Source organism: Liolophura sinensis, chromosome 1 (genome assembly GCF_032854445.1).
Source record: "Liolophura sinensis isolate JHLJ2023 chromosome 1, CUHK_Ljap_v2, whole genome shotgun sequence".
Classification (NCBI taxonomy): Eukaryota; Metazoa; Mollusca; class Polyplacophora; order Chitonida; family Chitonidae; genus Liolophura; species Liolophura sinensis.
In genome coordinates, this window is record NC_088295.1 from 44,497,060 (window position 1) to 44,641,238 (window position 144,179).

General features: G+C 38.0%; 9 protein-coding genes across 13 annotated transcripts; 5 read left to right on the forward strand and 4 right to left on the reverse strand.

Annotated features, from left to right (window-relative positions):
* The first annotated feature begins 902 nt into the window (after nt 1-902).
* Nucleotides 903-14,293, forward strand: LOC135461293 (octopamine receptor beta-1R-like). The gene is made up of 5 exons (XM_064738310.1): nt 903-1,890; nt 6,577-6,801; nt 8,059-8,198; nt 8,432-8,631; nt 12,779-14,293. Exons 1-5 carry the CDS (start codon nt 1,584-1,586, stop codon nt 12,954-12,956), a joined length of 1,050 nt encoding a protein of 349 aa, XP_064594380.1. The 5' UTR covers nt 903-1,583; the 3' UTR covers nt 12,957-14,293.
* A 6,079-nt stretch (nt 14,294-20,372) lies between these two features.
* On the reverse strand, nt 20,373-40,761 carry LOC135467966 (bestrophin homolog 18-like). 2 transcript variants are annotated; one of them, XM_064745928.1, is made up of 10 exons: nt 40,615-40,761; nt 35,373-35,639; nt 34,569-34,703; nt 34,149-34,315; nt 28,567-28,721; nt 27,151-27,228; nt 26,124-26,283; nt 24,706-24,782; nt 23,851-24,002; nt 20,373-23,107 (listed from the first exon to the last, which is right to left on the reverse strand). In XM_064745928.1, the coding sequence occupies exons 2-10, from the start codon at nt 35,549-35,551 to the stop codon at nt 21,748-21,750; spliced, it is 2,463 nt and encodes an 820-aa protein (XP_064601998.1). In that variant the 5' UTR covers nt 35,552-35,639; nt 40,615-40,761; the 3' UTR covers nt 20,373-21,747. The 2 variants fall into 2 exon arrangements, with proteins under 2 accessions (XP_064601998.1, XP_064602008.1); XM_064745938.1 differs by lacking the exons at nt 34,569-34,703; nt 35,373-35,639; nt 40,615-40,761 and adding an exon at nt 32,844-32,914 and having other exon boundaries at nt 34,149-34,205.
* Nucleotides 40,762-48,438: 7,677 nt separating this feature from the next.
* LOC135470858 (CCR4-NOT transcription complex subunit 2-like) lies at nt 48,439-68,419 on the reverse strand. 4 transcript variants are annotated; one of them, XM_064749915.1, is made up of 18 exons: nt 68,279-68,419; nt 67,413-67,512; nt 66,071-66,106; nt 61,519-61,639; nt 60,914-60,997; nt 59,982-60,054; nt 58,971-59,115; nt 58,468-58,578; nt 57,634-57,692; nt 56,632-56,751; nt 55,677-55,763; nt 55,301-55,341; nt 54,415-54,532; nt 53,465-53,621; nt 53,195-53,256; nt 52,620-52,681; nt 50,733-50,833; nt 48,439-49,632 (listed from the first exon to the last, which is right to left on the reverse strand). In XM_064749915.1, the coding sequence occupies exons 2-18, from the start codon at nt 67,454-67,456 to the stop codon at nt 49,395-49,397; spliced, it is 1,659 nt and encodes a 552-aa protein (XP_064605985.1). In that variant the 5' UTR covers nt 67,457-67,512; nt 68,279-68,419; the 3' UTR covers nt 48,439-49,394. The 4 variants fall into 4 exon arrangements, with proteins under 4 accessions (XP_064605985.1, XP_064605992.1, XP_064605978.1 ...); XM_064749922.1 differs by having other exon boundaries at nt 52,632-52,681; nt 56,623-56,751; XM_064749908.1 differs by having other exon boundaries at nt 56,623-56,751.
* A 287-nt stretch (nt 68,420-68,706) lies between these two features.
* LOC135470905 (tuftelin-interacting protein 11-like) lies at nt 68,707-88,138 on the forward strand. Its single transcript, XM_064749957.1, has 17 exons — nt 68,707-68,845; nt 69,717-69,835; nt 71,797-71,945; nt 73,594-73,706; nt 74,707-74,764; nt 75,725-75,934; nt 76,408-76,555; nt 77,396-77,558; nt 80,353-80,475; nt 80,936-81,083; nt 81,581-81,765; nt 82,261-82,457; nt 82,831-83,049; nt 84,040-84,246; nt 85,437-85,600; nt 86,280-86,354; nt 87,419-88,138. The coding sequence occupies exons 2-17, from the start codon at nt 69,727-69,729 to the stop codon at nt 87,593-87,595; spliced, it is 2,445 nt and encodes an 814-aa protein (XP_064606027.1). The 5' UTR covers nt 68,707-68,845; nt 69,717-69,726; the 3' UTR covers nt 87,596-88,138.
* A 1,598-nt stretch (nt 88,139-89,736) lies between these two features.
* On the forward strand, nt 89,737-100,223 carry LOC135470916 (coiled-coil domain-containing protein 174-like). Its single transcript, XM_064749968.1, has 11 exons — nt 89,737-89,828; nt 90,995-91,093; nt 91,359-91,459; nt 92,344-92,405; nt 93,031-93,196; nt 94,046-94,141; nt 95,196-95,341; nt 95,789-95,883; nt 96,481-96,619; nt 97,461-97,613; nt 98,216-100,223. Exons 1-11 carry the CDS (start codon nt 89,787-89,789, stop codon nt 99,208-99,210), a joined length of 2,094 nt encoding a protein of 697 aa, XP_064606038.1. The 5' UTR covers nt 89,737-89,786; the 3' UTR covers nt 99,211-100,223.
* Nucleotides 100,224-101,352: 1,129 nt separating this feature from the next.
* Nucleotides 101,353-108,352, reverse strand: LOC135476392 (dynein light chain Tctex-type 1). The gene is made up of 5 exons (XM_064756402.1): nt 108,232-108,352; nt 106,096-106,137; nt 105,561-105,684; nt 103,129-103,206; nt 101,353-102,200 (listed from the first exon to the last, which is right to left on the reverse strand). The coding sequence occupies exons 1-5, from the start codon at nt 108,256-108,258 to the stop codon at nt 102,130-102,132; spliced, it is 342 nt and encodes a 113-aa protein (XP_064612472.1). The 5' UTR covers nt 108,259-108,352; the 3' UTR covers nt 101,353-102,129.
* A 3,297-nt stretch (nt 108,353-111,649) lies between these two features.
* On the forward strand, nt 111,650-112,228 carry LOC135461313 (sodium-dependent glucose transporter 1C-like). Its single transcript, XM_064738341.1, has one exon. The coding sequence runs from the start codon at nt 111,650-111,652 to the stop codon at nt 112,226-112,228; it is 579 nt and encodes a 192-aa protein (XP_064594411.1).
* A 1,965-nt stretch (nt 112,229-114,193) lies between these two features.
* LOC135461320 (sodium-dependent glucose transporter 1-like) lies at nt 114,194-119,159 on the forward strand. Its single transcript, XM_064738353.1, has 4 exons — nt 114,194-114,748; nt 115,273-115,411; nt 117,246-117,410; nt 118,078-119,159. The coding sequence occupies exons 1-4, from the start codon at nt 114,194-114,196 to the stop codon at nt 119,157-119,159; spliced, it is 1,941 nt and encodes a 646-aa protein (XP_064594423.1).
* A 14,583-nt stretch (nt 119,160-133,742) lies between these two features.
* On the reverse strand, nt 133,743-135,685 carry LOC135462104 (neuron navigator 2-like). The gene is made up of 3 exons (XM_064739464.1): nt 135,528-135,685; nt 134,955-135,073; nt 133,743-134,584 (listed from the first exon to the last, which is right to left on the reverse strand). Exons 1-3 carry the CDS (start codon nt 135,628-135,630, stop codon nt 134,450-134,452), a joined length of 357 nt encoding a protein of 118 aa, XP_064595534.1. The 5' UTR covers nt 135,631-135,685; the 3' UTR covers nt 133,743-134,449.
* Nucleotides 135,686-144,179: the final 8,494 nt, after the last annotated feature.

Sequence of the window (144,179 nt, forward strand, 5' to 3'; positions counted from 1 at the left end):
TTCGGCCATCATCTTTTCGTTGCATCGATACTGGAGCTGTATATGTGCAAGACACACGATATGTCGTGTATAAAACAATCCAGCGCTTGTTTCCTTTTAACAGACCATTATACATGGGCTGCGGCACATAATCAATCAATAATTTATCAATGAATCATAAATCATTACATTACTTAATGATTGATTATTTTATGTGTGTCAAAACCGGTATGTGTTTATCTTTTTTTACAGAGATTGTCCCTATCTTGACAAAGTCTACAGCTATTGCTATCGGGCAGTACGTATAATCGATTAATCGACGATGCGACAATGAGGCACTGGGCTTATCTTCCCGGCCATATCCACGACAATCAACGATCAAATATGACCGTATGGTTTCATGCCTACTGTAATTTTTCAGTCTTTTCACGTGTTTTCAAAGTGTTTATTCAAGCAAATTCTGAAGGCTTTATTCTGTGTAGATTGATAAAATAATACATTTTGCGAAGCCCTGGAATCGGTCAATCTAACCAATGTATTTTTATCTCCAAAATCTCATCATAAATGTGCATAAAAAGTTGTTCTTTTATATGGGAGAAGGTTGAGGAATTAAGGTATACGAAGATCATATAAATAGGAATTCGTTCTAAAAAAAGATATTCAAAATTTCCCACCCAGAAGTCAAAAATCCTTTTTAATGACGTTCATTGACTTAAATATTTTATTATGTATAGATGTGTGTTTTGTGCAAAATTTGTCCACAAATTAATTCTCGGCAATAGTCTATAAAGGAGCGACTCACCTTTACGTCATTGTCTCAGGTCGAAGAATTACGTATTTTAACTGAGTTAGTTAATAGCTGGCTAACATCTTATTCAGTTGAGTTCCTCTTCCTATGCAGCTTATGAACTTTAAGTGTCGAGAATTGATTATTAGATGTTCAAACAGAGAGCGACGTGAGCACACGGGAACGACTGCGTTATCAGAGCTGTTACCAGTGAGCCTTTGAACAGTTTAGACGTCTCTGTGGCAACACAGTTTGTCCCATTGCGCTTTCTGAGGAGCCTGATCTCGTTGGCTGCCGGGAGATAACTGCTACCATTAGGAATGTGCTGTACATTACCAACCGTATTATGTCAATGGTTGGTATTTACAATCGACGTCAAGGTTTAGAGTGCGTGTAGCTTTAGAGAAAGTGCTTCTTGCTACCACGAGCGTCTCGTTAATCGTTCAAGCGCTTGCAAGACTCTTTCGGCAACTCGTTGACAGCTCGATCTTATAACGTCAGATTGTCCAAATATGGAAGAAAAACAGTACCAGACCGTAAAGACTGTCACGTGTCATTTCCACCCGGAATTACAAGAAATACCATTTGTGGACGCACTCAGTGGCGAAAACTGCTTTGCTTAGCTTGTCTTTCTGAACTTCGCTACCATCTTTCTTCCCTGTTGTGGATCTCGCTCCTGTCTGGTGACCGTATTTAATAGCCAACTATTCTTCCAGGAGTATTTTTGACAATTTAACTTCCTGGACATCTTCAAAAATTCTGTTTGCGTGGCAAACCAGATGAGAAAGGCATTTTGGCTGTTCATAAAAGCGACAAAATGCTGCCAGGGAATTTCTGCAACACATCCATGGAGCAGAGCAGCGATACGGAGATGTGGTATTCTGTCTGTAGTAAAGACTCCGTGGGATTCCTCGTTTACTATCTCGGCTTCCTCTTCACCATCACCGTTATAAACGTGATTGGAAACATCTTGGTCATCTCTACATTTGTTCGCCATCCCAAACTACAGCAGCCGTGTAACTATTTTATCACAAGTCTTGCCGTGTCGGATCTATTCGCAGGGATCGTTTACACCCTCTACAATCTCGCTCACTTAGAGAGCATTGGCCTAAGGGAGTCACTGGGTAAGTGAAACTTTAAATGAGACTGAATATATAGGGCAATGAGTTTAAGTGGTCGACGGAATAAATGGGATCCTGCTATCCGGATTTAAGGAAGTAAAGCTTTAAATATGGTTGAATGGATGGAGGAGAATAAGTTGGCTGAATAAGTTGTTTTGGAGGATTGTATGCTTCGAGGCTGACTTGCTACGTTTTTGTCTTCGTGAAATAGATTCTGTTTATTTCACATACTGTAGTTTATTTATTTGATTGCTTAATATTTTTTGTCTTATATATACGACGTCGGTCAGGTTTCTTAATAAGGTAAAAGACAAAGTCGTCGTATTGGTATTTTTGCTGTTGGGCAAGCCCAATCGCAAAGTCCACTTAGCAAACTGTAAATGTTCACATTTGAAAAGATAGGATGAGGCGACGAAGATACGGTGGAATCCATTAGACCTTATGCAGGTAAACATGAACAACCATGTATATAAGTGGCATGTAAAAAGCTGTTCCTTTGGTTTTTAGATATTTTCCTGACAATATTAAACGAAGTTCATACACAACATTCATTCTTTTTGGAAACTTTTGAGACTAGAAGTTTAAATATCGCTTTTAATCTAGTTGGGGTCACCGTGACCGAGAGGTAAGCGTACTAGCGCAGTACAATTACTCAAGAGCATCTCACCAGTGCCATCGCTGTGAGTTCAAATCCAGCTCATGCTGCTCTTCTTTCCACTTGTGCGTGCATGGGAAAGTCTGTCAAAAACCTGCGGGTGGCCGTGGGTTTACCCCAGGCTCTCTCCGGTTTCCCCCCACCATAATGCTAGCTGTAGACGTGTAAGAGAAATACTCTTGAGCGCGGTGTGAAACAATCAAGTAAATAAATAAATAAATAAATACAAAGTAATTTTACTTATATCTCATTTGGATATGGTTTAATGGTTTTAATGGTGTAAGCAATTAATTTTGTGACGTTTTTTTTAACTCCACTGAGCTCTGAGATATCTGCATTATTATTAAACGACTGACTCTGACGTGATGTCGATACAGCCACTTAGACGTTTATTTATTAGTGTACACAAGGCACATATGGAGGTGACATCAGAAATAGATAACATACAAGTAATCATCCACGAATGGACATTAGGAAATTCACCTGTTTCGAACATGAGCCGGTGTCATAAACTAATAAATCGGCACTACTCGTTAGGTTACTATCTGAAAACCACTCAAGTAAAGTGGAACTGTCAGAAATTCTAATAATCTGAGATAAAAAAATTAAATCATTATCTTTTTTCCCCATTCCAGCCGTGGAGAGCTCTTACAGAGTGACCGTTTTCATGCATCTTACAACTTGCATTTAAATAATCCCTGTTGTTAACAGGCCCTGTTGAAGTACTTTGTGGATGTTGTAAGGGTACCTAAGTCTGTTGCCTTTTTGGAATTCGGTTTCAGACTACAGTGCATTGCTTCCTTTTATTTGTCCCTAAAACATGTATGGCCTGTCGTGTAAGCGAAGTGTACAATGCTTATCTTAAGACCGTTCTTTTTGATAAATCCATTCACGTGAAGCAAAACACTGCCTATAATTCCATCGTATTTTCAACATTCCGTTCGTCTTATTTTGGACATACATTCATGTATTTGAAAAGCTTAAAAGAGGACTTTAATGTCGGGTAACACACAAACTTCATATACCAGGCTTGCGTCCACCTTGTGGATTAATCATGCCAACCGAATATCAGCTGCTTTTGTTCCATGTTTAGCCATCTTCATTACCACTCCGCTGGCTGTGTTCGTCGCTTTTGTATTACAGTGTATGGTACATCTGCGCTCTTCGGCATCTTTTTATTTCTTTATACGGTATCTTACACAAGCATATCCGATCCACTTTGATGTTCATATTGGGCATCCGAATAACCCGCGATCTTCAACTCTTTCCTGTTGTTTCCTGTTATATCCACCGACACTGTTCACTCTGTTGATGTACCATCGACGGTCTGTGGTATCGTCTTTTGCCCCTCACTCTCACTCTCTATCTCACCTCCACACCTGCTGTCATGCTTGCGGACTACCGATGGTATGTGGTCTCGCCTTTCGCATGTCTCTCTCTTCCTCTCTGTCTAAACACACCCAATCTCCTGCCAGCTTACCATCGATGATCTATGGAACCGTCTGTCGTCCCTCACCGTCTTTCTCATGTTACTCTCTATAATATCATCTGACATTCTTGCATACCATCGATGACCTGTGGTACCGCGTCTCGTCTGTCTCTCTCTTCCTCTCTAAACACACCCAAGCTTACCATCGATTGTCTTTGGAACCGTCTCTCGTCTCTCATCACATTTCTTCCCACTCTCTTTATAATATCTACTGTCCTGCATGCGTAACATCGTTGGTCTGTGGTACCGTCACTCACCCCACATCATCTCTATCCCCTCTCCCCCACTGTCTCTCTGACACACCTACTGTCCACGAACCGCCAGCCTAGACTGACGCTTTCTAAAGGCCCGCTCCATCTTCTCCTCAAATCGCTCCTTGTGGATCCTCCGGTGATCCTCGTCGGCTTTTTCTTTCTTCATCACGGCTTGGCATCGTTTTGCGGGAACAATGCGAGCTTTCCTTTTCACCCTAAACAGGTCTTGTCTTCTGAGCACTCCCGCCTTGGTCATCCTGTTGTTAAGGTTTTCTCTGATCTTCTCTCGCTCTTGTTTCAGCTCAATCGGTTCCAAAAGCCGAGGTTTTCCCGATGGATAGGGATTGCCATCCAAAAATACGTAGAAAGCAACACTACCATTGCCTTTTTCTTGGAGTGTCTCACATTTCAAGAGACCTTCTTTCTTCAGCTCTTTCAGAACCTCTTCGTCAGGTTTCCTCCTACGGGGCTCCTCGAGAGCAGGCTGCATGGACATGGGCAGATAAATGGGCTGGACCATGGTGACTTCCCCCTTAGGCGGCTCAGGTTCTGTCGAAAGAGGAGCTATCCTTCTCTTCTTCCGCTTGGAATGGATGCACCCAATATTTCGAAGTCACTTGCTGTCAATGATGCGTTCAGAGCACATGGATCCTGTCCTCTTCTCTATGTTACAGCTGTACAGACATGTGCACATTATTAACAAAGCGTGCGCTCTTATTTTTGACGTTACAATGAGCATTTCGATCAATCAGCGCCCATTAAATGCGATTCTTCCTGGAAACGTTACAATACGTGATACGTTGGAAACGTTTCGTCACAATGACGTCTGGCACCACTGGTGCCTAGTACTCACCCCAAACCACAATGTATCATCCTCTCTCTCTCCTGTTTGCCTATAATAGCTGAGATATTTAAGGGTCTACTTTTTTTGGTGGTCAGCAAAGTTTTGAATGTCACCTGGAGATTAGTTGAACTGAGGCAAAAATAAACAACTAAAGGCTGCAACGCAGAGGCTAAACCATGATTGAGGAGTAGACCATTGCATCGAGGGGAAGCCGAGATATAATCAGCAATTTACAGAGAAATAAAAGATTCCCTGCCCTCTATGTTTTCTAATTATTCGATCAGCGTATAATTGACTTTTGATTAACCACCACTTTGAACTGCACTTTTTTGTATTTTTTGTACCGGTACCTGAAATTAGTTTCATCATAGACTCCCAATGCCAAATATGCATCGATCCTCAGTAACCTTAACCTTGCTTTCGACTTGAGTTCTCCTGTATTTACATACCATTCTAAGAAAAATAAAAAGAAGGCAAGATTTATGTCAGTAGAAGCGAATTCGTGGCGCAAAGCGATAGAACTAAGTGCTATCGTTTTGGGATCAACCGCTATTCATCACCACAGCCAAAACGACCCTTGTGCTAAAAGCTCGAAGAGGAAGCCAGTCGATATTCTAGACATGAAATTCTGTAGTCCATGATTTACTTGTGGTTTAAGTACAAGGATAGCATGTACTTGAGACACTTTGGAACTTTTGTATGTCACGTTAATGTGATGAACAACAATGCTTTAATATGGCGCCTATAACTATTGGCGAAATGGTGAAATGTAATTACCTCGTCTGCTCAGTCTTTTTTCCCGTTAATATTTTATTATATTTCATATTTAATTTTTCATAGTTAATATTTCATTATAGCTTTCTTTTGTCATTTCTATAGTATGTTGTAACGATAATGAAAAAAAGTACCGGTAGGGAAAAATGTTACGAAAAATGGTGACATCCTGATTGCATTTCTTGCACGATTTTTCAACTTCCTGTTGTGTGCCTGACGGATTGCCTGTGTTCATGTGTGTTTTCTTCCTGATGGATTTTATTTCATGGTGTACGGAACCTATCCGTGTGTCTTGTTTGACCTCCTGTACGATATCTCCTTTTACACTTCAGTGATCTGAAAGCACTCAAAGCCATCCGTTACAGTTGACTTGACCCTAATCAGTGGAATGAGTATACTACAAGCAAACTGGCAAGCAGATTAAACACGAACTACATATGATATTGCTTATCACATTATATTTATTTTTGTTTTGTAACTCGCATAGTCTTCGCATTCAACCTCATATAAGAAGAAAGAATGCAAAAACTTGAAATACAAAGTTCCACTTAACGAATCAATAAATCAATCAATCCGATGGCTTGTAAGACAAATCGTTAGTCTGTTGATTAATCACACATTCGATAAATAGCTCAATTAACTGGTAACTTGATCTATGAATGCTCATTCGCAGGTGGCTGGACAGTATGCAGCCTCCTGCTATGGGTCGTGCAGGGATTCCAATTCAGTTCGGCCTACCATCTGGTGGGAATCACAGTCTCACGTTACATAATGGTGACCAGTCCCCTGTGTGCCGAGCGTTACCTCACCGCCCCCAGGGTAGCCCTCTCCCTCGTTGTCATCTGGACCGTCTCAAACTTTGTCTCCGCGGGACTCTACATAGCCTTCACACCACAAGGTAAAACTAAGAGTGCATGTAGTAACATGCCATTTATAATGGCTTCTTTGCAATAGCTTCTGTGTTCTTAAAATGAAAATAAATGGCATGAAAAGTGTAAGAGTATACTATGGGCAAGTTGATCAGACGTGATGTTATACTTCATCTTTGCATTAGCCTCTATGTGTACTTTAAATGAAAACGAATGAAATCAAATGTATAACACAGTACCACGCACCAGCTGTTCAAACCTGTATTTAGCCATCGTTGTTAATTTAACTTTTGTGCACTTTCACATTCACAATGACGTCACCTAACTTCCAGTGAAATAAAATTCCATCTTCTGACTTTAAAGTACGCAGATAGACGTTTATAATGTTTAAAAGAATATGAACAGCCGTACTATTATGATACAATACGTCCGTGTCCAACGAATTCATCCTTCATTAACACTTCTCCACTCTTAGCGAAGCTGTGGCTCGTGAACAATGCAAACTTATCTTCTAGTGGACAATACAGACTTATCTTCTCGTGAACAATACAAACTTATCTTCTTGTGGACAATACAAACTTATCTTCTTATGGACAATACAAACTTATCTTCTTGTGGACAATACAAACTTATCTTCTTGTGGACAATACAAACTTATCTTCTTGTGGACAATACAAACTTATCTTCTTGTGGACAATACAAACTTATCTTCTCGTAGACAATACAATCTTATCTTCTCGTGGACAGTATGCACTTATCTTCCCGTGGACAATACAAAGTTATCTTCTCGTGAGCAAAATAAACTGATCTTCTCCTGGACAACGTAAAATTATCTTAAATTTTAAAACAATGAAATGAAAAAATAGAACAGAAATCTCCACCAAAGTAAATAAGTATGGCTTCATATGAATTCTAGTTGGAATTCTCACCGTCATCTTACAGAATATTGGTCGGTCCTACTTAACCAGGAGCGCCATCTGGCGGAAAGATCAATAATGATCACTTAATCTTAAAAGAAGAACCCTAAGGTCGAGAAAAGTCAAAAGGCTAGTTTAACTTGGTTGTAAAGGTTATTTTTTTTTATCAAGAAACAGTACACGTTGGGCTTGCAAGTATAGAGACACAGTTTCTTAGAGATTGCTATACATCAATGAAAAAAAAATTGCAATGGAAAGGTAAACAACAGATCTGACCGTCTCAACAAATGATTACTGCATCAATCTAATAATACCATCTATGCATATGTATTTTCTGCTGTCAGTGACGTCATTACGTATGTTTTGCAGATAACTACCCCAGTGTTTGCCGTTACGAGCTGATCTACACCATGTGGCATATCTATGGCACCATGATTTACGCTGTGGTTCTGCCCTTTCTCATTATGATGGGCCTTTACTTTCGGATAGCCAGTATAGCAAAGAAACAGGTCAATTTTCATTTCTTCACATGTTGATGTCCACAGTATCATACTTTTTATTCTTCCACAACAAGTGTACAACAAAAGTAGTTCATAGAATGTCATTCATGATAATTGTTTGAATCACACATGTTTTAACCTAAAACCACACACGACATGGGTCTTTGAGTGGGTTGTTTCAACGGTAATTGGTCCATGTGTTATTTCCTTATAGTATTGTTATTTTATTAATTTAATTACAGGCCAAGCTCATTACTGCACTGGAAAACATTCAAACAGCCAGGGAAGTGAATACCAGAAAGTCTAGTACACTCAGGGAAAGCAAGTCCACGAGGATGATAGCAACTTTGCTGGGTTGTTTCTTTCTCGGATGGATGCCCTTTATATTGTATGTGATCGTAAAGCTTGGATGTTCCACCTGTGTCATCAGCAAGTACATCCGGTATGTTGTTATGAATATTAATAGCTTGGAAATGAAGTCACATTCCTCACTTTTTTAACCCATCAAAACGCCAAATACTAGAGGAAGTCAAATTGAGTGAAATCTAATTTATTCCTCGCCCAGAATCGTACATAGTTATATGTTGCCGCATGACCATGCCACAAATACTTCCTGAACGCTCCTTGCTTTTTACCAACCAGGATCATCAACATCCCACCTTGGGACAATGTCTGATCTCATATATAATACAAATTAATAGATCAGCAACATATGCTGGATTTAAAAAACAAACCCCAATTCATACTACAGCTGTCTTGCAATCATGCCACTCTTTACAGCGTGAATCACCAATGTTAATACTCTGACCAACCAACCAACCGACAAAACCAGACATACTATATATCGAGCCACTTATAGAATTACTTGTCGTAGCTAAAATCTTCCAAGAAAAGTGCCTGGCGGTGAATAGGACATGTTATCCTCGACCTTAATACCCGAAATCATTCTTAGCTAAACTGTCTTTCTTCATCCTTTATTGTACTGTTGTCAGACTATGTGGGTGAACTCACATTACCGCATATGTAGTCAGCTATAAAATTAGAAGGTTTTATAACTTATATACCCTTTCGTCCAAAGTACTGTAGATAATATAATTCCAGATGGCCGTGTAATATTTATTGGCGGATCAACCTCACTTTATACATGTTTACCATCGCCCATGTATTTCATTGGCTCGGTGGTGAATGGAACCTAAAGGTCAACTCCCAAGTACTATATGCTGGTAAACAGCTCATAAATCTAATGTGACATGATTTGTGGGAAAAGCCCATCTCTAAGCATCAGCCAACTGGTCAGACCAAGGCTGTTTAAATAGGAGTCTTCGAGAAAAACTGTTAGATCTGTTGACAGAGCTATGGTCGAATCATATATCAAGTTTTCTGCAAAACAGATGATTGTGAACCATTTGAATTTATGTCCTGTTTGATAGCGAGATATCAAGAAAAATATAAACAGAACACAACGTGCAGTTTTCCTGAATATACCCAATTCCTATATGTTTAACTATTTACATGTATATCAGATGTCACTGTATTCAACAGACAGGGCAAAAATCAAAATGACCAGAAAGTATAAGAATCGAAAATTTACAAGAAAAGCTTATTTTATTTATTTATTCTTTGTGAGTAAAGTCATCATCTGTAACATGACATTCAACTAGTTTGTTAACAATCAAGTACCGGTATCATAAGTTAGTGTTATATTTGATAATATATATGGTACATATGCACGTCGCCGTGCAGTCAGTACAAAGATAAGAGTTAGTTCGTTATGTTATTCCAACAGCTGTTCAAATGCTCCAGAACTTCTGAACAAATGCCCACCGTGTATTGTTATATTTAACCTTCACTTATAAACTTGACGTATAGACTCCCTTCGCCATAACGCATGGGGACGTCTTGTACTCTATATTGGTAGGCCTGTTCCTATCTATAATTGTATCAACAATTCCATTATACATGATAACAATGGTATCACCGTACACGCACATGCAAGATGTGCTTACTTGATTGTAATTTTAGCAATATTTGATGTGTATATTCATAGACCTTAAAGCTAAAAACGTTAAAGTTTTGAGTTACCATTTGCCAGCTCCTGTCTCTCTATAACAGCGAGTTTGCACGGAATATCGGCTGCAAAATTAAATTAATTATTTTTTTTTCGACAAAAGTCTGTTCATTTGGCCTACTATAGGACAAGTTGAGTGCTCAGTTCATTATCTGAAACACAAGTCTTTTTTACGGCACACCATCTGTCGCTCACTTGAGATACAAACTCAAGTTCGATAATACATCGAAACATTCATATCCTAGCTGGTAACACTTTACACATCTTGTTTGAGTGCATACCACTCTTGATGCAGTATACAGGCCCTTAGCGACCCTTGCCAAACATTCAAAATGTCATCGTCGATTAGATTTAGGCTCTAAATATAGCAATACCTGCAAACTATACCATTTTGTCTCCATGGGACAGGACTATTTTCTAGCAAATTGTCGCGCAAGCTTTTTAAATAGCATCGCGCTGAACACATTAAAATTTGAATATATATATATATATATATATATATATCGGCCATGTATAGTGGTTGGTCGGGTGTCAGTATATATATATATATACTGACACCCGACCAACCACTATACATGGCCGATCTTCTTACTGATCTATTTATCTAATGTAATACCCAAGTGCTCGGGGTATAAAAACCATCGACCTTTGGCAAGTTACTGATAAACTCTGCTAAGTGTGATATAAGGATTTGCGTGCATGGTCTCCAAAGAGCGTTAGACTGTGCCAACAGCCGTATATGCGCCGACGACTGCTTCTTGTCACCAAATAAGGCCCGAAGAATAACGAGACGGGCGAATCGTGTTGAGTGACAAATAATCGAAAAAGTAGTAAGATGGCTGATTTTAAAATCTTAGGCCTGACCCTAGGAATTGAACTAGGAATTGAACCATGGCCACGCAAAGACCGTTTTTCAAGTTACCAAAGCTGACTCAGAGATAGAAGTTCCTGTTAATCCACCACTTTGCATGTATGCAACAATACTCACGGACTGTCTATATGCTGATCACGTTCATATGTTTACACGAAAAGTTAGAATGAAACCGTAGCTGAGGTAAATTGACAATAGGCCGTGTTTCAGCATTTTCACCATATGCGTGTCGCCATTGATCCAACTATCAAACTGCTCTGATTTTATACTCTCTGCTGTAAGTCGTTTATAATATGCCACTATACAAACCATTCTACAGTCTGGATAGAGTATGCCGACCGCTGATTCCCAAGACGACCATGAACAGTTGAGTTAGAGGAATCTAGAAAATTCGTTAATTTTCGTTAATGGGGTCGCTAACAACTCTTGTGTTTTCAAACGATACAGGAGAGACAACCATCTCAGTCATCTCAGTAATTAAGTTATAGTTGGTTAGCTCGCTAGCGCAGGGTAATGACTCAGGAGTCTCTCACCAATGCGGTCGCTGTGAGTTCAAGTCCAGCTCATGCTGGCTTCCTCTCCGGCCGTACGCGGGAAGGTCTGCCAGCAACCTGCGGATGGTCGTGGGTTTTTCTCGCACCATAATGCTGGCCGCCGTCGTATGAGTGAAATATTCTTGAGTCCGGCGTAAAACATCAATCAAATAAATAAATTAAGTTATAGTGGCTCAGTTGCTTAGCGCGCTAGCGTAGCGTGATGATCCAGGAGTACGACGTAAAACTCTGATCAAATAAATAAATACATAAATAAATAAATTAAGTTTTCTAATTCATAATGTTAAACTCCAAAAGCCTTGTTTCAACACCAAGAACTCATTGCCTCGGATGACTTGATAATTATTCAGAAACAAGTGGCATGCTCGACAATGGGTGTGGATCGTTTTACAAGCGGTGCATCAACATGTGGTTATGACAAACTGCATCTAGTAACACAGCCACTACTGTCTCCGCGTATCGACTATGTTCTTTGTATTACAGAATTTCCTGGCAACTCTAAAATCATCCTGCTGTTAGATTATATACTAGAAGATCTATTAAGGTTATATTATCCTAAAATCTGTAAATAATTTAGATCTGTAAATAATTTAACTCGATAGAAGCTTCAGTAACTGGTGTCACTTTCCTTCAAAACATGCCGGATTCCGCCCATTCCCCAGCAAGCCACTTAATTTTTAAAATATTATGACGTCACCCAAGGAAATGAGTTCTTGCCGTTGAAACTGTGCTTATGCAGTTTAACATTATGAATTGGAAAAGGCGTTCTAATTTCATTTTCTTTGCATGGATATGTTTTTTCCACTTTTGGATGTGTAGAACTCGTGTTCTTACGTGCCACTGACTAAAAGCAATTTTTGTAGCCGGTGTGCCTACTTTTACAGACAGCTAAATATAGCTTACTCGCTAAAAGAAATAGACTATAGTCATAAACATGCTACGCGAAACAAATCAATGAATGACTGATCATAGCCTATCGCCACGTCACCAATATTTCAGCCAGATATAGACCTAGTTTGTACACTTCATAGTCTGGTCCGAAACTACGATTTAGTATTTCTTTAATACTTTAGTTTTACTTATTTCTCTCTTTCAGGGCAACATCAAGACTGTTCCTTCACATGAACTCGGCTGTGAACATTTTCATTTACGCGGGTCGTTTGAGCGAGTTCCGGTCCGCCTTGAGAAAGGACCTGTCCAAAATCAGGCTTTGGCCGGCGACAATGGGACCATGTGTTCGTGTCAGCCCCGAGGTGGAGACCAGGTCAGGATAATATAGTCATTATAGTCATGTACAAAAAAACATGAAATGTGCCAAGATAATGAAACCTTATACAGACATTTTCATTTAGCATGGAACATTTTCCACAGAACTTATGTCCAAAATGGATATATGGCGACAAACCGAAGCTAGGAAATGGTGTGAAAAATGTAATTATTTAGGCCCTATTGTCAAATGTCAAATAAGAGGCCGAGAGCGAGCTACATTTATGATAGATGTCTGCGCAACCCCAAAGTTCTATAAGTCTGACTGAGTCTAATGAAATCCATGTGAAAAGTTTGTTTAAAGTACCAAATCTACCAATTACTGTCAAGTTGGTTTGTTTGTTCATTAAAAAAAAATGCAAATTGCTGCTTTAAAAAGGCATGATATATATATAGCCCTATAACTTAATACTTGTTTCAAGGAATTCTGGATGTAATGACGTGACGACTTACATCCATAATGCGTCTTATGGTCTTTGTTTAGGGGTTGAAGTGATGAGTACAAAGTGTACTTTTCCATTCTTTGTTTGAGTGCTGTTTAACGCTAAACTCAAGAATTTGTTCAGTTTTAGAACAGAGGCCACGCCCCGGGATTACGAAGCAACCTTAGACTTAAGTCAAAATTTTGTATCACGTTAAAATTGTTATTTCTTATGTAACAAAGCCAAAATATTGCTTGACAACGTAAATTCTGGGTAATTATTGTAAAACAAATTTCAGCTAAAACACCGGAAAGGAACATACCAACTTTAATGACTGAAATTTTGACTTAAGTCTAAGATCGCTTCGTGATCCCAGAGCCAGGTTTTCTGGTAGAGGAGGTGTCCCCATATATTTATTTTTTTCTTTATTTGATTGGTGTTTTACGCCGCACTCAAGAATATTTCATGCATCAAGTTGGAAAGAAACTCACGACCATCTGCAGGTTACTTGCAGACCTTCCCACGTACGGCGGGAGAGGAAGCCAGGGCGAGCTGGACTTGAACTCACATCAACCGCATTGGTGAGAGGCTCCTGGGTCTTAGCGCCGCGCTGGCACGCTAACCCCCTCGTCCACGTGTCCCTATGTATTAGTGCAAATCGTTTTACTGTGAACCACATACAAAAAGGGCGAATGCTATAATGCATTGAAATATTAAACTTGAGTAATATGTATTATGCTTTCATTTGGAAAATATTCGAATTCATATCAATAGTGATCCCACAAGATGTTCTCTTGGCATGAAGAATTAAATGAATGCAACAGTCTCAAAATTTCATTCTCATACAGATAATGGCTTGAAGGACAACGCACGGATATCACATCTCGTGTTTGTTTGTCTACACAGAGAACTGGTATGATTCATAGGCCTGATTAATTCCTATAATAAATTGCCTTATCTTACATTGTCTTATCTTGCATTGTCTTACCTTACGCTGTGGCACACAGAAAACGTTATTTTGCATTTGTCCTATTGCCCAACGAGTAAAATGAAACAGTGTCAGCTATTTACATGTTAAGGCGGACATCGCAGATAAAGGATCCGTCCGAATATGATATATTCTCAAAAAAAAAATCTGCTAAATTTAACCGAAGGTGTTTTGTCTGAGTGATACTAGAATGTATCTGTTATTGCAGAAGATTTTTGTGTTCAGTGTAGCGTACGTATTTTATTTATTGAACGTACAAAATTGTATATTGAACAGTCCTTATGGCTCAGGTGGCAGCGCGTCCGCTCCGAGGGCGGTAGATCCTGGGTCGGGTCACACCTAAGACATTGAAAGAGGAAATTAGCGTGCAGCATTAAGGGGATAGTGCAACGGCTGGTTGACCCGTATCAGTATAATGGCTTGGGTGGGGCGGCTTATTTCCCTTTAGTATGTCGCCTCAGTGAAGCAGCACTTAGATAAAAGAGCGATGGAAATCCGTCAAGCAGCACGGAGTCACATTACAAGCACTCTACTCCTTCGTCGTCATATGACTAAATAATTCTTAAGTACGAAGTTAAACCCCAAGCACTCACTCACTAAAGATTATATTAGACTAGATCTGAGATCTGTTTTATTTTACCCAGAAGCTAAGCTGGGAACAGGGCCAAACGGTCTCAGAGCTACGGGTAGTATTAGACTAACGGGATATTATGTTGAATATATATGACAAATGATTAGATTATTATATAACAGCATCACTCAGACGACAGATTTTCAAATTAACAGATTATGTTTTTTGAGTGTACCGGTCGGTTATTTCCGATGAAACATACTGATATCGTGCTGAGTTATATACAACCATATATATAGATTTCCGATATATACATACAGCACGTATTTGTAGCTTTGTAGACATATACGCATCAACCAGTGTATAATGCAAATTAAGTTCATTGCTTGAAAATGACTTGGACATGTGGGGTATGTATACATATATGTATATTCCATTGTCTCGTCTGAGTTTGCGATTCGGTTATAACCGTTGAAGATGACATTTGACTGCATGCACTACAGATCTAGATGTTGAAACAGGTATTCCTTTCCCAATCGACAACCATAGTAAATGGCCGCTAATTCCATGTCAATAATTGCTGGGCCGGTTTCTATAACGACGTTCAGCACAAAACACCAAAGAACAAAGTATAAAAGTAAGGAATTAGAACGGATTTAAGCAAGGAGATGTTTTAATGATGTCGATGCAAGGAATTGTTCTCTTCCAGACTTATGTTGCGTTTGCTGATATAAATCATAAAATCAACAGATCTTTTGGTCACAAACAATGACACTTGGCAAAAATTTTCATGTACGGTGTGTCGACATATTCCCGGGATATAATCTGCCAATATATATTTTTTCTGCATAAGTTTTATTTGATTGGCGGAGGTTGACATTTGGCGTGTGCCGATAGGACTGATTTATGGCAAAACCGTATGGTCATCAACGAAATGTGTACATATCAGGGTATTCTATAACTAAAATTACACGAAAGAGAGAAGAAAATTTTTTACAAATCTTCCAGAAGATAGCAAACTCTGAAACTGCCTGGAGAATTCTGGTCCTGTTCTTCTCTGGACCAAGCATTGATGTTTTGTGTCGCACTCAGAATATTTCACTTATGCGAGGGTTGCCAGTATTATGGTGAGAGGGAACTCAGCAGAGCTAATCTTGAACTCAAAGTGATAGCATTAGTGGGAAGCCCCTGAGTGGCTGCGTTCACCCCTTGGCCACGGAAATGCCGACTTCTATAATATATATACGTACGGTTGGAAATTGGTTGTATTGCTGAAAAATAAAACAATATATATACTCGAAACATCCTGCTGCCCTGATGCAACAATTTGACGTTGACAAATGTATATATGTTTCCGAATAGCTGTATGCCTCATATATTAAAAAGGTATGTTTGCTCCCTAAATCGTCATGGATTAACATAATCGTAAACTCTGTTTTTGCCAGGGACCAGAAGCCTGGAGGTGTACCATATATAGATATACATGCCGGTGAAAAGATTTCGATTTTCACCTAGCTCATCTATAGATACTCATAAACGTGATCAATTAAATATTCTGAAAAACACTACAGTGAAATATATTTCAGTGAAAGTAATAGTATGGCTGCGATAAACCGGTTCCTAAATACTTTGGTGTTTTTCATGCAGAATATTTAATTGCTCAAGTCCGGATGTTTACTCTAGGTGTAGGGCCTACATATAGCAGCGATCACAAGTGCGAATTTTATCACACCACAGCACTTTAGATTTTGCTGTCGAAAAAAAATGGCGTAGACAAAAAGTGAATTATATTTAAATCAAGATAAATATTGTGGCTGTGATATGCCGGTCAAGATACCATTTTTGTTGACATCAAAATCTGAAGACCTGCATGTCATTTGATTAAATTCGAAGTGAATCCATATATATCATGCAACCTCGATCGTAGGTAATGATGTCGGAAACAGAGCAACGTTGAACCTTTCCCGCCTACAGTAAATTCGGACCCAGTGCATTTATAGTCTTAATTGTTCATTCCTGTCTTTGTGATGACGATTTGTGGGCAAACTAATGACGTAGAGCTCCTGTATTACAAGAGAACACTGACCTGGTTTCGCAAAACTTTCTTGAGCAACTCAAGTTCTATACGTATAGTTATAGACTTCAGTTGTTTTGAGAACACTTCACGTCATACACCGTACTTAAGTGACAAAACTTATGTTGTTGCGTGAAACCATGCCCTGTATCACACCGACTTTGAAAGATATATCAACGGAATTATTTACATATACATCTCTGTGGCAGCATTGCGACAACTGCAGCATCGATCTTTGGCAAATCACTGATGACGAACAATCGTATGCATTTGTACGTATAGTCTTGCATGCACATGCATACGCAAACAGCCTCACAAGCGGCCCAGAACGCTAATGTCCCCAAAGCCAGAGGTACAACGGAAGTGGGGAGACTAAAAAGTGCCCTTCAAAACTTGAATTGAACTAGGATATCGTGGTTTGGAGTCGCACACTGCCAACAAATCACGTCTTACACACGTAATGGATTAGTTTCTATATAGATAACTTAAGTATTCTTAACACACAACAAACACAGTTTCATTCCTTCACATTTTGTATAACATTTCCGTTTATTTTGAGAGCAATCTAACCTTGTGTAAACTCCTGAACCGTGTAACAGACATGCATGGATATGTATCCGTCATGAACGTGGTCCAAATAACATATATATATATATATATATATATATATATACACATACAACTCTTTTTATAAATCCAACACAAAATAGCTTATAAAATGTTTTAACTGCTATTTTCCGTGCATGCGAACTAAAATACATCGAAAAAATACAAAATATTTGTTTAAATGTGTTCTCAGCTAGAGTCTAAGTATAACACAACCCTGAAAGTAAGTAAACTTCATAGATAACTAAGACATTGCAGAATGAGTAAAACGACAATTCATGTCTCCTTCTATATAAGACACATGAAAATTGTAAAATTCAAACAGTGTAAAAACTTAATAAAGGGAAATGTTCGCACACTCTTGACTTTGTTACCATTCTTACTGCCACGCAATCACCGAAGACGACATGCTTCAACATAGCTTGTACTCAAATCACATCACAGCAAACATGTGTATGTGAAGACATTTACGCAGTAATGACAAACAGGATACCTTCCTATATCAGTACAAACTAAGAAACTTAAGATACAAGTGCCTAGGATGAAAGGCCATAGGCGAATACGAGTGGATGGTGTGGATAACCCAGTCTGGCTAATCAGGCCAGTATCTCGCCCAAGTGGTTCCGCAGTTTCGGCCTTGATGCACCTTTTATCTGAATGACACGAAAGTATGACATGCCTTAATTTCTCATTAAAGGTGCTTATAATCAGCTTTTAACTTTCAACATTCTCAATTATTAAAAACTGAGCAGAGAACTGCCCAATGCACATACTAAGCACATTTTACAGCCACAATGTAAAATGTTGAATGTATACATTGGACAAAATTTGATTTTTTTTTTTTTTATGTACATTCAAATGAAAATAGCAATGTTTTTCGAGCCAGCAATAACTCGATGATCTTCATGCCAGAAGACAATATACTTGAGAAATTACAAGGCTTTGATTTCTGTTAAAAACACACAAGGCTTTCTTTGTTCAGCACCAAATGCAGCACTGCCTGATTCTAAAAATTCGATGATGAAAACAAAAGTTTAATTGACAATCCATATGTAAAGAAAATTAAATAGCAAATCTTTACTAATTATGAAAAGCCAGGTATCCCATCTCAGCCTTACACAACTCAGTCTTATATACTCACGTATACATAAGGTATGCATAACCTCCAAAAACAACAACAACCTTTTGATTAGTGGTAAATATTCTAAATCCCAGGAACAGCTATATAAAATATAGTGTAAACCTGCAGACATATTGAACACCGGGACAAATTAATTCAACAGGGGAAAAAGCACTTAAACAACATTCTAAAACTATAGCGCATGCAAAAATAGCTCATTTTCATTTGTTTAACCAACAGAGTTGTTCTGTTCTAACAAACCAAAGATCAAGAAATTACATAATTTGAATGTATACAAAATGACATACAAGTATATTAAAAAATATATAAACTGAGATAAACAGACCTAATTTAAACTAAAGACATATGCTTTGATCAAATACCTTTTGGTCTCAATACCCTGTAGTTTGAAGGTCGTTGCTAAGAATAAACATGCCATTTTAGACAAGCTGAAATGAAATAAGGAAAAAAAAGAAGAAGAAAAAAACACTGCGAACAAAAGATTTAACATTCTCAAACATACACATCTTACATAATGTAAAACAATGACAAGAATCATGATTCTGACCCTTCACCCAGCATAGAGTGCAACTGAGGTCAAAAATGATGGAGATGGAAACTGTTGACTCAAGCAAACAGTATATCAATAATAATATGGATATATGACACCTTCACCATAAAACCTTTCAGTTTTCTTTGTATTTTATGAAAAGTTCTTTAACTGGCACACACATTTCCTAAAATTTGAAAGACTAAGTTACAAAGACATTTTGCTGTCATTTCGTGAAAGTAGCGAAGCAATTTTGCGGGAAGACTGTGACTGGTTCTTCAATGAAAATTTCAGCCCACCTTTACCGTCCGGACATTTTTTGATGAGATTTTTCATAATCTCAAATGTAACCTAGCATACAAGGTGTGCAAACTATAATCTTCATCATAAGTATTGCACAGTCCCATTTATTTTCTTCTCAATACAATTTCAGATTTGTTTTCTACGCCCATCTGCCCATATAATAGCCCATTAACTGCAAGACATGGCAGAAACAGTCACTGTGATATATGGAGGGGCACATACAGACATTTATCTACTCCTACCAGAAGCATTTAGCAATTCACATCACAATGGATAAACAATAAATTTACAAATATCTTTGGCAAAACTCCAATATAAGCAAGCTTTGTGTAAAAATATATGACTGCTGGTCCAATCAGTGAAAAATATGGTTCACAATAAACACATAAATTCATCACAGAGGCGGCTTCAGATGTACATATGATAATGGTGATGTGTATCTGTAAACCTAGAATAGCACAAGGTTTGTCTCTGGTGTACAGGACAGCATATGCAGAGATTCTCCACGAAGATGAAATAAAAGTATCACCAAGATAAAATGACACAATGTAACAAGTAGAGACAGGAAGTGTACATGTACCTAAATTGACTGAATGCGTTTGTAAAATGGACAAACATAGCACTAGAAGTGTATACACTATTAAAGTGATAAAAGATGCGAGAAGAGTTGAGAATTTTTACATTCATGAAAAAGTGTTGACGATTGCTGTACTAGAATTCCCTGCAACCTGCAATATATATATATATATATATATATATATATATATATATAATATGAATACTTCTGGCTTTGTTCAGAGATTCATCCTCCTGAAATATAAACAATTTTATAGTGAATGTCTGAGATCTTAGCTTCTATTTATACAGAGCACCAAAAGCTGTGGAGAAGGTCAATAAAACTGTCATATGTCCTTCTGAAGAGAAGGTATTAGTTGAGAATACGGTAAACGAACAACACACATACAAACAGAACTTTAGTGTCCTTCACTTAAAGTAATAGGAAGCTAAAATGTGAAGTAAGGTTCATTATACAGACAACTGAAAACTATGTGCAACTATACTTTCATTTATTTTTTCAGATTTTCGTAAGAATGTTGAAAGGTATTCAAATATTTTAATACTAGGGTGGGCTTTGCGAGCCATACTGACAATATCTAGGAACTCTGATGTCACATCACTGTTTTTTTTTCCTGATGTTCACCAAAAGGAAGAAATTTTTGGCAATATTTTATCAGTAATCTTTCATTCATGGGTAAACAGAGTCAGTCCAACATTCAGTGTCGTGATTAAAGTTGGAAAAATTTCCTGTGACGTCAGAGTTCCTAAACTCCTAAAAATAGTGTGGTTGATAAAGCCCACCTTAGAATTCAAATGTTTGCAAGCCTTTAACCCTCTTCACAAAAATACAGAAAAATAAATGAAAGTATACTGATTCATAGTTTTAAGTCTTCTACTTAGTGATACCTACCTACTTTTTAGAGATCTTTTCCTTTAAAAGCTCTAAACAACTTTTATAATCTATGGTCTTGAGTTCACATGTATTTGGTCAGCCAAACTAATTACTACATGTAAAATAGGTAGCAGTCTGACAACTGATCATATATACTGAACTTCCTGGTCCACAATAACAGATCATGCTAACAAAACAAAAGTCTGCTTGGCTCCAATTTAGGGTAGCATAAAAAAAAAAAAACAATACCCTGGACCTTTCAGTCATTTCTGTACTGGTACTCAGAAATGATAAGTTTTTTTCATGTTTTGTCCCCTTAGACAAATTAACCTTTTAACCAAATTAACAGCAGGATATTAACCTGTCTAATATGCATGCTGACCTGGCAGTTTCGTGTTAATGCTAGTCCTAAGACCTTGGTCAGTAAGTTATACTTCATCCTTATCACACAATGTGGTCATACTTAGTAGTTAAGTCATCTCTTAGCAAAGATGACTTGGTTTTTCTGTATGATTTCAACCCTTAATTAAGCCTACCTCTCCAGAAACAGAAGCCTAGGTCCTTAAAACTTCTACAGATTTTTCAGTCCAAATAAGGCCTGATAAAATGACATGAATAGATTCAGCTAGCTGGTGACGAAAACATTTGTCAGTTTATCATGGGAGTGGTATTCTAATCGTCCTGAATAAAGAAACTACAAAACAGCAGTGTGAGTTTAGCGAGCGGAATTCAGCAGTGGATGTTGGCTGTTCACAGTGTCATAGTTTGAGTCATACGTGGAGTCAATGCTATCTTGACTGTCCGCCTTTCCTTCCATTAGCTTGGATGTCGTGTCCGTGTTGCCAATGTTCGAGGCCTCGGATCCTGCAGGCAGATCACCTTCCTCATCGGCCCAGTGCACGTTTTTAGAGTCAGATTCATCTGGGCTATGCACAGAAGAGCTATCACATGTTGGAAAGACAGGGGGTGTGGACATAGTCAATGCTAACGGGGCACTTGTTATGTTTCCACCGTTCTCACTCCAAACCGGTTTGCAGTGCGCAGACTGCAAATGGTTCAAGTTACTGTAATCTGTTGTGGGTGGCATGTCTGATGTGGACATAGGCATAGCGTCCGAGCTGGTTGTGTGTTGAGGGAGTGAGGTCTCTGGGTGGAACATTGGCCCATTTACCTGAGTGTACATTGACTGAGGTTGACGCAGAACAGAGGCATAACTGGTATAGAAAGGTGTGGTCTGTTGACCACCAGTACCCATGGTACAGCTACCGTAGTCAGGGGGGTCCGGCACCTGATTAAAAAACACAGGCTGAGCATCGTTTGTGGCAATAATAGCTGGGGAATCAGAGTTACATGTACTCTGATCGAGGCTGCTGTAACGCTGGTATGAGGAGTTGGGCTGAGAGTCTGTACCCACAATGTGATGTCTGAGAGGATCCTGTCTTGGGGCAAAGTCTCCAGCTTTGTCATGCTGAACTGCTGATGACTGTGCGGCCAATGAACTGTTTGGGCAAGATTTGAGTACTGAGGTATCTTTATGAGGAACACAGAGTGATAACACACTGCCATGGCTAGTCTGGGGTCTGGGATAGTAGTCTCCTGTCATAAGATTCATGGGGGTCACGGAGACTCGACTCGGCCCTGTATCAGCCATTGTCACCCCAACAGTTGGGGTGTGGAATGGCTGTGTGTCACTGGCACTGGTAAAGTTCATATGTGTCATGGATCCGCCACGTTTGGTTGGACTGAGATGGTCTGTGTGAGATAAGGAGCGCTTGACACTATTACTTTTCACTCGCTGCAGCATTGGCGACTGGTAGAACATTGGGTCTCTGATGCCGTCTTTGACATTATGCAGACTGTTGATGCGGAGATCCTTGGTGGGGGAGTCCACAATACTTTCATTGCTGAAAGCGCTCGTAATGTTGGACAGAAAATGGCGGAATCTTGCTGGGGAAGATATGGCACTTGGCACAACGGAAGTAGCTACATCCACCAGTTTCTTATCCACTTTAACGTTTTCAGGAATAGTCTCCATTGTGTTGACCATCTGGCTACCGATGTCTCCTGGGTCCAAACTACAAATCAAATCACAACGACTCAGTTTTCTGTTCACTCTTGTTTGAAATGTAAGTCATATATAGATAGTATGTTTGAGTGTCTGTGTTGTAAATATGTACAATGTATTTGACATAGAATTTTGTCCATGACTAAGTCACTTATTTCATGTGATTCTACAAGTTCTATTAATCTTACACATATATCTGAGGTCGTTTGGTGAGTACATGTAAGACTATCATGCTGATAAATGTAAATGTCAGCACCAAAAGTAATGTGTTTTCGCCTTACTTGCCTCTAAAAATGTACTGTTTTCAGTAAATTCTTACAGCAATTACAGTAATTTAAATATTGTGCACTGATAAGAGTGTTTGCCTGTTTAAAAAGGTCGGCTAATTTATATTTAAATGGATGTTTCAAAAACTGATCACAAAACTAAGTTCACTTATTCTATAACCATGTAAATGAGGCCTATGAATGAATGACCTGATCAACCTTACAGTTGGGAAATTTTACTGCAAAATGTCAGCGTAAGATGAATAAATTACATGAATTTATTATTGAAACTATCAAAAGTAGCAGAATTAAAACAGTTAAACCAGGAGTCCTACAAAAGCTTCTGTAGCAAGTATAACTGCAATTTATAGAAAAGATTTATGAAGAGGCCAAGCAGTGATTTTTGCTGACCTGAAAAAAAAAACAAGGCGTTTTGCATTGTTTCAACTCCATTTTCTTCTGTTGGTGATCTTACAGATGAGCATACCTGAAGTCTGCAGTAGATCCCATGAAGGGTTCACTCTTGTGACAGATGGTGGATTTGGTGTACGGTAACTCTGGTTCCAGATCATCCCAGTACAGGTCCTTCTCCAGGATGGGCAGATCACCGTAAAGTTCATCTGCACCCAACATAGCCACCTGTCAGACAAAATAATTGTGCATAATATCAAGCCTCATCACAGATGAGGAAATATCTCAGATCAGAGGTTTCTATTTATCCCCATATCCTATCTTGTCACACCCAAAACACTATATTTTCTGTGTTGCCCATGTTTAACAGAAACAGAATGACTATAATTAATATAACAGTCACATAAAATTTCACAAACATCTTAAAAATTTCTCAAACCTGGACTAAAATATTCAGCTTCAGTGTTTAAAAAAGATACAAAAAACAATAAATGTTTGTAGCATAAATGCTATTTACTCATTACTTTTCACAGTTCTGTTTCCATAGAAACTCCTTTACACCATCAGTAGATAAATACATCATGCATGTATGTATGTATGTATGTCACACAACATGGTTAACCTTAATAAAATTCTTGAAGACCCACGAGCATTCTGAAATACACGTAACCATGATCATCTATCCATTTTATCTGCTGCCATATAAGTTGCCATATTTACAATCTGCTTATTTCACAACTCGGATATATTCTTAAGTATGGTGTAAAACGCTAATCAAATATATAAATAACACTGATCAAATAAATAAATAAATACTAACTCTTGATAAAATCCAAATTGTCTTTATCAAAAAGAAAGTTCAAACAATTCCTTGAGTCTTACATCTTAGTTTGTAGTCTTTTTCTGACAGTAGTTATGGGGACAACCTTACCTGATAGTTTCTGTCAATGATCCAGTTTGTCTCAAAATCATCCTCATCCTCACCAAAAGGGTTGATCAAAACTTCTGCTACCTACAAATGATCAAGGACATAGGAAAAAAAAAATAGGTGAATAGAAAAATAGGCCTATCTATTAACAATCATTTGTTTAAAGCCAAGCTGGTATTCTGGGCATTTCAGCACCTATATAAACTTGCATTCACAACAAATGAGCTTGCTCAACATTGAATAGGACTATCATTAAAGTCAAACTGTTCCTGAATATTTGACCAATTAAATCATGACTCAAGCTTGTCAAGCTTCCTTAATTAGATGTCTCAAAGTTATCAATAAGCTGTTTATCTAATTAAAGATATTGAATATTACTAGCTATCTGGCAGCTTTGTTTATCTAATTAAAGATATTGGACATTACTAGCTATCTGCCAGCTTTGTGTATCCAATTAAAGATATTGAAAATTACTAGCTATCTGCCAGCTTTGTGTAACTAATTAAAGATATTGGACATTACTAGCTATCTGCCAGTTTTGTGTATCTAATTAAAGATACTGGACATTACTAGCTATCTGCCAGCTTTGTTTATCTAATTAAAGATATTGGACATTACTAGCTATCTGCCAGCTTTGTTTATCTAATTAAAGATACTGGACATTACTAGCTATCTGCCAGCTTTGTTTATCTAATTAAAGATACTGGACATTACTAGCTATCTGCCAGCTTTGTTTATCTAATTAAAGATACTGGACATTACTAGCTATCTGCCAGCTTTGTGTATCTAATTAAAGATATTGAAAATTACTAGCTATCTGCCAGCTTTGTGTATCTAATTAAAGATATTGAAAATTACTAGCTATCTGCCAGCTTTGTGTATCTAATTAAAGATATTGGACATTACTAGCTATCTGCCAGCTTTGTGTATCTAATTAAAGATATTGGACATTACTAGCTATCTGCCAGCTTTGTGTATCTAATTAAAGATACTGGACATTACTAGCTATCTGCCAGCTTTGTGTATCTAATTAAAGATATTGAAAATTACTAGCTATCTGCCAGCTTTGTGTATCTAATTAAAGATATTGGACATTGCTAGCTATCTGCCAGCTTTGTTTATCTAACTAAAGATATTGGATATTACTTGCTATCTGTCAGCTTTGTTGAATGGTATACACGAACATCCAGGTTGACTGTAGCAGAATACGCAGGATATTACTGTGTACCTCCTGTGTTGTTGAATGGTGGAAATGAGCTTCCATGTTGACTGTAGCAGACCTGAGCATTACTAGGTATCCCCAGTTTTGTTGATACAATGTAGTGTAAATAAACATCCCTACTGACTGTACCAGACCTGAATATTACTACACTTTCGTTGAACAGCGTATAAAATGAACATCCATATTGACCATGGTAGACCTACCTTAAGCCAACCCAGGTAGAAGAAGAACTGCATGAGTGTGAATAGAGGCACATAGAGGTCTGTCCGTCTGGGGTGATTTCCATCAGGTACTTGCTCAATGTACTGACGGCCCATTAGGCAGGCGAAGAAAAACCCGTACACAGCCAATGTAGTCACCTGTAATTGTGAATAACATACATGTAACATGTACAAGTCAGTTTCAGGATTAAAGGATACATAAAAAGGTGCTAGTAATACAAAAGGAAAAGTATGCTTTTAAGGAAAATGATGCAAGATATGCTCGAAAAAAAATTCAGAATTTTTTTTTTCCATATTTGAGGCATAGTTCATATTTGTTAATAACTCCTCTTCTTTAATATGCATATTTTCCATCAATGGTCGGGAATATTTGGAAATGACGTCATTGGTAAACATAATGGGAATGTAGGACCAGCCCAGCGCCCTCATTCTGGCTCTTCCCTCCCCACCCTCCCCCCAACAAAGTTGTTTTTAAAACCGCCACCTTTGACATCACCACAGCAGACTACTTAATTTCCAGAATGACGCTGGAGCCTTAGCAAAACTGTAGTTTAAAGCCATTTTTACACTCCAAGAAGAAAGCAGTGAAGCTGTTCTGTACTTTTATGCCATGCAACTATCTAAACTCCATCTGAAGAAATAAAAACGTTTCATGTATCCCTTAATATACATACATTTACATGTGGCAACAACAGCCATCAGTCATGGCTCTGACAAACTTCCAGACTTTTGTAAAGAGCTCTACCGAGGCCAATAAGGGCTAGATTTGAACATGGCCTGAAAAGCTTCTAGGTACTAATTAAGGCAGATTTCTATAAGTCATTAAAAACACTTTTAAATTTAATATTTCTTGACTCAAATATAAAATTTGAAAATACAAGAACCATCAGCATCATGGGTCAAAATTTACTTGAACCTTTCTAATTTCAGACCTATAAAACCAAGATCTGTTCAACGTATACAGGTTTAATATATATGTGATGGTTTACAGAAAATGCCACTCACCTGTGTATAAACGAGTGGAATGCTAATCCAATCAAAGGAATACAGCATGCCTAAGGCTGCTTTGAAACCTGCGACTTCCTAAAAACAGAAAAAACATTTTTGTTTTTTTGAATTTTGGAACCACAAGATACACCAGACTTATCAGAGTGAAAAACAGGAATATATCACAAACAGGGACATAACTCTGTAAAGTCCTAAACATTGGGGTCCATTTTCAATAAGGCTCTGGGCTAATGGTAGAAACACAAGAATCTTAAATTTAAAAACCCTGTTAGAAACTACAAATACTAAGGCCATATACATTAAAAACTTTAAGACATAAGTACTGGTTATTATTTAAAACTTTCAAAACTTTAGTTTATCTTCTCAAGAACAATTTACAAATAGTAATGCCAATAATATCAAAATCAGGTTAAGGTAGGAGTGGTTATCTCCTCTTGATCCAGAGCTATTTTCTGAATGAGACCAAATAGAAGGCAAAGGGGGTCTAAACCAAGAGGAGATAACTACTTTTTCTCTGATAGGCCTGTGGAGAAAAATCATAAACTAAGGTACAAATGATTTATTTATTTATTTGATTGGTGTTTTATGACGTACTCAAGAATATTTCACTTTTACGACTGCAGCCAGCATTATGGTGGGTGGAAACCGGGAAGAGCCCGGGGGAAACCCACGACCATCTGCAGGATGCTTCAGACCTTCCCACATGTGGCCGGAGAGGAAGCCAGCATGAGCTTGACTTGAACTCGCAGCGACCGCATTGGTGAGAGACTCCTGGGTCATTACACTGGGCTAGCACGCTAACCAACTGAGCCACGGAGGCCCCAGGTACAAATGAAGACTGTAAATGAGTATTCTTCTACTCAATGAAATAGGGGAATATTATTTACATGGTTTAAACTATGTATGACTTGAAGTTTATAATCAACATAACTAGTAATTCCCTACATAAAAACTGCTAAAGGTATTGAACATACATTATTGTTAAGCAAATAATTACAGCATTAAAACAATTCAAAAAGCAGAAAAAAATTTTGTACGGAAATATTTTCTAGGTTTAAAACTAATCTTTGAATTTATAACATGCTAGAGGATCCTTTTATTTTGTAATGTGATCAATGAATTTTCTAAGGGAGGCATATGGGTGGAGGGAGTTGTGTTCAAAATGGCTCAAAGAGTTATTGCCCCTGATCACCTAAGTAATTAACCATTGCATTAGCCATCTATCTGACATACCACCTGGCTTACACATGAGTGAGCAAGAGTTGGATTTGAAACGGCATTCTCAATGGCAAGGTGCTGTGCAGCAGCACTCTTCTTTGGCTGAATGATCCAACATCTTTGCTGTCTTTTAATGGAATACCTTTACTCTATGATTATTTTTTTATCAAAGTGGCATATTAATGGAGTACTCACATCTAACAAAGTCTTGAGGTGAATCTCATCTCTAATGCGTCCCTCCTCCATACACTGAGCCAAAAGCGTCGAGAACCACATGGTTGGCACCCAGAACTTGTTGTGCTCAGTGGGCATATCCCTCAGTTTCCTCTTCTCATGGGATGTCATCAGACCTAGGATGTGATAAGGTGCACAATCTCCCTACAGGTGTGCTCAAGTGTGCTGAACAGGTGAGGTGATTACACCTCACCTGTCACACATATACACACACTGTTACACCCTGAGAGAGAGATGCACCATGTCACATCCGGTAAAACCCTGCCCTTAAAGCCCAGTGGAGAACTTGACCAATCCTGGATCCGCAGGAGGGAGAGAGTGGGGGGTCTACTGTACCACCATCTATAACGTATGGCACCCACCACTTCATCTAGCTACTGGCCTCGACCTTTACACAGCGGAGTTGTTTACGCACCATTTCTGGTCAGGGGGGAGAGAATTTCAAGGTGGTTGGTTCTGCTTTTGTGGGTGATGCTTTTTCTGCAGATGGGGATACAGGTAAAAGAGGGAGATAGTAAAAAGTGCCGATGACGTCCATGTACCGGTTTCTACATTACATTTTCTGTTATCAATGCCTGCTTACACATGAATAGAATAAAGTTAACAGCTTTTCTGCTCAGCCAATGGCATAATGACAACTGTAGACATATCAGTGCAATATCCACTACACATATAATTAGTTTCCTCTGGATATCCCTTAACATTCAATCCCTGCATGTTAACCCACACACTAGTCAGCTAGGGGCCATTCACGTACTATGTTCACAAATAGGCAAACAATACTCTTAATGCCCTTCCCAGACCAGCCCTTCAGTAACCAGACAAAAAATGAGATTCATTGATAGTATAAAAACAGCAGTATTTCGGCACCTTCAACCCTCCCTGCTCCGTCCCCACCCCTGGAGTAAGTAATACTTGAATAGCCCCTGTGAAACTACTGTAAGTGAGAGACAATATGACAACAACAGTTTTGTTCAAATGTACACATGGTAAAAATTAAACAACAAATTATTTTATTTCGCTTTATAAATAAGTGTGTTTTTTGTTCAATTTTTCTTTTAAAACAAACTAAATTTTCCTATTATATTTGAAAAGTTAGGTGGTGACCTGCCAGTGTGCTAGTCTTATATTGCAATGACTTGCAGCTGATATGTCTACGGCGATAAACTTAATTTTTGAAACATTTTCAGCAATGTACTTGTACATTAAGCACAGTAAGCAGTACAGTTAAAACCTATTTAAATTAAGCATAAATGGAACAAAATGAAATGAAAATTTTGTGCCATATTGTTATGCAGAAAGCAAACTTAAGGCACCGATAACAGTTACATGTAAGTTGAACTGGCAACAAGAGATTTGGGGGCTTCAGTGAAATATGCACTTTGAAATTTGGATAAGTTTAGGTATAAAAAGATTCGAAAAAATGTTATAAAGATAAGTTTTGCATTAATAACTTTTTTCTAATAAATTCACACATCTGAAGCACAACAAGTCCAATGTTACACAAGCATCGAGTGTAAATTTAGGGAGTAGGTTCACAGCATTATGTGATGATTAATTTCCAAGAAATTTCAAAATATGATTTTTGCTTCACTTAAATTTTCTGACTTCCCGCTCTGAGTGCTTAGAACCTGATCCCTGTCACTTGACATGGTCTTTGGTGCATAATATACAGGAATGAAGTGACAAACAAAAGTATGTACATTTCAACACAAATCACTATGAAATTGGCAAACACCCATCTCATTTTTATGACATTATTTCAAGCACTTTTAATTATTTCCTTAATACACATACTCAATCATTTTTGTAACCTTTTTCATATGTGATCTTTGAACAAGTCAGATAAGCTAAGAGCTGAACATTCACATTTATGTTAAAATAATATCATGTAATATAACAGTTGATAGATGATACACTTCGATCAAATAAAATGACACACAGTCTAATTTAGAAAGCTAAATAATACTTAATAATGCATAAAACTGAGAGGGATGTTTACTTGAGTGCATCGTGTTGTTGATGTAACCACCTATATAAAAAGCAGCAAAAGAAGTTACTGCACTTTAACGATGATTCTGACAAAGCCAAACAGAATGTAGATCAAAAAAAAAACATGATTTGAAATTTTGAATAATAGTGTTTGATCAGTATCGTGTTGGAACGATGGGGATGGGAGATTAAAACTGGCAAAAAAAATGAAAAAAAAAAATAAAGAGTTTCCAGGTCAGAAAAAAAAAATAGTTGTAAAATTATATTATGTTACCTCTTGAACGCTGTTATAGGGCATGGAGGGCTATTTGGGCAAATTTTAGACAGTATGCGGTTTCAGAGTGTGAAACGTCGCATCCTCTCCCAAAGGGTAAATAACAGGCATCTCAAAAATTCACGTTATTTAAAAGAAGATGCATTTAATGTTTAGCTTCGGATCAATGTTTGAAAATGGGTGAACGAACTCAAATTGGAAATCAGTACTGCATATAAAAAATTCCACTGGAATCAGAGTACAATTTTCCAAACAAACCATAAGATAAAAGTTGAATTAAACATATGTCAATTCTTTTCCCTGAATGCAGAAGTAGTCAAAATTGACATGCCTCTTGATTTCCAATTAAAGCTAATTCACTTCATCTGAACACTTATCACTAGCTTGAATGATATAAACTAATTGTACATTTAACAGTGTTTCATATTAAAATGAAGTTTTCAAGAAGGAGAAACTGAATTTGTCATTATTTAATAATTCAAATATAACATAAATATTTGTTGCCTCTAAAATTCAGAAACCCTGATCTTCATTGTTAATATTTATAACACAACAATGACATTCCTTTTAATGGCAGTCTCCAATAACTTCCAAATGAGGGCAAAATAATACTCCCATTTATCTTTTAGAAATACAGGTATTAATTTTGGAGACAACCTTTAAAATGAATATCATAGAAAACAATTTGATGTTAAAACTGATGATACTAATAATAAACTGTAACCATGCATTCCCCCTAGTTTCACCTTGAAAATGAGCAAAAAAGCTTATCATTAGTACTTGATCTGTAGACAGGAACATCAGACATTAAGATCTTTAGGAAATTAAATAAAACAATCAAACAGCCTCACAAGTGAAGTCATTAACAAAAATGTAGATGTCAATGCCCTCAATCATAACTAAAGCAGTAGTACAACCCAACTCATGTCGGCATGTTGGCTGTAAGCAGATGTACATCCTCATAAAAACAAGAAAGCTTAGTGCTTCAAAAACTATTAAAGGCAATTTGTATTTCATAGGACAATAGTATAAGCTCTGAAATATTTGCTTCAGTTACCAGTTAGGTTTAAGCATAAGATACCGCAAGACAATGCCAGCTTGACACATGGAACATGATATTTTATTATGCACTGCTATTCATTTCACATTTGAGTGAGTGAGTGCTTGGGGTTTAACGCCGTACATTTCACATTTGAGCAAGGTCAGTTTAAACTGTTTTACAGTTCACTGCATACGCATATGCAAATGATATCATTTCTTTAAAGGTTTCAGCACTGATCTGAAATTAGGTTTTCCTTACACTAGTCAAATGGCACAGTTTCTCATAGGCACAATTTTGCTATTTCTTCTGACACTAGATTAAAGGCTGCGGAGGATGGCAGTTGCCAATATTTGCTGGGTTCAGAAAATCATATATCTTGCACTGATGTCAACTGTGGTCTCTTTTTTTCAATATTCCATGCACCAGTACAGTGTTGGTTTACCCGGTATGTTCTTACAGATGAAAGATGAATATAAAATCAAACCAGATTCCATTCACACAAAACATGCATGTTGCCAGATTTGGTCAAAATGACCCCGGGGGCAAAGCAGTTGTACATCACTCAAAATTTGAGTAAAATAAAGAAATCTATTAAAGAATGTTATAATAAATTCAATGGGCTTTTTGGTTGAGACTGAAATTCAAAACATAACGCTTTGTAAAATGTTTGCAATGTTCATGTGCTAAAAATTTAAGAGCCTTCTGCAGTTGAAAGATTAGTATGCCACTCAAAGTGTACTGTGTTAGTACTTGGTATAAAAGTTAACTTTTTTTTTTAAACTGTAAAACAAAAAAAGACTGGCCCAATTCTGTGAAACAAGTAAGACATAGGTTGTAATGTTGGAAAAATCCATGTTGTTGGTGACTCAAAAAATGTTGATTAAATAAAAAATCTGCTCTCCTAAAAAAATATTTCAAAAGTTGATAAACCTTTTTTACTGGGAAAATCCACAATCCTACTGGTGCAGCAGTCATCAAAAGAGACTCTGGGCACGACTGACCTAAATGAGCAGAAACCAACAAAAAAATGATGTATTACTGCTGGCAATGAAGAAATCAAAGTTTGAGTGTCGGCTATATTCAGGCATTGATTTCACTTAGAATGCTTATAACACCAAGGTTACCATACCACTTCATATCTTTACTGTCGTCATAGCAATGAATGAATGAATGAATGAATGATTCAGGCTTTATGCCATATCAGCAATTTTGCAGCCATATCACGGCGAGGACAGGTTTAAATCACAGTTAAGGACTTAGCTATCAAAGTGAGTTACCTCTGCTTCAGAATTCATCATGAATCAGTTTACCTTGGGATACAAGAACCTTGTGAAATCAACCCCTTGGAGATGAGATACATTACCACACCAAAATAAAGGCTCACTTCAAAGTCATGTGAGGCAAGGAAAGATTATCCTTAAAAAAAAAACATAAGTTTAAACATCTGGAATGAAACATACTTTTCATGTGAGTTATTAATACCCACAACAAATAAATCTGAATTTTTTTCGACAGATCAGTATCTAAATACATGTGTAGCCTTTTGCTTGAATATTTGTATATACTAGAAAACCTAAATTGCTACACACAGAGAGTATGCTTATATCCATCACATGAAACTGAAAAAAGCCTTCTAATTTTGCATCAGTTTCATCAAGCAACCCAGTGTGCAGAGTTGCTCTTCTTGGAATTATTTTTCTGAATGACTTAAGTGAGGTGCAATATAACAGAATTTTCACTCAGTGTGTAGAAATTAGCTTTAATTTTTGTTATTTTCATTGGGATGGTGATGAATTCAACATGTTGTTACTGTCACCTCTTGATATCCAGGTTATTCAAAGTTTGGCAAAATGTCATGAAAATTCATTGTCATATGTTCCATGATAATTAGCAATGTCAAGCAGCACCTGGGTTGATAAAGATGAAGCAATTAACAGTTAAGAAAGAAAAAAATTCACTCTCTCTCTGCTCTACAAGTTCAAATTACAGGTCTGGACTGTCAAGGTATACTGTGAAACTGGTTTGGCGACAATGCATTGTATTAGCCATCATGCATGATTTCATAAGCTTCATATATCCTCTTACTGTCAACAATACCATAACAGCACTGTGTGTTGATCCAAAAATGTGTATCACAAAACATATGGCAATACAGACCTGTTGAACTGCAAGAGAATGAGCTAAAAAAAATCTATAACTTCATAAATATGAATTTTCCCCTGGAAAGTAAGTTACCTGCATCAACAAGGTGTTGTGAGGTTGGGAAGCGTTTCTTCACACAGATGCTGATGGATTGCATGACCAAGATGTGAGAGAGATTGAGCCAACGCATTAACGTGCGCCGGATAAGGCGCCCTCTCTCATCAGAACCGTGTACTAAAGTGCCTACATAGCCCATTAATCTGCAACACACAGGAAAGTACAGGAGTAAATATTAGTGAGCTGAAGGTTTTTATTCATCAATATGAAGGCAAAAACTTCAAATATATATATATATATATATATATATTTTTTTTTTTGGTCTGTTTTTGAAAAATTATTTTGCTGTAAGTTCAGCAATATATTGTGAACCTCATCTTTATGTTCTTCTTGAACTGAACTGCTGGGACTTTGAGCTTAAAAATTACAGGCTCAAGGGAGATAACTCTGTCTTACCTGTCTGGCCACGGAATAGAGAGGTATTGATTCCACCATCGGCCCACCACAATTGCAACATAAAACCCAAGCACAAACGTCAACGGAATCAGGTCAAGGAAGCTCTCAAAATAAACCACAATCTTCTCAAAAATTCTGAAATGTACCAAACAAAATCACAAATGACAGAATAATCAGGTACTGTATGTAATCTGATGTGTTAACCTTCTCATGTTTGAACAATCCTTGGTAAGCACAAACAAATAAGGCCTTGCAAGAAAGAGACTCAATACATATAAATATATAAAAGAATAAAATCCTCAAAAAATTACATAACCTAGGGATGACTGCACTACAAAATAATGCAGTAAATTTTCAAATGAGCTTTCAGTGGGTTTCCACACATTAGATGATGGATCCTCTTCACTCATTTACATGTTCTCATTGAGTTTCTATACAACATATAGGAATGATAATATAAGCTTGAAAATGGCCCAAAAAATTAATTGGTTTCCTTTATGATAAAACCTGCCTTTAATCTTTCAACGTACTATAATTCCTCTAATTTTTGGTACCTTGTCTGACACCTTTGGTTCTTTTAGCCAATATACATGTAACTGTAACCAGAATACACTGTTTCTTTTTTTCACACCATTAGTGTATGTAATAAACAACATGTCCATATCTTTACTTTCCAAAAAAATGGGATGGAAATATAACACTTTGCTTTCAGCACTATTTATACCTGTCTCAAAAATGAGAACAATTACAGTTTTTGAAATGTGAAGATGTTAGCAAGTTTATGATAACAATGCCAGTTCTCACCTTTTCTGGTCTTCTGATAGCGCACACCTGTAGATGATGCTGAGTGTGTAATAGAGAGACAGGAATATCAGCATCTCCTTGTAGACTAGCTTGTAGACACTGCCCTTCCAGTAGAAGAGGAGTTTGGAGAATCCGCATAAACGGGAGTTTGACACCTTCAGGGTGTAGGTAATCGTCATCTCGCCTCCTGACACCCACTGGGGAAAAGCACAATATTTAAGGGGACTTCTTTATAAAGAATGGCTGAATCCTTGGAGAGAATTCAATCTGGAAAAAAAAAGAAAGAGAAAAGTAAATATCAAGGAATCAATAAAATATTTAAATATATAAATACGAATAAAAAAACATATTCTCTTTTAATTTTCAGCTACATATATGTATATATATATATATATATATATATATATATATATAAGTTTTCCCTCTTTTAGCACTCAATATCTAAGCTTGGCAGTTAGTATATAGTAGACTTACACAGACTTTGTTTAATGTGAGCTAAAACAAGGATTTGACTTCAAAGAACACCTGTTTTAATGCACTGTAACAAAGATGCCACTTAGATATATGAAGGTGCCTTGAATTATAGACAAGGTAATAACAATAGTACTGAAGAAGGGACTGACTATGTTCTCCGTGCTAACATATTTCACTCCACCACTAAAAGCTACACTATGTATAATTGTCAAACCTAAGCATACTGAATTCAACAACAAAGAAAAGAAAAAAAAAATGAAACAAAGAAAATAAGCTTTGCCACTTTGCCATTTGGTAGAGAATATAACGCAAAACACATCACAGCAGTATTCTTGCACTAAATCTTAGTTAAGGTCACAAAAGCTTTTCACACTGTAGGCCTACATACATGAGATACAAGAGTAACTGTATACATGCATATATATATGTAAATATATGGTACACGTATAGACATCTAATCAGACACATGCGGTTATTCTCCTCTGCCTTAATTCTATGATACCTACACTGAACTTTCCAGTAACTGCATACTTTGGTTCATACACTTAAGGACTGCCATATCCGCACGATATACCTTGTGAACCCTAAAGATGCATGAATGAGCATGATCTAGCATCAATCATACTGGTAGACACTGTCTATACAATGAGTCACGCATCAATTACTGCTGCTATAAATGCACATTAGCATTGTCTGACCACAAAATGACACTTGAAGCTGGTTTCAGAACCGGGGAGGTTTTACACCTGACTTCAGTCCTGGTCAGCAACATACATCTATCCTTGCACCACTTAAAACTGCACTTCTGCTTCGCTCTGATAAAAGTCAAGCTATATAATGTGCCGTGTGTACTAACCAGTCTAACACATCATCATCATATAACAGAAGCCTTCAAAAGAGGAACCTCATTATGGTTATGTAGTATCTCTGCTGTGGTCCTGGCTGGGTCAGCTGACAAGCAGCTGATATCCTGAGTGTAATAGGCACCCAGCACAGACCTGTTAATTGCCCTGTCAATACTAACTGCTGACCAAGGCTATACTGCCCAACCAATATTAACCTCTATTCCATAGAAGGCGAGTTGTATAGAGACCAGGTGCTTTGGCACTGGCCAGAGCCTTGATCAATAAGGCCAGCCTTGTAAACACAGACTCTCTGACTGCAACCGATATATAACAGCACCACTGGCCTAGGATCAGAGCCCAGCTGCAAGTCTGCAAGCCCTGACACAAGCATGTTTACCAACGCCTGAATTTGAACACTGCCATAGAGTTCAAATACTGGTATGTGTGCAGAGGATATAGCAGGGATACTTGCCTGGATAAATATTGTTCTAGAAGGAGGTGGAAAGTGATTTTCCCTTCCACAAAAAAAAAACAAAACAATAAAAAATAATAAAAAAAAAACAAGCAATCCAAGAATTTATATTCAATGCTAAATACATGTATGCAATATGTTGATCAAACAGGTTTGCAACCTTCACCCAAGGGGTCCCTAAAATGAATTTGCACATAACATTTGATCAAAATTAGACAATAGGCCTATTTGAAGCAGTCATTCTATGAAAACCAACAAAAATCAGAATCAAGAAAATCACTGGATATCAGTATGTAACTTGATCAGAAGTTACAAGAGTTAAACTGCACACAAAATTTGATCAAAACTGAACAGAACTTGGACAAGTTGACATGAAAACCAAAATGTGACAGATGGATTTTATCAAATTAATACGATAAACCTTGATTTTGTTGTTTTTTTTTTCTTTTCAGGATAAAACAAGAAATAAGGAATACATGGCTATTAACCATTTTACAAAAGCCACCAGTTAAGACATTTGTTAATTATGACCTGTATATAACAAGCACTGTACATGTAGTTTAATAATGTTATCCTTGTAACAACTGTTTGGAACACCCTTCTCTTTGAGTTATCTGTGGGGGACAATATGGTAAATGAACCAAAATTTCGAACATGACAAAAGGTATACAATTTGCCTGAAACTGAATCTTACTGATCTGTGAAAAGTGTTTTGAGGTCTGTTTGGAAGGCAGGGTGACATCCTGCTGACAAAATGGTAAGTTTCAGCACCAAAAGTGCCATTTATGACATTTACTTGCCTCTTAGAATGCACTTTTCTAGGTGAAATTTTAGGCCAATTAGCGTAACATGAAGGAAAAAGAAAAGATCTTTGGTATGGTATACCTATGTAAAATCCTGTTTTGGCACATGTGTTCACATGTGCTGTGAGATCAAAACATAAATGGGTTATACAATTTACAGCAGTTTGGAGGCACATAAATGTATAGATACATATACATGTAAATGTATACTTACACAAAATTTCACTCTTAAGATGATTTCACCAACCTGACAGCTTTTAAACCTTACGGCGTGACTTAAGACTCCTGATGTCTAATGCAACTCGCTGAATGAACTAATACAAAAGAAGAGCTCTGTACCTTTTATACAATGCTGATTTGCCACAGTGTAGCCCCACATGGTCAATGTTCTACAAAAGCACGTGTGCTGACGTCAGAACAGATTTTTAATGTATATCCTTTATTAATCGGGATTTCCCCACACTGCTCTACTTCACCTCCTGCCACGGTATAACCAGAATGACTGTAGATTACAAGAACTTACCACTGAGGTGACCCAGGGTCAAACCGAATGCACTGACTGACCGTTTCATGCACGCAAGGCTGGCGGAGGAATATAAACCATGCAGGCGCATATCTTACATCCACACCCATGCTTTTCTACCCTCACATTCTGGAATGTTCTGGAATTTTCTCTTGCATCATCATAGTGAAACACTTTGTCTGAACCAGTTGTATGTACCTATACTGATCAATATGGAAAAGCCCATTCTCTGTGCCACTCCTAGCTCTTCGCAGAAAGAGTGAGTGAGCGAGTGCTTGGGGACTAACGTCGTACTCTTTGCAGAAAGAATTCTTAGTCATGACAGGAACTAACCATTCCCAAAATTGAGGTACTTCCACAATTCCTACATGACTATATGAAGTACACAATGTACGTATTTCACCTTCAAATTAATTTTAGCTGTTTTCAAGTGACATTTTGCTTGATTCCGAGTGATATATGCGGTACACAGACCTTTGTTTCAGTGATAGAGAGCTGATATAGATTTTAGTACATATTTCTCCTTTACTGCTCGGAAATTTAAGCTTATAAAAATGGGCAATCTTCATTGAAGCAGACAAAATCCAATGCAAACTAAATTTGACAACATGACGTACAAAAATAGAGTTTAGATGATCAGCATGATGGGATATTCAAGTTTAAATTCCAGCGTATTTAAAAACTGTTTAAGCTTATGAACGTTGTTAAAATGTGTGATGTACACTTGCCTGCATATGTAAAACACTGTATACACTGTCCACATCAGTGATTCATTTATTTCACTGGCGATATTCAACACCTACATGTGCAGGGATATGTACAGGTCAGGTTAATGTACATTGCAATATCCACAGAGCCATCATATGTGTTGGGCACCCATGCTAATCAAACTGTGTTAAAAGCCAGAAAGTAATTTAAATGAAAACATGGTTTACAGGCCAATAAAAATTTGGTTATGATACTGAATGTACTTCATCCACAGACATAAAGGCTCTCAGAGGCTATCACAGAGATTTACACTTTATGAAAAATACCAAAATTTTACGATTGGTTAGAAAGACATTCTTAAAGATTAAGACCAGAACCCTGTATTTTTTTTTGGTGGTTAAGCATACAGCCCAGCCAGCAATGGTTAATACGAAGAGTAGACCATTCAGAACCTGGAGAAAAGCACTGTATCTTACTACTTTATTAATGTACCTGACAACAAATCCTCTAACTTCTAGTCTTTGCCAATTTTAATAATTTACATTTGTATAGTGCATGCACTTATGGTTGGGTGGAAACATTTATCTTACATGATATTGTGGTAAAAAGTGCATGCGTGGGCAGAACACACCTTAATTCCTGCTAATATGGTATTGTAGTAGGTGCATATGGTGTTGCTATACCCAGCTCTGTAAAGCCAAGCATTATTTTGATACAAAACACTCTGACCTTTGACCTCCTATCCCAGCTGGTGAAGGGTCACAGAGTTCTACATACTCAGCGTTTGTATATTGTATTATCAAATACAAACACGGATCATTAACCATATATTTAGCACATCCTTACTTGAATTAGGTCAATTGTTTCAAAGATGCAAGTTTGTATTAAATGGTCTCTACAGTATCAACAACCATCAGACAAAAAGAAAAAAGTTCTGAAACAAACGATATATATAGCTTTGCATTAACCATAGCTTATGCACAATTAACATTCACATGGCTGCTGGATGATGCTGCTACATGTGCTTCAGATCACAGAATGATAAAAAAAATGGCTTATGTAAGAAATGTGTAAACCGCTTGCATGATCATCTAGCACAGCCAATGTAATGCAGTATATATACTCAGTGCTTCGGCAAATCGAAAAATGAGTCTTTTATTTCAAATGAAGTAGGATATTGCCTGTTAATTAACAAGGCAATTGGATAAAAATCCTGTATCCGTTGAAATTTAGCAGACATAAGCTCTACCCATTAAGCTCTATCTCGCCTTCAGCTGTCATAACAAAGGGAATGGCTCTGCTACGATGCAGATCACCGTTGACCCCATGTAGCACGCATCACTTCACTGCATAGCGACAACCGACATACACACAAGCGCAAGCTCAGTTAATTGTGGTCCAGAAGGCCAGTACTTACAACTTAAACCACACTTGGTATACGCCGTCCAACACCTCGTGCCTCGGTCATTTTTATAAGATCTGTGATAGTACATCGACGACCAGTTTGTTCCGCACAGTTCCTGTTTAGGAGTTCATATCAGTGGCGCGAGGCTGTGTTGTACTGTTGATGATCGAACCACTGACAACAAAGACTGCGTTCTTGAGGCAACCGCTTTTGGACAGTTCGGATCGGTTCTAGCCAGTTCACCGCTGAGAAAATCCAGTTCAATCTGGTTTCTATTCCGTCTCCGTTTATTTGAAACGCCGCCCAACCTTTGATTAAAACTGCCTCCCATATATTTACTGGCTGCAAGTGCATTGTAGTATATGCTACATGAGTCACGAGCCAGCTTTTAGCCGAATTTGATGCAGGTGGAAGAGTAATTAATCGGTGGTGGACTTGAATTTAACACCTGAACTCAGTGATAAAACCTCTGCAAGCTCAAAGACTATACAACACCGGTTAACACAGAAAATCTACAATTTGATGTTGTGAAAATTTCAAACATCAAGATGACGCATGCGAATCCCAAGCCAAGCTTCATTTTTTCTTATTCGAATATTACGTTATTATTAATCGCGATCGTGTATTATTTTAAATGAAACTATTTCAACATATCATGTTGAAACTTATATCCCCTCCAAACATAGTCATACAATGAATAACTTCCTGTGTTGTGTGCACGTGCGTGTAGTCTATAAGCGATGGGAAGTGAACCCACAGGCCTACATGCCTGCGTGTGGAAAGAGAAAAGAAGAGCATTCAAATTAGTGATTAATAAAGACTATTATTTTATATGTACCTATCATAGGTTTATTCCTTGCAATTAATTAGAAGTTATATTCGGCTGACATATTCTAAAGACTATCATAATCATGTCGGATATAGGTCTACGCTCTGTTACATTCAGCGTTTTCTTGCCTAATTTAATACATGTGAACCGTGCAAAAAATGTTTGGCTGTACTCTTGTAAATAAAATTATCAAGAGTATGTAAAGCTATAACATCATGATATACAAAGATAGCTATGTAAATTCATGTAGGCCCTATAATGATGCGGCATGGAATTCTGAGATACATTGCGATGCGCATATGGTACGCCTAATCGTAGCATTAAAAATAAATAAATAAATGGGACAATGAATCCGTAATTCTCCCAAATCGTCTACAGTATATAGCCCTAACAAAACAACCCAGTGTCGCTCCGATCACAAAAAGAAAACTTTCCTAAATATCACGTGTTTCCTCGATCCAATGGTCAACATTAAGTGCATGCTTCGGTATACAGCGGCAACGAATGATGAGAAGTGATGTAGGATTTATACTTAACACAACAGTTTATAACTATTAACAAACCACATTATCAAATTAACAGTATTTAAAGCATTTTGTATAAAATGTGTACCTTCCCAACAAATTCTTTGGAATTTCTTTACGATACAATAATCAGATGAACAAAGTCTATTTTCTTGCATGAACAATGCATGTAAAATGTAACAGTTTGTCAACATATTCAAAAGTGTACATGTTTTCGTGTGTGAACACCGGATAACTTTGAATGAATTAATTAATGATTATGGTTTAACGCCACGTCGGTAATATGTCAGCCATATCGTGACGAAAACATGTTTATACCAGGATACACTGAATGGCTTTCGATATGACGGAAACATTCAAAATAAACAAAAAGTTCAACATGGTTAAAAGCAATTCAAAGAATCATCGCCAGCTGAAATCGCCAGCAATGCGACAATTCCCGAAACGGTACCTCGTTAAAACCACTTGATCCCTGCGAGACATTGCATGCGTATAAGAATTATAGCCAGTGACATGGTGAATAGCGTGCAGCTTATTGTGGGCCTGCAAATCTCATTCATCTTGCCAGAGGAGGCGAACATGCTTAAGAATATTAAAGCGAAAATCTGTATACGGTATTTTAGTTGCGGATATATTTCTTTTTATTCAGGGCGGGTTTAGCTTCCCTGTCTACGACTGTGTTTCCATGGATACCAATATGATTCGGTATTCAACATAATATAATGTCTACTTCCTTTAATAAGTTTCCTATGTAAGCTAACATTTCAAGTATCAGTAGATTTTTAAATTTATTATCATCTATTGCCAAAAGCCAAGAGAGCGGGTCACTGTATATCATTGCCCTCTAGGAGTTCCGATCCCCAGTGTTGACCGCCTGTAGGCTGAAATATATCTGCGCAATAGGCACTCTATCAAGGCCAGATTCCCATGACTGGAGGCGTGAACCACGACAGTTTATATTCCAAATACCAGCAGAAGAAGCCTATACTTAAACAATGCACAAAACAAATGATAGAAAATAATGATCTACGTATGCAAGTTGATTGATAAAATAGTTCAGGTGAACTCAATGTTTTTGGCCGAACATATTCCTATATCAGATATAGTGAAAATGAAAATCTGGTTACTAGGGCAACCACGGAAATGGACAAATGTATAGACCCTATACGTAACTCACAACAAATCGTCATCCCCTGAATGTATCTAAATGTATCCGGCGGAAATTACAAGTTGCAGCTCAGACATGCACGAAATCATTAATATATTACCTTTTTTGAATAGGTTTATAGACATCTCGTAACCATGGCAACCGTGAAAATGAACGAGTATGAGTCACAACACATCATCACCCCGTCTATGTTAGTCTAGCACAACCTGGCCCGTGTAACTATTAGATAATGTTGGATAACGTTCAGCCAAATTATATATTTATATACGTATGCATCATGAACGATTGGAGCCCGCACACAGACGACTCACCTGTAATCGGGCGTATATCGGATTAAATGCCACACATTTATGTGCGGTTGTCGGGCTATATATAGGCCTATGTCGCCATTTTAGCACTGAAACAACTGTATCAAAATGTTATAAGGTAAATTATCCCAAGTCAAATTTAGTATTGCTCGGCTTAGTATCGCTTGGATATTCACAACTGTTACAATGTCTATAATGAGACTGTATGAGATTTATATGAGTCAAACCGCTATAAAATTTAACAATAACAGGATTTCAAAAATAGCCATATAAATAATATGAGGCCTTTGGAACTGAAGCTTTTCAATCTTGTGTACGTTGATTTCTATATAAATGTTCAGTGTATCTTTATCTTCATGGTGGCATTTGTAAATTTCCGTTCGTGGTATTGCCACAGAGGGCGTTCGAATACATGGCAAATGGCTACAAAGTTTACGAATGGCTTAATGCTAACTGAGCAGATGGAATGTTGATATACTATACCCACACACTATATCAACCCGTTTAAAACTGTTTCAGCTGGACATATACATGCGATAATTGGCAAAAGACACAAGTGAAAGTAAGACGAATTAACAATGCAATGATTACGTATAAATGTCCCCGATGAAAGAAAGCTGGGTTCACTGTACGGTCATTCTGCTCTGTTTACACACACATTATATGCGTTCAATGCGTAGGTGAAGCCAGCCCGGCTAAACATCGGTCACCGTGCAGCTGCCAACCCTGTCATTTGGCAGGCAATGCATAACCGTCAGAGCATTCAATTCTGAAGGCCACGGGCCTCGATATGATGGGAGTAGTTTTGTCCAACCACAGAGAAATGGCAACTTGGATGTTTAAAATGAACACTGAATGGCTGATTAGTAATTTCACGCATATCCTATATGAAACGACACAGTTTAGTTTAGTGCAAGTGCATATATATATTTGGTTATTTAAATAAAAAACACATAAATAAAATATTTTTATATAAATTTAATTGTTGCTTAAAGCCATGCTTAAGAATTTTGCACTTAAGTCATGGCTGTCAGATTCATGGGTGGATAAAATCGAAGTGCCCAGGTAAAACAACTGCCCTTAACCAGGGTAGGTGACAGCTCATCACAACATCTGACCTCATCGACGAAGACCTGACAGATGCAGTGAGCGTTGCAGTTTAAATGTCACAGCCACCAAGGTCCATTTTCGAGGAGTTTTCAGAACATCAGAATCAAATTTTATTCCTTCAATAGTTTGAGTAAGACGTTTGGGGAAGAGAATCATCTCCAGCAAAATCAGCTTAAATTTCTCTTACCATAGCTGACCCCCATTAGCAAAATGATTAGTTTTGTACATTTTGGTCAAAGATTCGATTAGATTAGATCAGTTGAGTGAGCGAGTGCTTGGGGTTTAACGTTAGATCAGTTGAAAATACTCATCTCTGGATATTAAAGGAAAATTCACACCATGACTATCTGATTGGCGTTAAATGCCAGTTTTTGTTCTTGTATGGTAGTGGTAAGGTTTTGTACGATGACCTGTACAAATACGCTGTCATGATGATAGTACATAGATTGCAGCCCTAACATGCAAACTCATGGCGTTAATGTTGAAATTTTAAATTGAACCAAAAATAAATATTATTCATCAATTTAATTGCTGTTTAATGCCATCCTCAAGAATTTTAAACTTAAAACTATAGTATCCACGTCTATGGGAGGAGGAAGAAATCCTGTGTAAAACAATCACTTTGGAGGAAATAACTTTACCACATTGTAACATTGTGGCAGGCAAGTGGTCTACAGGAACCTTCATGCAAGACCACATCAAGAGAGCACTATCGATCACTGAATGCCACAAAAGCTTCAGAATAAAGAAAGCAAGGGAATCCAGAAAACCCCTTGTCCGACAATTGGACTGAACTCACATCTTGTTCTGCTCCCAAACTATGTATGAAAATGAACTGAGAGATTGCTGCTACATCCAAGCAAATTATAGAGAATTTAGTTTCTTCGTGACAAAGCTAATGCATTAGGTCCCAGTTGGAGTTACACATTATAATCGGTCACTCAAGCATGAGGTCCTATAGTGGATGAAACCAGATTCAAGAAACCAGCATTAGGACACCAATGTACTTTTCCAAGTAGGTAACAATCAACTTTTCCAGGAGAAACGTACTAATTTGACTTGATTGTCGTTTAATACTGAACCCAAAAATTTTTTACTGACGGCTGTCAGTTTTAAGCGTGGAGGAAACCTGAATGACCAAGGAAAACTACTGACATCAACTTTGGCAGATAGCCTACTGACAAGCTTTCCCACGTGACATACACATTTGCAAACCATATTGGCGGAAGACAAATAGTCTTTATTGAATGAAACACTGCACAAATGGTTATGCGAATGTCAACTAAGAAATCATAAATTGTGAAATCAGCATTTCCACAGATTCCATGCCCAATGCCGGGATTGAGCCTGCACTTCATGTGTCCCAGGAACTGAAACACACAAGTCTTTCAAGATTTCCAAGCCATTTCTCACTGTGGCAATACCCTTATTGTATTTCTGTTCTCCTGCACAAATGACCAAAATTAAGACAACAAACTCAAAGTATGTGAATCAAAAACTCAAACACTGTGTTTCATTCTGATAGTGACAGCTGTGTGTGGATTTTACTTGTCAATGATAAAGCACAGACAATGCCATCAACCTGGTCCTGGAAACTGGTTGAGCTCTGACAAAAATGAAATACCCATGACACATGGAACAGTATACAGAAAATGGTAGAGCCATGACAAAATACCATGACACATGGAATATTGCACGGAAACTGATAGAAGCTCGACAAAATACCATGATACATGGAACATTATACGGAAACTCATGGCGACCTGACAAAATACCATGATACACTGGAACATTGTATGAAAACTTGTACAGCCCTGACAAAATACTGCAAAATGTTACAAGGAACACTGTTTGGAAAATGACAGGTCCCAGACAAAATACAAGTGTTACATGGAACACTGTACAGAAAGACCATTACATTACCGTTTAACAGTATCATTAGGTAGAGGTAAACAATAAAACAGTTCATGAACAACACCAGAAAACGAGAAAGGAGATATTAGAAGGGAACACTGAACATTTTTTTTGGAGCAGATACATTTTATGTAATATCCAAAGTTTACAGACAAATTCACTTTAGGCAACAAATACTAAATAGGATCATTATATCGAGCTGTCATAAAATGTGTTTTACATCGTTCTGGATGAAACGCACACCAAAGAACACAATACCTATGTGGTACTGGTATTTATGGCATCCATATCACTAGAATAACTGAAGCAGTTCAGTTTGTATGACCAATTAGTTGCGTTGAATACTGACAATGAAAGGGAGGTGACTGTTTTACACCTTACCTTAGCAACATCAACCTGGGATGTCTCCAATGTGGTCACACAGGCCTTGATACTTATGTTCTCAGTCAATTAAATAGCTCTTGCTGTAGCCAGCTTCCCCCATTTACACCCATGTACGGATCTTCCTTATAATAGTTTACTGCAGCGAATTATTGACACTTTGGGTAAATTTCAGACCTTAATCTTCCATTTATTCACATTGCTTGAAATTAATATTTGTGAGAAAGTGTGGACCACACCGAACATGTTGGATGTGTCAATCATAGGGAAGCCAACAAAAAAAAAAACATATCCGAGAGCTTAAGAAGATACTGTCAAAATCTCAACTCTTCAATAACATCAAAACCAAGTACCTAGCACCCAACTGGTACAGATCTTGACAATAATAAAAGCAGATCCAAATTTCTAAGGGACATTCATGGCATTGGTAACTGGTTCACAAAGACTCAATATGAACTAGTGTCATACAAGTGGGTTGAGACCTGTAATATTACAGTTTTAAAAAAGGAGCCACCCTAATATCAAACCTGCTCTACATTTCCAGAATAAAGGATGCCACATATACACAGACATTTATATCTCTTCACTGAAGGACAATGTGGCCCATAACAAAGGCCATGGTGAACAGATTAATCTGCTCCACTTTTCTGTCACCCAAGTGAAGCTTCAGTTCCATATTCATAAAAGACATAAAAAGAAAAACTGAACAATAATGAATGAAATTAGCACTAACTACAACACTTCAATGAAAGAAATTACCTACACAGTGATTTGGCTAAGCTAACCAGAATCCAGACCAGGTTTTCTAGTATAAATAACACATGTAACTACAGCTGATGGTATGGTATGAAAAGGCACAGTCTCGCTCTCTCTCTAAAAATCAACCTACAAACTAGTGATTTTCAATTTCCATGAAGTCTGCATGTTTCATTGAAGATTCTTGCTAAAAGCTGTATATTACTTCACTTAAGGATGGTACCTTCCAAAAAATAATAAATAGTGTTAGGATGTTTCATGAAATGGTGCGGAAGTAACAATTTGTTGTAATTTTGTACATGGAGCTGTATCTATGAATAATTATTTTTCAAATATTTATTTTAATTTCTAAACATGAATTGCAGGCAATCAAAATTCTTTTTCTACTTGGCTTTTTATGTAAGCGATATTCTAATGAAGGGCATACAACTAATAACATGGGGATAATATACAGTTCTTTGAAGGCAGCCAGTGAAGGTCAAGTTAAGAAAAAGGTTACCCATTTGATATGCTATAGCACTTGTATCTACATGTGTTACAGATTGCTGATGTGGGGTCATTCTGAAGTTTTCAACCACCGACTGACATTATCAATGGCTGAGTAATGAATAAAATCCTTACACGTGAAAGTCAAAATCAAAATCTGAAGTAAAATGACCAATTCAACTGTTATATAAATTATTATACAATTACCTAATTCTCTGATTTTAAATCAATATTATATATAAAAATAATGAAATCTCTCTAGACAAATGGATGCATTCTCGTGAGATAAAACTTGGGTTTTCTTCAGATAATTCAGATGCTTGTAATTGTGCTACTGTTTCTCTTGAGATAAACACCCTGGAATATGTAGGACAGTTTATAAGCACATTGCTGCATTACTCTGACAAGTTGTGTTCCTTCCCACTGAGGTCTTGATATAACTAGCTGTGTACGGCTCTTCAGCCTGTCAGGTAATGACGCCACACTACTTAACTCAGCAGGATGGATTGGTCACAAGGGCATAGAAAATGTCCTGTTTGACTGATCACTGACTACATTCAGCCTAAATAAGTAGGTTAGTTAGTGACTTAGTGCATGTCCTGTTCTGGTACATCAACCTACCTGAGGTAAAGTGAGGAAGATGTATAAACACACATGTGAGATCTCAAAAGATGTTTTTGAGTTTTATCACTTGTAAACTAAATTCACACAATTTTTTCTCATAGTTTTCAAAACAAAGGAGGAATTCATCCAAAAAGAGGGACAAATCTCATGCCTGAATGAATGGCCTGTACTACAGATAAAGAGATGGCATATAAGTTAAGCAGGCTACCTGTCGGTGACATTTTTAAAAGAGATCAAGAAAACATGAGAGAGTGTACAACCTGTCAGAATGAACTAGAGAATCTGGTGCCACACAGAGACAGTAGTTAACCAGACCTCAAAAAAAAAAAAAAAAAATTCCTGAATCAATCTTCATTCCTTGCACATAAGTCAGATACCACAAGAGTGAGGTACAAAGACTGAAATATGTCTGAGCTGTGAGAATGAAATGAACATTCTTCAAGATATCAAGGGTAAGAACTTTTCCCCCCCACCACCATCACCATCAGCTGTAGTTTACATAACACATGGCATTCATACAGTCATACAAAGATCTATCTTCTACATGTACTGTCTGTAGATGGGACAAAGCTGTCATGTGTCTTGTTTTTTTCCAAATTTTTCCACATTAGCAGCCTTGACTGGGAGAAGAAATATGTACAGAAATAACAGTACAGTGGATATTCACAGGTGAACCCAGGATGTGGGCAGGGCTAGTGAGCGATGACAGGCTGATTGGGGTTGTGATGAAGACTCGGCGGAAGGTGAGGCCGATCTTCTAGCTTGTCATACTCCAAGTAAAAATCTTTTGCCACTTTCTTCCAGGTGTGTGCATCGAAAAAGTAGTATGTTCCTCGCTCGTAGGAATTTGTTTTCATGATTGGTTCGACCCCTTGTGCTCGCGTTATCCATATCCTTTCCTCTTTGTGGTACCTCCAGTCCCTGTTATACCTGCACAACAAAAGTTAATTTTCAGGAAATGTGATTTTTTTTTTTCTTTCAAACTTTTAATATACACATGAGACATCTCATGAGACATATAACTCTGGTTTATACTAGCATATATCATGGCATGAGTTTGTAGTGTAACATGCCACAGATTCTCCACACTGTAAGGCTGTCAAAAATGAGTTTGAAAACACCTCCTTAACCTGCATTAAATGCGGGTCACTCCTTCGCCATAGGACAAAATCACTTGTCCTGAGCAGAAAAAAAGAAAACATGGTAGGCTTTTCTTTGCTGTCCATCTCTCTCCACCTCGTAAACACCAAAGGTGCCATGTGGCTTTGTGTTCTTCACTAAGCAGTATATTTTGCCCACAAAATTTTAAAATCCTTGTTAAATTGGTGAATGGTTTATTTACAGTCTGTACATGTGTAATTGTCAAGAGCAGAGTATCACCTATTTTTCCCCATTCAGTGGAATATCACAGACATGACTGCTGAGGAGTACTGTAGTGGTTTCACGTAATACATCAGGCGTCTCAGCTTTTATTCCCTTATCTGGTTGAGCTGTGAAACACTTTGTACCTGGCAGATTTGCTAAAATATATACACATTGTGCCTAATGTTTTACATCATTGATCTTCTACTGCAGTATTTGAGATTTTAGGTTTCTATGTGTGTACGCTTGGGGTTTAACGTCGTACTTGACAATTTTTCAGCAATATGACGAGGAGGAAACATTAGGTGTGTGTACATAGATTGTGACTTTTTGTGACAGGGTACCGAAGTGCTGCGGCCACTGAAGTATCATACCGAAGACACCAGATACGACACCCTCGCCCAGTCACATTATACTGACACTTGGCCAACCAGTCATGTTTCCTTACTATAACCTGCCACTGCTGAGCGCCAAGTGAAGCAGCAGCAAGTACCATTTTTAAAGTTTTTGGAATGTCCCAACCCGGGTTTGAACTTGAGATCCCCCGACTTTAAGGCGCACTTTTAGGTTTCTAGGTGGAGAAATTCAAGAGTATCTGTATAAACCACTACTCTTCACCTATAAATCTTGTATTTATTCTCAGTGGTAAGCTATAGATGATGACTTACAACTCAGCAGCTACAGCCAGCTGTAACACATCTCCTCCATACATATAAAACAGGAAGAACAGCAAGTCTTCCCCATATCGGTTCAGCTTAATTGGCGCAAGCTGTGAACATAAAAAATATCATGTAAACTGACCAGCACATCTAACTCAAACTAACTCAACAGCTTAAGCACGATTTCACTTGCATCATTCATACACTGGACATTCATGTGGATTTGTAAATATTTATGTATTTGAAGTTTCCTCATACTACTGATATCCTGCAATACTTAAAATTACCATTTTAAAAACTATCTTAAAAAATGCATGGCCAAAAGAATAAACATAAACATGTATAAAAACACACTTGTTTTGTTTGAGTGTAATCAAAATGATGATTTATTGTTTATATTTTAAATCTACACACCACAATAATACAAGCACAGATAAATCTAAAATAAGCAGATATAAACACACATACAAAAATAAAACATTTTGACAACATCCAGTATACATTTATACATCTCATTCTTAATATATTAACAATAACAATACATGTGATATTAAATAACTGCTGCCTTCAGACACTTCAGAACTTTATAAAGTAACCAGAATAATACCAATATTGCACTGAAACTTGTTAACTACCTGCTATTATGAGGCAGTTACTAATGACAAACCATTCCTTACTGCATATATCCTGATGTCATGTGCCACATTAAAATTTCTACACATGCTAATAATGGAATGCGAGGCAAGAACAATAAGTATTGTGGTAATTTTCTTTTTATCTATCTGGCTTTAAAATGTAAATGAATATCTGTTATTTTTTTATTTTGATTCAAGTATTAATCGGCAAGGTAATTAATGGGCTGGACATTTTCACACATCAACCATATTAAATATACATGAATGGCAACAGTAAATCAGCGCACACAGCACTTATTTACTACTGTTCTAACGACACAACTACAGAAGATGATACACACATTATACAGTTTACTAGCATGCATTAAGAGTTTAACATGTGCTGTCCTAGCCTCCAGCACTGGATAGCAGGCATTGACTATACAAACAATTACAAATAAACAACGGCTTATTGATACGTAGTTTAATAAAAACAACAATGTAAACATAATTTGGCTATCACATGTACATGTAGATTAATATGCACAATTACAATCCTCGCATGAACAGCTGCCCCATTCAATCAATACATCCAGCATGGGCATACACATGTACTAACACAACAATATATAAATACACCATTATCACTCCATCTAACTAATCTATCTAAGAACATAGCAGGGCTGGGGGATCATCAACAGTGAACTGTCTATTTTGTAAACCAATCTTTTTTTTTGATCTGACACTTTGGAATAGTACACCATGATATAACAAACAAACTGTCATTTATAATATTGGTGAAAAACTGGGCCACTTTCATTGCAAGAAATTTCACATCTGAAAAAATAGGTCAACCTAGGCCATCTTCAACAAATTTGACAATGGTGGCTAGCTATCTGAGGGCGAGCTTATCAGAAGGTCCAAATAACAAAAGAATGCATCTTTTCTTCTGTGGTGCTGTTGTGCACGTGTAAGCCATATATGTTTTATGAGCACATGTACACCAATAATCGTGACGTAATAAAGCAAAGAACCACTGAGTTCACAGCTCTGGACTGTCTTGATACAGGTGGAAAGGAATTTTACAAGGTCCCCATTGAAAAAAGTGTAAGTTTGCCATTTAGGGTGTTAGAAAATCTGTTTTGGTCCTAAAACAAGGCTAAATAGTCTTAATTTGTAAACCTTAATTTCCCTGCTGTATGATCCAACAGCCTGGCTTATGAGGAGCGAATGTACAATGCATGCAGGTGTTAAAAGGGAGAGTAAGAGTTTTTATACGTACTATATCACCTACCTTTTCCCGGATAAACATATTGGTCAAATACTCAGAAGGTACATGAAAATCTGAAAGAAAGGTAGCACATGTAATCCGTGGACAGGTAAGGATCAGTTCAAATTTAGAGGCAAATCTGCTCCAAAGCTGATTCTGTGAGTCTCACTCGCATGTGCCATGTGGTAATTTGGACTGTCTACCAGACTTCCACTATTTGTGAGATGCCCAATCCATTAAATGCAGCTAATTTTAACCAGTATATAAATTTTTTTCAAACTACTGATGAATTCATATCTTAATGTCTCTGACAAAATGATCAGATGTCAGTTCAAATTTATTTTGTTCAGTTCGGTGCATTTCCTGACAAAAATGGCTATTCTAGGCGTACAATTCTAGATTCAACCATTCGGGGAGGTTTATCAACAATATGCAAAGTGTGTCATCATTGCTGTAAAATTCTCCAACACTTCCGACCCATACTTTCATAATACTGGTTTGAAAATTGCACATTTTTGACACTATAACTGGTTTTACTGTTCATCTGCAATTACATTTAATGTATGCAATTTGAAACTGAATCTTACCAATATCTTGTGGCCGACAAGGTGAATCTGCCCATGGTGACTGAAATGTGCTGTACAAATTTCTGAAAACAAGATAAGTTAATATAATCAAGAATTTGTTTATTTATACCGTTTCGTGTCATTCAGCACCTGGGAAGGCTCAACTGATCTAAAAAGAGAGAATTCTGTGTCTCTTTATGTACAAAAGGTACAATGTACTCAAGAATGTTTATCCTATGTCATCCTTTATAAATTGGCTGAAGAATTTTTTCTGTCAAGATGTTTTCTTACTCTGGACAGTTGAGGTTCAGCCCAAGTGTTGTCAGATCAATCCCTGGTGAGAGCGCTACCAAGTTAGGTTCTGTCTCTGCTGCCCGGATAAATGTCAACAGCCCGACTATCCCAAACTGATCCATTACCATGCCCGATGGTATATTTGATACCCTCCCTACAAAAGAGGAAATCAAGAACATTTCATTTATTTACATGGATGAGATTCTGCTATAATAAGATCATGAGTTGAAATTAAGGTACATAACTTAAAAATTCACCCCACAATAAGTTATGTTTTGCCTCATTATTAGAGTTCTATTGATGTCATACAGGTGTTTTGAGATTGTTGTTATATTAGAAGGTAGGGTGATATCTTAACTGAAAAGTGTAAGCTTTGGCACTAGATGTAACATTTTTATGATGTATTTTACATCTAAAAATGCACTATTATGGGGAAAAAGTTTCAGTCGTTTTAGTACCGTAACTACAAAGTGTTACTGGCTAATAGGAACAATGTTCTTGGAGACCTACAGGTCCATCTTGATATTAGCTGGTCTTCCTAATAAATAGGAAAACATGATCAAACTACCATTTATTTCCTTCTAAATCTATGGCATCCAGTAGAGGCCACATTTTTAGATGATAAATTTTCTTAAATGCAAATCCAGCCACTGGTAAATGAATTACATGTTGATAAATTCAACCGGTCCTTGTTTAACTCTACTGGTCCAACCAAAATTCCGCTAGCCTTGAAACTGTGGAGTATTGTTAATATCAAACCCTCTAAGACAAATAATTTCCATCTCATCTGAGACATTTAAATGTGAACATAAGCTAAAACATATTAAATACTTTCTTAAATATCTGCAATTTTCTGAAAACTTTACAGAGCTTATTTTGTTTCCTAGATGAATATCTTTTCACCTATCATTCCACTTGAAGACCTAATATACGGGGAAAAGACCTACCATCAGGATGTGTTTGTATCCCTCGCTTTTGTTGGCTGTTCGTGATTTTGTCACTTGAAAACTTTGTCCCTTCTTTACTAACTGCCTGTTCATATGACCCTCCAGCTGTTGTTGTGGGCTGACAATAAACGAAAAAAAAAACAGTGTGAAGCTGACAAAATGACAAAAATTAATCAGGAGTCAGAACCTGAAGATATGGCCTTCCATGGGAATAACAGACAATGCCACAAGGCTTGCTGTTGGTGATCAAAATACACAGGATGATCAGTACTGAAATGTAAACCCAATATGCCACAAAAAAGGTAACACTTATTTTATTTTGTGTTTATCGGCACTAAAAAAAGTGAAAAACTGAAAATCCACTGTTTTTTTTGTCCAATCTAGATAGTTTTTATGTTTATATCAGTTTTACAAGGTTTTCTGATCATGTATGTCTTAAACAGGAAAACCATGCTGGGACAGTCCATATTTCCCACAAATTGGATGATTTACAAGTTTTATTTTTATTTTCCACCCTCACATAACATTGGAAAAAGATTTATTCTGCTCGTAGAACAACAATATAAACTGGTGTGCCCTAAAGGTAAATTCTAAAGCTGTGTGACTTGTTTACACAGTTTTTTATGGTGGTAGAGGCAGAAAGTTTTGTAAATTTTCATAAATTTATGAGTCAAGCAGCTGTCGTCACAATGCCAAACAGCTGGACAGACAGACGAACACTATATACCACAATAATGTGGCCTGAATACAGGTGTGTTTATGAATACACCTCAAACCAACAGATTAATGTGGAAAGAGTGCAATGAGCCAGTTAGACAAGTAAATGGTTTGTCTTCATGGCAGAGACTCCAGAAACAGTGACAGAACATTCTGCCAATTCACATACCGTTTTTCTTGCCGAATCACTGGATGAGGAGACTGGAGGATCTGCAAAGACAAATTAACAAGATTTAATACAGATGGAATCAAAGTATATACTTGGTAGAAAAAAAATACATATAATAAACTGAGAGTTAATCATGTTTCATATTATCTGGGGAAACGTCATTGTACGTACAGTTACTTTTGCTTTACATTTCAGAGAAATACGCTGGATTAAAAACCTGCCACTATTTAAAGAAAAAAAAAAAAGAGACAAAAAAATATTCAATAGCTGCAAACTGGTTACTAAATGTGTAAATGTTAAGCAGCCAAATCTAAATGACTTTGACTACTGTATGTGTGGACATCCAGAGGATCTGTTCACAGTGCAGTCTACTCACTTTGAGCACCTGGCAATGCTGGGAAGTCTTCTTGTTGTATTTGAAACTCTGGTGTTGAATCCACCACCTGCTTGCTAACCATGTTAACTGTAAAGAGAAGTTCCGAGAGTGATTATCTGCACAACAACGAGGAGAGGTCGCACAAAGCTGAGCCAGGACATTAGAAAACAGGCAAATTCAGTGAATTTATATCCCAAGTAAAAATACTCAGAAGTTATGAACGGATCATATTGGTATTCAAACTCTGATCAAAATCAGATGACATATGAAACATTTGTTGCACAGAAAACAAAGACAAATCAGAATTAAGGAAATACTTTAATCTGGGGATTCAGAAAATGTAGCTGTACACAAAAATTCACAAAGATCAAACAACATTTGGAGGAGTTATTGCTTCAAAACTAAAGCCTGACAGACAGACAGGCTCAAATTAATTATCTCTAGCTGTTTGCAAAAGCATAGCATAAATAGCCTGGTTGAGAATACTGATGAAGAAGACTTAAGATTAAAAACAATAATAGTAAATAGATCGTGAAAGATGATGGCTATAGCAATGGTCATACTGGCAAAGAAATATAAACTGTTTCCATGTGCTGAAGAGCAAACAGAAGCTGTACATGACCTTACAAGCATAAAGGAATCATGCATCACATCACAAGCATAAAGGAATCATACAGGAAACTAGTTTTGAATAAACCAAGTCCAAAAGTTGACCCAAGATAATAAATCAAAAAAAATTTGCTTTGCGTTTACTTTTAATATACTGTAATTCTTTGCCTTTCCTGTATTTTGGAGAGTTCAACGTGAATTTGACAGTTATAATGTTAGTTATATTGAACACATTTGGTTACCCAAAACCAAGTTAATCAGGTGCATGGAGTGCATTGGGAAAGCGGGTTATATTTCTGGAAAAGGCTTGTAGAATTACAGTACAAAGTAAATTTACATTTCTCACCGTAATTCCTGGCTGTGGCTATGGGATTTGAGGGCACAGATCTGTTGCCTAACGTAGGAAACTCTGATAAATCTAAGCTAGGTTGTGAGTCATCAGTCAGTGAGAAGAAATCTAAGTGCTCTGAAAGAAAATAAACAAAATCAAATACGATGTAAGTTTGGGACTCATGCTTGGCTTTTGTTTTCCAGCCCTTATAAGTACATGTACTGTTTGGTTAAGATTAAGTGTCCAGAAGAAAAATCATGGGTTAAACAAAAGTGCATGAAACATCAGACAGCATTTACTACATGAGTCAATTTTGAACATAAAATTTCAAACAACAAAGAAGATAGCATTTTCAAGCAAATAAATTTTTAAATCTTATTATTATTTTTCTTAAGACTTTTCACAGACTTAAAAACTACAAAGAATTTCCTTTGGTTCAGGCTCAAGAATTAAGCTGATATGCTTCCTAAGGTATTTGACACAAACTTTTAACTACAATACTGCAGAATGTACAAAGCTACATTTGTTACTGAGACTCCGAGTGGAAAATTTTTTTATGAATATTTGTGGAGTAACTTTACCTTCAAATCTTATTCTTTTATATTGTTTTTTTCTGATCAAAACTTCTGCTGGCCTCCTCAAGTAAGTATGTTAATAAGGCAGTTTTCAAATATAACTTTTCAACGCAACAAAAACGAAATGAATATTACTGAACTGAACTGACCAGGCTCAGCCTGGGTAATGTATTAGACAAAAAGATTTGTCTCCCCTTTCTCGCAAATCATCAGGATCGATCTAGTCTCATAAAATCTCGTAACATCTCCTACTCATACAAAGAGAGTATGCCTTTCAACTCTAGTTCACTGCTGGTTGACTTGCGCCAAGATTGGTTCTCCTCCCAGAGTGTTTGCCGGATGACATGCTGATAACGTGAGACAAGATTCTATGAGACTGGGATGGGTCCTATTTTTCTGCAGGAATGGTTATTTATTGAGGGAACAGAAGATAAGTACTCACTGTGCCCCCGGCCCGGACCTAGATTAAAGCCGCTCATACTCGTTACTGCAGCACCAGAACTGGGGACAGACGGACAGGGAATATCACGAGACAAAGAAACACTTTACACATCAATACACATTCTCATATCATTGTTAAGCCAGTTACAAACATTCTCAAATTTTTGAAGTATTATCAGGTCCTAATCAAGGTTAATTCAATACCTGGACTCTGTCTCTCTTAGTACTGATGAAAACTTGAGGCACCATCTCTGACAAAACTTGACCAATTAGCCCTTTTAGGCTAAACACCCAGCTCATGCTGGCTTTCACTCTGGACGCACATGGAAAGTTCTGCCAGTAAACTATGGATGGTTGTGGGTCCCCCCCCCCCCCCACCCACCTCGCGAGCTCTATTCGATTTCCTCCCACTGCCGTCTTATAAGTGAAATATTCTTGAGTTTGGCGTCAAACACCAATCAAAACAATAAATAAATAAATTTAAGCTTACCGCTTGTGATTATAAAAGGGTATCTACCCTGAACCGCCCAGCTTAAGGCCTGCTTGTGGAACGAAATCTGCCAACTATTCCAAACACAAACTGCCTCGTATCTTGTACATTTCCAAACATCCTATCATAACCCATTACAAAACGCTGAACGATTTTCTTTCACATACAGCATTTCTGGTCAGTTTTATATGATATCAAGAAGAACAATAAACCTCAATAAAAATAAAATAATCAATAAAAATCAACTGAGCTCCCAACATAACCTCCGTTGTTTGTCCCATACTCAATGTTAATGATAACTAAATCTATAAATAAGAATAGACATTTGTATAATGGCAGCCTTACTTGGATAACTGTGATGATAATGATGTTCTCTTCTGAAGATTTGACATGGCCTGACCCACTTGGTTCTGATTTAACAAATTTCGCTGGTGACCTATAGCCTGTATTAAGTTTCTGAAACAAATTGGTCAACCCATGAATCAAAACAGCATTTGGTAAAATGTCTTTAGGAACAGATGTGTATCAATGTTAATTTAAAGAGGATGATGTCAGGGCAGAGATGTTGAAAGATTCCTGACCATTCATAGGACTTGTAAATGTTTAATTTTTTGTACAAAAAATGATGTCGGATATTTGATAGGCAAGGACATAAGTATGGTACATCCCATTGTGTAAACAATAGAGCTGTTAACTAGTTATCAACAGGACTGTCCATTCCCTTTACTCTATAAAAAGATACAGAATGAACAGCAGAAACAATCAAATATGCTTGCTCTGTAAAATCTTGAACTATTTAAACTTTAGAACGAGTTATGAAATCATTTAAAATGCCCAAGTGCAGTTACCTATTTGGTGAGGGTTGTTGCTGCTGAAGATTGACAGGAAAGTTCATACTAGGGTTCATACTGGTTGGCGTGATGTTCCTCTGAAACTGAGCCCCTGATAGCGCCCTCTGGGGCAAGGCAATGTTACCCATTGAATTATCCATAGCTGCAATGACATAACATAAAGACATATTAATACTATGGTGATTTATGAAGACCAGAGCACTGACTGTTTGACTCCAAACCATACTAGTGGGAAATAAAAGTGGATCTAGGTGAAACAAAGTCATTTCGTGCTGTGCCAGGTGGGATCTAAGATTATTTTAATGATGTAATAGTTGTAAGTTTTATGGGTGGAATAAACTGCCATATACATGTAACAGTGTTACATGTCATCAGAGCAGCCACTGTGTCAGCAGATTTTGTTATGTGCTTACTGCTGAATGAAAAAACATTTCACTCCAAAAAGTGCATTTTCAGAGGCAAATAGCGACAATTACAGGACGTGTAGAATATCATCCCGAAAACTGAACAGAGAATCACTGACCATATCCACTTAACAATACAAAAGAATGAATACAATAAGGGCTCAGGGCCACCTTAGTTCAGGGACAAGTTTGGGCTCCCAAATTAACCAAGCTGTATTAATAATAAAAAGTAAATGGAATAAAAAATATGACAGTTTAATATAAATGTTTAGTTTTTTTTTTGGCATTTACAGACGTAAAAGGTCTCAAAAAGCAACATTTCGCTTTGCATTTTATAACATTTCTTTCTGCGAGGTCAGAGTGTCACCTTTAAAGTCACCCCAGTGACAGTACCAAAGCAAGTGATAACATTGGTCAAGAATTAGCAGCACCAACACAGGCAGTCCAACTTCTTGGAACCCGTTTCACAAAGCGCACATAGCGCTACGTTAACTGCCAATACTGGTTGTCATGGAAGTTACATGTACGTTACGTGCACTTTGTCAAACGGGGCCCTTGGTCCACAAGGGTTTCAGTACTTGTACATAACACATTGAGAACTTACATGCTGGGGGTTGATTATAGAAGTTTCCCGAGAAGGCTGATGACAACTGTGATGGCGATTGTGATGGCATCAACTGCAATGAAAAGATTATTTATTTATTACTATTATTTTATCATTTATTATTACATTATTTCTTTATGTCTTATTTTCAAAATATTTTTGCCAGTTACAAACAAAAATTTTAAAAAAGGAGTATTTTAGTATAAACTCCACACATGCTGTCATGTACAGAGTTCACGGATAAATCTAGATCTTAGATCTCTTTTATTCTTTCCACCTTAGCTTTTGGAAACAAAGACCTGTACTCTTTTATTCATTAACCTGAAATCAGTCTTTTCGAGTGGGCTGTCCTCAACATAGCTGCGCACTACAAAAACAGGTTTCCTATAGTCCTAATGTAATTCTAGCTTTGTATCAAATAGTTAAGCTGATAGTAAAGACTATAAGATCACATTTATCACAAGTGTACCGGGCGCGTTGCCAGAAAGCCAGATTTCGTTAACTGCTTTTTCAGATTAAAGCCCACTCACTTAATTTTGGGAAGAGTAGCCGAGTCCCACCTTATCAATAGTCCAAAATAGCATTTTGTGGGGTTCAAATGCTGTTTTAGTGGTTGCGTCGGTTACAGGTGATAACTGTGACCTAATGGTCTTCATACATTATTCCCTCATAATGAGGTGATAAGAACACAGAATAACTCTACGATTCATTGATTACATCTTGGGCATTTTGAGGACAACGCAGACTAAAGGTCCCGAGTTCCAGGTTTGCGAGCGCAATGATTCAAAGTGGTTAAAGTGGAACACAGGCAACTGGTCTCAGAGCTAGGATAAACATATCAAATGGCCCAGTGTTTTACATTTTCTTTATGTTATGAAATTCTTTGCGACAAAAACATTCAAAACTGGAGTGACTCTCATTAGAATCCTCACCTCTTTATCTGGTCTGAACATTGTGGGGTGATTGCTGAAAAACATACTTGTCTCATTATCATCGTCCTGGTCACCGAAAAAACCCTGAAAGTACAAAGAGATTTCAACTTATGACACTACGCATGTTTTGAGATGCATGTAAAACCTATTTACAACAAAGTGTCGTCCCATGTGGGCGGAGAGATTTACAGTATAAAAAACTATTTAAACGGGATTAGATTAATCTTCAACACTTTTGTGTTTCAGGGCCAAAACTGTAAAACCAATAATATTCTGCTGTTAGTTTTAACTTAAAGTGAATACTAAAAAATACTGCCACATATTCACGAGTAGGCCTACCAAGCTGTAAAAGTGCTGTCATTTTGTATTGAGATGTCATTCTGTTGTTGTAAAGGCAGAACTCAAGAAAGAGCCTATTACAAAGTATGTATCAAAATGTGTGACATTGTTAGAAACCTTAAAATAACACTCACATCTATTTAGACATCCCTTCATATAAATGCTGTGCATCACAGCCATGACAACTACCAAGTACAGTACAGTGACTATGAAGAGGTTCAGAGTTAAGTTACAGCAGAAATTATTGTCTGTAGTTAGAACTTTACCGATTTTCTTGCCTTCTGTTGCTGCAGACCCATCATTCCAAGCTTATTGTCAACCATTCCTAACTGGTTTTTCCTGGCTCCTGGCGATAATTCAGTGGGGTTCTTGCGGTTCAACCCAAATCTGTGACAAAACAGACGCAAATAACATCTCAATGACTTTGACGATAATTCTCCTGCGGGACTCTTGCACGTTCAAAACCAATCTGAGACAACATACAAAAATAGACAACATCTGCTACTATACTCTAACAACGATAATTCTGTGGGGTTCTCAGCATTCATTCTAAATCTGTGACAAGACATAAGTAAACAACATCTGAATGACTTAAACAACAATAATTCCATGGGACTGTTGCATGTTCAATCCAAATCTGTTGCAAGACACAAGTGCACAACATCTCGACCACTCTTAGGAATGATATAATATTTATTTATCTAACTGGTGTTTTACGCCGTACTCAAGAATATTTCACTTATACGACGGTGGCCAGCATTATGGTTGGAGGAAACCAAGCAGAGCCCAGCGAAATGTTAGGAATGATAAGACTTGTGAATGTAACACTCCAGAGGAAACTACCAAAAACATAAGTACATCGGATCCTATTCTTGTGCCATTCCCTACATACAACTACTGAGGCTGCAGATGTCAATAATACTGGTAGATATAACACACTGCACACATGTATGAAATGCTGCAAACAGCCTTTTCTACTACAAGAGGCAAATTACATGTACAATTAAAATTACGATAGTTATATCTTTAATATAATTATACCTTAGTCATATGTTGCCAGATACAATGGCTAAAAAATCTGAACTCCAATGAAGGAAATTTGTTCTTCAACATATTTCTTCACATGGTAAAATAACCAACTGAACATCAGCATCCCTGTGATTCAGTTTTTCATCAAAATGACTTGTCTGATATTATATTACAGCATGGAGGCAAACTCATCTCCAAACACCCTGCATCTTTAAAATGCTCAGCTTGTGTTTAGCAATGAAATAAGAGGTTACAAGCTAAAATTAAAATCCACAAATGTATCAGGTTTAATCAAATACATATAAAAACATGCAAAAGTATGCAAAGCACAAGTCTGGTGCACTGAAAAAAGCTGGCCAGACATGACTGGAACTGCCTACAATAAGGGCATATGTGTGCACTATGGATGTATGCAGGTACATGTAGCATGACTAATGCCTTTGTGAACTTTGTGAAAAGCATTCAGCCTTAACAGAACTACGCAATCGTACTTATATATACTAGTATATACGTCACATGAACTCTGATATACTACTAAAATACAACCTAAAAAAAGGACAGGAGAATATGACCATACCACGTTCCATGGTGTCCCCGATCTCAACATTACCTGTCTTAGTCCATGTTATGTCGAAACATTTATGTTTTTATTTAGAGGACAGCATGTCAAGGTATCATAAATTAATCAATGTTAACTAAATATCCAACACCTTAAACTATTCAAGTCAATTTTCCCAACCTCTTAAGTGGACATATTGTCTGGAAAATAAATCACTTGTGCCTACTTCCAGTGACAACTATTTGCTGTATAAAAACTTTTCTGTAGTAAATTAACAATACACACACATATATACACATATATATACACATATATATACACACATACATACACACATACAGTAAATGCATACCCTAAATCCTCCACAAATTCCACATCAGACACAGTGCATGTTTTGGCATATTAGAGAAATGTCATCTGATTTGAACAGATTATTTTATAATATCAGTGAAGATCATATGTGCCCTTACCATATTATATATTTTAGTCATCAAAACCATAGGAATTAAATTTGAATCACTCATCTTAAGTTATACTTTACAAGTAGAATTTGTTGAGTATTTAGAGCATGGTAAATATCCTCAAATTTCACTCATGATCAAATACTGGAAGGTAGTACATGGTACCCTTATATAACATGGTACGTTTCAGCCCCAGAAGTAATATTTTGCAACACTTATTTACTTTTCAAAATGCTTTTTTTCTGGGAAAAATTTAGGTCATTTACCATGTATGTCCTAGCAGAACTGAGACAGAACTTTTACTTTTATAAAAGTTCACCTAATCTACAGAGTAACTGGAATTAAATGTCTCCATGTCAATGGCATATCAACTACACGTTAACACGGAACTTAAATACTACTTCCCAACCCACTTACACAAAGCTTTGTAAATCATTTGTCATGTAACTGTCCTCATAAATCATGTTACCCTATGCCATGATAACCAACACATAAACAGAGCTGATGTCATTTACGAAAAAAGCACCTACATTGTAGATTAGGGATCAGACTTAACAAGTTTTGTTAAACTGACCACAGGTAATATATTGATGCAATGACCCAATAAATACATATACCATATCAAGTTTACAGCTGGGTTTTTCAGGGTTAATTGAACTTTACTGGTTACTTCGAAGTTTCGTTTAAAAGTTACAAAACATTCTCATTCTGTTGCTTGAGTAATTTGGGCTGATCTAATTTTAAGCACACCATTCAATGCCATAACTAAGATGTCATCTATTCTAAAGCCTTCATCTGAAAAAGATCTGATGTTCACAATGTCCATCAACTATTTTAAATAGGTCCATACATAAAATCAATCAAAAATTTCAAAACAAATTTAATTACGCTGAATTTTGGGCCAGAATTTGCAAGAACAATAAACATGAAACTCTGGGATGTCTAGTTATTTTTTACTGTACAAACACAATTTTATTACATTTTGTCCATCACTCATCCATCTCTACTATTCATTTCTTATCAGACAGAGACTACACCAACTGCAAATATTTATCTGAATACTACAAACAGTAACAAACACAGAACTTTGGGGGAAGAGGTCTAAGTGTTTTTTGAAAGCTTTTAAAATGATGAACATAAAGGCATAAGATCCTCAGGAACACTGTAACCTGCCATCGTCTCTACTTTGTACTTAAATGAGTAAAAGGTCTAAATACACATTTAAATTTATACACATACAGTATCAAAACAGCGGCCAACCTCTCCCACCCCACCCCCCTCTAGAAATATGAAAATAAGTAAGTTTTGGTATCTTTTGGCTTAATACAATAATAAAAATTTGACGCACATTCATGTACAATATAGTGTTTGAAATTCCAACAACGACAAAACTTGTGTGGGTATACAACATAACAACCAAGTCCATCAGCCAAAATGGACTATGGAGGAAAAACCACAAGAAAAGCTGATGAATACAACTGAACAAAAACATCACATTAATAACTCAACATGAAAACAACAGTGCTTTTTTCAGTTTAGAGTACATAGCCTACATAGAGATAATGTATAATACAATACAGCAAGTTCAGATGTTTGCTTGGTCATGTATTTCCATTGTAGTCTCTGTAAATTACATCAACATCTGACAGGGTTGCATTCACATGCTGTTATAATGAAGCTTTGTCATCAGCAGGCTGATAAATGTGTCTGACTCAGGGTGACATGCTATTACATGTGAAAGGCTAAAACACCACCTCATTCAGTAGATATACAGTACATGTATCAATATAGGAAAAGTAGTTCAAAATGAGCAACAGGAGGAATTTGGGGAGAAGCAAGTGAATGGGTTTGATACTGATAGGTTTCGTCAGAAGTGAGGCTCGAATTCACTCTGCTTGGGGTTTAATGTCGTACTTAACAATTTTTCAGTCATATGATGACGAAGGAGTCCTTGGAGTGCATATAATGTGCCCCCTTGTTGCGGGACGGATTTCCATCGCTCTTTCACCTAGCGCTGCTTCACTGAGATGACTTACGGAAGGCAAGTAAGCCACCCCACCATTATACTGATATGGGTCAAACAGTCGTTGCACTATCCCTTTTGTACTGACCGCCAAGCGAGGAAGTTACAACTTCCTCTTTTAAAGCTTTTAAGTGTAACCGGCCCAGGACTGACCCAGGATCTACCGCCGCTGAAGAGCTCTACCAACTGTGCTATCGGCCCCGGTGCTAAAATGCTTGTGATATGATTTTTTTTTTCTTCTTTTACATATTCACTGATCACTTCAATAAATGCTTATTTCCTAAGTGATCTGTGTGTGTTCATTTTTCCCTTATACTCGCATGAATAAGTGTACATCTACCCAACTGGTCACCTTTTACTGCTACCAGAAAGCTATTATAATGTTATGAAAATAAACCAGTTTAATGTCTGTTTACATTTTATTTTTCCTCCAAAGTAGATCCCTAAATTTTGGGGGCTCATTTTATTATTCTTTTATCCTTTTGTGATATATATTAACAGCTATTTCATTATGGCCTTGAACTGTACTTGATAGAACAGTAGTACAGTTTCAAAAATCTACAGATATGAACATGTGTAATTTACAAGCCTGGATGCCATACATGATACAATAGTAAAGGGAGGTAATGCAAACACATATGTGAGACAGTGACTTTGTTGGGAGGTCTGGCTGAGCTATATAGTAAGTACTGCATCAGAACAAAGCAGGGATAAGAACAATGAAACTGCGACAACTGTCTACTTACTGGGCATTCCAAGTAGAAAACTGATCTGCCCCAAACCTTTACTCAAACAGAGAGAAACCATCATTAGTTAACACATGTCATCTTACTGGAGCAGTTTACCACCACTCTTCACACTCAGGCAATAGATACAGACGTCCTATTTAACATATACAAACACAAAGCGTAATACAATAGTTACTTCCTTGTCAAACTTAAAAATAAAGGTAACTCTTCAATATTTATTCATTAATCATACTGAATCTTGTTCCTTATTTATACAAAGAGTAAAATTTAAGTTTTTGTTTGGAGGAAAGGGGAAGAAGAGGGGGGTAGGGATTAACAATTTATTGAGGAAGTAAATCTTTATTGCACATGATACAACTTGTCATATTGACTCACTCAATTTGACTAATGCAATAAAAATACATCGCAACACAGGATATGAAATGCAACCTGCTCTCTTTACATTCAACAAGTAGTAGAGTTTGAGGAGTCGATTTTATAAATTGCACTATGTGGACATGGCTTTTTGGTTCAAGAAAGAAATTTTCTTACTGTTTGATTCAAATACCAAAAATGAATGGAAAATCTGATCATATGTGGAATGCTATAGACTGCTTCACTGGTTTTTGAGCAGTAACAGTTTGTGTGTTTATAAATTTACGGCATTGGTAATGACAATTTTAAACTGATTGTGGTCATATCGCCATGGCCTTCTTAGTATATTTATTTATTTGATTGGTGTTTTACGCTGTACTCAAGAATATATTTTACTTACACGACAGCAGCCATCATTATGGTGAGCCCTGTTAGTGTATTTAGGGTAGAGTTAGAGTGCACATCAAATGCGAGGTAAAAGACAAAAGATATGATGCTCTTAGTCTAACCGTTCATATTATTCTCAAGCAGAGCCCACCAGTATTTGGCCTTTAAAAAAGCACTAGGTTGCCTATTTTTTAAGTTTTCAAACTGACCTACATTGAACTAAACACAATTATTTTGGTTATGAGGCTGATGGGGGACATAAAGAATTTGCCTTTACAGGAAAGCTGTTTTAATGAGCTAAAAATCAGATACTAAAAATGAGCTAAAAATCAGATACACACTATACATGTAGCGTTTTTATCAGGGCAAGGGGAAAACGGGAAGCATGGGTGGTGGATTGTACTTTACAAGTGTTAGCTATACTCTAGATGATACCGCAAATTTCTATACAATTATGATGATTATAAGGCTACAGTATTTCAACTTTGCACAAAGCATACGTTCAAGACCAGAGTGGTCCAAAATATAAATTTTTCTGGTACTTGTACCATGAAGAGGTAATAACATGCAGCTAACAGAATGGAATGTCACTACTTACTGTCCCATTCCTGACATTGCGTCTAGTCTGTAGCGAAAGGCCATGAGAAGCACAAAAGCCCCGTTTTAATTTTTTAAAGGTGCCCCTTTTGAAATTTGTTCTGAAACAGAAAACAAAAAGGCATGTCAAGTCAATATTTTAAACTTAGGAATGTTGAAATATCTTGCTTGTTGTCTTCTTTTAGTAATACAATTCATTAATATTCTAGACATGAAATGATGAATAACATCTTGGTACTATAGGTAACAATAAAATTTGATTATTTTCTCATTATTTATCAAAAATAACTTCACATTTATTGCTAAAAAACCCACATATATACAGATATTTGATGATTTCATTGGGCACATGGCTTGGCTGTTTCCACACAACTACTACTCATAAATCGATCAGTTCATTTCAGGTCAGTATAAAATATGATTCTGATGAGGTTTGTTTTCTAAACACAGCAAAAACATAAAGGCTGACTCAGTGAGAATGAGTTATACTTTTGCCTATGGCACCAATACCTGGCTAAGAAGCTTAAAATAGTACTCTGATGACATTAACCATAATAGCACAGTTTCAATAGTGCCAAAGTAAAAAATAAGAATCTCCCAGTGATTTCATGCTCACACTGATTTGTTACCAAACAGAATCTTTCGCTTCCTCATCGTGACTTTTCGATAGCTATGAACACTAAGTGCTGTGCACCAGTCGCCAAGCTTTCATACCTCATACCTTATCTAGTTTAACATATTATCTAAATATGTAAATTCACCACTGTTTTGTGAATGACTACTGTCAGCAAATTCATCATGCCAACAACAACAAAACTATACTCTCGGGCAAATTTCATTCTGTTGTTGTTTCACTCATAATCTTACCTTTTCAAAATCTAGCACCTGATAACACTGTTAACCCAAGGTTTTATTTGCAAAAGACCAACCACGGAAGCCACACGAAAAGCTTTAATCTTTCATTTCTACGAATCCATATCGGCATCGTAATGTCTTTTTATCCTCAAAATGGCTTCTCTTCCCGCGACCTTGACCCCTATGAGGTTATCAAGGGAGCTCCGATTTTTGCACACAATCAATGTTTCGTATATCTTTTTCATATCCAAATAAAAACGGTGTAGCATTAAAATAATTACATTTTCAATTAAAGCTGTCATTTATTAACTTCACAACTTACTAAGACTTATCTTAATTAATGTTAATCCAGTGTAGGTTGTGCACCAATCTTTCGCTTGGAGGTAAAATACTCACAAGGGAGAAGTCATTTTGCGTGTGCCATGCTTTGAAACGTCTGAAAATCGTCTGCCGCGCTGTTGTTTAGTCAGCGAGAACATCGCTTCCTTGATATTTCTTTAAAATAATGAAGACTTATAGAGGCGTATTTTACGTATCATTCTAATCCTCGGATACTGTCGTATCTAAGCAGTTACTTGTGTAAGTTTTGAATCCGATAACAGTAACCAGATGTAGATACACTTGGTATTTAGTGAGTTGTAAATGTTTTAAGAGCAAGGTTTATTTCAATTCCATCATGAGTTATACTGATCTCTTACTAGAGATATGTTTAATACTTTGTTGGTCACTTAAGGTATAATCAATCACTTAGTTTGGACATGGAGATAGAATGCTTGGTGTGAACAAAAAGCTGTAATCAAATAACGCGAAGTATTGGTTACTCAACTTGTGGTGTACTCTAAGCGATTTTTTTTTTACGACATTCACATATATTCTTTAATTTTATATACATATAATCATATGGTATGAGTTGTCTGAGGAGTACTCATCTGCTTAGAACTGACATACTAACCTAGTGCCAGTCCATCGAGATGAACTTGGTGTGCTAATTTAAAATATTGGCATTCACTGTATCACTGAGTCTATTCCTGTCTGTCAAAAAACTGCATACCATGTTTCCAAACTCTAACTTGATGGAACTGATTTCAGTGAGGTTTGTGTGGCTGGGGCTTAAACTTACATGTATTAAAAACTGAATGTAAGCTCTTAAATGCAAGGCACTCTGACTAGAACAAACTGACTAGACTAGAACAAAAGCTGTCAGATAGTATGTTAGTACAGCAATTCTATGGATTAATAGGGTAAGTTGACAATGGTACGGTGTAAAGGGGGCCAAAGTTAATTAGGTACAAACTGACTTGAAACTATCACCTCAATCATTGTTGGAAGAAGCATTTTATAAGAATACTTCACAGCAAGTGTATTCTCAAATTCTCTTTTTGTTTCCTCTTTTTATTCACATGCTATCATTTTTTTTTATAGAAGTTATTGTTTTTGTTTTCTTAATCAGATTGTTCAAGATGTCATCTCCAGAGGTTGATCAGTTCGAAATTAGTGAGAGAGACCTTGAAGATGCACTCAACCCAGGATCCTACCGCCCACGCATTTCGAAAAACAAGGCGACATACGGTAAACTTAATCAGCCATGAATGGGTGCTGATGATTATCTTGGCTTGAAACATACATGATATTGTTACATTAGTGCTGGATTTAAAAAAAACAACATGAGTGTATCTGATTGTTTGCATGGAATGTAGATTACAATAATTCCTCAACTTCTTCACATGTTTGCAAGGTGTTTATTCCAGTGTATTCTGAAGGCATTATTTTGTATAAATTGTTAAATTATACTTTTTGTGAAGCTTTTGTGAATTATACTTTTTTTGTGAAAATGGCCAATCTAACTGTTGTAGTTGTATATTCAAAATGAAGTTATAAGTTTGCATAAATTGTTCTGAAGGTTTCTCTTTCATATGTGAAAAGATTGAAGAATTATGATATCTTCATATGTGCAAAACTAGTTAATTTGTCAAGCAATTGTTTGTAGAAGTCATAGTTGTCCTCTGGCATTTTGAACTAGTTTTTCCTTCAATAAATATAACCACTCTTATATTCATAGGTTTACAGTGATGTCATACCTGCTATGAGCCAATCAAAAGTGCGCTCTTTGTTCACCCGACCAGAGTACTGGAGGTGAAAACAAAGCAAATTTAACCCAGGCCTTGAATAAGATTTTACCATGAAAAACGAAAAATATAGCTTTTATGTAGGAAGTTCTTTCTGGAAAAGTAATCGGAAAGTGCCTAGCCTTTAAATATGATAATTGTGGTGTCGTGTAGTACTTAAAACTTTCAAATTGGCAAAAATCTGCACTTCGCCATTTATCTCCATCTTATTTATTACCTCTTGCTCCTTGTGAGTAATCCGCATGTTCGAAACTATCATTTGATGAAATCAAACTGATCACATAAATTGTCTATTTGATTGTTTACATTTAAATGTACGAAGAGTAGCGGGCACGCACTAGCTCAGCCACCTAAGGAGCTGCTTTTGTTTTTATAGTCGATGATTGGCTCTTTTTTCAGTCTAGTAGTCTAGGCCATAAAAGTTACATGTTAAACTGAAATGGGGAAACATTGTTTCCTGTTTCGCCTGCAGTCCTGAAGTTTGTCAGGTACTTTGTAAGTGAACATGATTTCCACCAAGTCGTAACCTTTTGTCTCTAGACATAAGGTGACTGCAAATTTATTTTGTGTTTTACAGGCTGGGTGAAGAAAAAATATTCCTTTATAAAAAAGAATAAAAGTATAAAACTGAATATATTTTATTTTGTCCCTTCTTAAAAATTTTGCTGATTTTCCATTTTTCCAGACCAAGGTTTTCTGTTCATCTAAATATGCAGGAAAAATGGCTGCGATAGTCCGCATTTCCCAGAAATTAAATGTTATCAAGTTCAAAACAATAATTTAAATTGGATTAAATTATATTGATTGTGTGAATGAATATTCTTGAGCAAGGTGTTGAAATCTAGTGAAATAAACGTTCTTCACTACGACAGCTGCCAGGTTTTGGGGTGTTCTTTGCCAGGTAAATGTATATGATAAACCCTTTGAAACTAAGTAGAGTCAAACAAGTTAGGAGAGTTTTGAGTTAGAACTCTTTTGTCGTTAAAAATGAAACAGTACCATGTGACTTTGGAGGCGGTTAAGCAATTTTTTTTACAGTTATTTACTGATCAACTATCATACGTTTTCCGAAGACACAAATGACAACCCTTTTCATGAGAAATTTCTTAAACAAATTTTAAAAAGTTAAAAAAATCCAGCTCCTTGATTATTTTGATCGATTGTCTACTCTAGATAAATTTTTCCATAACTTTTTTTTCAGGCGCTTAAGTAAAAGGGGTGAATAATAGTTGCCTAACATTTTTGGAAGGTTCCAAGTTGCAGTAGGACTTTTTACCTTAGCCACAGAAGAGTTCAAAGTTGAAAACGCCTCTGTTCTGAGACCTTCCAGTGAAAGGAATAAACAGCTGAGTGAACACAGATATTGGATGAAATGCATGGTAACTGTTCGGTGTATATTTTCAGGTATCTGGGCTGAGAGCGATGATGAGGAGGATACCAGACCCTCATTGGGGAGGAAAAAGAAGGCTAACTACACTGCCCCCATTGGGTTTATCAGTGGAGGACTCAAGCAAGGCTCGAAGGTGGTCAAACCTGGACAGGAAGATGAAGAGGTGTGTTTTCTTTGATACTGTGTTTTCTTGACTTTGTTTTTCATAAATTCTGTCAGATAAGATAAAATAATGGTAAATATGCATATATTATGAAACATAACAAAGGTGTCAGACATTATAATTTAAATAAATTTAATTTATAAAAACTAAAATAAGTCTGCCTATGTCGAGAACTAGTGATACAGACAATGCTCAAATATACAGTATCGAAACTCTGTACCAGGGAGAATTGAATTTTAAGTGTTTTTTCGTAGTGTAAACTTCAAACTTGCTGAATTTATTGTAGTGATTGCCGAATCTAGACTTGATATTTAACCCCACAACAAAAATGTTTTGCCTGTATCTTTGATGATTTATCCAGAAATGTCAAAGTCCAGTTAATGAGGTCTACCAGTATATTGTTTCACATTCTCTGCTGCAGAGTTGAGTGCTGCACATATTTTTTTCATACAGGTAACATAGCTAGCAACTTTGTCAACCTGCTTTACATTGGACATCTAAAAAAAGCATTAATCCAGGCATCATGTTGTTAAGCCCTACTCATGACTTTTGACAAATTTTGAGTACTAAAGCCTCCAGCACAGCAAAATATCAGAATTTTCCGTATGATACAAACAAATGGACAATACTCTCTATTTCTGTCCTCATTGTCCTGTCTTTTAAGAATAAAGAAGTGATTAAAGGAGAAGAAAATATAAAAATGATGCGAAAATCAGATAAAAGAGCATGAAAACTTATTTGCAAGTATGATCTTTAATATTTCTTCCATTTTTTCTTTCAGGAGAAAAGGGTATTTGAAAATATTTTTGCATAGTGGATATTTGGGACCACCTCTTGGTATTTATCGTCTTTGCCTACTAATGTTATAAGGATGTGATGCATGCCTAGTATGTAAATTTGTTGTTTACGTCCAAACACATGCATGTATTTTTAATTATAATAATATTTGTGAATATATTAAAAATATAAACATGATTAAAATCCAGGTTGAACACCTTTGTTAGCTGAAAAGACTAAATTCTAGCGCAACAATATTTATTAAACATGTCCTCATTTAAAATGTTATTATGCAAAGACAGTGTATGCTAAAAGGTGGTTCTAAATACGCACCATACAATTTACATTTACAACTAACTTTTCGTAACCTTCCATGTGAACTTCATTTAATTTTTATGTTTTCTCCACATATGGAGGGCCACGATCCTGATCTCTACCAGAATTGAATGGATTGGTGCTTAAAGTTACCTTAAGTCACTTAAAATTTCGTCCACAAAGGTGCATTTTTAGAAGAAAATAAATGCCACAAAATATTATTTTCGGTGTTGAAACTTAAAATTTTCCAGTAGAATATTATCCAGTGTTCCCAGCAAACATCAAATCACCTTTCTAAAATCAACATAACTCTTAGAATGAGGACAAATGTGTGAGTTAGTCATGAAAGAAATTGATGATCACGGAGGGTAGGTCAGTCTCTGCACATGAAAATTTCAACTAAACCAGTGTATAACTTCTTTAGCAAAGTTACTGACAGACACATGAAGAGTCATGGAGACAGACAGCTAAACACTGGCGAAAACATAACCTCCTATGGAAGGGGTAATTATGTTAGATGAGATGTTTACAGAAATTCCTTGGCTTTGTTCATCAGGATTCTGATGAGGACTTTGACACTGGGAACTTAGCAGCCAGCATAGCTAGAGAGAGGTTCAAGAGCAAGTCACAGAAACGCCCAGGAACTGGCTTCCACAAACACTCAGACAAGTAAGACTGTAATGACTGAGCAAGCTCAGCTTTCTACCCAAGTATATGTTACCTCCACATACTTATGTTAACTGTGTTTTAACCCTGCTTTGTTTTTAACAGAATAACACTGCATGCTGCTAGGATAATGAATGGAAGCCTAGACACCATATCTGTTTGATACATAATGATCCAGTTTATTGTTAAAATGCCCAAGTAATGTATGTGCATGTGCAGTGGCTCTGTAGCAGAAATGAAACCATGTATAATGCTATAATGGCCAATCGCCCAAGAACGTTCTCAGAAAGGTTAAGTCTATGATCTTGGATCTCTGGTTCTCAGAAATGTCAATAAAGCGGTACTGCTGACAGGTGAATGTTCTTGTACTGAAACGATCTCACAAAACTGTGATCAGGAGTAGGGACAGTTACACAACTGAAAACTTGAGATGGATGTCCTGTTGGCTCGGTTGGTAGAGTGCTGAATTGTGGATGAGATGCAGGGAGTAAAACATGTAACTGTGGTTACGCATGAATGGTGCTGAGGCACTGTACATCTTGACACACCAACCCACATCACATCTTCACATTTGTGCGCGTGCATGCTGACTAATCCATGTGTTGATGTGTGCGGTTAGACTGATCATTGTGTACAAGAATTGATTTATTTATTTCTTTATTTGCTTGATTTTTTATGCCATACTCAAGAATATTTCCCTTATAAGACGGCAACCAGAAATATGGTGGGAGGAAACCTAAGCAGAGCCCCGGGGGAAACCCACAACCATCCGCACGTTTTTACAAGAATTAAACACATGCAGTATAATGTCATCAATATACACAGCACAGAAGAATATCTTAAGCTAAATTAAGAAAAGGTGCCATTTACAGATTATGTGTAATTTTCAGAATTTCTAATGCTGGGCAGGCTGGTTGTGGTGGTTGTAATAAACTTTAAAGTACAGTCACTTAAATTGCAATCACTAAATCTTTACAGTCTATCAAATTCATTTTATTTCCAGGGCATTTGGAGGCTGGGAGAAGCATACCAAAGGTATTGGACAGAAACTACTGCAGAAGGTACTTACCTTAAAGCGCTTGTAATGTAATTTGGTATAGCATAACAGGCTCTCACAATCTCAAGTGTACAGGTGTGCGCTTGTGTCTCCAGTATAGCACAGGAGATTTGTAATATTCTTTACTATTTTCTTCAGGTTTGTCTAGCTGTTTTAAATTGTCAAATAAACTTTCATGAGAAGGGAAATTTGCTTTTGAGAATTACAAGTAGATGTATTTCTGACCATTTGTACATGTACAATACATTTGAAATGCCTGATATATTTAGTAGTGTCATTATTCCTCAAAATGTATTGTGTAAAAGCTGTAAAGCTATACTGTGTGAAAAGTATATTGCGTTTGAGTGAGATGGTGTTTTTCTTTGCCCTATTTAGTGACGGTAATATTTAGTTATTTTTAGTCAGTTAGCCTGAAGTGCTGCTGTTAAAACTGCTAATCTATGACCAGTGTTAGAGGTCACTTTGAACTGGGGTGCAGAAGTTCACAAAAATTGCAGTTTCTGAAATCTGCAATGGGAGGAGTATGAAAGTGTGTCCAAAATTGCAGTTGTTGAAGCCTGCATTGGGAGGAATCTGGAAGTTTACCCCTTTAAACCTGGGTATACCATATAAGTTGCACTGTGATGGGTGTAGAAGTGTAGCTGAAAATACTGAATTACATGTGGCTCCCTTTAAGTCACTGACTTGTGGGGACAAGCTATGGTTGTAAAATAAGGTGACACAAGCTAGTTGAAGATTTACCTTTAAAAGACAGATTTTAATTTTTTAAACTGATTTTAAATGCCCAGGATAAACCTTAGAAATAAACTAACAAAATCACCTATTGAAAGTACATGTACAATGCATTATACATGTATAACAGTTGTGGACAAAAAATGCCCACAAACAGTGCATATGAATGAAACAGTGTTCACTATGCTACAAAGCAGATTGTAAGAAATAATATATTATGCTTGTTGATCAGATGGGATACGAGCCTGGTAAAGGCTTAGGGAAGAAGAGCCAGGGTATAACAGCCCCCATAGAGGCTGTCCAGCGGAAGGGAACTCGGGCAACACTTCAGTACTATGGCCAGGAAAAACCCGCCTCGGCATACAAGAATGTTGTGGACTCGGACGAAGAAGAGGCTAAAGAGTTCAAAGAGCAACTTCAGCAGTGGAAAAAGCAACCAGAGGTAACATTTCACAGTGTTTGAGTTTTATGGTGGGATGTTTAAGTTACATGTATAATAAATTCTAATTTTAGAATGGAAAAGTTAGAAGCTGACAGAAAGCTAAAGCAGATAATGAATTCTCAGAGAGATTTAGATAATAATAAAAAATACATGTAGTACATGTTAGCATTATGAATCATGCTCAAAGGAGATCCCAGAGCAAAGTAAACGCTTTTTATCTGTGATCAGTAAAATTTTTGGCATCCTGTCTTTTAATAGGGACTAATTCTTTTAATGAAGGGTCTGAATGGAAAGTACCAGTTTTTGACTTTCGCAACTATTGTGAACCTTTACTTGATTTTAATCGAGCTTTCTGAATCACCTTATGCTAGTATCTGAATATATCAGATATCCCATTTCAAGACGTCGTATAGCATGAATATCATTGTGTTGAATATGTTGGTTTATTTAAATACTCCCTTATTTTTCATCAGGGCCTGAGGAAAAGACCAAAGTATCAATACAAGACAGCTCAGGAGCTGATTGAAACAGGCAGCACCAAGAAGCGGAGAGGACCAGCCAGCGATATTGCCAAAGTGAAAGTGATTGACATGACGGGCCGGGAGAAGAAGGTCCTCTCAGGTAAAATTTATCACATGCTCACTGGGGCTGGACAGTATAGGGCAGTAATATGATTCATGTGAGCAGTGCTTCTGTGGATGTTAAATGTAATGAGTTATATTGTACTTTGTTTTCTTTTGTATTACTACTGATGGAAGATAAAATATGGTCAATTTTGTGTGGGTTGGCTTCCATAATATTTCTTTTTGTGCCTCAGTCTCATCTTATTCCTGTGTAAATTCTTCAGTGTTGTTCAAATTGTGTTCATTAATTGTTGCACTGGGTTATCTTATATTTCTCATTTGTGTCAGCAGGTTACTATGCTGTTTCTCATCTGTCTCACCAGGTTACAAAGCTATTTCTCATCTGTCTTACCAGGTTACCATGCTATTTCTTATTTGTTTCACCAGGCTACTTAGCTATTTCTAATATGTCTCACTATGTTACCTTGCTATTTCTCACATGTCTCACCAGGTTACCCAGGCTACTTTGCTATTTCTAATATGTCTTACTACATTACCTTGCTATATCTCACATGTTTCACCAGGTTACAAAGCTATTTCTCATATGTTTCACCAGGCACAGCAAGCTTTTTCTCATTTTTCACCAGGGTATTCTATACCTCATATGTCTCACTAGGTTACCATGCTATTTCTCACGTCTTATCACATTACCTTGCTATTTCTCATCTGTCTCACCAGGTTACCATGCTGTTTTTCATTGGTCTCACTAGGTTACCATGCTATTTCTCATTGGCCTCACCAGGTTACCCAGCTATTTCTTATTTGTTTTATCAGGTTACTATGCCATTTCTCCTTTGTCTCACCAAGTCACCATGCTATTTGTCGTTTGTCTTACCAGGTTACCATGCTATTTCCCACCGCCACGACAGACCTGATGAAGATGAGGATGACTTCCAGGATGAAGGCCCCAAAGCCCGAGTGTTTGATATGCCAGAGCTAATCCACAACCTCAACCTGCTGGTGGACATGGCTGAGGAAGAGATTGTACTCAATGACAGGAAGTATGTGCTCTCTTAGCCACTGAATGCCATAAATACATGGAACTTTAATTTAACTGATCTTTCAGGTCAACAGCTGAAGTGTTGCACTGCAGCTGACTTGCCTTTAATGGGTGATGTTTTGGTTCCAGTTTCTGCTGGAAGTTTTGCTTCAGCTTGAAGTTTGCTAACTAGGTTTTTTTTGGTACATGTACTTTGTAAATTTCTGTGGTTTTCTGCATGAGCTTCCTGGTTTTTCCATCTTTGTTAAATATTCTTTAGTATGGTAGTAAAATCAGTTCATAAGAAATGAAATCTAGTCATAAACTGACATCTTATATAAGACACTTTATTGCACAAGAGTAAGTGAACCGTGGGAATACAGACAACAGACGCCATGCATGACGGTTGTTTACAGCTGGTATATAGTACTGAATAATAATTCATCTCTTAACTTAAATGCTTTGAAAACAAAAAGACTTAAACTTCGAATAACAGATTTGGAATTTTCTGTCAGTAATGAAACCAGTTTCTGCCAGTTAGGATATTTCCAGTGAAAAGGTAGAGTATACTTTTTACGCAAATTACTGAACGCTGGGGCAAACAAGAATGAAATGAAACTCATCCTCCAGTATATTAGATAGTACACATTTTCTATTTTCTACTGTCTACATACAGTCACGTAGAAAGATGCTCTAGTGGATGTGCTCAGACACTCGTTCCAATTCTGCTTGAAATTATCTCTTAACCTTAATTTCACTGTAGACAGAAAAACATTGACATTTCCAACACTTTGAACCCAGTATACATCCTTTAACCCCAAATTACAAAGCAGATTGCGTAATCGCATACACCAGATTTCCTTATTGGGATAAAGATATACATCATGTAACATTATATTATACATTTGCTTTCGTCAAGAAATAACAATTTCGTCCAAAATTTAACTATAATGAACGTACATCTTGTGAATAAATCTATCCTTCAGAGTTGACCAGAGATGAAGTCATTTTGTGTAAAGCGCTTTACCTCGAGAACAGACTTACAAAATTGAAGGTGGACAGTTTCTAATCTTTCACCTATAGAGAAACCTTGCACTTCAGCCTGGTAATTCAAAATCGGAAGCACAGGTTTATAAAATGGTTGTGATTAATGATGAACTGTTACGTTATCAAAGTTATACAGATTTTATTCAAGCAGAATTAGCTGTCAGGGCTTGACCAGATAAAACATTAGCTGCCTCACTGAAAGAGCCTCCTGTTGTAAATGCGATACCTAGATAGCTAAATTTATTCATAATTTCTAATTCTGTTTAATTGTAATAAAAAAATAATTGTTTGCATGTCCCCACCCTTTTCGGAATATCATAACTTTAGATTTATTCACATTTACTATCATTTGCCACCTGTCACAAGAATTTTTTAATATATAGAAAGCCTTCTGCAACTGTCGTGTCCGCAAAAATAACATTGTCATCTGCATATAAAAGTAAAAACAGCTTCATCGTGTTTACATCTATACCATCAGCTCCTTTAAGAAACAATTCATCTTCAAGATCATTCAGATACATCGCAAATAAAAACGGAGACAAACACTCCCCTTGTCACACTCCTCGAGCACAGAAAAAAGGATTACTAATGTCATTATTTTATGTCAACACATGATTTTAAAGACGCATACATCAATTTCAAAATAATTAATATCCTACCTCGAATGCCTAATTTTAGTAACTTCATCCATATTAGATCTCTAACAATATGATCAAAGTCTTTTGTAAACTCAACAAAAGCCGAATATAATGTTTTCTTAGTATTCAATATTCAATTGATCTAACAATTCAAAACAAACATATTATTAACTGTACCCATCCGGGCCCTCTATGCTGTCTGTGCCTCCACATATACACTATATTTACCTGCTGATGCGTAAAGCTGGTTGTTTATTATGCGTATAAAATTTTACAAAGATTACCTAAAAGGGTTATGCCACGAAAATTCTCTATATCGTTTACACTGCCTTTCTTATGCAGAGGAATAATGTAACCTTCAGGCTAAGAATCAGGAAAATATCCACTGGACAGAATTGCATTGAGTAACGCTAATAATACAGGTTGAAGAAAACCTATGCCATAAATAAAAAATTCATTAAGTAACCAATACGAACCACTAGACATATTCCAACTCATCAAACGTTATTTGTATTTCTACCTGCATAAAATTACTCACGTGTTCAGCGTCCTTGTCTGATATAAAAAAAATTTGCTATCAGGGTTATTAATGGCTTTGAAATATCTCATGAAATTAGACATTGGGATAGCTGGTGATTGCAGAGGGACAACACTTCTTAGAAGCTTCCAACATTTTTTCCCATTTGAAAATCTTAGTCTCTCAAACTTCCTAGTTTGGGTGCTCTTAAAATGGCGTCTAACTTTCCATATAACTCTCTTATACTCAATACGAGCTGTCACCGGAGCAGTTCTGCTGTATTCAATTTTTTCTTTCCTAAAACACTTTAATCTCTTATAAAATATTTCTTGCTTAATATCACATTCATCGTTGAACCATTGTGACGAGGGACTAGCCAGCTTGGTTCTGTTCGCAGTTTATTGATTAATTTATTATTAATTCTTCTGAAAATCATACAACATACATGTGCTTGTACTACCTCAGAAATATAAGTGTCCATTACTAAGTGGTTTGGGGATTTGAGACAGATGGAAGTTGTCAGAGCCCCTGAATCAGCCACACTCTGCCCAAAATGGTGTATAACTGTTCTGGATTGACTAAATATGGTTGTGGAAACTTGCTCTTTGCTTTAGGCTACGACATGAGAAGGACATGATCATTAACATGAATCATGAGAGAGAAAGACTGGATGCAATCTGCAGGGAAGAAGAGAAACAGATTGAGAGGCTGAACAAAGTGTTAGACATGGTAGCTAGGTGAGCCTTGCATCCATTGGGTCAACTGCTTTGCCTTCAATGTTATTATCTACCTTTGATTGTTTAGAATATACAAAATTTTTATTTTATCCATATCCATATCTAACTTGTTAGAAAGGTTGTCTGTAACTTGCGAAAGGTCAGTGGTTTACCCCAGGCCCTTCAGTTTCTTCCACCTCTAAAACTGATAGCCATTATATTTGTGAAAAATTTTTGAGCATTGCGTTCATCAACAGTCAAACAAATAACTAACATTTATAATGCTGTACAAACTTAGCATAATAAAAGAAAAGGACTAGTACCAAAAAACAACGGAAAATCATTTCTTTGTCTGATATTTTCAGATATGTTGAGAAACAAGTCTAAAAAACCATTGTTGTTAACTAATGGCCTGTGACTTACACCCTGTAATATGAGAGTTTTTCTCTCAGTTTTTACTGTGTTGTGTGTGTTATGTTAGTTGTGAGGAGAGGACAAAGCCTGACTGCCCCAACCCCCTGAGTCTGGCTGAGTGTGTGGAGATATTCCAGACTCTGCAGACTAGCTATTATGAGGAGTACAAGATGTATGATCTCTCAGCTCTTGCAGCAGCCCTAGTATTCCCCATGGTAAGTATATTTTTGTACAGTTTTATAATTTGAATGTTTGTGATTATGTCCTACATATGTCCTCCACAAAATGTTGCTGGGCACTTGACAGTTGTACCAAAATGTATCCATGTGAAGAGTTATACATTAAAACCTCCAGCTTTCTGAGGTTTGATACAAATTAGTTGGGAAGTGATAAATTTTTTTTTTTTTAAATTTAGGTTTAATTTCACATTTCTATTTGTGAATTCAATCACAATGTAAAACTACAATTCAAGATGTAGTCTAACTTTCTGGATTTTCAAATTGTAATCGACTTAATATCTTTATGTAATAGCTTTCATTTATTTATTTATTTGATTGGTGTTTTATATTTTACTTATACGAAGTCGGTGGTACATTTCACATGATCATTATTTCAAAGTGGGAAAAAGTAAGTCTTGACATCACATCTCAGATTTTGAAACTGATACCCATTGCAGCCTGGGAAGTTATGATTGGATGAATTTCTTTAACAGATGAGGCAGTACTTTAAGAACTGGGACCCGCTGAGAGAGCCCAGGTATGGTGTAGAGGCCGTGAAAGAGTGGCGTTATCTACTCGAGGGTTCCACTAGCCAGTACAGTCAAGACATCAAGAACCTAAGTCCTTACCAGCAGTTACTCTGGGAGGTCTGGCTACCTCTTATCAGACCGGTCATCATGTAAGTGTAGAGAGAACCTTGGATAACCTTCATACTCATTGTGGTAGGGGAAACAGTTAGTACGAGAAAGAGAAAAAAAGTGTAAAAATATATTTGAACAGTGGCAAGGAGTTTGCTGTTGCATATGTTTATTAAAGATTAGTTCTATAAATTAGAAAAATTTACTTAAAAGATGAGCTGAATAAGGGTATCCTTTGCAGTTGTATTTGAATTCACTGCTGCCTTTACAGTCCTCAACAATTTGGTACACAAATTTGGTATTTGGAATTCTTTTGTTAATTTGTCTTCATAGCAGCTAGAAAGTGTTTTTTTGTTTTCATCTTCAGTTCTTTAGCTTCGGTAACATCTAGTTCAGGTGAATGGAGTAATTCCCTAATTCAAAAAGCGACTTTGATTGCAAATAATGAAAACGGGCTAAATATGATATGTAGCAAATGTGCTGTTATATTAAACAGATTTGTAATTCCTCATTATTTTGTGGTTTTTGTGATTTAGGAAATGGCAGGTGCGAGACTGCGAACCTGTGATAGCCCTGGTGGACGCCTGGATGCCTGTCTTACCTCAGTGGATTGTGGAGAACGTACAGGATCAGCTCATTATGCCCCGCCTACTTCAGGAGGTGGACTGCTGGAACCCCCTGACTGACATGGTCCCCATTCACGCCTGGCTCCACCCATGGCTCCCAATCATGGGTAAGTCACACCCATTTATACAGAGGGTTCAGACTTGTTTTCCTCCAGCCTGGCATGCATATTTGTGAATCACACGTGGGAAAGTTTGTCAAAAACTTGCCTAAGGTTGGTGGATTTACCCCAGGTAATAGCAGTGTATAGAGTTTTAAAGTGAAACTGAATATATCATGGTCCCATGGTTTATGCTCAACAGGGGAAATATTTGCCAGTTATAAAGTTACTACATGCTGAATCTGTTCTAACTTCTTATATTGTATGAAGTGAAGAAAATAAAAGATTCTTAACGAAACCTTATTGAATTGTACAGATTAATGTTATGGATTGATGCTTGGCCAGCATTGATTCTAATTTTCATGAGTCATTTCCCCATCAGGTGACAAACTGGAGCCTCTGTACGCGCCGATCCGTCACAAGCTGGCCAACGCCCTGATAAACTGGCACCCGTCAGATGTGTCAGCCAAGCTCATCCTCCAGCCCTGGCTCAAGGTGTTCAAACCTGGCCACATGGAGGCCTTTGTGGTAAAGAACATTCTACCCAAACTGGCCATGTGCATGCAAGAGTTCATGATCAACCCTCACCAACAAGTCCTAGGTAAGTAGGCTTGTTATGTGCAAGGTTTGTTATCATGCATTGTTTTCTCTGCCAAGGGGACTTGGTGGCATTTATATGTCTATCTGTCTGTCAGCAACTTCAATGAAAAAGTTAAATATGGATTGGGATGAAACTTTGGATTATTTGTGGATCAAAGACTTTCTTTTGAACGATTCTTCACCTTAGAGCGATAGGATAGAAATGCAGAATAATGACCCTTTGTCTGTAGTGGAGGGATTTGTGCTTAAATGTGACTGGTATGTGATGGTACATTATGGTGGTGAAGACACCAGAACATCCTTGTGGCAAACAAGACGCCTATGTTCAATTCCCACTCAGGTCATGCTTAAAATTTGTGAAATTGGCAGCCTGTACTTCCTTGCGCTTCGTGGTTACCATTAGGAGTCCATTAAAAATGGAGACAAAGTATTAAATGAATGTACGACATACGTCGAAATATCATGTCAGAATGGGTGTTTTTTCATTCACCCTATTTGTTTATTACTCCAGTTGTATATGGGAAGGTCTTCCAGCAACATACGGGCGGAAGTGAGTTCCCCCAGGGGTCTGCCCACTTTCCTCCCAACATAATATTGATTGCCATCGTATAAGTGAAATATTATTGAGGTGGCATAAAACTCAATCAAATGAATAATATTTGTGTATAACTTAAAACTTACCATGGGGGCCTCTGGGGCAGAATTGGTTAGCGCCCTAGCGCAGCGTAATGATCCAGGAGACTCTCACCAGTGCAGTCGCTGTGAGTTCAAGTCCAGCTCATGCTGGCTTTCTCTCCGGCCGTATGTGGGAAGGTCTGGTAGCAACCTGCAGATGGTCTTGGGTTTTCACCGGGCGTATAAGTGGAATATTCTTGAGTGCGGCGTAAAACACCAATCAAATAAATAAATAAATAAAACTTACCAGTGAACGCATTTTTAAACAAATCTGTGGCTTAATGTATGACTTGACTGTGTTTTTGTCATATTACAGAGCCGTGGCGCTGGCTGATGGAGTGGAGTGACATCATTCCCACACCGAGCATGGTGTCTATGTTAGAGAAGGCCTTTTTCCCCAAGTGGTTACAGGTGCTCTGTACCTGGCTTGGCAACATGCCAAACTATGAGGAGGTCACCAAGTGGTACTTGGGCTGGAAAACTCAGTTCCCTGACAACTACCTATCACACCCAACAGTCAGGGGTAAGTTCTCATTCATTGATTTGTTGGGAGGAGGGAATAAAAATGTGGATTTGTTCTGCCCAGGAGAGCTGTGGTCCAAATTTTTTATACAAAAAGACAAATAATGTCAGCCAAATTTATAAGGCTGTCTAGAGACAAGGTACAGTGGTTCTTTTTTTTCTCTGGCCTCACTGTGGTTTGCTTTAAATAGGAATGACCTAAAAATTCATCCACAAAAGTGCATTTTTAGAGGCAAATAAAGTCACAAAGTATTATTTTTGGTGCAGAAACTTACATATCTTCCCGTAGAATATCATCCATGTTCCAAGCAAACTCAAAACACCTTTCTAAACTCAATAGAACTTTCAGAACCAGGGAAAATGGGCAATTCAAATATTTGATTTGTTTAAATTGTAGATTTTTCATAATGTACTGAAGAATATTTCACTTACAGCTGTATCTCGTACGTGGCAAGGTCTTCAGCAAGCTGTGGATGGTTGAGGGTTTCTCCTGGGCCCTGCCTGGTTAAGTCCCACCATAATGCAATCATATGAGTGAAATGTTCTTGAATACGGCGGAACTTCAGTCAAGTGAACATGTTACTAAAATTCCAATCTAATAAATAAACAAATACCCTACTTCTTCTAAAATTTGGGACAGATATATTGACTAAAATGAGCAGACCAGATGTCTGAGAAGAAATAGGGTACGACTGTATGCAAAGATGGTCAGAAAAAACCTGGCCTTAAGCAACCGGAGAATAAAGCGGGTGAATTTCAAATACATGACCTCCATTGTTTGTCTGACCTTTGAATATGATCAATTCATTTAACAAGGGGCCAGAGACGCCAGCATCTTTTTGCGAGCAGTCGCAGTTATTGCGAATTTGGACTTATGTTTATATCAACTCTCAGTATTGCAGTTAAATATTTCTGTTACATATTCCAGTGTACTGTTAGATTGGATATCTATTTGGCAGCACTGCACATATCAACAGCATATTTATTTATTTGTTTGATTGGTGTTTTACGCCATACTCAAGAATATCTCGCTTATACAACGGCGGCCAGCATTGTGGTGGGAGGAAACTGGGCAGAGTCCGGGGGAAACCCACGGCCATCTGCAAGTTGCTGACAGACCTTCCCACGTACGTCTGGAAAGGTAGCCAGCGATTTAGTCATAGATTCATCAAGCTTTTGTATTGTGTTCAGAGCAGTTTAGCCGTGCCCTGGACATCATGAATAGAGCGGTGTCGGGTCACTTCCAGCCTGGGGCTAAGGAGAATATGGCATACTTCACCCACACAGAGAGGAGACAGATGGAGGCTAAGCCAGCTCCAGCAGGGGCCACAGAGAAACGGGAAGCAGAGATCGCTGTAAGTCTCCACAGTGTCAACTGCTGGAATTGTATCTCGGAAATCTGATATACTGTATTTCTTCTATAGTTTAAAAGTTAAAGTAAAAATGTATCACTGGAAGCACATAAAGGCCCTAAAATGACACCAACATTTAAGTTTTTGTCATAAGGAATTAATCAAACTTTACAAAAAATAGCTAAGCGGCCATATCAGATGGATGAGCGATTCAGAATCAAGCAAAATTTGTCAGCTGAACTTTAGCTGAAATACAGTAAATGTATAGTGTGTTCAAAAAGTTTATAGTTATTAAAAGCTAAAGTAAAGAAAACTTTATTTGTTTATTTATTTGATTGGTGTTTTACACTGTACTCAAGAATATTTCACTTATACAACGGTGGCCAGCATTATGGAGGGAGGGAAAAGTAAAGAGAAAAGTAATCTAATTTTGTGTACCATGAAGTCGTGCAGTGGGGAACAATTTTGTTTGCTTTTTGAATTTAATATGTATTGGGTTTTGGGTATTGATTTCCTATTTTTTCCAAATACCAGTGGGAAATTTGCCGATCAGTGTTGAAAACATGCTCAGTGAGCATATTTCATTTTGAATTCTAACTGAGCATTTATGATAGGATTTAACATGGCCGATGTGTTAATCATTGTGTATGTTGTATTATCCTTATACTCCTTTGTGTTACAGACTAAAGCTGCCCAGAATATCAGTGCTGCTGGGCCTACAGTACCTTACAGTTTCAGAGATCTAGTGGAGAAGAAGGTAAAGTGCTATGAAAGATGCAAAATTAAGTTTCGATTACTGGTTTTTTCATGTATCAGGGCCTGCATTTATACACAAACAGCAAAAACCTGAGCACTTATCACTATCTGGTACAACAACCATGAAATAAATAAATATATGCGCTTTATCAGCTGTTGTTGGCAGAATGTTATTTTGTCAGAAATCAGAAGATTGAGGGATTTGCAAGTATAAGACCTGTGTGAGTCATTGAGTTTTGTGGAATTAAATTTCATTGAATGTGATTTATTGTTAATAACAAAATGTAAAGCCAACCTGTAAATGTACGTGTATGTGAACAGACACTTGATGAACATGTTTGCCACGTTGTTCATGTTGCTCAGTTATGGAGAATGCTGTGTGACTCACAGGTAGATTGCTCGAAAGAGCATCCCTTCAGCCCATTAATCCTTACCAAGCTAATGCAGGAAAACTCACTCCTCTTTGGCAAATCCTAGGCAATTCTCCTCTGACTGGCAAATCCTACATAGCTCACTGCTCACTGGCCAGTCAACAGAAACTCACTTCTCCCCCATCAAATGCAGGGTATTATTCTGGCTTTGTCTGAGTATTTGTCATGTACTACACGGGTGTTTTGGTTTCTTAGAACCAGGCTGTCGTTGTAGAATAGGGGGCCTGCAATATAAGGCTATGCTATTTTAAATTGTTTTACGTGCAGAATAAGTGAGAAGAGGGTATACAAATGAAAATAACAAATGAAAATCATCTGATTCTAAATGTGGACTATCCCAGCAAATTTTCCTGTTTAAGACATATTTAAATGAAAGGAAAGCCTTGAAAATCAGCAAAGTCAAAGAAGATCGGGCAAAATAAAAAGTTGGATTTTCAGTTTTATTTTTATGCCATTTTTGTTTCTTTTAGTGTCAGCTTATTAGTGTCGCCAAACACACTGATAAAGGGAATAAATAGTTTAATTATCTTACCTGTACAAGGAAAATAACATATTATAACATGCAGTAAAACACCAGTTGGGAATAAAATACCCGTCACTTACCAAGATATTGTTTTGTCATTACTTTTTTCAGGCAGAAGAGAATGACCTGCTATGTGTGCCTATTGTGGGGAAGATGCACCAAGGGAAGCAAGTCTACAAATTTGGCAGTCAGCAAATCTATATTGACCGCAGTGTGCTGTTTATGATGCGACCCACACAGCACTGGGTTCCTGTCTCACTACAGGCCCTGTTAGACTGTGCCAGGTGACATCTCACAGACTGTACAGAGACATGTGCTTAACCGTGATCATGCCATTTATGGGATAGCTACATGCTTATTGTAATACCATCACAGAGAAGGGTTAATCGCCGGACCAGAGCTGATGGTGTGTTTGGCATGGCTGGTCCTTCGCAGACTTCGTGTGAGAAGCAGACTTCGGGATAAAATGTTATGGCAGATTGTGTGCGTCGAGATTAAGGCTGTTCCTCAAAGCAGCAGTAAAGTTATACCTTACCTGACGAGGTCTTAAAACAACAACAACAATATAGGACCACCTCACTTCATATCCATAATGGTGTCACATCAACTGATCAAAGTTGTCATAGAGGCACTTTCAAAGCTGATTGTTAAAGAACATTACAGTGGACTTGTGAGTGCCTGGCAGATTCTCTTTGGCATACTGATATAAGAGCAGTTTGAAGCTAGGGCAGACATATCACATATTGCTTTTGTTGGTACAATACCTCCGGTAATTCCAGGAGAAATGGTTTCTTTCAAAGAGTCGCTCTAATAAAGTGTGAACCCTGTGTGATCATGCTGATCACCACAAACTTCATTTCTATGAATTCTAGTGGTTTACACTAATTCTACCAGCTTGTCAATGTTGATTACATAATGTTACATAAGACTTTTGGTCTTAGTAATATATAATTTATTGAGGAATTTTCCTGCATTCACAGATGTTGATACAGCACCAAATGGGGTGGTCTTGCACCGCATATTTTCCCATTTATAAAGATCATGCAGATTTTACAATAGATGTAAATAAAATTGAATAAAAGTTGCAAATATCTTATTATGTGAATCCTCAAAACAAGAAAAGGAATGAACTGATTTACATATAGTATTGTGTTTGTGTATGTGAGCAGTTGATATTAATCAGCAACACCTTCTCTGCAATCTTTGTTAAAGATTTTAAACTTTGTTTTCTGGGAAAAGAACTTCTTGGCACACACGTAATATATAGATGCATGTAATAAGTTGAAGGCAGCTGTACAGGAATGACAGTAGTGGACTCGTATTCCTTGTGAACTCCAGACCATGAAAACAGGTGTGATATTACAGTGGTCAGTCTATTTGATTGGCACTTTACGCCGTAATCAAGAATATTTCACTAATTAGACGGCTGTCAGTATTACGGTCAGTTAATGTATCAGCGTTGGCATGCAAAGTAAATGAACATGGCAGCAGTGATTTCTGATGAGGTATGCTGGTCCTTCACCAGTTAGGGTGCATGTTCAAATCCAGCTGTTGTGGGCACAGCTTCAGGGTTTCATAATGGTTTACTCAGTTCCCTTTACTGGGACGGTACTCAGATATCTTATGACCCTTGTACAACAAAAATAACTTTGAGAATGTCATAGATAAATAAATAAAGATGCAGTGTAAATTTAAATGAAACAGAAAAGGGTGTGTCAGAAATATATTTTGTATATATATATATATATATATAACTCAAAGCTTATAAATGCAATGTCAAAATATTAAACAGTCCCTGTTACACAGTAAAATTATTCAGTAGATTACTAGTGGTGAACAGGAGTTTTTTCATAGCGGCATTACAAGATTCCAAACTGTAAGAGCGATGATAAACTTGAACCAGAGAATAATGGTTGAAGACCGGAATGCAAATCGGTCACGGTATTTCACTTTAATATATTTCACTACCTCACACCAATATGATACGCTAGTGCAGAGTAATGACCCAGGAGTCTCTCACCAATGTGGTCGTTGTGAGTTCAAGTCCAGCTCATGCTGGCCTCCTCTCGGTCCGTATGTGGGAAGGTCTCTCAGCAACCTGCAGATGGCCGTGGGTTTCCCCCGGGCTCTGCCCTGTTTCCGCCCACCATAATGCTGGCCTTCGTCAAGAATATTCTTGAGTACGGTGTAAAACACCAATCAAATAAATAAATAAAAAAAAAACAGTATAATAGCCAAAATTGTAAAACACCAAAATTCCCAAAACTTCTGACAAAGCAGCGATATAGTGAAGTCAAATTTTCCGTGGAAGGATTTGTTTTCATCTTTGTGAAAAAAGCTATATGTAGGAATGATGTGCAAGATATTCGCGAAGAATTGCACCACTGGAGTCTTTGGAACTCTCCTGCTTAAGAGGCGAAATTGTCGTGTTAAACTAACAACTGCTAAACCTGAGTACGTCTCTATCGACATCTTAGAAATGGATGAGAATACCTCTAAGAAAAGTGTTAACCCTTCATCAGTAAGTCCTGAGATTGTCAGTCTAACGACATGTTGTTGTTTTATCGGGATTGCCAATACTGACGTTTTTAATGTCGTTCGTTATGGAAGAGCCCTTATTGGAACCCCCCAAATCCGTGGCTTCTTGCGGGATATCGTAAAATACTGTTATTTACAGCTATACGTTTATTTAGATGAGGTGGTTTAGAGGAGGCTGCTTTACGTATGGCAAAGATATATATTGTGTTTGAATAATCCAGAACAGATAATGTATATTGTACAGGGCCTAGTGATGTAGGCCTAACTATGTACATGTAACCCTCAGAAAAATAATCAACAAAGCATGGCTTATCCGTCATATGATCACAGGGAAACAGGCCATGGTTCATTGGTAAGGCTCATAACCATAAAGCATTGGTTCAAATCCAGTCTTTGGCAGGGAATTTGTAGATTGTTTTGTTGGGCCTTGATGACATTAAGTGGACAATGATCCATCAACTTGTCTACCACCGCTGTGGCATGCAGGAAAGTTCGTCAGTAAAATGACAATAAAGTGGGTGGTTTACCCTGGGCACTTTAATTTTCTCAACGCGTCAAACTGCTTGCCATCACATAAGTGAAAAATTCTTCACTATGGTGTTAAACACCCCTCAACCCCTTGAATACATATTAAAAATAAATCTTAACTCATGAATGATTTGCTTATTAATTACGTATCAGTAAAGTAAAAGGCCATTGGACATAGCAAAGGACTCACAGGAATTGCTCAGACAACCATATTGTACATACATCAGCGGACAGCATCATTACATTCATGACGGGTACATGTATCTAGAGGATGTGAAGGTCTAGAGAATATTTGTATGTATAGTCCCCAACCTCAAATAAAATAAAACAGCTAAAAGGCTTCAGTAAAATCAACCTTGGATTTGAGATCCCCTTAATATCAGTGGTAGTATTTGCTTCAATTCTTGCCGTGTAATAGTTCATTACTATTGAAATATTCTATAGTAAAACACTTTTGAGTGGAGCAGTAAACACCGTTAAAATAAATAAATGTTATGTTGCAGAAGACTGTAATACATCACTTTTCTGTTTTGTTAATGCATGAACATTGAGTTACTATATCCCAAGTATTTCTTAATCAGCTTTCTACATTTTCTGGCATGTTCTCATTATTATTCACAGCTGGTGGACTTGAAAGCTGAACTGTTCAGAAAACAAGAAGAGTTCAAAACCCAAAAACTTCAAAAAGCAACCTTCATAAAAAGTCGTGTAACTGAAAAGGTAAGTGAAAAGTTTTAAATATTTTATCTCTAGTTAGTAGTATCATAGAGATAAATTCTAGAAGTGTCTTTTGGTTATTATCTACACTTAAATGTGCACTAGTATTTTGATTTCAAGGTTCTCATTTGGCATGAGTAACAAAGTACATTAACATTAGTACTATAACTTTTGGGCTTTGCAAGTATTAAATATCTATAAATTCATGATTTATTCATAGGTTTTTATTCAAGGATGTAAGCCATTGATCACATGTTACCTTTTACAGAAACCCAATATATGGAGCAAGAAAAATGCTGGAGTTTTACAGAGAGCAGAGAGAGATTTAGAAGCTAAAGCTGAAGAAGAAAACTCCTTAGAGAAGTCCAGGTAGTGTGACAGGGAGGTGTTTCATTATATGTTTCAGTCACTGTTTGCGTGAGGAGGTTTGTCGGGTACTTGTGCAGGGCCGAGGCTCTCCAGGAACTGTGGATTAACAACCCAGAAATTTGCCACCATTGTGTAAACTGAGGAGTGAAGACTTCTACCGAGTTGCAAAAAAAATCCCCAAAAACAGTTAAATAAAAAAGATTAACAAACACTTATGAACTGTTCCAGTACATTAAAACTGTACATGGATTGTTTTCTTTTCTTTTTTTTAGATCTTTTATTAATATTAAGTAGAAAGGAAGTTTTGCAATCAAGATGCATTGCAAGAAACTTGATATTGGTCTAAATGGATCAGCTGAGTTCTGAACAACATGAAATTGTAACATGATCAACATAGTTCATAGTGTTGTGAAAACTTTTAATCGGGTTGTAATGTTAAGAAAGGAATGAATGAATGGTTGGGGTTTAACATCTTATTTAACAATTTTTCAGTCATATGATGACAAAAAGTCATCAGGTGTGTGTACATGTACTGTGTTTTCTTGTGGTAGGGTGAGTCCATGCCACCAGTGTGCTGCTGCCACTGAAGCATCATGCCGAAGACACCAGACATGACACCCCACCCAGTCACATTATACTGAAACCTGGGCAACTAGCCCTGTTTTCTTGGTCTAATCTCTAAGTGCTGAGCACCAAATGTACCATTTTTAAAGTGGTATGACCTGACCCGGGTTTGACCCCAGGTCTCCCGACTTGTTCCGAGGCAGAATGTTTAATAGGAAACGATATATATATGAAAGTGGTTTCGAAAGTGAGTTCATTGTGTGTGTGTGTATTTTTTGTCAGATCACCTTTCCATAAAAGTTATGTGTTGTATTTCACAGAAAAGCATTGGCAGCCAAAGCAAAGCTGTATGAGAAGATGACACAGGGAAATGAAATTCCTGGTAACTTGATTATTAGCTTCCTATTAAATGTAAACTGCATGTAACATTTATAGTGTTGTTCTCTCACTGTTCATGGAGCTTAGATAACAAAAACCATCAGTAACTGGCAAAAGGTTGGTGTTTTATTCCAGCTTCCTCAATCCTTAATACTATCGACCGTTGTATAAGTTAACAACTTCTTGAGTATGGGCCCCACGCCATGTCCACCTCTCTCCATAATGCTCTCATCATAATGCTGGCCCCCATTGTATAAGTGAAAGATATAAGTATGGCTTAAAACACCCGTGAAATAAATAAATAAATAAATAAATCTTGAGTGTCGGTTTACCAACAATCAAATGAATAAATAAACAAATTATAAAACGCAGGTACTGATTTTGAATCCTATAAAATGAACTGTTTTGGTGGCTCTATCCAACTGTGCTTATTGGCTATTTTTTTTTCTCTATTCTGTTCATGGAGAAAGGAACTGAAACCTCATTGAGTACCTCAAAAGATGTATCCCTTGTGACTAGTTTGTGGATTATCCATACTGTGTGATTAGTTGAATGGATATTGATGATTGACAGGTTAGGAATGTTGATTTTCTCATCATAACAACTCTATTATCAATTCTTGTTTTCAGAGGAAGACGGCAGCAAAATTTTCTTGGTTGATTTTCAGAAGAAAGCAATTGATACCATTATAGAGAAGAGAGATGAAGAAAGAAAGGCTGGCGCCAATTCCAGGAGCGATGAATCCTGTAACGATGTGATGACAGAAGATATCCCAGCTAACCCAGGTGAAGAATGGTATGTAACAGCAGCCCTGATGGCTAAGTGCTTAAGCAAAGCAACATCACTGGCAAAGTAATATCTCGCGTTAAGGAGGCGAATGATCTGGTGTGTTTTTTTTACTGCAATTACCGGCTCCCATAGCACAGTTGGTAGAGCGTCTGCTTCGAGGGCGGTAGATCAAGGGACGGGTTGCACCTAAGACTTGGTGTTCAGCATTAAGGGGGTAGTGCAACGACGGGTTGGCCCATATCAGTATAATGACTCGGGTGGGGCAGCTTACTTGCCTTTGGTAAGTCGTAACACTGAAGCAGCATGAGATAGAAGAGCAGTGGAAATCGATCCTGCAACAAGGAGGCACATTAGATACACTCTGAGGGCTCCTTCGTCGACAATGTGACTAAAAAATTGTTAACTACAATGTGAAACCTCAAGCACTTACTCACTCTATTGCAATTACCTCCCTTTTGTTTGCTCTCAGTCATCTCCTGGTTTGTAAAGAGCTGACAACTCTGACATGCCCTATGTGCACATGTATACTGTGTTGAGGCCATTTTTCCTCTAATATCTCCTATTTCAATTTATCTGCATTTGTGTTTCGCACAAGTTTTTATTGGGGAAGGATACGGTAGCATCCAGGTTATAAAGATATTCATACTCAGCTAGTATATTTTTAGTGTGATCAAATGTTTCAATAATGCTGGAATTTTGACCTGTTTCATATGTGTAAATGAATGAGAGAAAGTAATATTCATGATTCTCTATTTTTAAGTTTTATGGCAATTGTCAGTTCGATATTTTAGACTTTCCTAGTACATCCTTGGATGTTCCTGCACGTTAGTTCCATTCTGTAATTGTGATTATCAGGGTAGAGTTTACAGACTCGCTGGGCAGAGTCCGCACCTGTATGAGGAAAGATCTAGCAGAGTTACAGAGACGGGATAAGGATCTAAATGTCAACAGGTGAGAAGTGTTATGAGTGAACATCTGTCGTACTGAAGTCGTTTGACATCAAATAGAATACAGGTAATTTGTATGGGAAAAACTCAGCTTGCACGCTCGGTTTCCTTTCACCATAATGCTGGCTGTTGTCGTGTAAGTGAAATATTCTTGATTACAGCGTAAAACAAATCCAGTAAATAAACAAATACACATCAGCTAATGTGAAAAGGAAGGGAGTACTATATTTTCACACTGTGTTTGCATTTCACCCTGTGTGAAAGACTGACAGGTATTATATTTTTGCTGAATTGTGTGAAAATTTGAAAGTAAACAAAAAAATGTAAATCTGTCAAATCACCATGATCTGAATTGATTTTAATTTCAACTATTTAAGCACATCAAGTGGCCACACCTGGTTGGCTGAGTTGTGTAAATTGTCCCTCTCACCCTGCAGGTGACAGGCTTGTTTGTTTCTTTGGGTGTTGAAAATTTGTCAGATGTGTGGTTAACACTGATATTTCCACCAGTCATTTCTTAGTTCCCTTGAATGATAAAACCTTACTGTTGTGATATCAGTTTGGCCTAAAACCCCAATCAAATAAACAAGTTTATTTATACACACATTAGATTCTAGGGTAGCCATTGGTTGAGAGCAGTCATGTGCTATGGGGGTAAATATTCATACCACACTGCACTTGTGAGACTCCGCCAAACCTGAAACTAATATAATGTCATCTTAGTGCCAGGCCAAACAGAGCTGTCAAGCCATCTGCAAGTCACAATAATTTCCATATCTAGACGAAAATAAAGTGTCCACAAGTCGAAAATAGCATTGGCAGCCAAAGCAAAGCCAGTAAAATATGACACTATTTGGTAGAATACTACAATTCAACACAAGAAGGAAAAGTTGCAGTGTTTTAAACTTCAGCTAAATGCAGGAGTTTTGAAGAAATTTACTAGTTTTTGTAGCACTCTGACTCTTTCAAGATTATGTGTGTAATAATTATCTTTCTGTGTTAATTAAGTTTAATCCATTAGCGTTAGGAAGTTTTTGACACAAGAGCTGTATGTTTAGAAAACCTGCAGATGTTGTGGAGAAGCCTGACTTAATGTCTGAGGACATGAGAAGAGAGTTGGAGCGTGAACGCTGGGAGAGAGAAACTGAAGAGGAACTGGATAAACCCACAGGACCTATACACTATGCAGATGTACAACACAGAGGTAATATAGTGTGAGAGATGTCCACAACTAGGGCTACATCAAGGGTTACTCCAACACCTTGGTTCATTTGTACTAGTACCTTGCTATCTGGATCAACCAATTGGTGTCGCCAAATGGACAAAATTAAATTACCATGGTAACTCACATAGGGCATAGGAAACTATTTTATCCCACCTTAATCCTGGCTGCTGTTGTATAAGTGAAATATTCTTGAGTACAGCGTAAAACACCAATCAAAGAAATAAATAATATTTTAAACGCAATTAAAAATTCTCCCCACCTCCTGTTGCCTTGGTAACGAATTTTACACCTGGCATGACAGCTCCATATACTGATCTATCAAGTATCCTAGATTTTTCAAAACACTGAACTTTCAGCTAAACCAGCTGAACAAAACCATCAAAAGTAGAATTATGTTGTAAATGTGGTGATTCTTTGTCATTTCAGAGGTTCGTGATCATGGTGTGGGGTTTTACCAATTCTCACAGGAAGAGGAACAGAGACAAGCTGAGATGGAGAGGCTGGCAAATCTCAGACAACAGGTCAGTACCACTTAAAGGCTGCTTGTGAAATAGAGATACAGCTGTAATTACCATTTTTAAGTATGGCCTACAGCATAAGTATTAGTACAGGCTGCAGGCAAAAGCACTTGCAACTAATCAACTAGTGGTAGTACTTTGTTGTCTACAGTGTCATTAACTTAACCAAAGGTTGGTGGCTTACCCCAGACACTCAGGTTTCCTCCTCTTAGAAACGTGACTGCCATCTGTAAGTGAAATCCTCCTCTGAGAAAACTGACTGCCATCTGTAAGTGAAAATCCTCCTCTGAGAAAACTGACTGCCATCTGCAAATGAAAATCTTCCCTCAGAAAACTTTCGGCCATCTGTAAGTGAAAATCCTCCTCTCAGAAAACTGACTGCCATCTGTAAGTGAAAATCCTCCTCTCAGAAAACTGACTGCCATCTGTAGCACCACAAAGTGGCAGTTTGTGTATATGACCAGTCCCTAGAGCCTCCACATATGTGTGGCTAATTTAATCATGTGATCTTTGCTATCCCTGCAGTGACTGGCCAACATGATATTGAAGCAAGAGAGGATTATGAACATGTCACAGAATAATGGTATGTTTTCTTTGTAGACAGTGGACCAGAGAAGTAAGCGTGAGATGATCAAAGAGAAGAGGAAGGCCATGCTGGAGTCACGCCTGGCAAAGGTCAAGCAGAGGAAGCTGGGGCGTGAGGGTGGGGGTGTATTCTCACAGGTTGCTCTTCAGACAGGTCTGTATTACACTACCCTAAGTCCTCAGCCATTTTACATAGGAAAGAGCAAATATCAGTGCAATTTATGCACATTTGTAATTTGATTTGGAGACAAAACTCCATTGGTTAGGTTGCCCAATTTCAGGGTTTCACAAAAAGTATAATTTTATCAATCTACACAGAATAATGCTTTCAGAATATGCTTGAACGAACACTTTGCAATTATGCGAAAATGTTGAAGCATTACAGCAATACTTTATATTACCTGAAGTTTAACCCCACACAAATACAGTAAATGCGATAAACCATACTACTGTATTAAACTTTAGACTTCCTACCATCAGTTTCTCATCTAATATTTTACTTGCTAGGATCTAATTGGTGATGAATTCTCAACCCACAGCGAACATGATTTATTAACTTTTGTTTTTTTTTTGTGCTAGACGATTCAGTCAGATTTTGTATGTTTATTAACTTTCCACTGACCAGCACCTAGTGAAATTTAGAACAGACAAGTTTATGAAGTTTTATGAGTTATCACCCTTTGAAAGTATGGCTTCATGAAACCACTGGTCTGTCCATATGCATAGGGTGTAGTTGAGTGATGTCGGCAAATAAATGGCGTGTCCTGATGTATCTTACCCTAGACTTGGTGATTCTTAATGTCTGGGTGTGTGTTAAATATTCTAACGAGGTACTGCTTCTCCCTAGTCTCTACATAGTTCTCTCCACCCTTAAACCTGATAGCAGTTAAATATTCTCTGGAATATAGCACCCGGCAAATAATTGAAGAATTACAGAATTGCCTGTTTATCTTGATGTTACAATACAAAGTGTTAACCATGGTTTATACTGACAGATTCAAAGACAGAAGAGAAACCAGAGACAAGTAAGGAACAGAAGGTTGACCAAGACAAGGATGTGGAGGCCAAGGTAGAGTCTGTGTTACAGGCAGTGAGGAAAGCTGAGAGCAGAACAGCTGCAGTGAGGGAGTGGGACATCGGCAAAACAGGTGACTGAGCACTAGATAATACATACATGCATGTATGTGCTAAAGACAAACAAATGGGAGTAATTCATATCTTCATTAACTTAGAAATTATTTTTCACAGAAATAAATGTTTGTAGAAATTGCTTTCAAAGGAATAAATGTCATTAGAAATTGTTTTCACGTAAATAAATGTTAAGAATTGCTCTGACGGCAATAAATGTTAAGAATTGTTATCACAGAATTAAATACACGTGCAATGAGATGTTTCAATTGTTATATGTGTTTTATAGACAGAATATGTATTCTTCCTCAGTCACTCTGACCTTCTCTCATTTTTTTAAGGTAGATAATAGTGTGATTATAGCAGGTTTTCATGACTGGGGGGTTTAGGATAATGACTTAGGATAATTTCTGCAGTTTAAATCTCGTGCTGCCAGTGAGTTGGAACTTTATGTACTCCTAACATAATGCCATATCAGATGGATTAAAACTTTAGGATTAACATAACCACACATGATTTATAGCGATCAAGTTCATGAACTCCCCACTGACAGGTTTTACATGGCTCAAATGACATGTTTTACATGGCTCACATTTTCGCACGGTTCCCTTTTCTCTTTCAGAATATTTGAATTTGCAGTGGGAAAATCGTAAGCAGAAGTTAGAAGATGACAGAAATCCAGAGTTCGCTCCCCCAACAGCACTGTACAGCATGGAGACAGCCAATCAAAACAAGCCAAATGTCAGAGGCAGGAGAAGGTTTCCTGTTGGAGGTCAAAGGTCACAGGAGCCACCACAGGTTAAAATCCTCACAAGGGAAGAGTATGAGGCTCAGTGTAGAAACACATCAACTGCTTCATCCACGGCCTCATCTGACAGCACAGTCAAAACTGAGCCTGTCATTCAGAATTTATGTGATATACCATTGCCAGAATGTCAGCCCAGCAAAGTGAAGCAAGAGCCAGTCTTCTGTCACAGTGGTGTAAAACATGATAACTTTACTCCAGAGTTTTCCCAAGATTCAAACTTTGCCCAGGCAGTTTCAGTGGAACAGGTTATGTTGCCAGGTTGTTCAATGCCTTTGTTTGCCTCATCTGTATTTAACACAACAGTGCCTCCACCTGGATTTGACATTACAGTGCCCCCACCTGAATTTGACACAACAGTGCCTCCACCTGGATTCGACACTACAGTGCCCCCACCTGCATTTGTTGGTGCTGTACCTCCATCAGGATTTGACCCCCATCAACCTCTCCCTTCCCCAGAACCTGTACCCCCTGCTCAGGCACATGTGAACCCTACAGTTCAACCACCATTTGCCCCAGTGCCTTCTGTACACTGCCAACCTGTGTCACATCATCACAGTATACCTCAGGGTAGTACTACTCAGCCTGTATCAGCAAGTAATAGCCAAGAACCTGTTGTTGTGCCAAAACTGCACATTATGGACACACGGTACATTAAGAACAAGGAGGCTCCAGTACTGGCTACTCTCACGCCCGCAGGCCAGGTAGGCATTGCAGAGGTGGTGACATCAAACACAGGGGCTGCTCCACCAGTGGTGTCCAACCCTGTTATCAGTGGGCAGCCTGTTAAATACATGACACAGGAAAAATGAGATGTGATGTCAGACGTGAGGCTTCTCCAGTGGTGGTATCAAACCCTGTCATTAGTACTCAGCCTTTCAGGTACATGACACAGGAGAAGTGAACTGTGACATCAGACACAGGGGCTTCTTCAGCAGTGGTGTCCAACCCTGTCATTAGTGCTGAGCCTGTTGGTTACATGGCACAGAAGTGAACTGTGACATCAGACACGGGGGCTTCTTCAGCAGTGGTGTCCAACCCTGTCATCAGTGTTCAGTCTGTCAGTTACATGGCACAGAAGTGAACTGTGATATCAGACACGGGGGCTTCTTCAGCAGTGGTGTCCAACCCGGTCATCAGTGCTCAGCCTGTCAGTTACATGACACAGAAGTGAACTGTGATATCAGACACGGGGGCTTCTTCAGCAGTGGTGTCCAACCCGGTCATCAGTGCTCAGCCTGTCAATTACATGGCATAGAAGTGAACTGTGATATCAGACACGGGGGCTTTTTCAGCAGTGGTGTCCAACCCTTTCATCAGTGTTCAGTCTGTCAGTTACATGACACAGGAGAAGTGAACTGTGATATCAGACACGGGGGCTTCTTCTGCAGTGGTGGCCAACCCTGTCATCAGTGCTCAGCCAGTCAAATATGTGACACAAGGGAAGTGAGCGGGGCCTAGTGGTTAGTGTGCTAGATCAGCACAATGTCCCAACTGATTCTCACCAGTGTGATCACTGTCCACCTCAGTCTGACTTTTTCCCAGGCCTGATAGCTGTATAAGTGAAATATTCTTGAGTACTGTGTAAAACTCCAATGAAATCAAATCACAAATAAGGATAAATGGGCTGTATACCATTAACTATGTCTTTACTGTTGGTTTCTTGTGTCTTGAATACTATGTAAAACTCCAGTGAAAGCAATAAACAAATAAGGGATAAGTGAACTGTACACCATTAACCGGATGTCTATACTGTTGGTTTCTTGTGTCTTGAATACTATGTAAAAGTCCAGTGAAATCAGTGAACAAATAAGAAATAAGTGAATTGTACACTATTAACCATTTGTCTTTACCGTTGGTTTCTTGTGTGCACCATAATAACACTGTGTAAACCAATTTTTAGTAACTTGTCTCAAAAATCAAGTCAGTTTATGACATTATCACGTAGAAGTCATGTTATGGCAAAATGGGATTTGCATAGTGCACTTTGAAAACCGAACCAGACTCTCTTAACCCTGATGGTCAAGGGTACTGGTACTCTTCCTGTAAGATTTTGCTTAACTGTTACCAGTCCATAGTCAATGTCTCATAACCCATTCCTGTGAGAACTCCCTTCCCAGCAGGTTAAACTCTAATATAAAGTACCTCCTTTGAACAGAAGTTCATTTCTTGTCTCATGCATTGGTTATTGAAGTTGTCAATTCAAAGAAAACTTGTGGAATGTGGAAAAAAGATTGTGACTTCTTCAAGAACCAAGACATTGATGCCTAGTGCAGACTACACAAGGCCATGTCTGACTAAAACACAAGGTTGAAATATGATTTTACACGTCATGTTTGGGCCCTAGAAATTTGAACTTTCACCTACTCTATGTACTCAGATGTTATCCTGAGACAAAATGTGCCAGAAAACTTGCATTATGAGGAAACGGCCTTGTGGAATTGGCTTTAGTCCCTACATGTGTATACTGTAAACAGGCGAGACGCCCTTTCAACTGTCCTTAACATGGCATTTCAATGTGGCTGAATAAGAAATGTGAAGATTGTTCTGCAAAACGAACACACGTAATACAACCCAAATAATTACTGAAAATGACACTACACCCCAAGCAAACCTACTGATTTGCAACTTTTCAGTCTCTGGGAACCTCCTATTCAATCAATGATGCACAATTTTGGCCGACAGGATTTTGAATTTTCTTCTGGTGTTTTCACTTGGTTTTTCACCAGGTTTATTGGTGGAGGTAACCAGAGAGTCGAAAGTAAGCCGTATGCTACTGTATCTACTAGCTAGTTTCAAGGTATGCATATTATTGTTTTTGTCAGATACCACATCTTTGCTTGAAATAGGCAACATCTATTGTTTTCAACAATGGTTTATCAGACATATTTCACACATGTGGGGTCTTATCTTTCATGATGTTAAAGAACATAAAAATACATGAAAACATTACATATGGAGGACATAAGATTTTATTTAAACATCAACTCAATAAGTGAATAATATATAGCTTCAATATAATACAGGAGAAATATGAAGATTCCTAAAATAATAAATACAAATGCCTACATGCCTGTACTAGTGGCTTTATAAACAATGTACAATTCAGACAAAGGGAAAAAAAAGAGGCCATGTTAACCATACTGGCACAACATATAACCTTATATTATGATTTAAAAAAAAAAAAAATAAAGGCTGCACGGCCTGAGTCATTCTTTATATTTCCACCATTTGCATGAGCCTTTACAATTTTACAGATAAAACCAGGCATTCTACACACAGGGTTTGCTTCTCACCTTACAAAAGGTAAACGACAATAGTTAATTGCCAATTATCCATTTACAATAGCTGTCATTAGCTTCAAGTGACATGAATAGACATTTTGAATAAAGGGAGGGAATTTCAGCCTATTTTAAAATTAAAATGACGCAAAAAAACAAAGGGGACTTCTTGAACAAACAAGAAAGAAATTAAAGCCAATTTTAAAAATAAAATGATGCGTGGACAAAGGAGAAGGAAATCAGGAAAGAACAGCAGCAATTGTCAGTAAAATTGAGATTGTCTGACTGGGTCCATATCAGCATATTGTATGTGTCCAGTCAAAGTAATACTCTGGATCTCCCCCATGTCCTGTTTAAGTGGTTGATGCTGACTTCACCACGTCACAGATAGGTACATGTTATGTGTATGAATGGAGTGATGGGCAAACTGGAGGCAAAGTTATACACCTCTCAAATAGCCAGCCCAAACACACTGACAATACAATACATCGTCTTGTTCTCCCACCTCACTGTACAGCTTCCTGAAAGCAATTAACAAAATTTCTCCTTTAGGGTTTGTTATTAATATGATGTGAGTGGAAGACTTAAAGGTGAATTTAGGTAAAACTTGGCAGTGTTGAAGGAAACTGCAACAGAAACGATTTCTCACTGGGAGCATACCCCCTGTACATGTACCACAAAACACTATTTCCAATTTAATGAGATAAATCATTTGAGTTTTCATTTTTAACAGTTTCCTTTGTTTGTTCTGAAAAAAGTACAACAAAATTGCTTTTTGAAACATTTTTTCCAAAAATAAAAGAAAAAAACATCATAACAAGCAACAGCGTCAATAAACCCCTCTCCCTTCTGTAACTCAGCAAAGTTTAAAACTGAAAATTTTTACTTTAGAAATTTCAGTTAGAATTTTTTTTTTATGATTTACATGTAGACACCACAAAAGCTTGAAATCTGATCCCAGACTTAAGTTACAACACTTAGTGCAAGCACAAAACAGATTTAAGTACAAAGCAAAGCTGAACACTGCCAGAAATAATCTGTTAAGTGTGGCATTAGATAAAAACTGGTTGCAAACGTTTAGTCAATAAAGTTCACTGGTAAGTAGATGTAAGATATAAATAATGATAAATGTTTCATTTAGATAGAACCTGAAAAGTTTTGTAATCCAGATTGATCTTGCACATGGCATGTTGTTATCATTCACACTTCATAGGTATTCACAATTTACTAGTGCCGTTATCACACCAAATTAAATGAATGTACTAAAAGCTTTATCACACCAAATTTTAAATGAATGTACTAAAAGCTTTATCACACCAAATTAATTGAATGCACAAATAGTTTTATCACACCAAATTAACTGAATGTACTTGTAGCTTTATCACACCAAATTAAGTGAATATGCAATATAAATTGAAGCATTTCATGACAGCTCTTAAACAAACGCACCATCTGTGGAATTGTCCCAGAAACACGAACTGGCCGTGTGAAGACCTGCTCCATTCTTCTGCATTATAACACAAGTCACTGAAAACAAGGGTAGAGTCAGACAAGGATTAGGCCAAGCCACAAGTTATTTAAAAGTGTACAGAGACATAAGCAAGATCAGAGTCTCAGACTGTCTTAGCTGTTCCATTCAACTATAATTTCTCCCCAAACAGGGTGAAATTCACAAGTCAATAAGATATGGGGTCACTTTCACAAAACTTTCGTCCCATGCAGGATGTTTAGATTATACACCATATGGCCATTTATGGGAAGAGTTTATGGGAAAAATTGATTTGTGTAGTTTTGTGAGAGTGGGCCATGATCTCTATTTTCTGGTATGGTCAGTATGCTATATCCAATCAATACAACATACCCCCATATCTAAATTTCAGAAAAAAACCATGCATGGGAAATGTCACAAGAAATTACTTAACCCTCTTGGAGTATGCAGTGGGAGGAAAATAGAACAGCTTTCCTTGTCCTTAAGCTGGAAAATGAGATCCGGGGTTCCTTTTCCTAAGTAAATATGATTGACCCATGCATGTAACTAGCATAGCAGCCAGTAGAACCAATGGAGTATTATGTTGTCATGGTAGTTACATGCACAATTAATGAAATGGTAACCAGATCTGCATGATAAGCCTTGTTAAGAGAAGAAATCATGTGCCCACCACCAGTAGATAAGACTGAGCTGAATAACAAGCCAATGGTGGAAGGATATGTAAAAATAAAGCAAAACAGTCCAGAAAAAAAGCAAAACATGTCACATACATACTGTATGCATACTGCCATTAATTGAAGGGGATCTACCACGGGCTAAACTTCCTTCACTTGAAAATAATAAGGCCTGGTCTTTGAATAGGAGATATTTACATATTTATCTGCATACTCCCTTGATCTTACATCCTTTCATAAATGCCACACACACTCAAAGAAAAAACACTTTCAATAGCCTTTATCTAATAACTGAAATTTCAGAAATCCAATTTTATGGGAAGAAAGTGTGGCATACATGTATTAGCATTATTCTTGTAATCAATAAAGTGTATGCATGATATGTCTGCTGATGTAATTGTCTACCAACTTATGCGGACATCAGAGAAAGGTTTGCATCTGTATAAACTATGTTCTATTTATGCGAACATGAAATACAAAGAGGAAATGTCCCAGCCAGCTGTGGCTGGACGTGACAATGGAGAAAGACCCAAGCACAAGTCTGTACAGGCTGTGCCAGTCAATACAATACTACACCACAGACAGACCATAAACACTCATTTCAGGATAAACTTGTTAACATTATTCCTAGAACTATTTCCAACCAAATAATCCATATTTTTTTTTCCAATGTGAAAACAAGAAATTGAAATTCAACAAATAATTCCATGATGTCGTGATACAGCTGAAATACTCTTTATCTTGTATACCTAATCCTTTATCGTATTCCATCAATTAGGCTTGTCAATGTCTCCATGTTCTAAATAATAGTTTACAATATATGGCACATAAGTGTGTCCTCACAAAGTAAGAACACCGATCTGTTTTAATTAACTGAAAAAGAGAACGTTTTCTTTCCATGAGCATCTAACATTATTTGGGGAATTCAAAACTTCTGACTGGCATTCCCATTTTTTTGATGGACTTTAGTAAGTACATATGTACACCGCTTAGTATCTCACGATCCCTACTTTCACCAGAGCACAAGGATTATTCGTCACACAATACAGGGTTTTCAGCAAAGGGTATAGCAATGTTCAGCAGATATTAGACAGCCCTCTAGATAAAAGCCAGCACAATAAAAAAAACCTCCACTACAAGCAAAGGACAACGCATGAGCAAATATTTCCAATATGGCCCCATCACCTCACTACTAACCATCAGTTGTACCATCCCAATAACATGAGCTGCACAAGTGAATGCCTCTGCAGCCAGTCTTTGGGGAGAGGAAACAAGTAACTGGGCAAGGTAAAAACACAGGGGATTACAGAAGACAGTGGGTGTGGTGGTCAGGGTGGGGCATGTGGTTACATAACTTCCACCAGACTCTGATGATCCACATACTTAAAGCAGTTGCATTTTGTTGTAGTTTCGCCCTTCCTGTAGTATGAGATCTGGTATTAATTAGCAAGTCAGCTTTCAAAGACTGACTGAATAGACATCAGTTTTGCCTTGTGTGATTGGTGAATTTAAGGTTCACTAGGCAAAGAGAGTACTGCAGAGGAATTGATGATTCCTGAGCATCCTCAAGGACTAAAGTGAATCTACGAGTCAGAAAACCACTTTGGCTTACTGTCATTGACTTATACACAAAACAATGAAGTGTTCTCTAAATTCTGCTCTCTACATGCATTTACAACAGTCAACAGCAGTAAACAAGGGCAAGGTTAAAAGCATACCTATATATTTGAAGGGTTTACCCAACTTTGTGAGTTGATTTAAGCACTGTTCAACCACATTTGATGTCCACTGGTTAACTTTGTTGTACTGGTAAGCATTTCCTCCAATGGCTCCCTCAATTGACTGAAATTAATGAACCCGAACATGAATATACATAGACAACAAGTATAGATCTTGAATGATTACTACATTTGCATAGACATATACATAAATACATTAAAAATATCAAGTACATTTACTTTCATAAATTTGTTATTGGTGTGCTTTACGTTGTAACGTCGGTAACTGACTGACACAAAACACATGTAATCATACACATTTGAATAATTCCACAGATCACATTTATTCATTGAATGGATATCGTTTTTCTTTATGCAAGCCATCAGTCATAACATCAACAACACCTGTGTCTTTAAATATTACCTGACAATTAACAAATACTTCTGACAGCTCATTACGTGTCCAGGCATGTCTTACTGGCAGTAATTGTATCACAATCATGCTTCTAAAATTAGAGTAAATTTCAAGGCTTACCTCTTTGATGATATTACTGACTTCATCTACCACAAATGCGGTCTGAAAAGCAAATGCAGAAACAAATGTAGACAAGTTCCTTAGAAGAAAGCAGGGTCTGTTGTCAGAAAGGCTTCAGAACTTTCTTAGCAACTGGCAAGGTAATTGGCAGTACATCACCATGGTAGTTACATGTTCATGTATACATACTTTCTTAAAACAGCTTCATAAATGAGAGTTCAAATACATTAAAACCTGTAATGCAGTTTGCAATAAATCTTATAACAGCTTAGATAAAGAAGCATTTTGACAATTATTACAGAATCAACTTTATGTACCAGAATTAAGTAATATTATACAATTTCTAAATGTCACATAATACCATTTTGTTCCAGCGACACAAATGTCAAACATGTAAAACATATGTAACATGTGGTATAATGGTGCAAATGAGCCTGGGGGAGAAGTGGCTTGTCATAATTACATAAAATAACTGTTGCTGTCAGTGTGCGGGGGGATGGTGGATGGAAAGTGTACAAAGTATTGCAAGCAATAGATATATATACTGGTCTGTGCAAGTAAACTTTTTTAATCATGAGCAGCAGAATAATTTTAACTTGTCAAAGCTATGAGTTTCTATGTCAGTGTCAAATGTGTGTCAAATAAAAATAAACCCAAAAAGTTGTGACATAAAAGTGTGATATCTTGAACTTTGCAAAACTAAGAACACCTTGTGATACCGAGAAACAAAAAATTGTGGACATGTTCGGTATGTACATCAGTGTTTTGTTACTTGTACACCTACCGACACTACAACCTCATTTTCCACAACGCTCTGCTATGATTTGAATGTAAGATAAGACATTGTCAATATAACAAAACATGTATATGAAATCTAGAAATGAACTAACTACTATTCTATATTATATACATATTACAATGAAGTATCTCTTAGACTTTGATTTTAGTTCAGTTCAGAACTTCCAAGACTGGAGATAACCCAGTTGTGGGTAATTTACATGTGAAACAGAATTTCTACAATCATTCACATATGTATAAGCTTTATTTGTAAATTTAACTTTTTAACCATTCTCAGTAAATTTAGTGGCTTTTAATGCATGCTTTTACTCCAGTCCTGAATGCATGAAAAATCTTTCTCAGATTATAACTTGCCAAGCCCTGTTTAATGTTTTCACATGTGCAGCCAGGGATATGACTGTCAATTCAGAAATAAAATTGAACACCGTGTCATAGCATAGAACATAGCGTACATGTGAAATACAGCTCATGCTGGCTTCCTCTCCGGCTGTAAGTGGGAAGCTCTGCCAGTAACCTGCAGATGGTCATGGGTTTTCCACGGGTTCTGCCCGGTTTCCACCCACCATAATGCTAGCTGCCGTCATATTAGTGAAATATTCTTAAGTACGGCGTAAAACACCAATCAAATAAATAACTAAATAAATATATGTGAAATATCATAATACAGTTATTATAAACTGCATGCACTTATTATAAAAGCATGTACATTTGGAAGCTAATATTATATAACATTATTGTAAAGATATGCACCCTTAATAGCCAAAGGTAATAACCAGATCATCTGGTCATAATGAATTTGAGTAACTTCAGAAAATGAATAATGCATAGGGCCTATTGTAATTGGTGAACAACAGTCTATAAATCTACATTAATTACATTGTATAGTAAATTTTAAAAAGCCAACGCTTTGTAACTGCTCTTTCGCTCTGTATGCACATACATAACTGTGGCAAAGAAAGGCACTCGTTCATGTAAGATGTATATGCCATAGCAACACAGATCTGCCGGCTTCAACGCCAGGCAGAAATTCCGGAAGTCACATTCTCCACTTTGAGAACGCTTGCATTTCACTTTCCTCTTCACCCCCATATTCTTAAAATTCTTTCCGCCGCGTCAACCGAACTCTTTTTGATTTTCTTTCATATAGTTCAACAAACAGTTCCTAACATCACTAGCTATCATTCTGAACAGTAAACTAGATACAGGAATCTGAATGAGTCATTTCGTAAAAGCAGGCACTGATCAGATTTGGCCGAAATATTTGGTCACGAAATCCTTCCAAAAACACACTTTATCATTGCCTATGTTAAGTAATTCTGTTACGTGTTAGTGGTTTACCTCTTCAGCGCTCTGGAAATCGTCCATGGTCTTGTTTTCGGAATGAAATCTGCAGTTTCTCACACGAAAACAATCTTCACCACGGTTTTTATCCGTTCGACTTTCGTGTGTCGTTGACAACCAATTCTCGCCCAATCACGCATAGCCGCGAGACTAAGGGGGCTAACTTATTTAAGCATCATTAAGAATTTGCAGATAGAGTAGTTTCCCCTGAACATCCGAATATTGGGATCTGTTGAAAATTTTCTGAATAGCAATTATAGCCATACTGATCTTGAAACTTTGATACATTTTCAACCACTTACTAAGCAGCAGAATCTAAAAAAAAGAAGGTTAAACCACCGACCTTCTCCAAGTGCTCGACTTAAAGCCACAGCCGAAATGGCGAAAAGTGATCTACATCGTATAAGTGAAAAATACTGAATTACAGACGACTTGAAGTAATTCTTAAAAGATGGCAATCTTAATTGAGTTATCAATCTGTACCCATTACGTCATAATGATGATACTATTATGATGAAGCTACCATGTACTCAAAGGTGCTTTTAATCAAACGAAATAAATTATATGCAGCAAGGTTTGTTTATACTCTAAACCTTATGCGAAAGAGAATGAGCTAAACAAGAACCATCTCATAATTTTGGTAAAATGAACTATATCATTTATTTAAGAAACATACATAAATATTAAAAGACGACAGAGTGAAAGGATGCTGTCTTTGCAACACTGAGACACAATATATTAAAGAAATATGTACATGTAAACAGTGTGAAAATATCGTGAGGAAATATCAATGAAAGGGTGCGGAAAGCATAATACTGGAACACCTTTATTTTGTTGAACACTTGAGATCTTCGTCTGCCATTGTTTTTTTCTCACGATGTTGTCACTTTGTTTTACAATGTATGTGCATACTTCCTAGCCTCCTTTTATGTAACTGGTAATTTAAATTCGTATCTTGTCTACAGGGCTTCTGTACAACGTTGCAAGCCTCTTAAAGAAAATACAACGCTGTAAAGAAGCCTGTGGACAAAATTCAACAGAGCTTGATTATTTACAATTATTTTGTTCACAGCGCCTACTTATTTACAACCACATATTTTGTCCACATAACTTGTTTACCGAATTGTCCGGACCAGCCTTCAAAGACCTTGAACTTTGAATGAACCTCCCCAGTAACGAAACCACACAGGTTGCGTCGAGCGCAACATTCGTCAGAAGTTTGTGCTTTATGGCAGGGACCATAATTTGTATGTTTTATGCAACGAAAGAACTTGCAAAAGTTAAAGTCAAAAATTAAAAATTAATTTTAATTATCATTCCTCTATGATTCCCATCGTCTTCAGTCATTTTCTTGGAGTGGAATGGAGACACTTCCTGATCTGTTCAAACACATGTCTATATGTCAATGTACATGCACAATCTTCTGTATCTTTGTTGAATCTGGGCAAATGGCAGGCTTTAGAGTCAAATGTGTTATTTACAATTTAACCTGTTGATACACACAAACTCGCAAATGCTATAGGCGATGGGTGGTCTTCGGTTTGTACGTACTTCCTTTTTGAGACTGTCACCTTGTAGATGCAACTGTTACATTGAAGGTAAGGTACATATGGTTGGGGATCATTTGTGTTATTTTCTGTTAGGCAAGGGATACACAAATAATCGATAAGATCATATCGGGAGGTATTTTTGCTGTATGCGGTATAGCTAAAATTTAATGTTATACGTTGTTGACACTAGGATATCATGCGCACTTTGCTGTTATGACGATGGTGATAGAGAGCTATAGGGACGGAAAGGCTTATTGATTAAAGCATATGTAGTAAAGTTGCTACGCACATGCACGAAGTCATAATTTATGAATAGTGGGCAAAAAATCAAATATTTGCTGTGATATGTTATACTGCATATGTTAATTAATACAAATATGTTTGACATGTATGTATGCATGGCAGTTAGAGAAATCTCAGTATTATTTATTTTATTTATTTGATTGGTGTTTTAAACCTTACTCAAGAATATTTCCCGTATACGACGGTGAAACCCACGACCATCCGCAGGCTGCTGGCAGACCTTCCCACTTACGGCCGGAGAGGAAGCCAGCATGAGCTGGACTTGAACTCACAGCGACCGCATTGGTGAGAGACTCCTGGGTCATTAGGCTGCGCTAGCGCGCTAACCGACTGAGCCACGGAGGCCCCACCTAAGTATTAACTTTTACTCTTAATTCAAATGGACTTCCACGCTCATATTAATCACCAAAAAAAAAAAAATATTAAATTTCCACCTTAACAACTGAGCAAAAATTAACTAGATAACCTGATAATTATAAGAACCATCAACCAAAACGTCATATATCCAAGCTGTCTTGACAATAGGTAAAACAATATTTTCAATTTAACATCTATAGGCCTTGAGCTTATTCTTGAAACAAACATTGAAGCCAACTAGCAACTTGAAATGCTATTACTAGGCCTGTAATAGATCAGTTGAACATGGTTGACCGGAAGTTGTGGACAATATTGGAATAAATGACATCACCATTCACTACTTTACTTAGATTTATTGCACAGAAGGAATTTAACTGATAATTAACGGATACTGAACCATTAAATGTGAGTGTTAACTTTCCAGGGGACAATTCTACATGCAGGTAATCAGTTGGAACCAAATTCATCAAAATATCCCCCTGTGCTCTGTCTTTTCGGCATAATGGCATAATTTACGACGTCTATGAAAACTGCTGACACCAACCTAAAGCCTTTACGATTATGCGGAAACACCGGTGTCGCCAGCTTATGAAAACCAATCACGTAACAATAACGCGAATAACGTCATACGATTGGCTAGGTTAGGCTGGCGACACCGATTTTTCCGTATAATCGTAAGCGCCCTTAATTTTTTTTCTTCACATACTTTTTTTTAAATTAAGTTCTTTTGTGGTTTTGTTGAACGTTGTGGTTTTTCAGCTGCCCTTGAAATTCTTGATCTGGAAATGAATGTGTTTGTGATTAACGCTGTATTCCTGATTTCCTTGTCTTAACAGGTGGTTTTTTGGTTGACCGTTTCAAGAGGAAGGGGGGTTTGTTCATCGCCATATCTCTTTGTTGCGCTTAAGCCTTCACGGTAGCAGTGACGTGGATTTTACGATGGGGGTTTACGATGTTTTGTCAAGGCATCTTCGAGAGGATCATCAACATAGGTGAGAGCTGTTAACTGTGAATGGCGACTAGGGTTCAATCTGGATTGACCACATACTCCTTACAGCGCATGCTCCGCTCTCGAGCGTAAATAAATATACATGCCAACGACACATAAGCAAACTCATAGATTGCAGTTCGGAATAAATGGCTTTAGATCCAAAAGTATATTGATGAATGAACAGTCCACCAAACGGTTTAAACCGGATGTTAGCATGACTGAACCGGCTACTTGTGCTGACGGCAAGCGATTGGCGGGCTTTTCTGTCTTTGCGTTGTTCTTTATCTATTTTTTCCAGGCCATCGGTGGAGAAAGGATTTACAGCAAGTCCATCCGAATCTTCGCCTTGGACAATTTGCACTTCAGCAGCAGCGAGGCTACCTACCTCAACTCCAGCTTTTGGATCAGCTTCAGTATCGGACGGTTTCTTGGCTTGTGGTGGCCATATTCTGATTATGGTCGAACGTTTTTCTGGTTTGGGTTTCGCTATTTTGTTGAACACAACAACGAAGTGGCTCTATGGGTTCTCATGCACCCGATGTTGCTGTTCATCGCGCCACTTTTCCCCAGCGGGGTGGCCTGGAGCGATCATTACCTGAAGATGTCAGGGATAGGTATCACCATCCTCATCGCTCCTATGGGGTCCATAGGAGGTGCCGCCTACATCTGGATTCTTGGCTTCGTCTATGCCAACCATGGCCCCCGGAGCTTCCTCTACATGGTTGCCGTGTACTGCCGCTGTTTGTGTCAGCGTCTCCCTGATGTCCTTCGCCGGCTGTCTTCATGGAGATAGGTTCCAGAAAGAACGTATGGAGAGAGATACAGAACTCAAGAAAGACGACAACAAAACTGTCGCATACTAAATCTCTCTATGTAGCTAGAAGATCTCTAAGTCATAGGGTCTAAGTTAAAGTCGGTTCAGTGTATAGTTAAAACACGTAGTTTCAACCTTTGACCTAATATTTGCACCATGCACAAACGTGAGAGGTCGAAAATTATTATCTGAAACGTAATAATTTAAACTCAACTCTAATTATGAGCAAAGTCGAAGCACTTTGTGGAACCAATTCTAGACTATCAAGTTATTGTTTCAGACCGGAAGCAAGGCAGAATTTGTCTTACTTTTGTAAAAGGATGATCCGAGTAGACAGGGTTCTACAAGGGTGCGCGAAAGTTTAAATAAGATGTATCTCCATATAGATGGTCTCAACAGTCGTAAATAGGCATACATAGTTAAATGAACTTGAGGCATTAACAGAAGGACAGAAACAGAGTACACCGAGATTGGTGGAATGCTCATTCCATGTAAAGTATATAACACATCTTCACAGTATCATCTGATCATCTGTTGTCGATGAGCACTGGCAGGAATCTAGGTGATACTTTAACACTTCGTCAACACCCAAATTTTCTCCCAGATATCAGCCTATAAACAGCTACTTGTACACACGTAGGGAATCCCAAGGAACAGTCCATTAACATACATCACCGGGTTTGGTTGGAGTAATGGTATATTGGGTAAACTGAGACTTCACACTTCCACGTAATTAGCCATGTGCTTGGCACACAGAGATGTCTATATCAGTAACAAACCGTGTACTATAACTCGACTTACAGGGGGACGGCCATCAACCGCATTTAACTGACACTCTTCCATCTGAAGATGGTCGGAAAGAATCAGCTGAGGCGTAGTTTGAGATAATTTTCCGAAAAGTCGAATTTGAAGTTTCACTGGCTCCATATTTATATATCAAAAGGTCACGAGCCGTGACCTAGCAGTTAACCAATCAAAATCATTCACTTTACCATGGATTCCCGCATTGCGTGAGTAAGGGTATAGCCAAGATGGCAGTCAACATTTCAATCTGTGTTCTTCGTTTAAGAAAAAGGAAGAAATCAGACAGAATAAAACCTTCATAGAGGTTATTTCAAATCTTCACAGCCGCTTGCACTGGCGATGAGTTTTATGGGTGAAGCAAAAGGGACTTCCCGAAGTAAACCACCAACCTTTGGCAAGTTACTGGCGAACTCTTCCAAAAGTGATCTAAGTCATATTGGTGAAAGGTAAGTGATCTCCAGGGAACTTCATGCAAGACGACACAAGAGGGCTCTTTCGACCGCTTATAACCACCGAAAAAAATGGGAGTACGAGAATCCTGAAAATTCCGTGTCCAAGAATGGGATTGAACTCTTGTGAGACCTACCGATTAAAAAGATAAACACATTAACCACTCGGCCGCGGAGCTAAAGTTAATATAATAACGCTATGTTACTATTTGTTAAGTGTGTATATGGCGTATATGATTCAACAGGTTCTATTGATGTCAGGAGAACAGAAGCTGTAAACAATGTATGATACTGTCATATTCTCGACGCATGTATGCTTATACATGCTTATGCATGTAGTGTATATACAAGAGGCAAACCATTCTTGTCCATGCAGATGTTTGACATTATACTTTTATATTGTCCTTACATAATTATGAATTTCATGACAAGGTTCAACAACATACATCTGTAGGTGATTTGCTCATGTCCGTGTTGCTTTGACAAAGAGTATGTAGGTCTGTACAGTTCGTGTGACCATAGGGTCACCAAGATATGTTATCTGGACCCTATACAAGAGATTATCAGAGCTCCCCAGCGAGATCATGATGACAATGGTGTTAGCAGTTTACAGGAGAGAGGCTTAAGATTTACGGGTATTAAAGGAAGGAAATCCTGAGTCACAGATCTTTTTCGGACCTTAGCCCGCATGATGGACGAAAAGAGGGATAAAGAAGACACCTCTGGTGTCAGACAACGTTCTACAGCCGAAAATCAGGACACACCGACGGAAGTTGGGAACAACCATAATTATAATACTGTTAACAACTCTGGAAACAATAATGATCAGTCCTGTATCAACGATGCCAAGGATTCGGCCAGTAAGGCTGAAAGCAATGCTTTAGCCGGTAAAGGCAATTCGTTCCAAGATCTTGAAGAAACTGAGTCTAACACTAATACTGAGGACAATGACCCGATCAAAGACGCTGAAGGCAATGATTCGCCCAACAACACTGAAGGCAATAATTCGAGGAATAACGCTGAAGGCAATGATTCGAGAAATAACGCCAAAGACAATGATTCGACCAAAAACAACGAAGTGAGTGACCCAGTCAAATATCCTGATAGGAGCTCAGCCATCTTAGGGGCAGATAGTCACAACGAAACCAATGTGGCCAAGTTTGAGAATGCGAAGAAACACCCAAAACGACAGCTTCGATATCGTATCGTCAAAACCGGATGCTTAGTCACAACATGGATTTGCATTGTAAGTCCTTTTGTGTCTTTATTTGGGATTTCAAATTAAAAAAGTTGCAGCCAAACGTATATCATGTCCGATCATGATATACTGCTTTTATATCAAAGAAATTCTCTCAGTTTCACGTACACTTGTTGTGAAAAAAAAAAGACAGCAAGGCGCCAATAAAGAAAATGCGGTGATGGCAAAAAAAATTATTGGCGTGATATTTTATATAAGGACAACGGCCGCTCTGACTACTTACACAATTCACCTGAAATTTGCTTGATGAATTAGGCCTTAATTTGCGTATAGATGGGAAACCGCGCTGGCGAAGGGATAATAATTGGTTACCGGGCATATAATTCGGCCTTAAAAGATTTTACGAAAATGGTACTCCTAAAACCATTTTCTAAAACACCACTCTAATCTAACGTAGATATTACCACATTGTCATCAGTAAAACTTTCTTCAGAGTATACATAAACGCCATCATCATCCACAGTTTCGTATATTTCCATAGGGCTTCATTAAAGGTCGTATTTTGTCCACAGGGCTTGTTTACCGAAATGTCCGGACCAACTTTTAAAGACCTTGAACTACGACTAAACCTTCCCAAAAAGGAAGCCACAGAGGCTGTATCGAGGGCAACTTCCGGCAGAAGTTTGGGTTTTATGGCAGGGGCTATCATTGGTATGTGTTTTATGCAAGAATATGTCTTGAAGATGCATGTTTTAAGATGCATTTATTTTACACATTGCCTTTGGTCGTTTCCTCAGCGTTGAATGGAGACGCTTTCTGATTTTTTTATATCCTAGACTAGCTTATGGCGATATGTCGATGTACATGTACAATGAATCTTTGTTAATTCTGGACAAATGGCAGGTGCTGAACTTATAAATATATATGTAATTCGTGCCATTGAACCTGTAAACAGATACAAACCCGCAAAATTATACAGGCGGTAGATGATCTTCAGTTTGTACATACTTCCATTTTGAGAGTGTCATCTTGTAGATGAAACTGTTACATTGGGGGCAAGGTACATATATATGGTTGTTTTATTTTCTGTTAAGCAACAGATTCAATAACAAACAAACGATCGTTATCATATTATCAGCTAGTATTTTTATTGTACACATACACACAACATATCGGCCTAATATATGTGTAGGGTGTCCTATCGTTATACCTTGTGTATATATAGCTGACACTAGGATATAACGCGCACTTTGCTCTCACTTTGAAGATTACAGAGAGCTGTAGGGAATGAAAAGCCAACTAATCAAAACATACAAAGTGACATGCGCAGAGTCTTTAGTCAGTATGAACAGTGACAAAAAGAAACACAAATTTGCTACGATTTGCTGCACAGATTATGTAATACAAATACGTCTAAAATCCTTTAAATTGACATGTGTGCATGGCAATAAGAGAAACCTCAGAATTAACTTCTATTCCCAATTCAAATGGACATCCAGGCTCACATTAACCACAAATATTCAAAGTGCATCTTAATGACGCAGATACTTGAATAACATCGCAGCAAGAGTTAACCTGTTAACCTCGTCATTATGACGTCGCCAACCAAAACGTCATCTTTTCAAGATGTCTTGAAAATAAGTTAGACGGGAAATAAACAATGAAGCCAAATAGCAGCTTAACGGACTGTAATTAGCTCCAGGATTACAAAGATGTCTAAGACTTAAGTTAGACTTCATTTGCAGTATTATTCCTGGGCTTATATTTGAATTCAAATGATAAGCTCTAATTGCGTCAAAAAAATCCAAACCAGCTCTAAGTGTAACAATAACGTAAGTCAGAATTTTAGCGCAACGGATATGTTGTGAAGTTAAGACAAAATCAGGTTTAGGTCAAAGACTGGTTCGTGATCCTGTATTTAATTATTTATTTATTTGATTGGTGTTTTACGCCGTACTCAAGAATATTTCACTGATACGACGGTGGTCAGCATTATGGTGGGAGGAAACCGGGCTGGGAAAACCCACGGTCATCCGCAGGTTGATGAAAGGCTTCCCACCTGCGGTCATGCAGCGAAGGAGCCAGCATGAGCTGGGCTTGAACTCACAGCGACCGCATTAGTGTAAGGCTCATGGGTCATTGCGCCGCACTGGCGTGCATACTCCTTCGGCCAAGGAGACCCCCGATCCTGTACTGGACTGGAAAATCAGCTGTACATGGTTGATCTGAAGCTATTAACAATATTTGAATAAATCACATAACCATTTACTATTTCACCTAGGTTTATTTCACGGAAGGAATTTAAGTGACAATTAAGGGGCACTGAAATACTGAATGATTGAAACCATCATTGAAAACTGCTGACTCCGACCTAATTTCTTTTTTTTATAACTTCTTTTCTGGTTTAGTTGAACCTTATTTTGCTCTTACGATTATTGATCTGGAAATTATGGAAGTCTTTGTTGTTGACCATTAGTATGCGCATGTCTGTTACTACGCCTTTTTATGGATTGATGCTGTATTCCTGCTTCCCTTGTCTTAACAGGAGGTTTTTTGGTTGACCGTTTCAAGAGGAAGGGAGATTTGTTCATCGCCATATCTCTATGCTGTGCTTCCCCCTTCACGGTAGCAGTACCGTGGATGAGTTCGTTTGCCACCATGTGGTTTATGATGTTTTGCCAAGGAACCTTCGAGGGGATCATCAACATAGGTGAGAGATGGGGATTATTTGAATATGACCTGTCCATAAAATCTTGACTCGGATTGACAATTGTTCTCTTGTAATACACGAGTACAGCGTGACCAGTTAACCAAAGAAATCGTCTGAGCAAACGCAGACGTGAGCAATAATTAGACTACAGGGCACTGACCCGTATAACATTAGGTAGAAAAAGTTTTCCATGAATTCCATTCACCGGTTAGCCAGCTATCACACTCTCGTTGCTGCTCTTGTTTTAATTTCTATGCTGTTTAATTAGTCTTTAATTATATACAAACTACACCATGCTACCTCAAGCTACATCAAGAAACTCTGTGATCGACGTTTCATATATTGCCCATCCGATTCTGATTTTTGATAAGGATTTATCAGTTCCCAGAAAACCTGTCAGATGTGAAATACAGGTATGGCACAAAATCTGAAGAGTAGCTTGCTTCAAACACCTTTCATAAATGTCATTTGACAAAACTGGCTAGTGGTATATCTGATCCAAAGTACACGGACCCCGGTCATGTTGTATCCAGCCACTATTTTTTAACAGGTAAACGCCATTTAAAGAAACTCAAAGACTGCATAATTGAGACCAAATCGCTTTAGATCCCAAAATGTTTTGATGAATATATTGGCTATCCCGTCTGATTTCTCTATCCCATTCCAGCTGGCCAAGAAATCATCTTACTGCTATGGGGAGAGAAGTCCGCCGGTCCTATGCATCTTCTCCATTTCGGGTTTGGAATGGGATCTTTTATCAACCCTCTTATTGCCCAGCCGTTTTTGGCTACGGAGATCCCGACAAACGTCACAGATTTGGGCCACACTTCGTCATTCAACACAAGTAATGTGACAACAGTGGAAACTTTAGTCGGATCACGTATAGAATATGCGTATCTCATTGCAGGTCTGGTTTCTGCGTCATACTCGTCCACGTTTTTCTGGTTCCAGTACAAAGGTGTTCCCCACGGAGGGTACGTGGAGGATTACTCTGGACCAAAACAGTCCACCAAGCCGGTTAAAACTGGATGTAAGCAGTATGTTAGCCTGATTGATCCGGCTACTTGTGCTGACGGCAAGCGATTGGCGGGCTTTTCCATTTTTGCGTTGCTCTTTATCTACTTTTTCCAGGCCGCCGGCGGAGAAAGGATTTACAGCAAGTTTATCCGAAACTTCGCCCTGGACCAGTTGCATTTCAGCAGCAGCGAGGCTACCTACCTCAACTCCAGCTTCTGGATCAGCTTCAGTATCGGACGGTTTCTTGGCTTCGTCGTTGCCATATGGGTACCTATCCGCATTCTGATCATGGTGGAATGTTTTTCTGGTTTGGGTTTCGCTATTTTGTTGAACATTCTTGGACACAACAACAAACTGGCTGTATGGGTCCTCACGCAGCCGATGTCACTGTTCATCGCGCCACTTTTCCCCAGCGGGGTGGCCTGGAGCGATCATTACCTGAAAATGTCAGGGATAGGTATCACCATCCTCATCGCCGGGGGGTCCATAGGAGGTGCTGCCTACATCTGGATTATTGGCTACGTCTATCCCAACTACGGCCCCCAGACATTTCTCTACATGGTTGCAGTATACTCAGCGGCTGCTTGTGTCAGCGTCTCTCTGATGTCCTTTGCCGGATATCTTCACGGAGACAGGTTCCAGAAACAACGTATGGAGGTAGATATAGAACTCGAGAAAGACGACAACAAAACTATTACTTACAAAACCTCTGTGCCGCTAGAAAATCTCTAAGCCTAAGTTATGGGGTCAAAGTCAAATTCGTTTCAATGTATGGTTTGTCAAAAACAGAAGACGGGTAGGTATTTACATCGTTTGGTGGGACAGAAATTCCCTTTGTGTCACAGGCCGAATGTTAAAGCACCCCGAGGGGAACAGTGGTAGGTATTATGAAATAGTTTTGCTCTCATACAGCAAGGGCGTTTGGATTTAAGTGAATACACAGTTTCAACCTTCGCAGTAACATTTGCACAAACGCAGGAGGTCGAAATTAATTATTTGAAATGTAAAAATTCAAACTCAACTCTAATTATGAGCAAAGTCGAAGCACTTTGTGGAACTGATTGCAGACTTTCAAGTTATTGTTTCAGTCCAGAAGTAAGCCAGAATTTGTCTTAGTTTTGTGAAAAGATGATCCGAGTAGACAGAGTTCTACAAGTGTGCGCAAAAATACTGCCTTCGAGATAACTAGTTCATCATCCTTGATGAATCGGCGTGTTTAAATCTCAGTCAAGCTTATGGCTTTACTGTTGTTTTACGTCCAAATTGGAGGGCGATGAGCACTGGTTTCTTTACACTCTGTACTCTGGTTTCCTAAGCTTCGGTATCCCGGTTTCCACTGACTTGGTTTTTCAGTTTCCACAGACTTGATATTTCAGTTTCCATATTCTTGGTATTCCACTTTTCACAGACTGAGTATACCAGTTTCCTCATGCTCGGTTTCCCAGTTTGCTCAGTCGTGGTTATTTTCCACAGTCTCGATATTCCGGTTTCCTCAGATTGGGTATCCTTGTTTCCCCAGACTTGGTATTCTGCTTTCCTTACATTTCTGTATCCCGGTTTTCTCGAACTTGGTTTTCGTTTTCCATGCCACGTTGGATAATGTCGCCGCCAACCCCACTGGGATAATAGTCCCAATAATAATAAATTCCCAGACATAAGATGCCAGAGGAAGAAATGACATTAGAGTTTAAGGTGCCCTAATAACCTGTAGGTTTCTGAGTGCTATAATAAATATAAGACAGCATTAGTTTAAAGAAATAAACTCATAAAAAACAGAGGTTAGGATTACAGTTATAGATCATAGATGGCAATTTTACTACATTAAAATTAACAAGCAATAGTTTAGTTATTCTATCGTCTTCCGGACTCTATCATCTTTCTTCCCATTATAGTGGAAAGGATAAGAGGCGTAATAATCTAGATTTTATTCATTTATTTAATTGGTGTTTTACGCTGTACTCAAGAATATTTCACTTATTCGACGGCGGTCAGCATTATGGTGGAAGGAAACCAAGCATAGCCCGTGGGAAACATACGACGATCCGCAGGTTGCAGCAAGACCTTCCCACTTACGGCCGGAGAGGAAACCAGCATGAGCTGGACTTGAACTCACAGCGACCGCATTGGTGAGAGGCTCCTAGGTCATTAGGCTGCGCTAGCGCACTAACCAAATGAACCACGGAGGCCCCTCAAGATATTGAAAGAGGTATCGCCAATCGAGTTTAAATAAGATGTATCTCTATACAGATGGTCTAAACAGTCGTAAACAGGCCTACGCAGTTAAATGAACTACTAAATACTAGGACAGAAACAGAGTACACCAAAATTGGTGGAATGCTCATTCCATGTAAAGTATATAATACATTTTCATAGTATCATCTAATCATCGGTTGTCGATGAGCACTGGCAGGAATCTAGGTGATACTTTAACACATCGTCAACACGTAGATTCTTAACTCTTATCCTGCGTTCAAAGTAAAAGTATTAGGTTGTAAAGCCAGTGTAATCGCTTCCTGTACGGTGAGCAGTGAAATGAACATCTGGGATTCCAATAAATCTGGTGACGTAATACGGCTCTACATAGCATGAATATCATAATTAGCCATGTGCTTGGTACACAGAGATTTCTATATCAGTAACAAACCGTGTACTATAATTCCACTTACAGTGGGACGGCCATCAACCGCATTTAACTGACACTGTGCCATCTCAAGATGGTCGGAAAGGATCAGCTGAGGCGTAGTTTGAGATAATTTTCAAAAAAACCGAAATAGAATCTTCACTGGCTCCATATTTATATATCAAAAGGTCACGAGCCGTGACCTAGCAGTTAACCAATCAAAATCATGCACTTTACCAGGGATAACCGCATTGCGTGAGCAGGGGTATAGCCAAGATGGCAGTCAACATTTCAATCTGTGTTCTTCGTTTAAGAAAAAGGAAGAAACCAGACAAAATAAAACCTTCATAGTGGTATTACAAATCAAATTCACACCCACTTGCTCTGGCGATCAGTTTTATGGGTGGAGCAAAAGGGACTTCCCGAAGTAAACCACCAACCTTTGGCAAGTTACTGGCGAACTCTTCCAAAAGTGATCTAAGTCATATTGGTGAAAGGTAAGTGATCTCCAGGGAACTTCATGCAAGACGACACAAGAGGGCTCTTTCGACCGCTTATAACCACCGAAAAAGAATGGGAATATGAGAATCCTGAAAATTCCGTGTCCAAGAATGGGACTGAACTCTTGTGAGACCTACCGATTAAAAGATAAGCACATTAACATTTCGGCCACGGAGCTCATGTTAGTATAATAGCACTATGTAGGTCACAGTTTGTAAAGTGTGTATATGGCGTACATGACTCAGCAGGCTCTATTGATGTCAGGAGAACAGAAGCTGTAAACAATGTATGATACTCTCATATTCTCGACGTACGTATGCTTAGCTTGGCTTAGACAGTTTTACAGAGAACATTATATTAAACAAAGCATTTGCATCACATAGATATCTTACCTTGACGACCCAAAATAAACACCTACTTTTGAAGAGCACAAAAGTTCTTTGCCATACCTACATATGATACGGGAACCAGTTATTCACATCTGCTAATACACACACATATATATATAAGCCTACATGTGTTTGTGCATATATTTATGTAGTGTGTATACAAGAAGCAAACCATTCTTGTCCATACAGCTGTTTGACATTACACTTTTATATTGTCCTCACATGATTATGAATTTCATGACAAAGTTCAACAATATGCACCGGTAGGTGATCTGCCCATGCCCATGATGTTGCTTTGACAAAGAGTATGTAGGTCTGTACAGTTCGTGTAACCACAGGGTAACCAGGATATGTTATCTGGACCCTATACAAGAGATTATCAGAGCTCCCCAGCGAGATCATGATGACAGTGGTGTTAGCGGTTTACAGGAGAGAGGTTTAAGATTTACGGGTATTAAAGGAAGGAAACCCTGGGTCACAGATCTTTCTCGGACCTTAACGTGCATGATGGACGAGAACAGGGACAAAGAAGACATCTCTGGTGTCAGACAACGTTCTACAGCTGAAAATCACGACACACCGACGGAAGTTGGGAACAGCCATAATTATAATACTGCTAACAACTCTGGAAACAATAATGATCAATCCTGTATCAACGATGCCAAGGATTCGGCCAGTAAGGCTGAAAGCAATGCTTTACCCGGTAAAGGCAATTCGGCCAAAGATCTTGAAGAAACTGAGTCTAACACTAATACTGAGGACAATGACCCGATCAAAGACGCTGAAGGCAATGATTCGCCCAACTACACTGAAGGCAATGACTCGACCAATAACGCCAAAGACAATGATTCGACCAAAAACAACGAAGTGAGTGACCCAGTCAAATATCCTGATAGGAGCTCAGCCATCTTAGGGGCAGATGGTCACGATGAAACCAATGTGGCCAACTTTGAGAATGCGAAGAAACACCCAAAACGACAGCTTCGTTATCGTATCGTCAAAACCGGATGCTTAGTCACAACATGGATTTGCATTGTAAGTCCTTTTGTGTCCTTATTTGGGAATTCAGTTTAATTTATTTATTTATTTAATTGGTGTTTCACGCCGTACTTAAGAACATTTCTCTTGTACGACGGCGGCCAGCATTATTGTGAGTAGAACGGGCAGAGCCCGGGGTAAAACCCACGACCATCCGCAGGTTGCTGACAGACCTCCCGACGTACGGCCGAAGAGGAAGCCAGCATGAGCTGTACTTGAACTCACAGCGACCGCATTGGTGAGAGACTGCTGGGTCATCACGCTGCGCTAGCGCGCTAACCAACTGAGCCACCGAGGCCCCGATTTCAATTTAAAAAGTTTCAGCCAAACGTATATCATGTCCGATCATGATATACTCCTTTTTTTTCAAAGAAATTCTCTCAGTTTCACGTACACTTTGTTATGAAAAAAAAAAAGCCGAAAAGATAACAAGGCGCCAGTAAAGAAAATGCGGTGATGGAAAAAAATTATCGGCATGATATTATATTTCAGGAAGATGGCCAATCTGACTACTGACACAACGTACCTGAAATTTGCCTGATGAAGTAGGCTTAACTCGCTTATAGATGGGAAACCGCGCTGGCAATAATAGGGATAATAACTGGTAACTGGACATGGCATAAAATGCGGCCTTAAAAGATTTCCGAAAATGGTATCCCCAAAACGATTTTCTAAAACACCTCTCCAATCTAACGTGGTTATTCTTACATTGTCATCAGTAAAACATTCTTCAGTGCGTACATAAACGCCATCATTATCCACAGTTTCGTATTTTTCCACCAGGCTTCTTTACAGTGTTGTAGTTTGTCCGCAGGGCTTCTTTACAACATCGTATTTTCTGCACAGGGCTTGTTTACCGAATTGTCCGGGCCAACTTTCAAAGACCTTGAGCTACGAATGAAATCTAGCGACAACGCCACAGAGGCTGTATCGAGGGCAACTTCCGGCAGAAGTTTGGGTTTTATGGCAGGGGCTATCATTGGTATGTGTTTTATGCAAGAATATACCTTGACGTGTTAATATGCATTTATTTTACACATTACCTTTTGTCGTTTCCGCTATGTGGAATGGAGACACTTTCTGATTTCTTTATATCCTAAACTAGCATGCCGATGTACTAGTACCATGAATCTTTGTTAATTCTTTAATTCTTGCCATTGAACCTGTAAACAGATACAAAGTCGCAAAATTATAAATTTGTAGATGTAACTATTACATTGAGGGCAAGGTACATATATATGGTTGGGGATCATTGGTTGTATTTTCTCTTGTCATTATGAATAGTGACAAAAAGAAACACAAATTTGCTACGATTTGCTGCACTGGTTATGTAATACAAATACGTCTAAAATCCTTTAAATTGACATGTGTGCATGGCAATAAGAGAAACCTCAGAATTAACTTCTATTCCCAATTCAAATGGACATCCAGGCTCATATTAACCACAAATATTCAAAGTGCATCTTAATGACGCAGATACATCGCAGCAAGAGTTAACCTGTTAACCTCGTCATTATGACGTCGCCAACCAAAACGTCATCTTTTCAAGATGCCTTGGAAATAAGTTAGACGGGAAATAAACAATGAAGCCAAGTAGCAGCTTAACGGACTGTAATTAGCTCCAGGATTACAAAGATGTCTAAGACTTAGATGTCTAAGACTTCTTCAGTCTAAGAGTTAGACTTCATTTGCAGTATTATTACTCGGCTTATATTTGAATTCAAATGATAAGCTCTAATTGTGTCAAAAAAATCCAAACCAACTCTAAGTGTAACAATAAAAATTTCCTAACGTAAGTCAGAATTTTAGCGCAACGGATATGTTGTGAAGTTAAGACAAAATCAGGTTTAGGTCAAAGACTGGTTCGTGATCCTGTATTTAATTATTTATTTATTTGATTGGTGTTTTACGCCGTACTCAAGAATATTTCACTGATACGACGGTGGTCAGCATGATGGTGGGAGGAAACCGGGCTGGGGAAACACACACAGAATCATCCGCAGGTTGATGAAAGGCTTCCCACCTGCGGCCATGCAGCGAAGGAGCCAGCCTGAACTCGGCTTGAACTCACAGCGACCGCATTAGTGTAAGGCTCATGGGTCATTGCGCCGCACTGGCGTGCATTGTCCCTGGGCCATGGAGACCCCCGATCCTGTACTGGACTGGAAAATCAGCTGTACATGGTTGATCTGAAGCTATTAACAATATTTGAATAAATCACATGACCATTTACTATTTCACCTAGGTTTATTTCACGGAAGGAATTTAAGTGACAATTAACGGGCACTGAAATACTGAATGATTGAAACCATCATTGAAAACTGCTGACTCCGACCTAATTTCTTTTTTTTATAACTTCTTTTCTGGTTTAGTTGAACCTTATTTTCCTCTTACGATTATTGATCTGGAAATTATGGAAGTCTTTGTGATTGACAATTAGTATGCGCATGTCTGTTACTACGCCTTTTTATGGATTGATGCTGTATTCCTGCTTCCCTTGTCTTAACAGGAGGTTTTTTGGTTGACCGTTTCAAGAGGAAGGGAGATTTGTTCATCGCCATATCTCTTTGTTGCGCTGCAGCCTTCACGGTAGCAGTACCGTGGATGAGTTCTCTTGCCACCATGTGGTTTATGATGTTTTGCCAAGGAACCTTCGAGGGGATCATCAACATAGGTGAGAGCTGGGGATTATTTCAATATGACCTGTCCATAAAATCTTGACCCGGATTGAAAAGGATTTATCAGTTCCCAGAAAACCTGTCAGATGTGAAGTACAGGTATGGCACAAAATCTGAAGAGTAGCTTGCTTCAAACACCTTTCATAAACGTCATTTGACATAAATGGCTAGTGGTATATCTGATCCAAAGTACACGGACCACGGTCATGTTGTATCCAGCCACTATTTTTTAACAGGTAAACGCCATTTAAAGAAACTCAAAGACTGCATAATTGAGACCAAATCGCTTTAGATCCCAAAATGTTTTGATGAATATATTGGCTATCCCCTCTGATTTCTCTATTCCATTCCAGCTGGCCAAGAAATCATCTTACTGCTATGGGGAGAGAAGTCCGCCGGTCCTATGCATCTTCTCCATTTCGGGTTTGGAATGGGATCTTTTATCAACCCTCTTATTGCCCAGCCGTTTTTGGCTACGAAGATACCGACAAACGTCACAGATTTGGGCCACACTTCGTCATTCAACACAAGTAATGTGACAACAGTGGAAACTTTAGTCGGATCACGTATAGAATATGCGTATCTCATTGCAGGTCTGGTTTCTGCGTTATTCTCGTCCACGTTTTTCTGGTTCCAGTACAAAGGTGTTCCCCACGGAGGGTACGTGGAGGATTACTCTGGACCAAAACAGTCCACCAAGCCGGTTAAAACTGGATGTAAGCAGTATGTTAGCCTGATTGATCCGGCTACTTGTGCTGATGGCAAGCGATTGGCGGGCTTTTCCATTTTTGCGTTGCTCTTTATCTATTTTTTCCAGGCCGTCGGCGGAGAAAGGATTTACAGCAAGTTTATCCGAAACTTCGCCCTGGACCAGTTGCATTTCAGCAGCAGCGAGGCTACCTACCTCAACTCCAGCTTCTGGATCAGCTTCAGTATCGGACGGTTTCTTGGCTTCGTCGTTGCCATATGGGTACCTATCCGCATTCTGATCATGGTGGAATGTTTTTCTGGTTTGGGTTTCGCTATTTTGTTGAACATTCTTGGACACAACAACAAACTGGCTGTATGGGTCCTCACGCAGCCGATGGCGCTGTTCATCGCGCCACTTTTCCCCAGCGGGGTGGCCTGGAGCGATCATTACCTGAAAATGTCAGGCATAGGTATCACCATCCTAATCGCCGGGGGGTCCATAGGAGGTGCTGCCTACATCTGGATTATTGGCTTCGTCTATCCCAACTACGGCCCCCAGACATTTCTCTATATGGTTGCAGTATACTCAGCGGCTGCTTGTGTCAGCGTCTCCCTGATGTCCTTTGCCGGATGTCTTCACGGAGACAGGTTCCAGAAAGAACGCATGGAGATGGAAATGGAACCCGACAAAGACGACAATAAAACTGTTTCCTACATAACCTCTGAGTCGCTAGAAGATCTAAAGCCATAGGGTCTATGTCAAATTCGGTTCAATATATAGTTTGTCAACAAAAAAGGGGTGTCGATAGGTGTTTACATCGTTTGGTGGGGCAGAAATTCCCTATGCCTCACAGATTGATTGTTAAGACACCCAGCAAGGCACTGGGGTAAATTTTATAAAGGGTAACTTTTGGACTCAATCGTATACAGATCAAGGGCAGTCGCATCGTACAAAAAACATAAGAAAATTATCTTATTTAAAGCGTAAAAATTCTCACTCTAATTATGAGAAAAGTTGAAACATTTTGTAGAACCGATCCATGATTTTAAGCTTATCGTAGACAGGCATTTCTGGATTTTTACAGGATTTCTGTGCCGGAGCGCTCAAAAGTACTCCTGGAGACCACTTGTCCATCACCATCGATGAACTGATGTGTTTGAATCTCAGTCATGCTTATGGCTTTAATGTCATTTTACATCCAAAGTCCTATACCATGAGCAGTGGTTTCCCCATGCTTGGTATCCCGTTTACCCTAGGCTCCGTATCGCGTTTTCCCCATGCTTGGTATCCCGTTTTCCCCAGGCTCGGTTTGCTCAGTGTTGGTATTCAGGTCTCCTCAGACTTGGTATTCCGGTTTCCCCAGAAATAGTATACCGGTTTCTTCAGTTTCGCTATCCAGGTTTCAACACACTCGATATTCCGGTTTCCTCAGATTCGGTATCCAGGTTTCCACACACTCGATATTCCGGTTTCCTCGGACATGGTATTCCAAATTCCTCAGATAAGGTATTCCGGTTCTCCTAGACATGGTATAACGGTTTCCTCAGATTCGGTATCCAGGTTTCAACACACTCGATATTCCGGCTTCCTCGGACATGGTATTCCTGCTTCCTCAGATTAAGTAATCCGGTTTCCCATGCAAAAGATTAACTCAGTCAGTTTTGCCTAAGTTGTAGATGAGTAATCTCTTGTGCAGTTATATTCACATTCAAGTATATATAATATGGACCAATGTATAGTCAACAGCAGTTTTATGCAGTGTATTCATATTTTGTTCGGGAGAGTATTATATTTTATATTTAGACAGAGCGTTTCAATAAGTTGTAACGCATGTGGTTTAATTTTAACGATATGTGTCCCTAATAATTTTGTGTTTGCGAAACATATACAGTATATTTTATTTGTTAGAATAGATTATATATTTGTTGATGGGGAATTAAAGAATTGCCTCCTGTGCATATAAGAGAACTACTCTGCTTCAAACGACGAATTATAATCCGTTATAAGCATCTGTTATTCCGTTAAGGCGGCAAAATGCATTCTATCCATTCATCCAGAATGGAATTAATGAAATGGAAATTTGCTTTTTTCGTTCTGTTTTTCTTTCTTTCATTTCAATCAGAGTAAGCTAATAAAGCAATTTGAAGTGCAACTAAGCCTATATAGCTTGTATGTTCTATAGCTTGTATTTTCTATAGCTTGTATTTTCTATAGCTTGTATTTTCTACAGGGAACTCGTATTTGATGTTGTGAGGTGATATTCTCCAGGAAAATTGTGTTTCAGCACCAAAAGTAGTATCTTGTGACAATTATTTGCCTCTAGCAATTCACTTTTGTGGTCGAAATTTTAGGTCATTTAGGGTAAACATGTGTTGGACATAAGGTGATTTCTTTGCCACGGTAGAGGAAAGGGGAGATATTAGACACCTTTGGATATGTTAATGGTTCTTTACTCAGTGTAATGTATTGTCATGTTCGCCAAATAAACCAGAATGTTTGATCAACAGTGTGGATAACACGCTCATGTTTTAATCTATTCATTATTAACATTAGGTTCAGCAAACATGCCACCGAAAATTGTACCACTGCGACCGGACATAACCTAGCGAAGGTATCAGAGTTAGGAATGTAAGCTGATGTCGCCATACCATTTGAGTCTAGACCCGTAACTAAACTATTGTCAAATTAAACAAAATGTCAAATCACTAGAAAATGTCAAGAAATGTAAACAATATTATTGGATTGATAAAATGTATTGAATTAGTAAAAACATTATCCAAAAAAGCAGAATGCCTGTTAGCCGAAAATGTAAATGTAAGGTAGCAATTTAATACAACTGATTGCGGAGGATTTGTTATAAATGGTAGTAGACATATCATTATTCAAATCCGGCAATGGTACCTAACAAAGCACCAGCTTGATTTAAACCTGAACCGGGCAAGCGAGGGCTGGATTCGAGCCTTCCATCTCACTGGTCAGATGCAAGTCGGCTGTATTTCTATATGGTAAATAACAGACGAAATTTGGTCCTAAAGAGCTTGAAGTCAACGTGATTAACGATGAATATTTTGTACTAGGAGTGAGTAGTCCCTAAAATAAGATCATTTGGAGGCGACAATTGTGGATCGGGTATATTGGAATAGCTTTCGTTGATTTGACTGCGGCCTTACATTAGTAAAGGTTTCCCTTGATGTGCGGTGGTCATGTTAGGTCTATACAAGATCGCCCTTATTTGAGTGATAGGGGGCCTATTCACGCGGCGTGGAGCACGGAACGAAACAAGCAGTCGGAAAGTATTGCATGCTATTGATTCTGTCTTGAGAGACCAAACAGAAAATAAAATGAACGAAACAACTTTCTGAATGTGTGAAGCCGATCTTGTTCAGCCTTGTATCAATTTTCATATCGGTATCATGATTTACGGGAAAAAATCCGAAAAGCTCCAAAATTCCAGTCATGACACACACACACACACCAACATTTAACTTTCAGAGGATGAACGACGGATCACAACCAAATCAAAATAGAAATATATTTAAATTTCTATGAGATTTTATTTGACTATCAGTGCCTGTTGGTTTCGGGAATAAAAATACATAGTGTTCACCGTTGCATGACACCGTTCCCATGCACAATGATCTCCCATTTACTTATTGATTGCCGCCACAAGTTTTTTGAATAAGGGGATAGGCCTATGAAGACAACAATAAGGCAAAGCACGTATAATGTAAACACACACGGCCTGGCCGTATACAACAAAAGGGCTTGAGAGACAGAAATAATTTGAATCTAAGAAAATCAACGTTCATTCAGTTAATTTCAAAGCTGGTATAAAATTCGCAGACAAAATTCTAATTCACTGAACAGTGCCGCTCAAGGAATGTTGATCAGAAAATCACTTTCACTGGTGGATGAACCATTTGCTTTAAATCTCAGACAATCACCAAGTTGGAATTGCTTCCAAGGTATAATACATCGCAATGAAGAGACGTATCCGTCTGGTGACCAATGTTGCGTACACAGAACTGCCCACTGTCTGTCCAGACAAGACTGCCCAGACGCCAGATAAGCAATTTCAAGCTTAAGAACACCGATGTTTAATTCATTCCAACTCTTGGCCAGTTTTGGTCAGCCGAATGATATACGCTACCCTAAATTACATGCTGGATGGTGGATTTTGATAAACGTTGGTTTACTAGACAGGAAGTAATGCAGAGAACGACTTCCTGCGTTATTTAAAGGTACGCATAAATTTGTCTGAGCTGCCTTATACTGTGGTTGACAAGGAAAAACAATTCGGTGAGTTCAGTTTTAGCTTAATGCTATACTATATCAGAGATTTATCCAGGGCATTCTTGAACCCAACAAAAAGGTTTGTTTCAGACTTTTGTGTGTATTCGCAAATACACACAAAAGTGACACTGTCAGCTTTGCAAATCATAAGGGTACCCAACCTATTCAGCTAGACCCATCCCTGTACATACTAGTATACTGTATAGTGTATGAATGTACAGTATATGAATGAATGGATTTGGCTAAACGTAACTTCGGCAATACTGCAGCGATGTCGTGGTGATATACGAGTAGACAATGAATCATTGTGGCTGTGTGCTTGTGATAGGCAAAACCAAAGAACCAAACGACCCGGACCCAATTTCACAAAGCGGCGTACCATATTTTTTTATCGTACATTTATCGCACGATATTTTGTACGTCACCACCACCGTAATATTGCCCTTTACGTGCGATATTGTAGAGGTATATCTTTGTGAAAGTGGTCCCTGGTATGGTAACGCAGGGGCCCCACGGCCCGTATTTATCAAAACGTCTGACGAAGTTCAAACACAGTTACAATTACAATGTTCCGGTTTAGAAAGTTTAAAATCTGTACATTGCTTCTTTACTGCAGAACAATGTACTAACCACAGTTTAATTTCTTTCTCGATCCGAGTATTGCTTTTTAAGGACTTGCAGTTTATGACTTAAGCCTTGCTTAACAAATACGGGGCCAGTGCAAGAAACTGTGCATTTGAAGAAGCAGAATTTATTATATAGTATGATCGACAACTGCTGACACATTCGTAAGGTCACGTCTTTTTTCTGTTGTGTATTACACTATTTTCCGGTTATATATGGCAAGCGTGTGTTATATATCTCTAAACACACATTGAAGGGAGTCTGTGTTATACCCGAATTAGCGATGTATATTACAGGTGCATGTGTAATGTACGTGTAATGTACCTCCTTGTTGCAGGACGGATTTCCACCTTTCTTTTATCTAGTGCTGCTTCACTTAGACGACCAACCGAAGGCAAGTAAGCAGCCCCGCCCGAGCCTTTATACTGCTACGGGTCAACCAGTCGTTGCACTATCCTCTTCATGCTGAACCAAGCGAGGAAGTTACAACTTCCTCTTTTAAAGTCTTAGGTGTGACTCGATAAATATAAATCATAACATGAACAAATCTTTTGGTGACAAACAACGCTCTGCCAACTGTGCTATCCAGGCCGGATTAGTTTTATAATTCAGCTACATATTACAAGTGGCATGACAAGTTGATGACAGACGACTATAACTAGGCTGCCAAGCAGTATTCACGTATGATTTCGGTGTAGTGGCCACGTGTTACGTATTAGCATATCTTTACAATAATCCATTCTAATTTATGTTATAACACTTATTTAGTACAACATTACCAAGATCTTTACTCACGCCAAAGTATGTTTGCAAAAAACAAAATAATAATCACAGGGATTCGAACTCTTTCTGTAAGTGCTTCCGTCTTGTTCTCCACATTGACCTGGTTTATTCGTTGTACCATGAAGGATACCTTACCGACTTTGGCAGAAGTATGGATTTTAAACTTGGCAAAATATAACAAAAATGATCACATTTTAAAGGTAACGTTTTGCATATGAAGACAAACGTTAACTAAAACAAAACTTTGACAGCACTCACAAATACATACGCGAAAGTTCCAGTAAAAATATTTTTCTGATTAATCTTCATACAGTAAATTAAAAACAGTGCCGTAATTGAGCTAAAATTGACATTTATGATGGGGAGTGCATTATGGGCAGATTACTATTAAGCAATCATCTCTTCAATGGTCATGTAATATTCATGGGCGCTTCGATCAAGTCTTATACTTCTCATCTGAAAATTTACAGAATTGTACTGGCTTTTGAAATCGGCACTTTCTTAATCTGGGGCCGATTTCCCGCCTTACTGTACCAGGTCCTTTGTAATATGCAAATTGTCCACTTTAAAGTGTTAGACATCTTCTGACTGAAGATTGAACCCCAAAGTACCCGTTACAAGGGAATCACTCTAAGCACTCCGCCAACGTAATGCGTTTCATTTTGGTCATTTTACTTCCAAGGCACGGTTTAAATTTTACCTTTAATGTGACAACTGCGACTAGATTTGTACTGGTGCTTGTCTTTGTCCAGCCAACTTGAAATTTTTGTCCCAGTAATCAGTTTCGCCCAACATCGTATATTTGCCATGGTACACACGAAAATATTCTCATTTCCGCCATTTCTGAGGATATATTCAATATATTTCTCTGATAGGACCAGAGCCAGGATGAAAACCCATGACCATCCACAGGTTGCAAGTATTTTTTATATATATTAATTGATATTAACGCTGTCGTAGGTGATAGGTATCTAATAAACCTTCTCGCTTAAAGTCCTATCCCAACCACAGAGAGCTGGCTGGCACGTAGCCACCTTAAAATCTTCATTGAAATAGACAAGAAAAAGGCAGAAACCTTCTGGACAAAATAAAACATTTTATTTTAGTTTTTTCTTGATGATGATGTCTATTGACATAAAACTCTAGTAAGTAACACTCAGACGTGAACAGGTGGTGAAGCAGTAGAAAAAATACTATAAAAGACAAAAAGCAAAAGCACAACAGCATACTCTTTCACCTGTTACATCATACAAGTAACATAGGATGTAGTGTGCAATCCTCTTATGTAACAATCTAGGCACAACTCTGCCTGAGCGAGCACATGCACTACAGTACTTGCTGGCGAAACAACAACTTCTATTTACACTTCTAACAAACTGTACAATACTTACAAAGGGTTAGCAAGATTATGAAGGTGAGAGGGATGAAACTGAACATAGACATCAGTAATATATACACATACAGACTGAGAAATAGTTGACAGTGGTCTAACCCTGGACTGAGATGCCCAATATTATTATTATTATCAATATCATAGACAGAAAATGAGACATGGAACACATAAAGGTATGTATGAACAGCTTATAACCCATTATTACGACAAACGACAAAAACACAACCTTGTCTAATGCCAACGTCAATTTTTGAACTATTTTTAAGCCAATAACAAATTATATGGCTAATGCAATTTTACACATTATTTCCACACTTTAGAAAAACACTGGCATATATCAGACTTGTTTAATGTTTGACAAAACTGAATTTTACTCTACATCGATTTCAATTCTTTTACCATTAAAAAATTTTGAAGCCTCTATGCTTTACTAAAGTCAACATTAACTTCGCCCTTCTTTGAAAACTACACACCGAAACTATCAACTCTTCATTTTAGACAAAACTGAAGTTCTACACACAAATTACACTCAGCTAAAAATCAGTATATGTTAATGGATTACAACAGATGAACAACAAAAACTACTGTATTAAAAGTAAGAAATAGTTTCTCATTTCTACATTACATAACACCATGCATGTTTTTATTTCATTTTCTATTTTTCACAGAAAATATGGGAACATGTGTCAGTGTTTCCTTAGTAATTTAGCTTCATGTTTTTAAACCTCAGCTTAGAATGCCAAATCCAAACTCTATTTTTCTTTTCGTAACTTTAATGTAAAATGAAGGATGCAATTAGCACATCATTTCATTTTTTGTGTAAAAGGCTTCAAAATCTACTAACACAAAAACATCATGAAAGATTTTTTTCCCATCAGATTGGCATTAAAACCAGTTCTGATGACTTTGCATTGAGTCAGAAATGTATGCTAGCCTACCAGGTTGTCCTCTTCTCCCTCACTGGTTGTCTCCTTAATGGTGGGGTTGTTCTTGATCGGGGCGGGGCCACACCCTATGTGTCAAAACCCATATCCTCTGGGCGGAGCCTAAGGAGTGATGGCCAATCACGGTTGCTGTTATTACTCCATGGATATGTCTCAATCACCCAATCAGCAGGGTCCTCCCATGGAGCTCTCTTGCCATACATCTGAATCACGAGGCCAGAATATACATAAAAACTCCTGAACATGAATAATATTGCAATAATTCCACCAACTGAAGAAAAAGAAACATTCTGTCATTATCTGGCAAGGCGGTGCGATGAAATTTGTGATAAGACAAGATTCAAGGATGCAAGAAATCAAAGTAGCCTTTGTTCTTCAGTAACTTGTATGTTTTGCCACCAAATGTAACTTTTATTGTGCTTCAGGCCTTGGTCTCACTCATCATTTGCTGTTGCAATTTGCTATATAAGCATTCTGTTCTTTGTGCATATAGTGTTCATCTTACCACTTATACCCGCCTTCAAAGTAATTTTGTCATTTTAGAGAAAATGATACAAGGGAGATAACTCCTACCTGTAGTCCTTCCCTCACAGCCTCCAGGAGGCATGGTATAATACTGTAATTCCATAGGTCAGTAAACCAAACCTGGGAGCCTGCTATGTCCATGGGACAGTATAAGAACAGGCGTGGTCCTGTAATACAACAACAAATGTTGTTATTTGTCCATCTTGATCCAAATGACTAAACCTTGAATTTGCGCCACATTATTCTGCATTGTTATGAGAACATACCAACTGCCTGTCAAGTGTCTGAACATCTGACTAGGAGAAAAATATCCAATAATAAATTTTTGCACAGTTTCATGTCAACTTCTGGCACAGTTAAGACGATACACTAAAAAAGTGACATTCTTCGTCCAAAACACTGCAGTCACATCGGTATTAATATTTTTTCTATAAATATGATCATTTACTTTTTGTGTACAGTAAATGCTGACTGCTCTTAATATCATAAAATGATAGCTACACTATGATGCATAAAAGAAAAGATTTCCATTTTTGGTATTCTGGCAAGCTGAGTGACAGATTTCCCTGTTATCATTATTATTGCTACCTGAAAACAAACATAAAGCCAACTGTGTCTTACCTGAGTACGAGGTGCTCTGACAGTTTCTGGGCCAGATATGTTTTTCCTGTACCACTAGGCCCACACAGAATGATCCGTCTGTGCTCCAGTAACAGTGATGCATATCTCTGCACAATGCTCTTACGGATGAGGGTCTCAAAGGCCAGGGAATCCACACTATTCTGATGGGTGCCTGGATGGTCAACAACAACAACAACAACAATCATGTGAGCAAAAGAAATAAATATGAATGAAAACAACACAGTTACAGGTATATTCCACATTTTGGCTTTAAACCTTTCTTTAAGTGAAAATTTGCCTTTTCAACAGATCAAAGGCAATACCAATGTCCAAGTTTGTGCTCACCTTTCAAGCATATTCCTATTTGCATTGTATCTCCAACAAGGTACCCTACAGGTAACAATACTGGGGTCTCTGCATCTGCAAAATTAAGAGCAAACAAAGCTAAATTTCATGAAAAACTGTTTATTTCATTATTTGCTTATTTGATTGGAGTTTTACCCTGCACTCAAGAATAATGGGTGATCGTATTATTCAATACTTCCAAATATCCTATATTCCTTTAAAACTGAAGACATAAACTATGTCTAACGAGTCACTGTTCAACAGTCAACTGTAGCAATGACCTACGTACCTTTAGTGCATGTTATCTCCCCCACATGGTAACTGTACACACTTTCAGCATTCAGCCCCAGGTTTGTCACAGGGTCCACCCAAGGTCCAACATAAGAAACAAATCAATTAGGTAAAAAAAAACTCTATCATAGTGAACACAGAAACATGTAATAGTCAACAAGTGAAGAAAATATGCACACATACATGTGCACCACTATTTAAGTAAGTGCACACTTTAATTTCTAAAACAACTTTCTGAAAATTTTATCTCTGGTCCAGGTAAGATACCATTTCAAATTTGGTCTAAAGATCCTCACGTGTAGGCCAAAATGCCTCAATGAGATTCATAGCATATTTAATTTTTCCAAATTAATAGACGATACAACACACATATACCATATTTATATCAGAAATCTTTCAGAATATCTAGCATTTTTCTTCATTTTTAACAAAGGAAATTAATGCTTGCTTTCACCATCTTTTAAGAATTACTATTCAAGATATCACAGACTAAAAGTACACAACCCATGCAATGATTGTTCTTTTTCCATAGGTGCACTCACAAGGTGATATAGGAAAATGCTATACGCACAAGTAACCAAACACTCCAGAACCTTAGCTTTTCTCCTTTGACACTTATGGGAACATATTTACATAAATAAACAGTAGTTGTATATCAGGCTTTTCGCAGGCTTGAAAAAACCATTGACACAGCAAATGTAGCATACAGGTTTAAGACAGTTACAACTTAGACACCTATTGCATAACAGTAACTGTTTTCTCACGACATAACTTAGAGGGAAAGTAAACTCGAGATAACATATCAGTTTGCGGACCCGACAGATATGGGGTAAAACAAACACTTGAAAATGACTGCTTCTTTTATACTTGTTTACTCAAGATTCAGCTTTTCAGTAAGGTCAAAAATGTTAACAGAATTTATATATAACCAAATTGCCCTTCATGAAAGCAGTTTAGCTGCATCATAATAGTTTGGCAAAAAAAAAAAAAAAAACAAATTGGTGAAAAAGTCATTCAGAGATTTTTTTTTTGTTTTTCGTGCAAGCTGTCCAAACGTTGTGGTGTTGCAATGACAATAAGACATAATTTCTAATCAAACTGTGTTACTGAAAGAACTTACCTTAAATATTTTCCGCACAATGCTGTCCAAGATACTTAATTTTCCGGATGGCCGGACGAAGATCACGATGACCTGAGACCAGACCGCGGCCAGGCCAATTGGAGGCCAGACCGCGACAGTGCCAGCTGGAGTTTAGACCGCGGCTGAGACGATTGGAGACCAGACCACATCCTGGCCGATTGGAGACTAGACCGCGGCCTGGTCGGAGATGATGCCGTGACCGAGTTAGTGAGAATCGTGTCGGCCCTCGCTGAGGCAACTAAAAACCTTCAGCTGCAAATAACAACTTATATCGAGTCTAACCGAGGAGGTGTTATCAGGCCGTTTCAACTACCCGTACTCGACAGGTGCTGCGCAGGGGGACCGGAGTTATTCTGTCCACGAAGGTCCGCCTATCGCCTGCACTACTGAAGAGATCCATGGGGCCGCGGCCTTTCCAGAGGCCGTATGTGACACCACCTAGGGACGATGGTACTGTCCCGTGGAGAGAGCACACAGTCTACTTCGACCAAAGTGCAGCTTTACATGGTTGGAATGCTCAGCAGAAAGGACAACACCTAGCTGTCTCCCTCAGAGGCACAGCTCAACAGGTTCTTATAAATTAAAGGTCCGAACCCGGAGCAAAAAGCTACCTGAGTCTTGTACAGTTTCTGGAGAAGAGTTTTGCGCCACTAAATCAAATGGACCTGTATAAATCACAGTTTAAAATTCGGTTCAGACAAAGAGAAGAACCACTGCCTGAGCTGGCAAAGGCGCTCATTGGGCTCACCGAAATGGCATACCCGGATGCTTATGAACAACTTCACGACACTCTGGCTAAAGACCAGTTCTTAGTCAGCACAACGCCGACGCCTTCGACAAACAGTAAGAGCCGCAACTGGGGAGGGGAGTGTAGAACAAGAACCGGCTACTGATGATGAGGCCACTGGAGCTAAACGACCTAGTGAGATAATAGACGTTGTCCAGGAGATCCTAAAAGAGACACCTATCCTTCCCCGACCGAAGTGTAGGCAAAATAGAAAGAAGATTGGCTGCTGGACCTGCGGTAACCAGGGACACTGGTTTCGAGATTGTTCTCGGGAGAGAAGGGCTGGCACATCAAGTTCCAAACCACAACCGCTACCGGGAGCGCGACCTTCCGAAGCTGAACTGTACCTTAGATGTAGCGTCGGGCCAAAACGGATAGATTGTTGCCTGGAAACGAGAGCCTCGGTGTCGTTGTTGAATAAGAAGGTTTACGACAGTCTAGCAGAAAATGCGAAGCCTGTTCTGAAGGACAACGAGGTTAGGTCCATTACTATAGCAGATGGCTCGAGTATATCTTTAATAGGCACGGGGGACTTCAACTTGACGATTCATGGCCACGCGGTGAAGCAAAGAATGATTGTGGCTGAACTTTCCTTGGATGCCATTTTGGGGTATGACTTCCTGGCAAAGAAGCACTGTTTGATCGATTCCGTATTTCATCGACTGAAGATGGGTGGTGGATGGATCTCTTGGAAGATAGTCGGATCATTTGCAAGTTACCGTGTTGTCACCGCTGACACCTTTACCATTCCAGCCGGAAATGAGATTGAGACAAATGCAAAGGTTCGCCATGTTATCGGAGGAGAGGTTGGCATAGCGGAAGCGGAGCCACCGTTCAGTGAAAAGACGGGGACTTGCCTTCGTATCCAGGGTTACATCCAGCGGAGAAGTTGTGCGCCACCTTAATCCTTCAACCGAACCGGCTATGGTGCATGCGGGAACCATTTGTGGCGTGCTATCGACGATCGATCCTAAAGAAGGAATTACAAATATAAAAGAAGTTCAGCATGTGAAGAAGAGCGGAACTGCCTGTCCACGCCATCTGAAGAGTATGGTGGCGACGATGATGACCTGGGTCATACGACACTGGTGCAGCACCACATCAAAACTAGGAACTCACCACCTGTACGCATTCCCACTAGACGACCACCAATCCATGCCCGGGATGAATTTGATTGAGAGGTTGAAGAAATGCTCATGGTTGGGGTGGTCGAGCCTGCGACCGGGCCTTGGTCGGCGCCAGCTGTTCTTGTTAAGAAGAAGGACGGGAAGTTCAGGAGAGTGATGCTCTCACAGGAGCAGGCTGGTGGACACTTTAACACCTCGTCAACACACACATTTTCTCTCAGATATCAATCCATAAACAGCTACGTGTACACAAGTAGGGAATCCCAAGGAACAGTCCATCGACATACATCATCTGATTTGGTTAGAATGATAGTATATTGGGTAAACTGAGACTTCACACTTCCATGTAATTAGCCATGTGCTTGGTACACAGAGATTTCTTTATCAGTAACAAACCGTGTACTATAACTCGACTTACAGTGGGACGGCCACCAACCGCATTTAACTGACACTGTGCCATCTCAAGATGGTCGGAAAAGATCAGCTGAGGCGTAGTTTGAGATAATTTTCCGAAAAGTCGAATTTGAAGTTTCACTGGCTCCATATTTATATATCAAAAGGTCACGAGCCGTGACCTAGCAGTTAACCAATCAAAATCATTCACTTTACCAGGGATTCCCGCATTGCGCGAGTAGGGGTATAGCCATGATGGCAGTCAGCATTTCAATCTGTGTTCTTTGTTTAAGAAAAACGAAGAAATCAGACAGAATAAAGCCTTCGTAGAGGTATTTCAAATCTTCACAGCCGCTTGCACTGGTGATCAGTTTTATGGGTGGAGCAAAAGGGATTTCCCGAGGTAAACCACCAACGTTTGGCAAGTTACTGGTGAACTCTTCCAAAAGTGATCTAAGTCATATTGGTGAAAGGTAAGTGATCTCCAGGGAACTTCATGCAAGACGACACAAGAGGGCTCTTTTGACAGCTTATAACCACCGAAAAAGAATGTGAGTATGAGAATCCTGAAAACTCCGTGTCCAAGAATGGGATTGAACTCTTGTGAGTGAGTGAGGGCGTGCTTGAGAGTCCTGCTTCACTGAAACGCCTTAGCGAAGGCAAGTAAGCCGCCCCGCCGGAGCCATTATACTGATACAGGTCAACCAGTCGTTGCACTATCTCCTTCATTCTGAACCCCAAGCGAGTAAGTTAGAACTTCCTCTTTTAAGGTCTTAGATGTGACTCGGGCCATGATTGACCCTAGATCTACCGCTCCCAAAGCGGACGCTCTACCAGAACTCTTTTGAGACCTACCGATTAAAAGACAAACACCGAGGTAATGTTAATATAATAGCATTATGTAGGTTACAATTTGTAAAATCCGGATATGACCGTATATGGCTCAACAGGTTGTATTGATGTCAGGAGAACAGAGCACAGAAGCTGTAAACAATGCAAGATATAGATCTCAACGCATGTATGCTTAGCTTGGCTTACACAGTTTTTGCAGAGAACACTATATTAAACAAAGCACTTGCATCACATAAATATCTTACCTTGACGACCCAAAATAAACACCTACTTCTGAAGTTCTTTGATATACCCATATATGATACGTGTATATATGGGAACCAGTTAACCAGTTACAACGCATCTGCTTATGTATATATATATATATATATATATATATATATATATATATATATATATATATATATATATATATATATATATATATATATATATATATATATATATATATATATATATATATATATATATATATATATATATATATATATAAGCCTACATGTGTTTATGCATATATTTATGTAGTGTATATACAAGAAGCAAACCATTCTTGTCTATGCAGATATTTGACATTACACTTTTATATTGTCCTTTCGTGATTATGAATTTCATGACAAGGTTCAGCAATATACACCGGTAGGTGATCTGGCCATGCCCATGATGTTGTTTTGACAAAGAGTATGTAGGTCTGTACAGTTCGTGTGACCATAGGGTCACCAAGATATGTTATTTGGACCCTATACAAGCGATTAGCAGAGCTCCCCAGCGGGGTTATGATGACAATGGTGTTAGCGGTTTACAGGAGAGAGGCTTAAGATTTAGGGGTATTAAAGGAAGGAAACCCTTGGTCACAGATCTTTTTCGGACCTTAGCCCACATGATGGACGAGAAGAGGGATAAAGAAGACACCTCTGGTGTCAGACAACGTTCTACAGCTGAAAATCACGACACGCCGACGGAAGTTGGGAACAACCATAATTATAATACTGTTAACAACTCTGGGAACAATAATGATCAATCATGTATCAACGATGCCAAGGATTCGGCCAGTAAGGCTGAAAGCAATGCTTTAGCCGGTAAAGGCAATTCGTTCCAAGATCTTGAAGAAACTGAGTCTAACACTAATACTGAGGACAATGACCCGATCAAAGACGCTGAAGGCAATGATTCGCCCAACAACACTGAAGGCAATAATTCGAGGAATAACGCTGAGGGCAATGATTCGACCAATAACAGCAAAGACAATGATTCGACCAAAAACAACGAAGTGAGTGACCCAGTCAAATATCCTGATAGGGGCTCAGCCGTCTTAGGGGCAGATGGTCACAACGAAACCAATGTGGCCAAGTTTGAGAATGCGAAGAAACACCCAAAACGACAGCTTCGATATCGTATCGTCAAAACCGGATGTTTAGTCACAACATGGTTTTGCATTGTAAGTCCTTTTGTGTCTTTATTTGGGATTTCAAATTAAAAAAGTTGCAGCCAAACGTATATCATGTCCGATCATGATATACTGTTTTTATTTCAATGAAATTCTTTCAGTTTTACGTACACTTGTTGTGAGAAAAAAAAAGATAGCAAGGCGCCAGTAAAGAAAATGCGGTGATGGCAAAAAAAAAATTATTGGCGTGATATTTTATTTAAGGACAATGGCCACTCTGACTACTTACACAACTCACCTGAAATTTGCTTGATGAATTAGGCCTTAATTTGCGTATAGATGGGAAACCGCACTGGCGAAGGGATAATAATTGTTTACCGGACATATAATTCGGCCTTAAAAGATTTCCGAAAATGGTACTTCTAAAACCATTTTCTAAAACACCACTCTAATCTAACGTAGATATTACCACATTGTCATCAGTAAAAGTTTCTTCAGAGTATACATAAACGCCATCATCATCCACAGTTTCGTATATTTCCATAGGGCTTCATTAAAGGTCATATTTTGTCCACAGGGCTTGTTTACCGAATTGTCTGGACCAACTTTTAAAGACCTTGAACTACGACTAAACCTTCCCAGTAAGGAAGCCACAGAGGCTGTATCGAGGGCAACTTCTGGCAGAAGTTTGGGTTTTATGGCAGGGGCTATCATTGGTATGTGTTTTATGCAAGAATATGCCTTGACGTTTTAAGATGCATTTATTTTACACATTGCCTTTGGTCGTTTCCTCAGCGTGGACTGGAGACACTTTCTGATTTCTCTATATCCTAGACTAGCATATGTCGATATGCCGATGTACATGTACAATGAATCTTTGTTAATTCTGGACAAATGGCAGGTGTTGAACTTATAAATATATATGTAATTCGTGCCATTGAACATGTAAACAGATACAAACATGTAAAATTATACAGGCGGTAGATGATCTTCAGTTTGTACATACTTCCATTTTGAGAGTGTCACCTTGTAGATGAAACTATTACATTGGGGGCAAGGTACATATATATGGTTGGGGATCATTTGTTTTATTTTCTGTTAAGCAACAGATTAAAAAACAAAGAAACGATCGTTATCATATTATCAGCTAGTATTTTTATTGTATACATACACACAACATATCGGCCTAATATATGTGTAGTGTGTGCTATCGTTATAAACACAAATTTGCTACGATTTGCTGCAGAGATTATGTAATACAAATACTTCTAAAATCCTTTAAATTGACATGTGTGCATGGCAATAAGAGAAACCTCAGAATTAACTTCTATTCCCAATTCAAATGGACATCCAGGCTCATTAACCACAAATATTCAAAGTGCATCTTAATGATGCACATACTTGAATAACATCGCAGCAAGAGTTAACCTGTTAACCTCGTCATTATGACGTCGCCAACCAAAACGTCATCTTTTCAAAATGTCTTGGAAAAAAGTGAAACAATATTTTAAATTAAACAGCTATAGACCTTGAATTCAGAAACAATAAGACGGGAAATAAACAATGAAGCCAAATAGCAGCTTGACGGACTGTAATTAGCTCCAGGATTACAAAGATGTCTAAGACTTAAGTTAGACTTCATTTGCAGTATTATTCCTCGGCTTATATTTGAATTGAAATGCTAAGCTCCAATTGTGTCAAAAAATTCCAAACCAACTCTAAATGTAACAACAAAAATTTCCTAACGTAAGTCAGAATTTTAGCGCAACAGATATGTTGTGAAGTTAAAACAAAATCAGGTTTAAGTCTCTTGTATTTATTTATTTATTTGGTTGGTGTTTTACGCTGTACTCAAGAATATTTCACTGATACGACGGTGGCCAGCATTATGGTGGGAGGAAACAGGGCTGGGGAAACCCACGATTATCTGCAGGTTGGTTGATGAAAGGCTTCTCACCTACGGTCATGCAGCGAAGGAGCCAGCATGAGCTGGGCTTGAACTCACAGCGACTGCATTAGTGTAATGCTCATGAGTCATTGCGCCGCTCTACTGTGCATAGTCCCTGGGTCAAGGAGACCCCCGATCCTGTACTGGACTGGAAAATCAGCTGTACATGGTTGATCTGAAGCTATTAACAACATTTGAATAAATCACATGACCATTTACTATTTCACCTAGGTTTATTTCACGGAAGGAATTTAAGTGACAATTAACGGGCACTGAAATACTGAATGATTGAAACCATCATCGAAAACTGTTGACTCCGAACTAATTTCTTTTTTTGTAACTTCTTTTCTGGTTTAGTTGAACCTTATTTTGGAAATTGCTCTT

What these genes read in the sequence shown, in the direction of transcription:
- LOC135461320 (XM_064738353.1), top strand. Translation starts at nt 114,194, where the DNA reads ATGGACGAAAAGAGGGATAAAGAAGACACCTCTGGTGTCAGACAACGT. An exon ending in TCACAACATGGATTTGCATT is followed by an intron (nt 114,749 to 115,272) that starts GTAAGTCCTTTT and finishes TTTTGTCCACAG; the next exon opens with GGCTTGTTTACCGAAATGTC. An exon ending in CGAGGGGATCATCAACATAG is followed by an intron (nt 117,411 to 118,077) that starts GTGAGAGATGGG and finishes ATCCCATTCCAG; the next exon opens with CTGGCCAAGAAATCATCTTA.
- LOC135461313 (XM_064738341.1), top strand. Translation starts at nt 111,650, where the DNA reads ATGACTGAACCGGCTACTTGTGCTGACGGCAAGCGATTGGCGGGCTTT.
- LOC135467966 (XM_064745928.1), bottom strand. Translation starts at nt 35,551, where the DNA reads ATGACGATTACCTACACCCTGAAGGTGTCAAACTCCCGTTTATGCGGA. An exon ending in TTCCACTCGTTTATACACAG is followed by an intron (nt 26,284 to 27,150) that starts GTGAGTGGCATT and finishes TCACAATTACAG; the next exon opens with GTGACTACATTGGCTGTGTA. An exon ending in GGATCTACTGCAGACTTCAG is followed by an intron (nt 23,108 to 23,850) that starts GTATGCTCATCT and finishes TTTGATTTGTAG; the next exon opens with TTTGGACCCAGGAGACATCG.
- LOC135470858 (XM_064749908.1), bottom strand. Translation starts at nt 67,456, where the DNA reads ATGGCCTTTCGCTACAGACTAGACGCAATGTCAGGAATGGGACA. An exon ending in CAGGAATTACGGTGAGAAAT is followed by an intron (nt 55,764 to 56,622) that starts GTAAATTTACTT and finishes TTCTCTTTACAG; the next exon opens with TTAACATGGTTAGCAAGCAG. An exon ending in GGGAAAAGGTAGGTGATATA is followed by an intron (nt 50,834 to 52,619) that starts GTACGTATAAAA and finishes TTATGTTCACAG; the next exon opens with CTTGCGCCAATTAAGCTGAA.
- LOC135470905 (XM_064749957.1), top strand. Translation starts at nt 69,727, where the DNA reads ATGTCATCTCCAGAGGTTGATCAGTTCGAAATTAGTGAGAGAGACCTT. An exon ending in GACAGAAACTACTGCAGAAG is followed by an intron (nt 74,765 to 75,724) that starts GTACTTACCTTA and finishes CTTGTTGATCAG; the next exon opens with ATGGGATACGAGCCTGGTAA. An exon ending in CCCTCACCAACAAGTCCTAG is followed by an intron (nt 83,050 to 84,039) that starts GTAAGTAGGCTT and finishes GTCATATTACAG; the next exon opens with AGCCGTGGCGCTGGCTGATG.
- LOC135462104 (XM_064739464.1), bottom strand. Translation starts at nt 135,630, where the DNA reads ATGCATCACTGTTACTGGAGCACAGACGGATCATTCTGTGTGGGCCTA. An exon ending in TCAGAGCACCTCGTACTCAG is followed by an intron (nt 135,074 to 135,527) that starts GTAAGACACAGT and finishes GTTGTATTACAG; the next exon opens with GACCACGCCTGTTCTTATAC. An exon ending in CTGTGAGGGAAGGACTACAG is followed by an intron (nt 134,585 to 134,954) that starts GTAGGAGTTATC and finishes CTCGTGATTCAG; the next exon opens with ATGTATGGCAAGAGAGCTCC.
- LOC135470916 (XM_064749968.1), top strand. Translation starts at nt 89,787, where the DNA reads ATGGATGAGAATACCTCTAAGAAAAGTGTTAACCCTTCATCA. An exon ending in AACTCCTTAGAGAAGTCCAG is followed by an intron (nt 91,460 to 92,343) that starts GTAGTGTGACAG and finishes TGTATTTCACAG; the next exon opens with AAAAGCATTGGCAGCCAAAG. An exon ending in TGCAGATGTACAACACAGAG is followed by an intron (nt 95,342 to 95,788) that starts GTAATATAGTGT and finishes TTGTCATTTCAG; the next exon opens with AGGTTCGTGATCATGGTGTG.
- LOC135461293 (XM_064738310.1), top strand. Translation starts at nt 1,584, where the DNA reads ATGCTGCCAGGGAATTTCTGCAACACATCCATGGAGCAGAGCAGCGAT. An exon ending in CATAGCCTTCACACCACAAG is followed by an intron (nt 6,802 to 8,058) that starts GTAAAACTAAGA and finishes TATGTTTTGCAG; the next exon opens with ATAACTACCCCAGTGTTTGC. An exon ending in CCAGTATAGCAAAGAAACAG is followed by an intron (nt 8,199 to 8,431) that starts GTCAATTTTCAT and finishes ATTTAATTACAG; the next exon opens with GCCAAGCTCATTACTGCACT.
- LOC135476392 (XM_064756402.1), bottom strand. Translation starts at nt 108,258, where the DNA reads ATGGACGATTTCCAGAGCGCTGAAGAG. An exon ending in TCAGTAATATCATCAAAGAG is followed by an intron (nt 105,685 to 106,095) that starts GTAAGCCTTGAA and finishes CATTAATTTCAG; the next exon opens with TCAATTGAGGGAGCCATTGG. An exon ending in CTGGGACAATTCCACAGATG is followed by an intron (nt 102,201 to 103,128) that starts GTGCGTTTGTTT and finishes AATTGCTTTCAG; the next exon opens with GAAGCTGTACAGTGAGGTGG.